The following is a 144179-nucleotide window of genomic DNA, read 5'->3' as shown; positions in this document are numbered from 1 at the left end:
GTCACAGGTGTCATTGTGTGGACCAGTATATATACTTGGCTTCTGTGTAATCAAACTTTAACTTTCATTTCTATCAATACAGTATCTTTTGCTCCACTACTCTGAAACATGTAAATACAGTTTGTTATTCTAATATGGTATCAGAGCCATCCATGGCTGACTTTCTCCATTGTTTCTTCCTTCTTCTTGTCGATTCTTCTCGATTACTCAGTCCGTGCTTCTACTGATCGTGTTCTCTCTGGTTTTCGTCGTCTCGCTGCTTAAGGTGTTGTAATTCCAAACCCTAATTGTCCGTACAGATCTGTTTTCACTAGTTTTTCAGTCATGATGCCTCATAGTTTTGCTAATGTTGTTCAAGGAATACGTAATCCTGATAATCTTGTGCATAATAATGCTTCTTCATCTGAAAATGATCAGTTTAATCATAGTTTGGTTGATAACAATTCACATCCTCTCTATTTGCATAACAATGATCATCCTGGTTTAGTTTTGATTGCTAAGAAACTGCTTGGACCTGATAACTATGGTCCGTGGAGTAGATCGATGTGAATTGCATTAAATGCTAGAAATAAGTTTGTGATTGTGTCCGGTAGCTTTGAGAAGCCTGCTGAGGACTCACCTCTGTTGCCTCAATGGGAAAGAGTTAATGATATGATCATTACATGGATCTTGAACACTGTTGCTGATGACATAAGTGATGGCTTGAGTTATGTCACCACTGCTAAAGAAGTTTGGAATGAACTTCTTGAGAGATTTTCTGGTACAAATGGATACAGGATTTATCAAATTCTTAAAGACACTCATGGAATAGACCAGGGAACTAGTTCTGTTGAAGTCTATTTTCGTAGACTCAAGGGTTTGTGGGATGAATATGCTGTTTTAGAACTAGCTATCCCATGTGTGTGTGGATCACACAAGCTTCAGCTTGAAAGAGAGCAAAAGAGACGTCTCCTACAGTTTCTCATGGGTTTACATCAAAGCAATAATTCAATTAGGGGACACATTCTCATGATGAATCCTTTGCACACTATATCACAGGCTTATGCTTTTATTAAGCAAGATGAAAGAGCTAGACAAGGCCACAGTGTCTCTAATTCATCTCCTCTGGTTCATTCTACAGTTGTCAATACTGAAGGTATTAATAACAAAAGGTTTGGAGTTGTGAAACCTAATACTGGATCCTCTCAACAGAAGTCTTCACTTAAGTGTGCTTACTGTAATTTCAATGGCCACACCAAGGAGAATTGTTTTAAGTTGATTGGTTATCCCCCTAACTGGAAGAAAAAGGATAAGCCTAATTCTTCATCTGGTTTTAGGTCATTACCAAAGGCTAATAATGCTACTTCTGATATGTCTTCTAATATGACTTCATCTGAAGTTTCACAATCAGAGCGGATGGCATTAATGCAGCAACAATTGAGTCAACTAAATAAGATGGTAAACATGTTTTCTGGAATGCCTTCAAAAAGCCCTGAGGATCATATGGCAGGTATGGCCATTGTCTCTTCTAATTCAGCTCATGCCAATACCACTGTCTATACATGGTTGATTGATACAGGGGCTACTGACCACATGTGCTGCAAGTTTGATATGTTAACTGATGTTGTTAAACTGGATTCTCCTGTTTCTGTGGGACTTCCAAATGGTTCATGTATTTTAGTCACATACTCTGGTTCAGTGAAATTTACAGATTCTTTTCAGATCCACAATGTGTTGTTTATACCTAGTTTTCAGTACAACCTCTTTTCTATTCCCAAGTGGTCTACTGATACTGGTCACTGTGCTCTGTTCACTCATGACAAATGTCTCTTTCAGGACCTGAAACTGCCGAAGTTGTTAGCCACTGGTAATCTGCAGAATGGCCTATATCATTTGGATACATCTACTTACAAGTACAGCTCTAACTCTATTTCCACTGCTGTTGTTAGTAGTTCTGTTTCTAGACATCATACAAATGCACTCTGGCATATGAGATTAGGCCATGTATCTTCTCCTGTTTTGCACAAGATATCTTCCATTTCATCTATGATCATTGATGGAGATAACAAGAGTTGTCCTATTTGTCCAATTTCTAAACAGAGCAAATTACCTTTTGTTTTGAGTGAGTCTCATGCTACTGCTGTTTTTGATCTAGTCCATCTAGATGTCTGGGGTCCCTATGTTCATGAAACCACTACTGGCTGTAGATATTTTCTAGCAGTACTTGATGATTTTTCAAGAGCAATTTGGACATTTCTCTTGCCTACTAAACAACATGGTTTCACTCAACTCAGATATTTTTGTGCTTATGGTTCCACACAGTTTAAGACCACAGTGAAAACTTTTAGAACTGATCATGGTACTGAATTTTTTAACAATGCTTTCATCTCCTTTATGAAAGAACATGGTATTTCTCATCAGTCCTCTTGTGTTAACACTCCAGCACAAAATGGGAGGGTAGAGAGGAAACATAGGCAGCTTTTGTCTATAGCTAGATCTTTGAGATTTCCTATTAAATTTTGGGGAGAGTGTATTCTCACAGCCACTTTTCTTATAAACATTCTGCCTACACCAGTTCTGAAATTCAAGACTCCCTTTGAATGTTTGTTGAACAAGGTTCCCGATTATAGCTTACTTAGAGTTTTTGGTTGTCTTTGTTATGCCTCTATACATGAGTCAAACAAATTTCAGCCTAGAGCCATTAGATATGTTTTTATAGGCTATCCTCATGGTGAGAAGGGGTACAAACTGCTTAATCTGGAAAGTAAACAACAATTTGTGTCCAGGCATGTTGTTTTTCATGAAAGTGTGTTCCCATTCTTAGATGGTACACATACTGCAAAATCATCAGATCCACATTTTTCATCTCACTGGGGACAATTTAATGATCATTTTGTTCCTCCTAATCCTACTGATATTTCTGCCAGTAATAGTTCTTTGCCATCTATTACTGTCAACAATATTCCTGAGAATATTCCTGAGATTAATTCTCCTTTGCCTATTCCTGAGAATATTTCTGAGAATACTTCTGAGAATATTCACCAGGTTCTTGATAATGTTTCTGAGACTGTTCATCAAGATTTCTCAGAACATTCTATTGCAGAACCATTTCTAGACAGTTCACCACCAGATTATGATACCTTGATCAATTTAGATCATAACTCTATCTCAGCAACATCTGAGCCAGTAGACATCAGAAAGTCTACAAGAACCAGACAGACTCCTTACTGGTGGAATGACTATGCCACCAGTGGTCATAAATCTTCAGCTGCAAGTTCTGCTATAGGACTTAAATATTCAATGGATGATTTTTTGTCCCCTAATGCTTTTACCCCTGAGCATGCATCTTTTCTTGCTAAGATTGTGCATCATCAAGAACCTAAGTCTTTTGCCCAACCAGTTTTAGATCCTAATTGGGTAACAGCAATGAACAAAGAACTAGATGCTTTGGAAGCTAATCATACCTGGGATCTAGTTCCTTTGCCCCCTGGTAAAAAGACTGTAGGTTGTAGGTGGGTGTACAAAATAAAATATCATGCTAATGGTGAGATAAAAAGGTATAAAGCCCGTTTGGTAGCTAAAGGTTACACCCAAGAGCTTGGTGTAGATTTTCATGATACCTTTTCTCCTGTAGCTAAAGGTGTTACTGTGAAAGCTGTTTTTGCTCTAGCTGCTTCTAAGAATTGGGTTGTTTCTCAACTTGACATAAATAATGCATTCCTTCATGGGGATCTTGATGAAGAGGTCTATATGGATATTCCTCTGGGTTATGTGTTGCCTCCCAATTCTACTGACTTAGTATGCAGACTGGTCAAATCTTTGTATGGGCTTAGACAAGCTTCTAGGCAGTGGAATTTCAAGTTGTGCACTTTTCTACTAGATTATGGGTTCACTCAGTCATTGGCAGACTACTCTTTGTTCACATATAAGCAAGGGTCTTTGTTCACTATTGTTGTTGTCTATGTAGATGATATCTTGCTTACAGGTGACAATACTATCATGATTAACCATCTTAAGACTGCTTTAGATGATGCTTTCAGCATCAAGGATTTAGGAGAGGCTAAGTACTATTTGGGCCTGGAAGTTGCCAGAAGTGATGCTGGTATTTTTCTGAGTCAAAAGAAGTTTATTCTTGATATGCTTGGGACTGCAAACATGGTTGATGCCAAACCTTTATCAATACCTTTAGACCAGAATATCAAATTATATGATTCTGTCAAGTCTGGTCCTCTTATTAACAATCAATCATTTTACAGAAGTTTAGTTGGTAAACTCCTTTACTTAACATTTACCAGACCTGACATTAGTTATTCAGTGCACTTGTTGAGCCAGTTCATGCATAATCCTAGGGAGCAACATCTCAAAGCTGTTCTCAGAGTTCTTAGGTATCTTAAATGTACAGTTGGTATGGGTATATTTTTTCCTGTCAACAATGTTCTCACTCTTCAAGGCTTTTGTGACAGTGATTGGGGTGGGTGCACTTTTACTGGCAGGTCTGTTACAGGTTTTTGTTTGCAGTTGGGCTCAGCCTTAATTTCCTGGCAAGCCAAGAAACAGTCTGTTACTTCCATGAGTTCAGCAGAAGCTGAATACAGAGCTTTAGCTACTGTGACTACTGAGATAATGTGGCTTAAATATCTCCTTGCTGATTTACTGGTTGACTGTTCTAAGCCTGTTACCATTTTCTGTGATAATCAGGCTGCTATTGAGATTGCTATGAATCCAGTTCAACATGCCCGTACAAAACATATTGAATTAGATTGTCATTTTGTTCGTGAAAAGGTACAGAAAGGAGTTATTCTACCTGTGAAGATTTCTACTAAGCTCCAGTTAGCTGACATTCTTACTAAAGCTCTTGGAGGCAATTCACATTGGTTCATATGTTCCAAGTTGGGACTGCACAATCCTTGTGTGTCTCCAACTTGTGGGGGCGTATTGCAGATAACAGGAGTCAAGTTTCTACTGCTGTTGTGGGATCAGTAAAACAACAATACAAGTCTACTATTGCTCTAGCTATTAAGTCTCAAGTGAACAACAAATTAGTTAGTAGCTTGTGGTGTTAGTTGTTTTCTGTTATGCTTAGCTGTCACAACTGTCATTGTGTGGACCAGTATATATACTTGGCTTCTGTGTAATCAAACTTTAACTTTCATTTCTATCAATACAGTATCTTTTGCTCCACTACTCTGAAACATGTAAATACAGTTTGTTATTCTAATATAGCTCAACTAGACCACTCAATATAGTGCCTTCCATACAGCTACTTGACTGTCTTGGTCAGGTTAGCAGCTTCCAGGCGCCTGCAAGGCCGTCCTTTTCCTAACTCCTTAGTTAGGTGCCTAGGCCAGTCTAGCACTTTCCAAGCGCCTAGTCTGGCTTATTCATGCCAAGCACCTCTTAGGAACGGACAAGTCCCTTTGTTGACAGAAGCTCAGCCTCAAATTCTGAAGAATAGAGGCATTTTTGGCGCTCCAAAAACTCTTGGGTCCGTCCAGGCATTCTTGAGTGTCTACATCACTTTTGGACACCTTTAGGCGTTCTTGGGCACCTAAAGTATTCGTTGGTTCCTTTAGGCATTGTTGGGCGCTCATGAGCTTAGGGCGCTCTTGGGTGCCTTAGGCACTTAAGGATGAATTCCACTTTACAGAGATACGCTATAACAATAGCCCAGTTTATAAAGGCCTCTTCTTAGGGCTTTTTTTAATAAATTTTACCTTGGATAAAAATTTCAAGGTATATTCAAGTGTTTCTTTTAATTTTTGATCAAATGTGAAGTATTAGGGAGTAATGTATTTTTTTCAAAAGTACTTGTCTTTTCTGAAAAAATACTGTGAGAATAAAATATGATCCTAATAACCCCAGTCCCTAAAACCCTAAGATTTTGAGAGATTTTGTCACTTAATATAATATTAGAGGTCAAGCACATGTCCGTCAAAAAAAAGAAGTGGTCAAGCACGTGAGAGACTTATGTTCGAATCCCTACGGCTCCCAATATTCTTATAATTTATTGTGGACACAAAAGGAAAGTTATGTCCCAAAGATGAGCGCTTGTGATCCATTCTCGACAAAAAAATGGCTTTCGAGTTAAGGTGGAGGGAGAATATTAGAATACAATATGATCCTGGTAACCCCTCCTCCTGACACTTTGAGATTTTAGAAGAACTAGTCACTTAACAAATACATCTATTTAATCATCAAGAACGATTAACTTCTTCATTATGAGCCGGTATATACTATATTTTCCACTATTTTTCATCGGTTCCAACACTTTCTTTTCATTTTTAGCTAAAAGAATAGTTGTTTACTCATTGTTTTTCTGTGTTTTATTTGTTTTATTGCCATTTTTAGTTATCAAGGCTCATGAAAAAATAAAAACCACTCTTAAAATAAGAACTAGAAATCAATACAAGTTGGTGATATTCTCAGTACAATCTAGTGATATCTCTTTAGGATTTAGTGATCTGTGTTGCAAGAATTAGTGAAAATTTGTAGAAACTGCCCAGAATCTCTTGATATATTCCAGAAACTGTTCAGAATCTCCAGATCTGTTCACGTTTTTTATTCAGATGGTGGTGACGGTGGTGGAGATGGTGGAAGTGAAGGTGGAGATGGAGGAAGGATGATTGTAGCGGAAGTCTAGACGGCTTGAAGTAGGGGGTCTGAGCGTTGCCGAAATAGTGGTGGCTCCGCCACATTTTGAAGTTGAGCCGAGGTGGAGAAAGAAGTATGAACGGGGCTGAAGGAGGTTGAAGCAGCGACCAAGATGGGGCTGGTGGAGATTGTGTTGTTAGAGAAATAATGGAGGTGGTGGTTATGGAGGGCGCGGGCGGCATAAAGGTGGTGGTGGTTATGGAGGAGGCGATGACGGAGGTGGTGGCAGTGGTGGATGTGGAAGTTGGGTTGGTGAAGAAGGAGGTGGAGATGGGGTTGTTTAAGAATTTAGTGGTATTTAGTTTAGGATTTAGTGATATTCCAGCTAGGGTTTTAGTTTCTAAAATAAGGACGATCTATTGGAGTAAGACTCTAGTTATCAATATCTTTGATTGCATGTCTTTTTTGAAGTTAATCTGCTATTGCGAGTCACTTCTTGCCTATATAAGAGTTGGAGGAGGTATTCACTCCACACTTCTCATCGAAAAACTTCCTTGAAATTCCTATCTAGTTCTTCTTTACTATGTTACTCCTTAAACCGCTATAGAAGTAAGGTTGAATATAGTGAATACAATCAAATCGAACTAAAACTAACACAAGTGAATCAAAACACAGTTTTTATCAAATCGAACTAAAACTAACACAACTGAATCAAAACACAGTTTTTATTAGATGATAAAAACTGATTGCAACTAGGAATTTATCCTCTCTCAAAGATGTACAATTATTTGTGAGAGCTCCTAGGTTACAAAAATGATTTTTTTTCAAATTCAACACATCTAGTGTAAACCTATCCGTGCTTATATATTGCACATTTATAATCAATTAATCATCGAATTGATATGCTATAAATCAGCTTCATAAGATATACCAATAAGTGGAAGTAAATTAATCTTCTGAAGTCCTTTGCTGTAATATATCTGTAAAATATATCTTCCAGAATTAGAACCAATTTATTAGATGATAAAACCTGATTGCAACTAGGAATTTATCCTCTCTCAAAGATGTACAATTATTTGTGAGAGCTCCTAGGTTACAAAAATGATTTTTTTTCAAATTCAACACATCTAGTGTAAACCTATCCGTGCTTATATATTGTACATTTATAATCAATTAATCATCGAATTGATATGCTATAAATCAGCTTCATAAGATATACCAATAAGTGGAAGTAAATTAATCTTCTGAAGTCCTTTGTTGTAATATATCTGTAAAATATATCTTCCAGAATTAGAACCAATCCGCTCCTCAAAACCTGATTTGATAAACTATGAAGAATATCCTCTATTGACAAACGCTGATATCCTTAGCCCTTGACAAACTCTGATCTTCACATAATCTCTAACCATAAACTCGAATTCTAAATTATGATAATAAAATCTGATATCATCAAATACATTTAAAAATCTCCCCTAACTTGTGGATGATATTATTATGTACAAGTTCCTACTTGAGGATGGATGTCAAAAATAAAAATACAAATGCATTTACAAAGCTATAATATAAAATATTTACAACATACTGGACTTCAGCTTCCTTTCATGAGCAACCAAAATTTGGATCATTTGAGACTTGATTTGTTTTAACATTGGGTCATCTTCTTATGTTTGATAAATGGCAGCCTCAGATCATAGATATTGTTTTCGACCATACTATCTCTCAGCTTGATGAGTCCAAGTCTCTTAGATTCTTCATTGAAGATTAGGTGCTTAGTACCAAGTACGATTTGCAACCTAGCACTATTTTTCTCCATCTCAACTTCTTTGTCTTCATCTGATATATACTTAAGAATGTATACACCACTAGAATTTTTCATCATAAACTTCTTCTTATCAATCAATGTCTTCTTGATAAATTCTGATCATTTCTGAGTAGCTTCATTCTTGACTTCCAAGAGATAAAGGATGTATTTCGATTCTTTTCATGTCTTATTCATGACATTGACTTTTTCTAGCTTGTATACACCTCCATTTTCAAGAAAGTAAGTTAGCTTTTGTTTATTTCTATTTCCATCATATGAGTCAATCAGAATTTATGTAGACACAACCCTGTCTAGGTGCTTTTGAGTTTTCTACTTCATCAGTCAGAGGATATGGATCTTTGATGACTACTCGTGGTCCTCTGTAGACCTTAGCACTCCTGGAACCAAGGCCATGCTTATCACTAACTTGCCTTCTTGGAGATTGAGATATTTGCAAACTTTTGTTTTCTCTGACAGGAGCTGGCTTCCTAAACAATAATCTTCTCTTTTTTTCAGCAGTGAGAGAATCTAAATCAACTTGAGCTTTGTCAGAGGTTGCTGGTGTTTTGAAGATTTGAGTAGTATTAGAGGTTGTCTTGTTGAGATTATCAAACTTTACATCTTCTGATAGATGAATTTTTGGAATTTTATTATCCCGAGCAAGGTTAAATATTCAGAGTTTGGTTTCTCGGCATCAGAACCATGTAGTCTTTTCCTTTTATTTGTTCAGGGCACTAGCTCTTCTTCCTCTATAGTCATATTGTCATAGATGTATTGAACATGCATAGTAGAATCAGCTGTTACCTTAGTAAGAGAAGGTGCAACTGAGACTACAAGAGTAGGTTGTTCATCTTATTTTTCTCTTTCCCTTATCTTTCTGACTAGCCTCAGATATGTTTGAGATCTTGTCCTTGGCTTGTAAATTATTGAGCTTTCAGCTTCTTTGATGACAATACCTTTTTTCCTTCGGTGTATGAGGGTTCGTATTCTTATCAAACTTTGACTTGATTTTCTAAGCTGCAAGCCTTTCGTCCTCCTTCTTTAGTTTTTCAGAGTCCACCCCTGGATCATCTCTCATAGACAACCTCTTCGTAATCTCAACATCAAGTGCTTGAATTTTAGGATCTTTATAATAGAGAGTTGTTTTTCTATTCTTATTTCTCTCTTGATCATGGCTGGTAGGTTTGTCAGAAGCTTTACCATCAGATTTTAATTGTCCATCCTTATGACTCATGTGTGAGGTACGATCCTTGTTTTCCCCATCACTAACATCATCATCCTTTCTTTGCAAAGACTTCTGTTGAGAGCATTTGGATTTGTCTATCTTCTCCCCCTTTTTGGCATCATCACCAACTAGGATGGAGACTATAAGCTTCAGATAATCTTGCACATCTTTTAGCTGATGCCTCATTTCCTTTTGGTTCGTCTCCAACTAAGAAGAACCAACTAAAGTTTATTTGAAAACTTCTTCTTGTCAAGGTTATTAGTTGTTTCCATTTTAGAGAAGGCTTCTTTGACCGAGCTCAACCCATGTGCTCAGAATGAAACGTGTTCATAAAAATGACTGAAGTTTTCAAATAAGAGAGTATATCAGGATTTGAGATGAAAGTTGTAGTTGTCTCTAGATGTTGAGAAGCAGTGGATGGAAAGAAATCAGTATCAGGCTCCTTCCATTTGAGAGCCCATTCCTTGCCTCTTTCAGATGTAAGCCATTCTGCATGTTCTTTGTTCTTCCTGATGATTCTAGCTTGTGTTAGGAGCATTATCAGATTTTGGACTTGGCACAATGGAATCAGAAAACTTGCATCAACATGTTGGAATGGCTTCTTTACCTAGCTTCAAGTCTACTACCACTCTCTGAGTGACGTACTTCTTCTCCATCACAATCACAGCAATTAGTTGTTCATCTACGTTACATTATGATTTACAATTAATCACCGATAATCACCGGCTTCTAAACGTGATTACTTTTGAAATCCCGCCCTAATGTGGGATAGTTCTCACAAAAAAATTATCGATACCTGGAAAATATTTTGGGCCTCTGGAATACAATACAAGCCTAGATATTATCATCAATTTCTACCATGATAGCCTAAAGCATATAAGTAGAAGATCTGAGATTAGTTAAAAAAGAAAGAAAGATAAAGAAGCTTAATTACACTAAAATTAAAGGCCAATGCTTATTACAAAAATAAATCAGATACGAGCTCTCATGGATAATACATACATTGTTATAGTAACCAAATTATAGATTGTCTTGAAATCTGCATGCATAAGTGTATATACAAAATATAAGGTACAAAATATAAGGTACTACATCACAATCCCCAGGGCCATCTGAAAGTCCAATTAGGACCAGGGAAAGGACCGTCCTTATTCGAAAAATAAAATCCGTCTTGTGCTATTGCCCAGTAACAATGGTTCCCATTGTCACCCCTGCATTCTGCATCTGTGTAGGAGTCTTTATCAAACAAGGTAACAAGACCTTGATTATGGCCTGTCCAATCTATTACACATGAATAAGATATGTCTGCGGAGGGGTCTGGATATTCGAATGTCCAACTAAATGCTTCTTCGACTTTGAGAAGGTATGGCGGGACTGGGGGGCCGAGAGGAGGCGTTGGTGGAGGGGGCGTGCCAGGAGGTGGACCAGGGTTGCATGTCACGTTCACTGTGTCCGCGCCTGCAGAGGCATGATTAATTATGTGTATTTCGAAAGTGTTTTCTGAGGGAAGTGCAGGCTGAGGAAGTGCCTGAACTGCTGGCTGTGAATCGGTGACTGGCTGTGGCTCAGCGACCGGCTGTGGCTCAGTGACCGGCTGTGGAGGAACGACTGGCTGGGGCTCACCGACCGGCTGTGGCTGAGAGAGCGACTCTACCTTAATGACGTGTTCTTGCACTCTATGCCCTCCATCTTTGTGATGCTTCGCAAAGGCAGTTGGAAATGTATGAAGAAAAAAAATTGTTACGATTATTAAAAGTATAGAAATGAAGCTTGATAACCTTTTCATTGTGCAACCAACATCAATTGGTGGAATTCGAAAGAATGAGGCTTTTCAATTCAGATAGCACACGCATAATCATATATAGAGCAAAAACAGAGTTTAATCTTAGCCTAAAAATAGATATCAATTTCGTGTAACAAAACATGTGTTGCACAATTTACCATCCATACCAGTGAAATCAGTTAAACCATCAAACTATGAAGGACTTTCTCTTCCCCTTAACAACGGATAAATCTATATATGTGCTCCTCTTCCGCTAAATATTACTACTCTGTAGTAGTACTTTCTTTCATATTTGTTAAACGCTCTGAATACTATACGCGGAATATCAGATGAAAAACTGAGGCTTAAAAGATTGAAGTTGAGGAATGAGGAGAAGGGCCCGAAAATAAAATTATCTGTCAATTAGTCTACATTTCAATGCACGGTTAAGCCACAACATTCTCCATTTTATGCAAGAAATATATTTCTATATCTGAACTTTAACAACATTATTTAAAATTTCAGTTTCCATGTGCAGAATGCAGTTTGTATATTGCATACTACAATCACCTGAGACTGGATATTAAATGATTTATTTATTTTTGATTTGATCCGAGTTAGCCACGATGACCATGAGGAACATATCAACAAGTTCCTTAACCTTTCTATCAACCCCTGTCTTTCTTGGAAGCTCATGGTCAAGGGAACTGATGGCAAGGAATGTAGTCATGTAGATGTAACAGATATGTTGGTAGCCGAGATAAAAAAATACTGCTACGCGGAGATGTAAAAAATATTGAATTGAGGGTGTAGCTGAAGCCCAGATAAGAAACGGAGAAGAAAGACAACTTTCTTCCTTGTAGCTCAAAGCAACAGTATCATGTGCTCAGGAAAAAGAAAGTTACTTATCGGATACCAAAAATTCATAGACCAAGAAATTCAGAACACATAGATAATGACCTCTCTGGTATTATCAGCATCCAGAAGAAGACATAATGCGGTGATGAAAAAGGTAGCAGAGAACTTTTACAAGGATCAACAGGATACGGGTTTATCAGTCTTAATAAAAAACCAGCCGCGACTTGCAATTAATATGATGAATGCCAAGATTGATATTGTCGAAAAGGAAAATGAAGAGAGAGGCCTACAGTAGAGTTTGCCAGCACCTTTACCAGAATCAACATTCAAAAGAAGCACGCAGGCGATTTAAATTCATATTGAAAAGCAGCTTGTGAGAAAATTTCATTCACTGGCCTGATGTATTTACATAATTTTCAGCCAGGAAGAGCAAGCTATTTGATAAGATAATAATAATAATAATAACTACAGCCAAATCAAAAAAGTGGCCATATCTAAGTATACATTTTTCAACTTAATTACTATAATATTTTAGGACCAATCACAGATTATTTTTAAATTTTATACTAATAATATGCATTCTTCAACTTACTATAATATTTAAGTATACATTTTACACCAATAATATTCATTCTTGGGCTTACTATAATATCTAAGTATACCATGATATGTAGTTAACTAATTAGAAAAGAGAAATTATTTTAGGACCAATCAGAAACCATAATATTCAAACTTCAATTTTCTTTCTATTAAATTTTAATCAAAATATTAATCATATATCATACCATGCAATACTCGCAATTAAGACCACCCCACATCCCCGTTGTATTAAAACCAATCTTTTTATATAAATAGAAAAATAATTCATGGATAGTTATACAGCATCTATACATATAATCTGTTATTCAGAAAAAAAAACTATAGAGGTAAAAAAAACTATAGGGGTAAGGGGTTAATAATAAGTGTGTCATCAAAATGGGCTCGATATATTAAGCTGGTGGCTTAATTCAAAACGGTCACAAATCGGCCACTTAAGTAAGTTACAGGACCTCTAAATATGAGTTCAACAAATAAAAATATTATTTATGGAGGTTTTGACATTATTCTTGAATGTTATCACAACTAGATACAAAATTATGACTTCTAGTATTTATGAGAATATATTTAGGTTTTATCAAGTTTAAATACTATTTATTTTTTACTAAAACAAAGAAAATAATTATATAATAAAAAAATTGTAAATAAACTCTATAAAATCTAAATATATTATCATAAATATTAGAAGTCATAACCTTATACTTAGTTGTGGTAAAATTCAACAATTATGAGTAAACCGTTATAAATAATATTTTTACTCCTTGAACTCATATTTAGAGTTATATATAACTGACTTAAATGACCGATTTGAGACCGTTTTGAGTTTGGTAACCAATTTGATATATGGAGCCCACTTTAATAGCTAACTTGATTATTAACCCCCTAACTATAATGGATTGTAGCAGGGTTGAATACAAACCAAGATTTTTCTTCATTTTTGTTGAACAACGGTGATAATAGCAATTTTAAACAATCAAAAGTAAAGACTCAAGATATTTAAAATTTTGGTGGATTATTTTTCTACCCGAGATATTTTATATAAGAAGAATAATTTTTGATATTTTTACAAATACACAGCTGTAGATATTTAAGCACTTGTGTGTTCAAGTCAATTGCTAGTGTTTTCTCACACTCACAAAATACTGACACTACTTGTTTATATATCACAAGTTCACCAGGCGAACTAGAATACAAAAATGACACTATGTTATATGTCTTGCTTCTTCACTCTTTGTCTTATGCAAATCTTCTCCATTATTTTCATTTTTAACCGGAATGCTTGTCTTAATCCAATGTGTTTGCATAGATTTAGAATGTTATTTTCATTTTTAACCGGAATGCTTGTCTTAATCCAATGTGTTTGCATAGATTTAGAATGTTTATGTTTCTTCTTTAGTTTTCTAAATAAACTTTCATGTGCAAGAGTGTGTAAGCAACCCATGTGCAAGAGTGTGTAAGCAACCCATGTGATCTGTTAGAATAATTATTAAGTCATTTTCAACGGATATTTAAACTATCTGTTAAAACAGTCATCTTGTCCATCCGTCGATTAAATTACACTCTTTGTCAGTTGAAATTTTTTTTGTCGTCCATACAATATCTATGATTTCTATAATTTTATTTGCTTATAATTAAATTCATGGATATTCTAACGTAAAAAGTTTCATACTGCAGAGTTTTTTGAAAGGTATGCCATAACAATATATAAGAAAAATTGTATTTTTCAAATTTTTTGTATAACCATGATATTAACGATTACATTGTCAGTTTGTAAATGTAAATAATATTTTTAGTATAATATATAATTATTGCAATTGTATTTTCAAAAACAAGATGCTCATAATCTAAAACATGTGAAAGCTTAAATTAACAAAAACAAAAAATGTTAATTCTGCGACTTGCTCCGGTTTAAAAAATGTTAATTCTGTGACTTGCTCCAGTTTCCCTTCACTTTCGGAGTGATATTCGATTCACCATAAGAAAACTATATTTTATTTCTTCACTTACAAAAGTATAAAATTTCACATTAACAAAGTGAACTTGGCCACCGATAGATTTGTTTTTCTGGTAATTGAAATTGATATTTGATTACCACAAAAGAGACACACAAACTCCTTTCAACTGTTATTTAACTTTTACTTTAACTGCTGGTAATTCTGCCTTCATGAGAACAAGGATCGATTCCTATTGCGCTCCAGTCGAGCTTCCCTCTGTAGTATATAATCCACAAGAGATGAATCAGTAATCAGTACTTTGTGCCATGTAACAGTGTAAAACTTACATTTTTCTAGAATATAGAAAAACACAAGATTTTGTAAATACATATAAATAGAACAGTGTTTTGTAGGTATCTTCAATTTTTGTTTGAACTTGTACCATTTAAAACCTTTTAGCTGGTTACTCAGACTTGGAACCATTATTATAAAATATATCTGATTTGGAATGGTGAGACACTACAACATTTCCGTTGGTGGTCAATCAAGTGAATAATGTAAACAGCCACTATTAAGATCATTAGTTTGCAGTATAATCACAACAAAGGCGGAGGAGAAATGACAAGTTCGATCTAATAGCAAGATATCATCATTTGGGGGAGCATATTAATAGTGCCATCAAAACAGCACAAGAAAAATAAGAAGTTGCAGTATATAAGCAACCAATTATTGTATGAGAGGTACAGGAGAGGGACACAGAAAGAATGACACTATACAGTCTAATTCTACCAAATATGCAGAAGTGAAACCAGAACTTCTATAAATATAGCATATTATTAACAAAATAGTCATTGGAACAGAGAAATTATTACAAACAGTGCAAAAAAAGTTTTACTTTCTTTTTCCGTCCTCTTTATATTTTGTGAATTATGATGCAAACAATATGCAACCCTTGGAATAACAGACACTCACAAATGCTCTATCCATCAAAAAAATAAATTTCCTTCGATTTTTTTTATTATTTAGATATTCGTTTTAATTTTAGACAACAGAAATATTTAACTTTGCATATTATAAAATTGCTTCTTCCGAAGTAGTTCTAGTACAATCACAGAACCATTATCATATTACAGGCACTTCTGGTGACCTATATACAGACTACAGTAACAAGATAATCCTCAAAATTTGTGCTTTACAATTGTATCGCTAGTTTTAAAACACATAGTATCTTTGGTGTAAAGTGAAAATTCCTCAGGAGATGAAGACGTAATGACAGACATAAGGCAAAATAAAGCAAGTCATCTAGGTAGTTTCTTACCTCCTTTTTCTTGCACTCCTTGTAAACATCAAAATGTTGTTGGCATTTGCTTTTGTCTGTGCTAAATTCTTCCAAACCTGCCAAGAGTATCATAACTATTAAACACGAACGAAGACAAAAACAATTGCAGGAATCGATCCATGTAAAAAGTTACTGTTTGACAAAGTCATGCATCATTAGAGAATGTGAACTCTAAATATTACTCCAGTCCCCTGTTCTTACCTATTCTTTTAGTTTGATAAATGAAGTCTTGTAACCTTCAATAATTGAATATATTCCAATATAAAACGGGTGTATGCTAATTGCTAAGAGGGAGGTATAGAAGCTGCTTCACCACCAGAAGTTGATGCAAGAAACATATGATTTTTGTAGATGTTATATAAAGCTGTATAGCTATTTGGACGTGCGCGAAATAACGTACAACTTCCTGAGCTTAAGATTGGGCCACAAGAATATTAAATTTGTAGTTTGCTTTACAACACTTTACATAGCATCTGTGATGATTGAGGAAAAAAAAGTTAACTTGCTAAGAAAGGTGAAGAATTATATATAAAAGTGAAGCCATCCTTGCAGAAGATCAGACCAACTAAAGATCCATTTATTGTGTTGAACCCAGAGAAATAATAGATATTTATAAGGTAAATGTGTTCAATGGCAATACTTACAGAGAACTTAATAATAATGACAAGGGCACCAGACTAGCTATGGTTTTTACTCGTGCTGCTTTTGACCAACGCCTTTAACACTCTTGTAATTTACTTAATGTCAGCTTAGTTAATAGTTGGAGAAGATAAACCCCGCCAATGGATGTTCTTTAGGTAATCCTAAAACGTAATTCCTGCAAATAAATTCCTTGGCCTCGTTTGTTTGGTTGTATTTGGGGTATGTAACTCTAAATTCCTTGGAAATAAAATAAAACCCGCGTTTGGTTTGTAAAATAAAAAATTAAACCCAGTATCTTCTAATACCTGTGTAGTTGAAGTTCCCCCAAAACACGGTAACTAAGTTACCGCCCTAGGGCGTGGTCACTCCAAATCCGCAGCTGCTTACTGGATCAATTACTCCGATAAATTTGGGCGCCAACTAGTGTATCGATTGCCGCCAATTCTTTCCGATGATTATCTTATATATTCTTATCTATATCAGTCTTCTTTTGAGCCATCTTCAACACAGCTGCTGAATCAAGGGTTTGAAGAATTATCGTCGATTTCTCCAGGTATTCACATGTATCTTGTTACTCAATACAAGCAATTGATCAGGGATGATATAATGATATCATTCCATTGTTCAATTATCTTTTTATTTATATACTATCACTTCTCTGTTATAGCATAGTCTTGTCTCTTTTGTTTCGATTTTCTTTGTATAGTCCAGATAACCATTAACTATCAAATTATAGTTGAGTTTTACATTTTGATTTTTGTTATTTCTTTGTGACTGCTGTACAGATGGCCAGAATGCCATTATCTAAGAAGAAACAAATTGTTGCAGCGTGTGTTACAATATATAATGAGATGATTAAAAAGATTACGGAGCTTTTGATTGAAATTCTGCATAGTTTTGTTCAGTTACATCTTAAGATACCCAGGCAAATAAATTTTCTTTTTGACAACTCTATAGATGATAGACTTCAAGCAAGATTTTTGAACATTAAATCCATTATTCAAATTAGTGACCAAGTATGTATAAACAATATTAGAATGGACAGAAATTGTTTTGACAATTTGTGTGGGATGCTTAGAGATATTGGTGGGTTAAGAGGTAACCGAAATATGGATACGGCTGAAATGGTCGCGTTGTTTCTTTACACACTTGCACATAATAAAAAGAACAGAACAATTCAAGTTTTTTTTAGAAGAAGTGCGGAAACAGTATCACGTCACTTTACTTGCGTTCTGAATGCTGTCCTTAAATGCTACAACCATCTTCTTAAGAAGCCAGAACCGATCACTGAAAATTGCATGGATTCAAACTGGGGGAGTTTTAAGGTAAACAAGTGTACGAAACTTATACTTTTACAAGTATAATTACATAAGAATATATTAACTAGTGTGTAACTATTTTTGCAGAATTGTTTAGGTGCTTTAGACGGGACACATGTGAAAGTGCGTGTTCGCGAAAATGACAAAGTTAGATACCGAAATAGAAAAGGAGAAATTTCCACTAATGTCCTCGGTGTATGCTCAAAAGATTTGCAATTTATTTATATACTACCCGGTTGGGAGGGGTCGGCTCATGATAATAGAGTACTCCGAGATGCTCTTTCAAGAAAAAATCCTTTGAAGGTTCCTCAAGGTAATGATATAGGCGTTAATATATTTCAGTTAGTGGTGGGTTTGTGATGCTAACTAATACATAATTTGCTTGTTTTAGGATGCTATTATTTATGTGATGCTGGATATATGAATTGTGAAGGATTTCTTACTCCTTTTAGAAGCCAACGATATCATCTGAATGAATGAAAAAATGGTCGACAGCCTGCAACACCAGCAGAGTTTTTTAATATGAAGCATTCTCGAGCAAGAAATGTTATTGAGAGATGCTTTGGGATGTTAAAACTCAAATGGGGTATTATGAGAGATACTACTTGGTATCCAATAAAAACCAAGTGCAGAATTATTTCAGCGTGTGCCCTGCTTCATAACTTTATAAGATCGAATATGAGAATTGATCCAATAGAGGCCAGGGTTGGTGAAAATGGAGAAAACGGAGATGCACTTAATGAAGATTTTGTTCTTCATCTTGAGTCAAGTGTTGCTTGGAATAATTTTAGAAATCAACTGGCCAATGAAATGTTTAATGATTGGCAAAACTCTAGGCACCTTTAATTATTTATATTTTAGAATTCTAAGTTTGATTTTCCTTGCAATGTATCTGCTTCACTTGGCTTTGTATGCATGCATTCATCAATTTTATATAATAATACATTAAAATTGGTTACTGCCATTTTCATACAGTTTAATTATAATGTCATGTTTCTTGTTTTTGATCTATTTTTGTACTTTGACAAAGTCTGCAGGTAAAGCATTATGGGTTCAAATGCTCAAGTAAAACAGGTAGCTTCTAAAAGCAATAATACTACTGTCAATGTTAGATGGGGAAGTAAAGAGGATGCTACACTTGTAAAGTCATTGTTAAAGCTTGTGGATGATGGAGGTTGGAGGGCTGAAAATGGACAACTAAAATCTGGTGCTTATGGCAAGCTTGAAAAAATTATGGGAGAACTCCTTCCTGGTTGTGGCATGAAAGCTCGTCCCCATATTGAGTCTCGGGTTCGACTACTGAGGAAACAATTTTTTGCAATCGAAGAGATGCGTGGTCCAAATTGTAGCGGATTTGGTTGGAATGAACTAGAAAAATCTATCACATGCGAAAAGAGCATTTTTGAGGAATGGCTAAAGGTGAATTATATTCCTCCTAACTTGTTTTATATTTTATCTACCGGCAACTATTTAAGATAGCAGAATTGATATCTTTGCCATAACTTGTATCAACAAGTTATATTTTATAACTAAAATAAAATAAACTATTCAAGTTGTGTTTTATAACAAGCTAGTAGACTTGTATCTTTGCTACTTTTTTATGCAGTAAATGCTGATGTTTGTATCTTTTTTTTTTTTTTTGCAGAGTCATCCAAATGCTAAAGGGCTAAGAAATAAATCTTTCCCATTTTATGACGAGTTAGCTCAAGTTTTTGGCAAAGATAGAGCTAACGGGGAAGGTGTCGAAAGTCCAGCTGATGCAGTGGAAGAAATTGCTAATGACGAGGAAAGTAATTTGTATCAACAAGCTGGACAACAAAAAGATAATCTTGAAGATGAGGTGAGTCCTAGAAATGTGCAGCCTACAGATACAGGTGCCCGTGGGAGTAAAAGAATCAAAACAGATTCACTGGAAATTGTTAAAGAACTCACATTTGGGCTACAGAAAATCAGCAATGTTATGGAAACTGAATATGAAAATATCGCAAAACTAACTAGTTGCTTCCAACACGAATCAGATGGTGCTAATAAAAGGATGATGGTAAACTCTGAGCTTTTGAAGATTGAAGGGCTAAGTCCAGACCAATTTATAAAGGCAGGGAGGAAAATTGCCCTTGATCCTTTAGAGACCGACTACTTTTTTAGTCTACCTGAAGATTATCGATCAACTTATGTTCAGGCTTTGCTGCTTCCTGATTCTTAATCTTAGATTATAACAAATGTTGGCTCCTGCTCATCATTTTGGAGGACAGTGTCTTTTGTTTGGTATTTATTTAAAACTCCTAGTCAATCTCTTCTTTTCCGGAGTACCTAGACAGGGACTACAATTTCCTTTACATATCTGTTTATTCTTTTCGTGGCCTTCTGCATGGAATTTGAGTGTTTACAAACTTCTTGCAAATTGTTTGGATGATGTTACTGCAAATATTGAAGATGGGCAAATATACTCTTTATGATATAAATATACTCCTACTAGTTTATTTATGCAGTTCAGGTATAAGAAGTATAAATATTGGGTTACCTTTATTTCTCATTCTGTCTTCTTGATATCTACCTCATTCTTATAACTGTCTCGCATTCTGTTTAACTTCATTGTTCGATGCACAGAGTCTGATGCCAGAGAGATGCTATCTTATTAACTAGTTTAAGAAACTTTTGTAGTTATTTGATCCTCTGGTGTAAGGCAAATTGATCAAGCAGCTACATGTTGGTTAGTTTTTTGGCTATTAAATTAGTGATTCTAGCTTCAGGTGAACTTGAGTCAATTTTTTGTCCTATATATACATAGATCACAGTACTGTGAATTTGCGATGGACGAAGTTGATTTCTTCATATACAACTGCTTTGATCCATTAGTTCATTAATTGCAAGAAATTCCTAGGAAGTTGATAAATGAACCAAACAAGAGTAACTATGTAAATTCTAGTTACATACTAATGAACCAAACACAGGTTTTCAACTTCCCGGAAATTAAACACGGTAAGTCAGTTCCATGGAATTCCAAGTTCCCAAAGGAACCACAGAATTAGCGAAACAAACGAGGCCCTTATATGCACCTACTTCCCTAATGAAGAATGCGTAAAAAAGGTGAAGAACCAACTACCACCAGTTTAACAATGTGAAACGAGTGCAGAACCAACTACCTCCTGCTACATGAGTTTAAAAGGTGTTGGTCAAAGCACCTGCAGTAATAAATAACAGCCTAGGTGTACATTTCAGTTCATGCAAATTATGATATGAAAATGGAAGTATTTCCACCAACCTCTTTGTCTCTCTAAATTCTGTTATTCTATCTCTCTCTCTTTTTAATCTCTCTCTTTTCTATCTGAATTCTCTCTTAATATCTCTTAATCCATATCTCTTGCTTGTTCTTCCTGTTTCTTTGCTTACATAAACAGAAAACTCAAAGGATAGCACTAAAACGGTTCAGGAATCAAGTAACTGCTGACATATACTTAACTTTAGCAGTTGGCAATCAGTATACTACAGGAAATGTAGTCAGTATGTAATCAGTATCGTCACTATAATAGTTAGTATGTAATACATACAAGTATTTGTATAATCAGTTCATAAGTATTACAACTACAAACAATGAATATATTAAGTGCTAAGGGTGCAATTTGCATATGCATTATGCACACTTTGAAAAACAGTATTTGGCCTAGTGTCATCCTCAAGAAAACATACACTCTCTCGCGCATGTTCGTTTGTTTAGGAACTAGAAATAACGTCTCCCAAAAGCATATGATTTATTCAGCCAGAGTTTAATCAAATTCTGGTAACTTTGTTTGAGAAGGCTCAGTGGGCACCTTCAATATATTTTACATTGGTGAAAGCTTACAGGGAACTAACTTAAGGACCCAAGGATGTGAGGCACTTGAAGGAGTAAAACGGGAGGAGGGAGTCAAGGGTGCATGAGAAAACCTGTTGTGTTTAGTTAAGAAAGAGAATAGATTGTAAAACCTAAATACTAACAGTACCAAAGGTATCCAATACCAATTAAACATTCAGTATATAAATGATACAAGTCGAGGCTCCATCCAAGTAGGTTTAAGTTATCAAGTACAGGCAAAGTTTGAAAAGGAAACGTCGGAGCCACTTCCTCTAAAAATCCAACGAGTGGTAAAATTATCCACCAGAAATTTTAAACGACATTATAACACTGAACAAACGAGGATTCTATCGGACAGCTGACAACTGTATAGTCCACTTAGGGATTTCTGGCCAACATTAGGTGGAAAGCAGAGGAAGGATCGGGCTTAACAAACCGAATTATACCAATCGAACTCATTATTTATCAACTTGAAATTGACAATTCTAATCACAGCATCTAATAATTCACACACTTGAAACCTCAAGTCATAGTTTCACAGCTTTAAAATCAAATTACCAAGCACAACAAATAATCATAATAAACCACGCCTACGAATTTATAAATAAAATAATATATAACGAGAGGGAAAGAGGAGATTACATTTAAGAGAAGCAGTGTACTGAGGGAAGCATTGACCATCGGAGATCTTGGAAGCGCTTGGATAAGGCGCTGTTTGGTTACTCCTTGCCGACGTCGCCATTTCTCTCTTCCGAGCTTAGCTTGGGTACGCCTCGGCTTGATTAGTGGGTGTTTGTTTGAGAGTCATAAGTTCAGCTTATCTGGATCATAAGTTATAAGCACGGTACCGTTTGTTTAATAAGCCAAGAAGCACTTATAAAAAGTTAGGAATGCTAGTTTTTATTTTAGGGTTTTAACTTATTTTCCAAACACTTTAATCACGTCTTATCTTGCTTCTAATTTCTACTCCACTTATTTATTTTAAGTAAGAAGCACTCATTTTAAGCTCACTCAAACGCCCCTTATTAATTCATAACAATCTTCACTTTTTCTTTCTCACTTATATTTCTCTTGCTAAATTCATGTGACAAAAAATTTTGACTAGACTAAAAACCGACTCAACTAGATTTTTATAATAGTTTCTCGAATATTATAAATACTAGCCTTTACACGGGCGGTTATATAATTTTTAATTTATTTTTTATAATTTAAATTTTAATATTATTTTATTAGTTTTTTAATATTAATAAATTGAACTTTAATTAAATTATATTAACCAACGGATTATATTTTCTAACGGAAATTTAGTTTTTACAATTTATTATCTATTTAAAAATATTTTTTGTTATTAATATGGGATAATTTATTATTCAATTAATTTTAAATCATATTTTTCATATTTTGTATATCTTCATATGTATGAAAAAAAAGATATTTAGAGTTAGGAAAAATTACGAAATTATTCGTGTTTGTATTGAAATAGAACATGTTAGAATTCGAAAGAGTTATATGAAGGTTCTTGTTAAAAAAATATTCAAAATTATATATTTATAATTTTATTTTAACGTCATTATAATTTTTTTAATGAAATAATAAAGCAAGCTGAAGGCTCGAAAGTTATATGTGTGTGGTGTTTTGGATCGGTTTAATTTTTGGTATTGTAATTTATTTAAAACTTGTATTTATAAGAGATATATTTTTAGTCTTATAATTGTTTAAGACTTGTACCTATTAGGAAATAGATTTTTAGTATTTTTGTTTTTAGCAAGATAATAATATATGAATGACTAAAAAAACATGACCAAACCAAAAAACATGAACAAAATCTAGGACTACAAACTATACCCATCTTGGCTTATTACAGTAAAGTATAGTATAGATAATGTGACAATTTGCCCCCTAATTTTTTTAAATTTCACAATAAATTTTAAATTTTTTTATAACTGGCCGACTTTTGACCGAACATACCGATTTTTGACCGATTAATCCGACATTTTACCGATTTTTTCAAAAAATGATTTTTAACCCAATTAACGCTAAATCAAGAAGGAGCTTGTCCGAACAACGATTAATCGGAGATTAATCTCAATTAATCGTCAGCTTTTAGAACACTAGTAAAAAACAAAAGTTATATAATACAAGTATAAAAATGCTCCTGAACTAACACCTCATATTGAACTTTAACGGAAATTTTTAACAAAAAAGTTACAAACTGCAACACATTATGAGTTTTGGAGTGTCAGCTGTCATATTTCAAAGCATGGGTACTCGTTTGTGAATGAGCTCCCCGCTCCGCCCTTGAAAATTTTCTCGAATCCTGGACCCAAACGGGCGGGGATCGGATCGAGGTCGAGCGGGGCGAATGCCCATCCCCAGGAGCATCTCCAACGGCGTTGGCTATCGTTGTTGGCTAAATTGGACCTGTAAGACATTATGTAAAATTTGCTGAACCTGTAAGACATTTTGCTTCAATAGTATTGGTTATATTGGCTGGCTATTATTTTAAAAATAGTATATTATTAATATTTAAGATTGTTAAAATAGAAAAAGATTGTTAAAATAGAATATATCAATTCAATATGGTAATAAATGATGTGCAATCTTCCTACAGATTTTTTTATAGACATGTAGAGGTTCGACAAATTTAGTCATCCATAGGAGGTTGGCTAAAATTATAGACAACAGCTGAGTATGGTTGGAGTATGAGTTTCTCGAGCTGTTGGGTAAATTTTTTTATTTTTAGTATGCCAACTTATCTTTTAGCTAAGGGTTTTCAATGGAGCATCTCCAACCCATCAAAACCCTTAGCTAAAATTCATTAAATCATATCTTAAATAAAAATTATAGATAATGTGTGAAATTTGCTCCACTCCAACCACACATAACCCTTGTCTAAAAATATAGCCAACCAATTAATGTTGGCAATATTTGGCCAACCACTACAGACATGTAGTAATATCTGTAGCAATATTTCGTATCATTTATTACTATATGATAATATACATTCCATTTTATAATTATTTGAAAGAATAATAACTTATTATTTTTCAAATATAGCCAACCAATATAGCCAGTATCATCGAAGCAAAATGTCTTGCAGCTTTAACAAATTTTACATAATATCTTACTGGTTCAATTTAGTCGACTACTTTTAGCCAGCAGCGTTGCGGATGCTTTCGTAACTAATTACAAATGATTGATGCAAATGCAATTTAGGGTCTGTTTTGGAGTGCTGTTAAAAATTGCTGTGCGGTCATAAAAAATGCTGGTAAAAAAAGTGCTGTTGTAGAAATCAGATAACTGTTTGGTAATTTTTTTTTGATATTTGCTTATTTTGAGTTATAATATAAAAAAAGTAATTTTTTTGGTCAGATTTGATAGTGAAATTTGTAACAGCTTCCTGCAAAAGCTGAAAATAGCTTTTTCCAAAAGCATGGGAGGACCTGTTTTTTCTAAAAGCAGCTTTTCAGCTAAAAGTTGCTGTTCAGAAAAGCTGCTTTTAGATTTACCAAACAGTTTTTCACCTGTTTTTCAGCAAAAAACTGTTGTTGGTGTCTGCAACAGCAACCCCAAACAACACCTTATTCTTATTCTTGTAATCGCGAAAATTGCTCGGATTAGCGCGTGAATTACAGAGTACCTGTATCTCTCTCCTCCTTTTGCCGCTTTGACAGCTCAAATTAAAATTCATCATTTCCACAACTTTCTTCACCCAAGAAACTCAATCTCTATAATACCCTCTTTCCTGCAAGTAAAACCCATATTCTTTCTTCATTTTTCTCTCAAATCTTCAAGAAACCCAAAACAATATACATTTATATATCATACTACATTAAACTTGAGATGGGTAGTAATGTTGTTAGTACAACAAAGTTTATAAAATGTGTTACAGTTGGTGATGGAGCTGTTGGCAAGACCTGTCTTCTTATTTCTTACACTAGCAACACTTTTCCAACTGTAAGTATTTATCTCAGGTTTCTTAGCTTGTATAATTTTTCAAGCTTTGTGGGGTTTTCTAATGTCCTTGCTAAAAAAATTTCATTTTTGTTGTTAATTAAATTTAAAATTAGTGTTTACTTTAACTTGGGTATGTCTTTGTTTGTGTACATGTTAATGAGCTTTTTTTTTTTGGGGGGGCAGGACTATGTTCCTACTGTGTTTGACAACTTTAGTGCAAATGTTGTTGTTGATGGGAAGACTATAAACCTGGGTCTGTGGGATACTGCTGGTATGTGCATTTTTTCACTCTTATATAACTCTAATAAGAATTTGGGCATCTGGTCTTGGTAATGTAGTTTCTGTTATTTTTTAAGACAGTTCAGGGTTTTTTTTTGAATGTAGTGCCATGTTGAACCTGTGATCATATTTACCTGTTGATTATTATTTTGTTAATGGGATTAGTGAATCATTGAAATTGATTCTTAAAATGTTTAGTTTTTTGGACTTATAATGTTAAAGATGCAAGGTAGTAATTGGCAGTTAAAGCAAAATAAAAAATATATATTTGAGGGACATTAAATGAATTAAACACAAATTCTAGTGAGAACACAATTTGGTCTTGTGTGTGTGTGTGTTCTTTTAATTTCGGGTTATCATAATGTATTCAATTTAATTAGTTGAGTTGAAAAAGTGAATTTTTTTTCAGGCATTGGTAGTAGTTTGCAATTACCGTAGAAATTTTAACTCATGAAAGGTGGTTTAGGATTTTCATTTGCTGGAAAAAAAAAAATCAATGTTGTAAATTGAGGGACATTAGATGAATTAAACACAAATTATAATAAGAACACAGTTTTCATGGTCTTGTGTGTGTGTGTTCTTTTAAATTTTGGATTATCATAATGTATTCAATTCAATAAGTTGACTTGAAAAAGTGAAATTATGTTTCAGGTATTGGTAGTAGTTTGCAATAACTGTAGAAATCTTAACTCATGAAAGGTGGTTTAAGATTTGCATTTGCTGGAAAAAATATTGTATATTATTGCTTCTCGTAGAGTTTTTGTCTGGAGCTTAGTCCAATCATAAAAATAGTGCCAGCTCTATGGACATGGGAGCAGAGGAAGCTGGTCTGAGCATCAGATTAATTCATAGAATTTTGAGGTCTTGAAAATGAATATATTATTCATACTTATAATCTTTGTTAGTGTGTGTCTGTGTGTGTTCATGATGCTGTCATAAAGCTAACAATTTAGGATAATTTCTATCAAAGTTCTTAAAGAACCGATTACTGTTTTGGCCACCTTCTTTAAAATGGAACAACGGAAAAAATAATAATTCTAATTTAGTTTCTCTTTCGAGAAAGCTGTAGCAACATGTTACAGTATTCTGTCTAAAATCAAGCTTTCAAATGCAGGTCAAGAAGATTATAACAGGTTAAGGCCTCTTAGTTACAGAGGAGCTGATGTTTTTATCCTTGCCTTCTCTCTTATTAGCAAGCCAAGCTTTGAGAACATTGCTAAGAAAGTAGGTACCCTTTTTCTTTTTCTTTTGCTGTTCATTTTCTATTATCTTGATCACTAATACTCATAATAAATTACTCTCCAAATGTAAAATTGTTTATCTTCCATAATTTGCTCTCTTCTTGTTGCTGAAGTGGGTCCCAGAGCTTAGGCATTATGCTCCATCTATACCCATCGTTCTTGTGGGTACCAAACTAGGTTAGTGATTTCACTCTTCTTGCTGTGATTGTGTGTTGCCTTTGCTTTCCAATTAAGTCTTAGATGAAATAAGTATTTTAGGAGAAACAATATATAAAAGTGTGAGGTAAAGTCTTTGCTTTATCTTTTGAGGAGCACTAAAGTAACTTCCCACATGTTTTTCTTTATAGTACACTTTATTTTTGTGGAGATGCTAGGTGTTTGTGAGGCCATAGGTACCTTAGCAATCCACATAAAATGATGAAAGCAAGAAAAACAAACTTCTTGTTGACCCCCCTCTCACTGTCTTTCTATGTCTGATATATATCCCTAATGCTAACAGATTTGAGAGAGGATAAACAATTTCAGTTGGATTACCCGGGTGCATCTGTCATTTCCACTGAACAGGTTTTATTTTGTACCCTTTTTTCTTTACACATTCCCTATATTCGAGCTTTTAGTATTTGCATTATTTCACATGAAATCCTTATCCGTGTACCAAATTGTAGTTGTCGGGCATAGACTTGTTATATTGTGAATCTATATTTAAAAGTTGAAGTTTTTATCTAGATAATACATCACTTCTGTTGCAAAAGGGCAAGTAGAATATATGTTTGTTATGTCGTGATGGTGTGTATGAAAGAAACTTATCTGATTGAACAAACTTAATGATGACGAAAGGGTGACCTAAAAGTGAGAGAACCATATCCAGCAATTTCAGAGAACATATAATCTTTATTATCAGATCGATAAACTTAATCTTGTGCTTTGACTTAGTAGATAGTGTTTTGTGGTTGAATGCCAGTAATGAGTGTTTTCCACACACACAGACACACCTTGTTATTCTTCTTAAATAATATGTACGCTTTACAGGGTGAAGAACTAAAGAAGCATATAGGTGCAGTGGCATACATAGAGTGCAGCTCCAAGACACAGCGGGTATGGCACATATACTGTGGCATGAGAATTTTAGGAACTACGTCCGAATCACAAAAACTAGTGGCATCAGCAATTTTTCATAAGGAAAAAAAACTTACAACTTATTTTTTTGTTAATAACATTAGAAAATAATTTTCATGGCCAACTTCTTTGTGAGAAATGAATTAGGACTTAGAAGATAAGTACCCGCTTGACTAAGGATCACTTGTAACTTGTGTTGGAGCATTGGACTCTTTTATAAGCCATCTTTAGAAATTCAACTGATTTGTGTGTCACTAATAAACGATTTGAAGTTGCATCTAGGTCAGTTTTTTGCATTCATACATATTTTCTTGCATGAATGATCTCCTAAGTCCTACCCCAGCAAAATTATTAAGTTGATGGTGTATTTATCCAGTTATTCTTGACCACAATTATTTGAAATTCAGAATTCATTGTACACTGCAGAATGTGAAGGCTGTATTTGATGCTGCAATCAAGGTGGTAATTCATCCTCCGAAAACAAAAAAGGATAAGCGAAAACATAAAGGTTGTTATATAATATGACCGGCCAAATCCACTGCTACACTTGCTTTTTTATCGCTAAAGATCCGTAGGATTTTCCCTTGTTGCTTTGTTTGCTCCTACGCAATCTACATGTCTCTAAAGTGTCTGGCATTTGCTTGTTTGTAATTTTCGTATGCTGCTAGAAAATTTAGTAGGTCGGCAGCAGTTAAATCAACTATTCCAGTTGATTTATATCCTCAACTGAACAGTTATGTTAGTTGTGAACTGAATGATCTGAAATGTTAGAAATGTACTAATTGCTAAAATCTCAAATGGAAATTCCATGGATTGTAATCTTTTATGAACCTGTAAAGTTTATCATGTACATGAAAAGAACAGATTGTTGTGTCAGTCTGACCTGTATTTTATTTCCTTAACTGAAACTAGTGCCTCTCTTTCAAGTGACCAGTGTTAGAAAGATCTAAAAGAAAAAGAGTGTGCTCTCCATTTCTTCATGGCTTCAGAATACTAACTGTGGAGTGTGGACCGTTTGTGTAATCTTTTGACAAAAATCACAAATTTGTAACTTAAATAGGTTTTAGCAACTACAGAGTTTCCCTTGGAAAAAACCTCTCTACCCCTGGATTTCAATTTTATTTCAACATCAAATATTTACTTTATTTCATAATATAACTATGTTCTACCCGGCTTTAAGCAGGAAATCATAAGCTTGCAATGACTAAATATAAACATCTGGCAAGTCAATGAGGTTGGCCATTTTGGTTAAAAATATAAATTTTATTAACAAAAACAATCTACTGTAAGTTCTGGAAAACCATATTTACACAATTTTCGTTCTACAAAGAGCTAAGAATTTATTCAAATTTGGATTAATTAGTTTCTCTAACACGTACCTACGAATGAATCTAAATACCACAACCCTTAGCTAAATGGTTCCAAACAATTCTTTACGAGTTCGTTTTCCACTCTCAATTATTTATAGAGCCAGTTGCATTTCGGTAGCCAAACTTACCACCGGTTTACAAAAAAGTGGCTACATTTCCTGTTTTACATATCAGTGACTATTCTTTCATTTTAAAGCGCATTTTAGTGGCTCCCGTTAAATCAGCTAACGGACTTAACATGTTTGACGGAACAGTTACTTTTCTAACTAATTAACTTTACTGTTAAATTATTCTTTACTTTTATATCATTTTTTAAATAGATAGACTTGTAATATTAAATTCAAATTAACCCAGACTAACTAGACTATAAATAATTTACGGCTCTAAAATTTTCAAATGCTTAAAATTATATAACCTTAAATGAAACATTAAATAAGATAAATTCACAAAATATTAAATAACATAATTCCCGGAATCACATCATCAGTGCATCTTTCAAAAATACTACAATCCAAATTTTGTGCCAACAACACAATAAACAGAGCATCCATTTCAGGGTTTTAAACCCAACTACAAAAGATAGTTCACATGAACTCAAGTATATTTGTTTTTTTGTGTTGCTCTCAAAGATTTCACTCTCTCAAGCTCCTTTCTGGTAGTCACCTTTTGGCCCCTGTGTAAGAAGTATCTAGGCTCTGGATTCAAGGGGTTGGAATTTTATTTGCCATCCCTGGTCTTATGAAAGGCCTGTTAAAAACACCACCTTGCAGTTGGCTTGTGTTTGATGGCTGTGGAGTTGGTTGTACGATGGACTCCTGACTTTCCTGTAAATTATCAATAGGCTGTGAAACACCTTGGCTTATTTCAACTTGTTCATTATTTTCACTAGCCTGATTAGTGCCAGTGATGCCACCAGTGTCCAGTCTCATTGTTTTCCCACTAGCCTCCGCAACTTCTTTTTCTTTAACCTTACCATCACTAGTCCTCCTGACCATTCCACGAGAGTATCCGCAGACCTAGTTATTGCCCTGTATAATTTTATCAGCCACAATGTACTTATAAGGATTACATACATTATCATATATTAATCAAGTCTTTCACTAACTTACTTGGTCAGTTTTTTCATTGCCGTACTGCAAAATGCATCTTCTCTGGCTAACATCATGTCTCTTCTTTTCTGTATTCTTATCATTAAAGCCCTGTGAATTTCCTTAAGCATGGTGATGATCGGCAAGTGTTTATACTTTGTGATGGATGAATAAAACACTTCCACATAAATATATAATTTTAGCTCAATTTTCATATGAACAAGTGTATAAAATATCTACACACATATACAACTCTAACAATACATAGCAGAATAGAAAACCCATGATATAAAAAACACAAATACATACATATATACTCAAAAAATGTGAAAGCCCCAATTTTTACACTACTACATGCAAAAAATATTACACAGATACATACATATAGTTGAATAGGTATCAAAAGCTTTATCGATTATACATGTATAAGTAGGGCACTCTCTTTGACCATATATATGATGCATATCCTCTCGTTTCCTCATAAACCAGTCCATGATTCTATGGAAGAGAAAATGAGGTGAGTGAAGATTGTGTAGAGGAACCCTACATTACAAAGCGGGAGAAATAAAAATGGTGTCTGCATTTGGAATGAATATAATGTAAATGGAGAAATACCTATACTACCCTCAACAATATCTGCTCATAACAAAATGGTGTGTACTGCTGTTAAAAGCCCGTTAGCTATTTTAACGTCCGCCACTAAAATGTTGTTTAAAGTAAAAGAATAGCTTACTGTTTTCAGATCAAGTGTGAATAGGTGTAAATGGCTAACAATATCAATTTTAAACTTTACCGAATATTTCAGCTTACTGTTTTCAGATCAAGTGTGATATAGCAGGCTATTATGCAAAACAGTAAAGTGCAGAAATGTAAATCAGACACAAGCAATTTTAGCCAGGTTCGACCCCTATGTCTAATGGTCTACGTCCTGGTCCCTTACCAACTTGGTAAGAGAATATATTATTACTGAAAATTCCAACAATTACAGAATAATAATATATCTCCCTTTACCCAGTCACCTAAAGCAGCTTGCTGAAACCTTGAGCAGACAGAAAACAGCTCGACACTTAGCCCCCTGTGCACCTGTTCTTGAACCTCTGAATTCCTTGAGCTTCCCTCCTTGAATTCACCTTGTTCCTCGAACCTTAGCACCTCAGACCTTGTGTAGACTAATTCTATCTAACTCCCCCTTTATTCTATACTTAGAACCCCGCTAGCTTTAGTGACTAATCAAATACAACTTTGAATAACAAATGAGAGATTACAACTCAAACTATATTCTCTAATAAGATATGAATCAAACACACGATATAAGCTCAGAAGAGAATTTCAGAATGTTTTCAAGATTGTGAGTTATTAACTATACTTGAAAACAGCAAGCCGTATATATACTGAAAGCTATAACGGCTATATTGAAACAAACCTCCATGAACGTTGCACAAGTGAACGTTGCAGGTTGTTAGTTCAATATTATACTCCATAGAAATAGAAGACTGAGTTTTAGAAAGACGTTTGAAGCAACAGTCCCTATTAAAATGGGATAAGGAAGTGTTTGAAAAAGATAAGTTTAAAGCATAACCACTTCCTTGAATTTAGGAAACGTTTTCATTTAAATAATCTGAGCTTATAATATGTATATTTAACTCATATTCAGATTAGAAAACGTACACCTTAAGTCCTATAAATTGTAGAAGTCAACAGCTGCATTCTTTGAAGTGTTCTGCTTCTGGTAGGACTCTATTATAGCTTGCTATTATAAAACAGCTCGCTATAATTCTGTTATAGTAAACTTCCTGCAACACAAGGTTAGATAGACAACATAGCAGGCTATAACAGTATAATTTAAATCATGTTAAGCTAAGATATAACAATAGCTTGCTATCTATCTGTTACTTATAAATCCTGCAGGGTTAGATTGACAATTCAATATAGCAGGCTGTAACAGAGTAAATACATTATGTTAAGCTGAAATGCAAGTAGCTTGCTAAAGTGTGTCATCATCAAAACTTGGGATTTACAATCTCCCCCTTTTTGATGATTACACAAATATCAGGAGTAATACTCTCCCTGAATATGATAATCCTGCAAACAAGTTAGAAACAATAGAATTCTAGCATAGATTATCAAAAAATAGCTACTCAAGCAATTTAACACAATAATAGCTTAACATATAAACTGACTTAACCAAATCCAAAAATTAAACCACCAAGTCAATAAGCTGTTAACACAGCATAAACTAAAAACCACCACATAAGCATGTCTTGCTGATATCTCAGCACACAACCACAGAGCAAAATAAGTCTTAACCACATAACATAAGTCTGATAAAAGCATAATAATTAAAACTAATTAAAACCCAAATCCCCCAAGCCAAGTACTCCTGATCTTCTCCCCCTTAATCAACAAAAACATTTTCCACCACAGCAGTCTGATTCAGAGGAGCATCTGAAGAACCGGAGGCAACACCAGTAGAATTCGCAGGAGGTGGAGTAGACAGCTCCTTAGCAGCTTGATCAACACCCTTGTCACCTTCCTTGTGAGCATAAAAAGCGGACTTGGCAGCTCGAACCGCAGATTTAGCGTTCTGAAAATATCCAAGCAGCTTAGTAGCCATACCCTTAATTTCGGCGTTCTGGGCCTTGACCTCACTTACAGCTTGCTTATACTCTGCAAAGTCTTTCCGAATATCCGAGAACTTGGCTTCCAATTTGTTAAACAGAGCCTGAATTCCTGTAGCAGCAGAGGATGATTCATCACCACGCACAATACAATGTTGCTCCAATTCAGATAATTCATCAAATTGTAAATAAGGACCCTTTTTAGTTAATGGAATATGAAGCCCATCCCCATCTAACCCCTTAAGCTGTAACATGGCATTGAGCATCATAGAGTTTAAACGAATAAACTGGTCCTTAACCCGACTGACATAATCGACATTATTCCCATCAGTCTCAACATGCAGATTATTATAGAACTCTTGAACTAATGAGGGATAAGCAACATCAGGTAAATCAATTAAGTTGCGCATACCAACAGTTTCAAATAAACTGACTAACCCACATTCTTCAAATTCAGGACCCAATACAGTTTTACCGTAAATAACCTTACGATTGCCAAGATTAAATTTGCGATACCTGGCTTCGAGTTCAGCATTGATGAACTTGAGTGTCCCCTTTGCTTTCTTGGTGATCGGAACCGCAACAGAATCTTCATTGGAACTAAGAATCTCTTCGGCGGAGTGGTTTGACGATTCGTGTTCATCGATAGTGGTGTCGATGATCACACGGTCGGTGTTCTCAGAGCGACGGCGCTTCTTCGAGCTGGAGGCTGGTGTAGGCTGATTGTGGGTCTTCGCCATTTCTAGGGTTTTGGAGAGAGTTTTGTGGAGAGTGTACGCACAGGAGAGAATAATGGAGAGTTTTAGAAGAATCCCTTTGATAGATCTGTGTTGTGGAGAGACACGCGGCGATACAATTTCCCAAAGTGAAGAATAATATAATTCGGAGAAAAATCTTTTGGCCGAATATTTGGGAGATATCCGTGAGATACTTGACTTTAGATAAATAAAACCCCGTTTAAGTAGATAAATCATATTTTAAACAGAGTTTATCAATTAGCAGATAAGCACATATATAGCATGTAATTTAAAATTCAAAAATGTGCACAAAACACGGAGCACAGATAACTACACAATCAATTAATACGCATGCTGACCCGTGTTGACTGCCAACAACCACACAGACGAACAGTCACATGCAAAACAGCTAGCTACTATAAGGTAAAAATAAAGTAGTAAGCCACATACCAGAACCAGCTTGCTGATTTAGACTGAACACATACCCAATTCCCTGCGAATGATAATAAATCTGTCTTCAGGCAGAGGCTTGGTAAAAATGTCAGCGAGCTGATATTCTGTAGGAACATAGACTAGACTGATCTTCCCTTTGGCCACATTATCCCGCAAGAAATGATGTCGAACGTCAATATGCTTTGTGCAAGAGTGAAGAACCAGATTTTCTGAGATATTTATTGTGCTAGTGTTGTCACAATAAATTGGAACTTTGTCACATTTGATTCCAAAATCCTTGAGAGTTTGCATCATCCAAAGTATTTAAGAACAACAGCTCCCCGCAGCTAGATATTCACCTTCAGTTGTAGAGAGAGCTACGGATGTTTGCTTCTTGTTTTGCCAACACACCAAGCTAGAACCAAGAAAATTACAAACACCACTAGTGCTTTTCCTATCCGTTTGAGAACCGGCATAGTCTGCATCACTATACCCCACAAGATCAAAAGTATTTGAAATAGGATAGAAAAGTCCAAGATTAATAGTACCACTTAAGTATCGAAAGATCCTCTTAATAGCATTCAAGTGGGACTCCTTTGGATTAGCTTGAAACCGTGCACAAACACATACACTATACATGATATCAGGTCTAGAGGCTGTTAGATATAATAGAGATCCAATCATACTTCGATATCGTGTTATATCAACACTTTTACCTGATTCATCTGAAAACAGCTTGCTGGTTTGAGACATTGGAGTGGGTTTTGACTTGACATTTTCAAATCCAAATCTCTTCAGCAACTCTTTCACATATTTTCCTTGGTTCACATAGATACCATCAGAAGTTTGCTTTATTTGAAGACCCAAGAAATAGTTGAGCTCACCCATCATGCTCATGTCAAATTCACTATGCGTACACTTTGAAAACCACTCACAAAGTTCATTATTAGTAGACCCAAAGATAATATTATCAACATAAACTTGGACTACTAAGATTTCACCATTAAGAGATTTTGTAAATAGAGTAGGATCAATCTTGCCTCGTACAAAATCATTCTTAATTAAGAACTTACTGAGCCTCTTGTACCATGATCTAGGAGCTTGTTTCAATCCATAAAGAGCTTTCTTCAACTTGTAGACGTAGTCTGGATATTGTTCATGTTCAAAACCAGGCGGCTGTTTTACATAAACTTCCTCTTCCAGCAGGCCGTTTAGGAAAGCACTCTTCACATCCATCTGAAACAGCTTGATCTTTTTGTAGCATGCATAAGCCAAGAGCATTCTGATTGATTCCAAGTGAGCAACCGGAGCATATGTTCGATCAAAATCGATTCCTTCTTGCTGGTTGTATCCTTGAGCCACAAGCCTTGCTTTGTTGCGAGTGATAGTACCATCTTCATCAAGCTTGTTTTTGAATACCCATCTAGTGCCAACAACTGATGCATTCTCTGGACGCTTAACCAATTCCCAAACATCACATCTTTCGAATTGGTTGAGTTCTTCTTGCATCGCCATGATCCAATTTTCATCTTTGAGAGCTTCTTGAACAGATTTTGGTTCTTCTTGAGCTAGAAAAGCAGCATAGGCACAAAAGTTTGCTTTTCCTTTTCTTGTCTTGATTCCTTCTGATATGTCACCAATCACCAACTCAGGAGGATGATTCTTCACTGTCCTTGTAGCTTTGGGCAGAGTTTTTTAAGATATTTCTTCATGAGATGTTCGAACCCGCTTTGTAGGAGGTACATCATCATCATAAGATCCATCAAGCTTCATTTGAGATGGAATGTTGGAGAGTTTCCTGACTGCAGAGGAGAGTCCAGCTTGCTGAGATTCTGTTCCACCTTGCTGAGATGAAGATCCAGCTTGTTGAGATGTCATTCCAGTAGGCTGAGATGATGTTCCAGCTTGCTGTGATGGAGTGACAGTCTGTGAAGATGGAGTTTCAGCTTGCTTAGATTCTGGAGTAGCAGCTTCCTCTGACTTCTTCTCATCAGATTGAGGTGAAGCATTTGGATCAATACCTGCATCATCATCCTCATCTCTTGGCAGATCATTGTTAGGTTCTTTGAAGACAATATCAATAGATTCTTCAACAGTATGTTTATCTAAATTATAATATCTATATGCACGACTAGTTGAAGAATAACCAAGAAAGATAGCTTCAAAAGATTTAGCATCAAATTTACCAACTCTATCAATCTTTTTAAGAACAAAGCATTTAGAACCAAAAACTTTAAAGTACCCGATATTAGGAGTCTTATTTCTCAGCAACTCATATGGAGTCTTGTTCAAGATAGGCCTGATGATCACCCTGTTCAGAACATAGCAGGCTGTATTGACTGCTTCTGCCCAGAAACTTCTTGGCAGCTTGCTTTCTTGCAATAACGTTCTTGCTGTTTCCTGAAGTGACCTGTTTTTGCGCTCTACGACTCCATTTTGTTGAGGTGTCCTTGGAGCTGAGAATTGGTGAGTGATTCCTCTTTCTTCACAGTAGGTAATAAAGTCCTTTTGGAATTCACCTCCATGATCACTCCTTATACCTATAAGCTTGGTTTTCAACTTATTCTCAAGAAGTTTGATTAGAATTTCAAATTCTTCAAATGCACAATCTTTAGTATGAAGAAATAAAGTCCATGAATATCGAGAATAATCATCAACAACAACCAAACAATATTGCTTACCTCCAATGCTTTTATAAGCCTCAGGACCAAACAAGTCTAAGTGTAAGAGTTCTAGAGGTTGAGAAGTTGATACCATATTCTTAGCCTTATGAGTGCTTCGGATTTGCTTGCCTAGCTGACATGCTGAACACACCTCGGTCTTGGCATACTTTAATTTGGGCAAACCCCTCACTAGCTCCTTGCTTGACAACTTCTTAAGCAAGTCCATATGAGCATGACCCAATCTTCTATGCCAAATGGTTGGATCAGCATCCACAGCAGCTAAACAGCAGGTTGTTTTCTGCAACTCAAAATCTAAGATATATATATTTCCTTTCCTTCTAGCAACTAGAGGAATCTGGTTAGTACCAACAGTAATAACACAGTTATCCTTAGAGAATTCAACTTTATGACCATCATCATGCAATTGACTTACACTAAGCAGATTATATTTTAAGCCTTTAACAAATCTAACATTAGAAATAGAAGCAGTGTCATTACCAACTTTACCTTTACCTAGAATAGGGAGAGTCTTACTATCACCAATAGTTACTCCTCCTCCTCTTTTCAACTTAAGACTTTTAAACTGAGTTTTGTCTCCACACATATGCCTTGTACAGCCACTATCAATGATCCATTGTGTAGACTTGATCTTAGCAGCAAGACACATCTGCAAAACAAAGAAAACAAAACTCAACACTTTGGTACCCAAGTTGGTTTGGGTCCACTTTGGTTAGAAGCACGAACAAATATAGCATTTAAATCAGTTTTCTTGGTCCACTTTTGGACCACAGTAGGATATTTATGCTGCTTAGTTCTGTACCTTCCGTTTGGACCATTCTGGTAAGCTGTCTTCTTGTTCCAGTAGGCTGTTTTGTCTTCTGATCTGTTCTGGAAGTACTGTCTTTGAGGATGTTGCTGGGTTCTGTAGCCTCTGTTGTAGCTTCTGTTGTAGCTTCTGTTGTAGCTTCTGTTGTAGCTTCTGTTGTAGCTTCTGTTTGGACCATTGAAATTCTGGTAAGCTACTTTCCTGTTCCAGTAGGCTGTTTTGTCTTCTGGTCTGTTATAGAAATATTGTCTTTGAGGCCTGACTCTGCAATACTGAGCTAGATGTCCTTGTCCTCCACAGTTTGCACATTTCTTCCAGGGCATAGCATATTTGTATGGTTTGCCACGCCTTCCTTCATACTTGAGAGCATTTCCTTTCTTGTTGAAGTTGTGACCAACACCTTCTTTATCTAGTGGAACCTTGATGCTCTTCATCATGTATTTCAGACCTTCTTCTCCTTGAACAAAAGTTCCCATTCCTTTTCTGAGCTTCAATACTTCTGTTTCGAGAATTTTGATCTTTTCAGCTTGCTGATTTGTTGTAGCAGTGGGCTGTGAAGTACTTGCAGCAGGCTGAGATGTACTGGGAGCAGACTGAGATGTATGCAGCTTTGTGGATTCTTTTAATTTGAATGTCTCTAGGCATGCATCTCTGGCTTCTACTTCTTGTTTCAGCTGGGAGATCTCTTCCTTTTGAACTTCATTTCGTCTCATCAAAACTTTATGAAACCCTTCAGCTTGATCTAGCTTTTCTTGAAGTTCCTTCATTCTGGCTTGGGTAGGCTCTTTGGAGTCAAAGAACTTATCTATCTTCTGCATAAGCTCCTGAACCATGTTCTTAAGATAGTTGTTCTTTTCAATCAGCTTGTTGTTTTCTGCCTTGAGAGAATTATATTCCTCATTTGGAATATGATCTTGCTCCTGCATGGTTAGTTGTTCTAGCACAAGATTATCATTGGAAATATCAAATTTGAACGAACTAACCTCACTGTTGTCATCCTCGGAGTCGGTTTCGACAAGACCATCATCGGTGAGTCCTCGAACATTGTCATCCTCCATGCCAACAAGTGCAAGATTGATCAATTCCTCACCAGATTCATCACTGGATGCAGATTCTTCTTCATCATCACTCCAAGTCAGAAGTGCTTTAGATTTCTTCTTCTTGTCTTTAGAAACAGCAGGCTGTTTTGACTTCAGCTTGTAGCAGTCCTTCTTAAAGTGACCAGGCTTTCCACATTCAAAGCAGTTCTGATCCTTTGGTTCCTTGGAGGGCCTTCTGCTACTTGAGTACTTAGCCTTATCCTTGCCTTTATCCCTTTTCAGCTGACTATGCTTGTTAATCATCCTTTGAATCTTCTTGGAAATGAGTGCAAGATCTTCGTCTGATTCCTCATCTGATTCTGGCTTGCTCTTTTCAACAGTAAGAGCCAAGTTCTTCATTTTCTCAACTGGAGCATCATGCTTCTTGGAATGCATCTTTCTCTCAAATTGTTCCAATTCAGCAAAAAGAGCTAGATGATCCATTGTATCAATATTGTGAGCAGCTTCCAAGGCAGTTACTTTAGATTGAAAGTCGAATGGAACAGAAGCAAGAATGTTCATGTTGAGTTCTGATTGAGGAATTATCTTTCCAAGTCTCCCTAGGTTATTAACAATGAGTTGAAACCTAGCTTGAGCTTCTTTGATGGTTTCTCCCTTCTGCAACCCGAAAGCACCAAGTTCCTTCATTAGTTGTCCCAATTTTACTTTCCTTAGACCCTTTGATCCTTCATGATAAGCTTCCAAAGCATCCCATATCTCCTTTGCAGATTTGAGAGATGACACCTTGTCATATTGAGCTTGATTAAGACCATTGATGAGAGTACTTCTAGCCTTTCCATTAGCAGCCATCTTTGTTAGCTCGTCGGTAGTAAGTTCATCAACATCTTTGACCTTGCCATCTTTATCTAGGAACTGATAGGGACCTCTTTCAACAACTCTTTGCATGAGAGGGTCTCTGGAGAGATGAGCTTCCATTTGTCCTTTCCACCAGTTGTAGTTGTCCGAACCAGTGAGGAGAGGAGCTCTAAAGTCTGATTTTCCCTGAAATTGGTCAGCCATAGGATCTATACTATTCCTGTTACAGAAATGTTAGTAAACCTGGCTCTGATACCACGTGTAAATACACCTAGAGGGGGGGGGGTGAATAGGTGTAAATGGCTAACAATATCAATTTTAAACTTTACCGAATATTTCAGCTTACTGTTTTCAGATCAAGTGTGATATAGCAGGCTATTATGCAAAACAGTAAAGTGCAGAAATGTAAATCAGACACAAGCAATTTTAGCCAGGTTCGACCCCTATGTCTAATGGTCTACGTCCTGGTCCCTTACCAACTTGGTAAGAGAATATATTATTACTGAAAATTCCAACAATTACAGAATAATAATATATCTCCCTTTACCCAGTCACCTAAAGCAGCTTGCTGAAACCTTGAGCAGACAGAAAACAGCTCGACACTTAGCCCCCTGTGCACCTGTTCTTGAACCTCTGAATTCCTTGAGCTTCCCTCCTTGAATTCACCTTGTTCCTCGAACCTTAGCACCTCAGACCTTGTGTAGACTAATTCTATCTAACTCCCCCTTTGTTCTATACTTAGAACCCCGCTAGCTTTAGTGACTAATCAAATACAACTTTGAATAACAAATGAGAGATTACAACTCAAACTATATTCTCTAATAAGATATGAATCAAACACACGATATAAGCTCAGAAGAGAATTTCAGAATGTTTTCAAGATTGTGAGTTATTAACTATACTTGAAAACAGCAAGCCGTATATATACTGAAAGCTATAACGGCTATATTGAAACAAACCTCCATGAACGTTGCACAAGTGAACGTTGCAGGTTGTTAGTTCAATATTATACTCCATAGAAATAGAAGACTGAGTTTTAGAAAGACGTTTGAAGCAACAGTCCCTATTAAAATGGGATAAGGAAGTGTTTGAAAAAGATAAGTTTAAAGCATAACCACTTCCTTGAATTTAGGAAACATTTTCATTTAAATAATCTGAGCTTATAATATGTATATTTAACTCATATTCAGATTAGAAAACGTACACCTTAAGTCCTATAAATTGTAGAAGTCAACAGCTGCATTCTTTGAAGTGTTCTGCTTCTGGTAGGACTCTATTATAGCTTGCTATTATAAAACAGCTCGCTATAATTCTGTTATAGTAAACTTCCTGCAACACAAGGTTAGATAGACAACATAGCAGGCTATAACAGTATAATTTAAATCATGTCAAGCTAAGATATAACAATAGCTTGCTATCTATCTGTTACTTATAAATCCTGCAGGGTTAGATTGACAATTCAATATAGCAGGCTGTAACAGAGTAAATACATTATGTTAAGCTGAAATGCAAGTAGCTTGCTAAAGTGTGTCATCATCAAAACTTGGGATTTACATATTCTTTCCGTTTTACATATATATGATTGGTTTCCTCACTTTTTCACTATTCTTTCTCTTTTACACTTATGTAAATTTTCTAACTTTCCTTTTTAACCTCTGTACCTTAACTCATGTGCAAGAATAACATCTACTTCTATGAGTTGGGCTCCTTGGAGTATAGATATATTGGAGTCTTTGGAGACCCAATCCTACACCATTAAATCATAACAAAATAAACGGCAGATTAAGAGACAAATGTGAAATTGTTTTTATAATTTAAAAAACTGCCATTGACTTTTCGTATACGTACAATACGGGATTGTATTATTTGAAGAACAAGATTTCTCTTTCTCTTTGCTTTTGGTGAGATCGATGTGCAGAACAAGTGACAGTGTTGATTTTCATAAACTGACACGAATTGAAAAACAAATGGACGTGTAAACATATGCAGAACACTTTTAACTATATATAGTGCGGAACTGAACACTTTCAACTAAAGTGCGGAACAAAAAACAATTAACAGGACTATTCTTTGTGAATAACTTATTTGCAGAACAACCGGTTAAGTCTAATCTTGACAGAAAATCAGCGAGTAACAACTTTGTAATCAATTACAAAGAGAAGAACATGGGAACAAATTAAAGATTATTCAAACGAACGCTTAATCATAACAAACAGTTACAAGTTTTTTATACGTTTAAAAGATAGTACACGTGTACGATAACAATATATACACATGTTTTCAAATAAAAAACTAAAAAATTACAGCCGTTAGATTTCATTAAAATGAAGGGACCAGATGGAGGACTCCAATACTTCAACTTAGTATGGTCTCCATATAATTTAAGCCTCTACTTCTATATATTAAAAGGCGATCAGAGGCAAAATGAGCCTGAAAAATACCTATGAAATTACAAGCATGCCCTCAATATTTCTTGAATTACGAAATTGTGATGTGCCGTAACCGTCGTTAGCTCGGTCCATATCCCTCTCAATTGATTTAGCAGCTGACTAAGATATTCTTGAAAAGATCTTTTAAACTCCCTGATAATGATAACGGAATATTGAGTAAGATTTGTCAACACTATCCCAATATTCTCCAACTAGCTCATGAAGATATGAACTTTTATTTTGATAAAAATGTAATTGATAAAATATAATTTCAATTATCGAGTTAAAAGTCGTAAAAATATGTAAAAAAGCCAAACACCATGAAAACCAATATTAAGTGCAGAGTTTCAAAAAATAAATAAATTTCTTATACTAGTTGTTTTGCAAATAAAGTGTGATATTCCTGCAACTATAAAGGTGAGATATCCATGCCCGTAGTAGCAAAAACAAATACATTTACCCCTTCAGCTTCCACGATTATAGTTAAAACATTCGGTACAAGTTTCTAGCGTTGTTGTGTTAGAGCATCTCCAACGGCGTTGCTTATAATCGTTGGCTAAATGGGACCTGTAAGACATTACGTAAAATTTGTTGAATCGATCTGTAAGACATTTTGTTTCAATGGTATTGGCTATATTTTTTTTTTTGTCACAAGATACTTTCTCGTATAAAGAATTGTTCCAGAATTGGATAGCTGCTGCCAGGAGTTCCTTTCGTTCAAGAAAGTTTACCATCTAACCCTCGAACATGCAGAGATGACCGAGTATACTTAGACAATAAAGCTTTAATGTTCGATAAGAAAACACCCATAAGAGGTCCCGCTTGCATTTTCCTTCCACTCGTGTATCTTGAAAAAATACAAAACAAAAGTAGACCTAATAAGTTCATACAAACAACAAAGTAATAAAATTTTCTAAAACGATAAAGGAAAGAGTCGGCAAACTCATAATTAAAAAAATATAAATATAATATAATTTTGAAATAATAAGAAACGTAGAAATTAAAAATTGATGTAAAAACAAATCATTAGAAATCTACACCAAAGAGATAATGAGATCTCTTTAGTTAGATATCTAATACTCCCTCCGTCCCCCTGAGTAGTATACATTGGGGGACGGGGACACGGCACGGACTTTAATGCTCCTGTAAAGTGTAGTTGTGTAATTTATTTCTAAAATTTTCTTTTTTTAATTAAAGTTTGGATGTTATATTTTTATTCAGAAAAAGAAAATCTCAAAAATAAGTTACGGAACTATATTTTATAAGAGTATTGAAATGCGTGTCGAGTAGTTGAAAAGAAACGTATACAATTAAACGGGATAGTGGGAGTAACATAATACATAATAAAATAAATCTCACCAGGAAATAATTGACAAATAATATTAATTAATATTTAAAAAATGATAAAGAAAATATAATATAAATTTGGGCAAATATTTAAGATATACCTACACAGATACAAGACAAAATCTTGGAAAACAAATAAATCAAGATTATAGCTAATAATAATTATCAGCACAATTTGAATTTGGTATACACCAATCAACCAATCAGCCCTTAAAGACACAATAATACCTCATTAAGGCACAATAAAGTCATCTTTTTTTTTTGTCAGGGATCTACATACTCGTAGATGAGTTGTATCATAGATACAATAAGCCGCATCAGGGAATACTTTGATTCAATAAAGTTTATCATCTAACCGAAAGATACGCAAAGATATCTCTGGACGTTTAGATAATAAGACTTCAAAGTCCGAAAAAAAAACCCGTAAAGTCTTTTTCCAAATTCCTGAAAATCAAAGCAAGCAAAAAGAAACATAAGAATGATAAATTAAGTAAAAAATATGTGGGGGGAAATTAAACCCAATTATGACATATAATTCCTAACAAAAAAATAATAATATAACAACTTTTTCAGACGTAAGAGTATAATTAGGAACTATAAAAATATGATACAATAATGAAAAGTTATAATGTCTAACCAAAGTAAGAACTTTGGTTAGACACACAATACCAAAGAAACATAATAAATACTAATCTTTCCTTACGAGGACAAAAGTACATAAACTAAAATGTAAATTTTTTGTTAGGAAAAGAATGAAAAGAATTAATAATTTTTTTTATAAAAAAATTTATTAAAAAATTAAATAATATTTAATCCCAATCAACATAAGTTTATTTTTTATTATCCAATTAGTCAACAAAGGTTATCATTAGCATCACAAACTATAAGAAATAACAGATTCTAATTATTAATCCAAGAACAAAATTATCCGTACTTTGTTCACAGAGTTCCCGGAAGTACACAGAGTTCCCGGACAGCATACGTCCATATAATACTTTAGGAATCTCCACAAGGTCAGAGTCCAACACAAGTGATGTGTTAGTAATTACTTCCACTTCTTTGGACTTTGGAAGTAGCTTTTCAGGTTCTCCTTCAGTAGGTAGAAGTACTGTTTTTTCCATGGTGAGACGATTATTTTGTTTTGTAAGTAATAGAAGGAGATTATTTGTGTACAATAAAATTGAAATTTTGGTTTGTATTAATATACTATCAAGATCGAAAATTACTCCTATAATTTTGTTAATGGTATGTGCACTTATTATGGCTGAATTAATAATATCATAAAACTATCCTGAAATAAGAGCCTAAACTGTATATTTTAAATTCCTGATATGGCTCCTACAGCATCCCTAAACTTTAGTAATTCCTAATTTCCTATAATTTTTCATCTATTTAATTCCTCTTATTCATTCATCTATTTAATACTGGTCCGTTTACTTGCTTATTGTAGTAAAAAGTATTATCTCCTAGTTAAGAATTTTTAAAATCTTCCTTTATGGCCAATTAACATGGTCAAAAAATATTATCTCCTAAATTTTTAAAAAATTTCCTTTATGGCAAAATAACTTAGTCTTAAGTCTTATGATTCTATTAATACACTTATAACAAATATCATAGCTATGTTTTAACCTATAATTCTGTAATAAATATCTATCAGTATACTCCTTTCCCTTCTACAAACCAGATTTCAGCTTAAAAATATTATATACCAGAAATAATATAACATATCCACAAGATATGTACCTTACTGGTTCCATCAACCAGACCCCATTAAGGTACCAAACCCCATTAAGGTACCGAAATTCCTCATACTAGGAAACAATCACTCCATTCTTTATAGGACCTCCTCCATCCATCGGAGAGTGCTGCACCACTTTGCACTGTAAAATACTGCAATACAAATTCTATCAAAAAGAGTGTGCATGATAACAATGAAGTATAATCCTAAAAATTTTGTAACCCCCGATATATGAGTTGGTCTGGCACTTGTATAAAGCTTAACTGATTAACAAGACCTATGCCTATATTTATTTCAACACAGCTCAACAAACTATGTAACAATCCTTCGAACACCACGAAAAGGAGAATACCACTAAAACAAGAGAATCTAATTGAGGATTTTTAATCCCAAAGCCTAACTCAATCCCAATACCCAACAGCTTCAGCAAGAAACAATCTATTGTCATCAATATATATATATATAAAGAGTTTTACTCCAATAGAAACCTTGTTATCCTAGAAACTAAAAACCAAACTGAAATATCACTAAATCCTAAAGCAAATACCACTAAATTTTTAAACAACCCCATCTCCATCTCCATCTTCACCAAACCCACCTCCATCTTCACCAACCCCACCTCCACTACCACCACCTCCGTCGTCGCCTCCTTCATAACCAATACCACCTCTATGCCGCCCACCCCCTCCATAACCACCACCTCCATCTCCATCTCCACCTCCATTATTTCTTTAACAACACAACCTCCACACCTCCATCTTCACCAGGCCCATCTTAATCGCCGTTTCAACCTCCTTCAGATCCTTTCATACTTCTTTCTCCACCTCGACTCAACTTCAAAGGCGGAGCCGCCACTATTCCGGCAACGCTCCAACCCTCTACTTCAAGCCGCCCAAACCTCCGCTACAATCATCTTTCCTCCATCTCCACCTTCACCTCCACAATCTCCACCACTATCACCACCATCTGAATCGAAAACATGAACAGATCTGGAGATTCTAAGCTGGTTAATATCTGGAGATTGAGTTTTCACTAATTTCTGCAGCACAGATCACTAAATCCTAAAGAGATAATCACTAAATTGTACTGAGAATATCACTAACTTGTATTGGTTTCTAGTTTTTATTTTAAAATTGGTTTCTATTTGATCATGAGCCTATATAAAGAAGAATGCGGACGTCTCTACAATCGCTCAATTCAGTCTTCTGATTTTTCTTAAATTTCAGAGAGAAAATATAGTTAAAATTCAAAAAATCAGGCTTGAGAATTCTAAAAGCAATACAATTATTTTCTTATTGAATTCTAAAGATGATGCAATTCTTTTCTTATTTAGTATTTCTTATGAAATTGTAAAAATAATACAATTCATTTCTTATTTAGTAATCCTAAAAAAAAAAATTAAGATTATAGTTATTCAAACTGATAATAATAGATAAAATACAATTTATACTTAAGATTTATAAAGTAATATGTACAATTCTTATTTTCGATACAAGTAGCGAAATTATATTTTTAATAAACATAATTTAGTGCATGAAAAACAATCTAGCATATTCAACTAATCAATATATATATATATATATATATATATATATATATATATATATATATATATATATATATATATATATATATATATATATATATATATATATATATATATATATATATAAAGGAGAATGCGGGCATCTCTAGAATCGCTCGATTCAGTCTTCTTAAATTTCAGAGAGAAAATATAGTTAAAATTCAAAAAATCAAGCTTAAGAATTCTAAAAGCAATACAATTCATTTCTTATTGAATTCTAAAGATGATGCAATTCTTTTTTTATTTAGTATTTCTTATGAAATTGTAAAAATAATTCATTTCTTTTTTTATTTAGTAATCCTAAAAAAATAAAAGATTATAGTTATTCAAACTAATAATAATAGATAAAATACAATTTATACTTAAGATTTATAAAATAATATGTATAATTCTTATTTTCGATACAAGTAGCGAAATTATATTTTTAATAAACATAATTTAGTGCATGAAAAACAATCTAGCAACTAATTAAAGTCAGTGTTTCTGCAGCTGCTGGAAAGATCCTTCCAACTCATACAAGTCTGGATGAGAACAGAGTCTCTCTTGCTAAGCTCTCGTAGCAAAGAAAACAGCTAAATTCGACGTAGACTAAGGCTCTGTTTGAAAATTAGCGGTTAGCGGATTTAATTAGATGTTTTGACTAGCTGATTAAAATAGATGTTTTGACCAGCAGATTGAATTAACGGTTTGTTATAAAACTGTTTGGTAAATACCTGTTTGATGAGTTTTTTGTGACACATATAGCTTTTTCAAAATTAGATTTTTGGATCCAAACCTCTATTTCAATCCGCTAACTATCAAACACCAATTTTAGCAGATTTCATTGGTCAAACCTCTAAATCACCTCAAATCTTTAATTTTGTCCCAAACTTCTAAACTCCAAACAGGGCCTAAATTTGACGGGAATCTGTTGAACTTAATTCACCTCAAGTTTATCCTATTAAATTTTCTGAATGCGCCAGCTTTTCGTTGAACATAAATCCTATTTTCTGGCAAGGGAAGATAATAAGATTCTTTTTCTTATTTAGGATTCATAAAAGAAGTAAGATTCTATTCATTCATCATTAAACAAATATAATTAGAAAATACAATTCTTATTTTCAAAAGTTAAAAAATTTATAGTCTTATTCTATTAATTTTTTTCAAATCATATATTAAAAAAGTAATTTTCTTAAATTTTTATGAAAATTATAAAAAAAATTCTAAAGGCGGTTTGGTGGCGCCTCTAGAAATCCTTCGTTTAATTTTTTTTTAATTTTTTGAGAGAAAATACATAAAACAGCTAAAAAATAGTGATCGTAAAAGAGATATAATTCTAATTAGTTAAGAAATAGGATTAACAAAAATATAATAGCTAAAATTTGTGAAATTTTAAGTAGTTAACAAATAGGAATCTTAAAAGAAAAGAGAGATAATTCTAAATAACTAAAAAATAAAATCTATGAAAATGGATATATTTATCCAATTACAATTATAATTTTATCATAATGTAAATGATTCCTGAGAGGATACGCTGGAGGTTATGTGGAGTCTCTAGAAACTTTCCGAGTTTTTGTTTAATTTTTCTAATTTTTCAAGAGAAAATAGGTAAGGTGGCTAAAAAATAGTAATCGTAAAGGAGATAATTCTAAGTAGTTAAGAAATACAAATTTTAACAAAAATATAATAGCTACAATCTATGAAATTCTAAGTAGTTAAGAAATAGGAATCCTGAAAGAAAAAAATGATAATTATAAGAATCTTAAAGAAAAATATATTAGTTAAAATCTATGAAATTGGATATATTTATCCAACTATAATTATAATTTTATCTTAATGTAAATGATTCTTAATTAGTATTGTGTTTAAGGGGAGGGCGGCCCAAACTAATTTTTATCTAAATAATAATAAATTTTCTATTATTATCATGTTTGACGAGAAAGCGGCTAAATTAATTTTTTATCTAAGTTATAATATATTTTTTTTTATTAAAACAGGACCACGATTCAAAATAATTTTTATTCAATTATAATCTTTAGCTTCATCATAATAATTTTTATTAGTATTGTATTTGACAGTAGGGCGACTCAGACTAATATCTATATTATAATATTTTGTTATTAGTATTATGCTTGACAAGAGAGCGATTAATATTGTATTTGACGGGAGAGCGGGTCAAACAATTTTTTTTAGTATTGTGTTTGACAGGATGACCATTTAAACAAACTTTTATACTAATTATAATATTTTTTTATTAGTAATATGTTTGATAGGAAGATGACTCAATATAATTTTTATGCTGTTATAATATTAATTCGTATCAATATTTATAACGCCGCCGTGAATAGCGGCTTTTTTCACTAGTTTTCTTATAAAACAAAATATAAGTGAAACATGAGAGGGAGTCTTTTAGACAAGTTCTCATGATCGAAAATCTCCTCATAGAAAAATTTTAAAAATTTTGTTCACACACAAGTCTGAATTTCTAACCTAAAGTATATTTTACGACTTAAGAGGCATAAATATGATTCCTCTCAGGACATTACAGATAAGCTTCATAAGAAATGTAACCAGATACACTAATACAAGAATTGATCAGGACAATCTTATGTCATATTCAACAGTGACACCCTTTCTTTCACCATCAAGCATTTCATAGCAATTTAAATTTGAAAAGCGAGAAATCGAGCGTACCTCCATCATACTACCCAGTCTCCTCATATTCAACAGTGGCACCCTTTCTTTCTTGCCCCAAGAAAAACTAGCAGAAACTTTAAATTAAAAAGACATACCATTTGACCGTCACAAGAGATGCCTAAAAAAACTCTTCGGCGCCGGAAAAACTCGCCATCGGGTTTCTGACCTCCTTTATTATATATAAAATCCTCAAATCACACCCTCTCATGATGTAGAACAAGAGGCTCAGAATTTTGAAGAGAAGCTTGACATGAAAAGGCCTGCAAAGAAGAAGGGAGGAAAACAACATGAGCATGCTAAAGGGTTGCATGATCATGCCAAAGCAGGAAAAAGCTCCAGAGGCTAGAGAGGCCAACAACATGAACATGCCGACTGGCTGCATGATCATGCCACTTATATTTAATATTTTATTTTAAGTAGAATTTGTTTTTTTATTATTATGTTTTAGGGTTTTATATCCCTATATAAACAATATTGTAAGCAAAGGCAGCTTATGATGGAATAAACAAAACCCTTGAGAGCTTTCTCATCTTTTCTGGTGGATTCCAGATTTAACTTTCAAATTCGCGTTGGCGGATTTGTGTGTGTGTTCATAAGGATTAACGTTTGTTGATCCGAGTGTTCCGTTCTGCGTCAAGTGGCATCAGAGCCAGGTTCCTTTTCTCGTTCTACGATGACCGGGAGAGGCACATCCGGAGGTTCTAACGATGGTGATCGTGTGGCTGCTAATACAAGGGCAATTGAAGAGTTGAGACAATCTATGACAAGATTGGAGACGATGTGTCAACAATTGCTTAACAATCAAGCCAACCCTAATAATAATCAGAATCTTCATCAAAGACGGAGGGGAGGAAAAGAAACCGAAATTGATGATTCTGTAGTGGGGAGTCGGAGGAGGAACAAATTGGATTTGAAAATCTGGAGAACAACCAGCCTCGTAATGACTATAAGATTCGGGCTGATATTCCATTGTTTCATGGGAGATTAGGGATTGAAGACTTTTTGGACTGGGTTTCGGAAGTTGAGCGTTTCTTTGAGTTTGCAGAGGTTACTGAACATAGACAAGTGAAACTGGTGGCTTATAAACTAAGAAGTGGCGCTGCTGTATGGTGGGAGAAGCTGCAAACAGATAGGAGGCGTAAAGGTAAAACACCGATTCAGTCCTGGAGGAGGATGAAGCAGATGTTGATGAGCAGATTTTTACCCCCAGATTATGAGCAGTTTATTTTTCAGAGTTACCAGAATTGTACACAGGGTAATCGATCTGTGACGGAGTATACAGAGGAGTGGTATAGACTATCAGTTCGTAATAATCTGAATGAGACAGACGCAGAACAAGTTTCAAGGTATGTTGGTGGATTGAAAGCTGCAATCAGAGAGAAAATAGGGTTGCAAGTGATTTGGACAGTAGAGGAGGCCCAAAACATGGCATTGAAGGCAGAGATGATGGAGAAGACAACAAGTAAATTTTCGAGCTATAAAAAGGATGTTGTTGACTTTTCGGGTAATACTTCGACCAACAGAAACAAATCTCAGGAGCTTAACCAAAATAACACTAAAACTATGCCTGCAAATAGCCAACCCCAGAAAAATTCTTCAACCACAGTTCAACAAAAGACACCTAATCCTTACATCAAGTCAGGAGGATTCAAATGTTATAGGTGTGGCCAGCCTGGTCATCGATCTAATGAGTGTTCTCAAAGAAAGCCTGTGAATCTTGTTGGTATGGATAATGAGGATAACTATGAACATGGTGATTCTGATGATGAGTCGGAGGAGTTGGAAGGAGCGGAAATAGCTGAAGAAGAAGGAGAGCGAGTTAATTGCGTAATTCAGCGTGTTATGTGTTCTGAAAAAGTAGATGATCGTTCGCAAAGGAACAATATTTTCAAAGCCTGCTGCAGTATTCAAGGCCGAGTTTGTGATCTTATTGTAGACAGTGGTAGCTGTGAAAACTTTGTGTCCAGAAAATTGGTGGAACATCTCGGGCTAAAGACTAAAAGGCACCCCAAACCTTATACTATTGGATGGATTCAGAAAGGTCCCAAGGTTGACGTGACAGAGATCTGCCGGGTACCGCTTTCGATTGGAAAATATTATCAGGAGGAGGTTTTTTGTGATGTTATTGATATGGATGCTGGTCATGTTTTGCTAGGTAGACCGTGGCAATTTGATGTCGACATTACATATAAAGGAAGGAAGAACATCTATCTCTTTGATTGGGGCGACAAGAAAATTGCAATGGTTCCAAAAGACAATGAAGTGTCTGAAATGAATAAAGGTGTAAAATCTCGTTCATTGGTTTCACTGGTGACTTCTGAAAGAGAGTTAGAGGCAGATATAAAAGAAGTTAAAGAAGTGCACTTGGTAGTGGTGAGAGCATTGGTGATGGAAGCGAAGGAAAAAGAGAAAGTGACAGCGCCTAAGATCATTCAACCGCTCTTTGAGGAGTTTCGAGAAATTTTGACTGAAGACTTACCCAATGACCTCCCTCCTTTGCGTAATATTCAACATCATATAGACCTGGTTCCTGGAGCGAGTCTACCAAACCTGCCACATTATAGGATGAGCCCAAAAGAAAATTAGATTTTACAAGAAAAGATCGAAGAGTTGCTGCAGAAGGGGTTTATTCGTGAGAGCATGAGTCCGTGTGCGGTACCTGCATTGTTAGTGCCGAAGAAAGATGGTAGTTGGAGGATGTGTGTTGACAGTCGAGCTATAAACAAAATAACTGTGAGATATAATTTTCCTATTCCACGGTTGGATGATATGTTAGACATGTTGGAGGGTTCCACATTATTTCCAAAGATAGATTTACGAAGTGGTTATCATCAGATTCGAGTGAAGCCTGGAGATGAGTGGAAAACAGCCTTTAAAATGAAAGATGGACTTTATGAGTGGATGGTGATGCCTTTCGGATTGTGTAATGCTCCAAGCACTTTCATGCGACTAATGAATCAAGTATTACGTCCTTTCATTGGTAAATTCATCGTGGTATATTTTGATGATATTTTGATCTATAGCCGATGTGAAAAAGATCATATAGAGCATCTGAGACAGGTTCTTGAGGTCCTAAATGCAAATAAGTTGTTTATTAATCTGAAAAAGTGTAGTTGGGTGACTGAAAAGTTAATGTTTTTAGGATATATTATAAGTTCCAACAGAATTTTGGTTGATGAGGAGAAAATAAGGGCAATCAAGGATTGGCCTACACCTAAAACAGTCTCAGAAGTTAGAAGTTTTCATGGTTTGGCTACATTCTATCGTCGATTCATTAGAGACTTCAGTACTATTGTTGCACCTATCCCTACATGTTTGAAGAAGGGAAAGACTCAGTGGGGAGAAGAGGCCGAATCAGCCTTTACTTTAATTAAGGAGAAATTATGCACTACTCCTGTTTTGGCGCTACCGAATTTTGACAAGTTGTTTGAGGTGGAGTGTGATGCAAGTGGAGTTGGTATTGGGGCTGTTTTGTCTCAAGAGAAGAGACCAATTGCATTTTTCAGTGAAAAACTCAGTGATGCGCGACAAAAGTGGAGTACTTATGAGAAAGAATTTTATGCTGTTTTTCGAGCTTTGAAGCATTGGGAGCATTATCTTTTTCAGAAGCAATTCTTGTTACATACTGACCATCAAGCTTTAAAGTATTTGAACAATCAGAGACACCTCAGTAATATGCATGTGAGATGGTCAAATTATATTCAGAAATTTCCCTTTGTTCTATATCATAAGCCTGGTGTGCTAAATAAGGTGGCTGATGCATTGAGTCGTAGGGCTCATTTGTTGGTTGTCATGCAACAAGAAGTGGTGGGTTTTGAATTTCTGAAAGAATTGTATGCTGATGATGTTGATTTTGCTGATCAATGGGAGCAGTGTGTGGTGAAGCGAGTTGCGGGAGAATATCATGTCACTGATGGATTCTTATTTCGAGTTAATCAATTATGCATTCCTAAAAGTTCTTTGTGAGAAAAATTAATCCGAGATTTGCATGGTGATGGACTAAGTGGGCATCTTGGGCGTGATAAGACGATAAGTGCTGTGGAAGTGAGGTTCTATTGGCCTCAACTGAAGCGTGATGTTGGAAAGTTTGTCCGTAAGTGTTATGTGTGTCAAACAGCAAAGGGGCAAGCACAAAATATTGGCCTTTACATGCCTTTACCAGTTCCAAATGCTATATGGGAGGATCCTGCTATGGACTTTATTTTGGGACTCCCACGCACTCAACGTGGAGTTGATTCTGTTTTTGTTGTTGTTGACAGGTTTTCAAAGATGGGACATTTTATTCCTTGCAGAAAGACATCTGATGCAGCACATATAGCTCAATTATTCTATAGGGAAGTGGTTCGTTTGCATGGTGTTCCAAAGTCAATCACATCTGATAGAGATTCAAAATTTCTTAGTCATTTTTGGATCACTCTTTGGAAGCGCATGGATACGAGTTTGAATTTCAGTAGTACTGTACATCCCCAAACAGACGGACAAACAGAGAATCTTAACCGAACTTTGGGAAATCTGATTCGTAGTATTTGTGGTGACAAGCCGAAGCAATGGGATATAGCGTTAGCACAGGCAGAATTCGCATACAACAATGCAGTCCATTCGGCTACAGGGCAGTCTCTTTTTTCATTGGTTTATGTGCAACCCCCAAGGCATGCATGGGATTTGGCTAAATTACCCAAGACTGGTTCGAGTATAGCAGCAGAAAATTTAGCTACACAAGTGCGTGATGTGCAGGCTGAAGTAAAAGCAAAACTCGAGGCTCAGAATGAAAAGTACAAGAAATTTGCTGATACAAAGCGACGACAAAAATTGTTTACTGAAGGAGATCAGGTGATGGTTTTTCTAAGGAAGGAGAGATTTCCAGTGGGAACATTCAACAAGCTTAAGCCGAGAAAATATGGTCCGTACAAGATACTGAAAAAAATTAATGATAATGCTTATGTAATTGATCTTCCTGGAGATATGAGTATTTCAAAAACTTTCAACGTAGCGGACCTACATGACTTTCATGATGATGTTCCTTTGTATCCAGATATTAACTCGAGGTCGAGTTTTTCACAGGTGGAAGAGACTGATGTAGAACAAGAGGCTCAGAATTTTGAAGAGAAGCTTGACATGAAAAGGCCTGCAAAGAAGAATGGAGGAAAACAACATGAGCATGCTAAAGGGTTGCATGATCATGCCAAAGCAGGAAAAAGCTCCAGAGGCTAGAGAGGCCAACAACATGAACATGCTGACTAGCTGCATGATCATGCCACTTATATTTAATATTTTATTTTAAGTAGAATTTGTTTTTTTATTATTATGTTTTAGGGTTTTATATCCCTATATAAACAATATTGTAAGCAAATAGTCGGCAGCTTATGATGGAATAAACAAAACCCTTGAGAGCTTTCTCATCTTTTCTGGTGGATTCCAGATTTAACTTTCAAATTTGCGTTGGCGGATTTGTGTGTTTGTTCATAAGGATTAACGTTTGTTGATCCGAGTGTTCCGTTCTGCGTCATCTCATCACATCAAGCAGACCGCTCGCAAATCCACCGGAGGAAAGGCACCCAGGAAGCAGCTCGCCACCAAAGCCGCCCGCAAATCAGCCCCGGCCACCGGAGGAGTCTTGTCACCCCAGGTGGACTATTGAAACCCTATAATAAAGTCATCTTAAATGACCCTCATGAATTATGAAATTCAGGTACAATAATCACCAATAAAGATTCAATCAACAATTAATCTAGTAATGAGCACACAAAAAATTAAATCAAAAACTTTTAATGAAAATTCAAAATTTAAAGATAAACAAATTAAGAGAGTCAACTTGCCATTTAAAAACTAAAATTATGATCAACAAATACTACTATACTACTATTGAAAACAAAGTATATCCAAAATTACAAAATTAAAACTAAAATCATGCAAAAAGTCAATCCGAATAAACTAACTTCAACAACGCGCATTAATTACATCACCACTACACCACCACCGCCACCATCCATCTAAGAACGACAAACAAACATCCGGGACACTGAGCATATGTAACACGTTAAATGAAACTAATCATATAATATGCATCCAATCTCCTCAAATTCGGACAAAATAGATTAACAGAAAATAAAATCGAAACAGGAACGTGACAATCCAAACAAGAAGGATTCAATTACACAATTTTACCTAATCATGAAAAATGAAATATGAACCACATCACAATAATATATATATATATATATATATATATATATATATATATATATATATGGGGGGCTATTCCTGTACAAACTAGTTTAGCGTACAAACTACAAACCATGGCCCAACCCAAAAAAAACCTGCTTGCCCCGATCGGCCCAGCACACACACAATCATTAGTCTAAAAATTAAAAGCAATTACCACGTATACATACGTATAGACACAAAACAATTGTGAAGTCCACTTTCTCAAACCGTTCATCTTTGTCGAATACAAGGACCAAGGTATAATCAATAAAAGCTTTATTAATCTGCTTCTGTTCTTCGATTTTAAACCTTTTCTAGCAACTATTACAAGCGAAAATCCTCCATTTTAAACAACTTTTGCAATAAAATCAGGAATTTCATAGCGAAGATCAGCATCGTACTCTAGCAGGAGGAGATTACTTCCAAATTCTTCAAAAAGGTATTGTACTGCATTCTGATTCTCATTTTTAGTTATAATTAGTGATTAGTGTTTGTGATCTGAAGTCACATTGTGTTGATTTTAGTTGTAATTAGTGATTACTGTATCTGATTTGTAGTGAGTAGTGCCTCTGAAATGTAGTGATTTAGTATAAATTAATGTTTAGTGTTAGTGATCAGATATCACTTTTTAGTTATTTAGTAGTAATTAGTCATTAGTGCTTTTGTTTTGTAGTGTTTATAATCCATACTTATATCTAGTAATTAGTCATTTATCGACATTGTTGGTGATTTGTAGTAATTAGGTTAGTTATTTTGTTTAACTTTGATGACATATAGTTTCGTCTTTAGCTTGCTCTGTATTTTTTTTAGCTTGCTCTGTATTTAATTTGGATAAAATTGTGATTTGTAGTAATTAGTGATCAGCATAAATGATATCAATGTTAGAAGAACCATGGCATAACAATGAGTAGATAGAACTGCATTCTTGACTCTTCAACAAAATATATTAGATAGCATAAAATTTGACTATAATGCTGCAAGTCTAATATATTACAGTCAGTCCAAAACTTATTTTGTGTTTACTTATACTTGAAAAATCAAAGTTGATTGGAACTAATTATATGATTGGAGAGCTTATGTAGTTCTATGTTAAATTATGTAATATCCTGAAATCAAATATAATTATGTGATTCGTAGTAATTAGTTATCTCATGTAATATTTTTACAACTTCATTAAAAATTTATATGTTAAATTTACAAATTTATATGTTAAATTTTATGATTATGTGCCACACTTGGTGATTACTGTTGAGGTTGTAACTAATAACTAATAGTTGCATCAATAATTACCAAATACTATCCACTGTTGCTTTATGCTGGTTAGTGATTGGTGCTTTTGATGTCGCTTTTTGGTAATTAGTTTTTAGTGATTAGTGATTAGTATTAGTGTTAGTGTTCTAGTGTTCTACTCGGGGTCAATATGAGAAACAGGAGATCGACACAACTGTAACTCCATTGACCTAATTGACGTAATTGAACTACGAAAATGAGAAGTTCAGTATATAAAAGGGTTTTTTCCAATTTTTCCAAATGTTACTTTGTTAACTAGGAAAATTTGTTGCACATATCAGCACATGGAATGATTCTTCGTTATTGCAACTTATGATTTGATTATTAGGCGGACGTGCATTATTGCTACTTATGTTTTGGACATGTTCAGTAATTAGATATATCCAGATATTATAAACAGTCCCTACATGTAGACATTTATATCAATAATATACCAATTAGAGACCCAGTAATATTCTTTGTAGTTTCTTTCGTCATTCGTAGGCAGTTGGGCACCATTTTTTTACTTATTATTTTAGTTGATATGCGTTTCCCAATGCAAGAGATAAGTATTTACAATTCAGAACATTTCTTATAAAATAAACATTTATGGTATGTGCAGTGAACTATTTTCTAAATTAAGTTGTTTTGAGGATTTCTTTCCTTGGCTTTTCAAAAAGGTAAATTCATAGTTAACAAGCAAAATGCTATAGTTTTTGTGTACTTCTCTATTATATGAAGCTCTGAATATAGCGGAACTCATGTTGGGCACATATAACTAATTGAGATTTTTTTTTTCATATACATTCAGATAGCATCCCAAGTGAGGGGAAAAGATGAGTGGGCCTTATTTTGGGGATTGTGGTTGCGACAGTATCCGGTGGTGTTTATGATACTGTGGTGGAAAGGCTTTCTACGGAGAAGAAAGGCCAAGAAATACTACACACGGCCTCACAAGAAAAAAAACAGTCACTTTTGCCAAGAATTTATCAACTATATTTGATGAAGTTGACAAGCATACATAAGATGTCTAATGTGAACTTTTCATAGTATTTGGAAATTTTTTGATTCAGAAACCATTGTTATTGATTAAGTTTTTGATTACTTATTGTTGGTTTAAATATTTGTGATTGGTACTACAACTATTAGTGATTGGTGGTGTATAAAACTGTGATTAGTGATTGATGCTTTATAAAATTTGTAATTAACAGTTCATTACATTAAAGTCATCTCTCATTACATATTAGTTTTCGCCAAAAATAAACAAAAAAAATTATACAAATGTTAATTTTTGTAACTCCTTTTTTTGGACAAGTACATGAATCATGAATAGTAGCTAAACATTCTTTACATTTTTAGATTCTCTTTTTTGATTTTGTAATTGCTCTCTCTCTCTCACTAATCAACCTTGTTGATTTAAAATAGTTTCCATTTTTTTTTTGTTGCAAATATTAGGAGCTAAAACCGTAATTATTTTTTTTGGGTAATTGAGGACGGCACCTCACTTTATAACATATATAGAAAAAAATACAAAGAGAGGAGTCCACTCAAAAAAAAAATCCCTCTAAGAACATCACTCAAAGAGGCAACACCAAAACAATACTAAAAGTTGAAAATACAAAGCCTCCAACGGAGAAAAGAAAAAAAAAAGCCAACCAGATGAACACAAGCGAACACCTCCAGATAGATAAAAAGCAATCACTCCATTGATTATGAGTGCTAGACCTCCCACACAGCTGCTCCACCTCTAAATCAATCAAGGGAGCTACCACCTAAATTATGAACCAGATACATTGATTTACAAATAAAACACCAACTCCTGAACCCCAATCAATAAAATAGCAGCAGCCTCGGAAGCATAAAATGGAGCAGAAGAATTGATTAACATTAAAACCCTCAACATTAGACTCCCAGAGGAGACAAAAGCAGCTGAAATAATTTAAATAAACGACTACCAAGCACAGCAGGCAAGTCTTCCCAGAGAAAACAATAAAACTCCAACCTGCAGAACATACACCATCCCAACAATAAAGAACTGAAAACAAGCCGAGTGCCACAAAACAATTCACTAAAACACTCTGGATGCACACTAGCATTATACCCGAAACCCACGGCCAACTCCACTGAAAAAACACAACATGCAGAAAATACACAAAACTAGAAACACCCAAGCAACAACGCCCCTGGACTTGTCGAAACTGCAACTGCCACAACAAACAAATAATCAATATGACTAAAAATAAAAATTCTCCTAAATTCAGCCAAAAATATCTCGATTTGCAGAACTCAATCACAGCAGCAACAAGAACACGAGACCCAGAACAACCCAGCCATAGCAAGAATGAGAATAACTTCCATACCAGACCTCTAAAGCAACCAAAAACTCCCTGCCAAGAATTAAAAATACTCCTCCACAGGAACACTCATAACAGAATTCTTCAAGCACCAGATCTGACTAGAAATTTCGAAAACACAAAGACAATGCCACTTCCGCACACAACTAATCTACAAATAAAAGCAATCTACACTAGATCCCCACATAAGCCAGCCGCACCAGTCAGCAAAGAGCCAACAAAATAACAACTTCCTTCTTCAAAAACTATAGCAAAACAACCAGCATACGAGAACTATTAGAGACCAATAATCCAAGCCACCAAGTATATATTAAAAACAGAATAACCCCAACAAAATAATTTACCAACTTGTGGCAAAGAAACCAGGCAACAGCAACGCAGCAATCCCAGAAACTTCTAAAATTTGGAGGTCCCTAAAGCCGCCAAGAGCAAACTAACTTCTTGCAATAACTAACAACATGGTCTTTACGAACTGACACCTGAATATAGCATAGTACAATACATAATTATTAGAAATATGCTTAAATTTTACTAAATATAACTAATATGTTTAAATCACTAATATATGCAACAACAATCACTAATATATGTACCAACAATCACCAATATGTGTATCAATATTTACTAATATATGCACCAACAATCACTAATTTTGCAAATAATTAACTGTATATCTTCATAAATATTTTAAAAATATTATTATAGTATATGGTAAATAGATATTCAATAACTATATGATGTTAAATGAATAAGTTTTTAAATCAATATATAACTTATTTTAACAGGGAAAAACCATCCATGTGAAATTACAATTGTGAAACTACTAACTATGTAAAACTTACGGACAATCTCTACCTTCCAAATTGTGTCAACTCTTAAGCGCCTACAAGCTCACAAAACTGTTTCTACAGAACACTCAATTACAACCGCATAAAGCAAAGGAATACATATCTGGTGATAAATTAATGGTGTGGGCACAAAGTTGGGCAATTACTGAGCATCAACACTGAAGCCAAGACAAACGCATCAATGACATGAACACTTACTAGAGCTATTGATAAATATGGCAAATATTCTAAACTAACTAAATATGAAATAGTGCAGCACACTATATGGTTGTACATGATAGAACCTTTGACCACCAGCTGAAATCAAATAACTTGTCCTGAATTCTTCATTACAGCTAGAAGATACATTAGCACTACCAACAGAAGTCACATCTAAATCCACGATTAACAAAAGATGAATCCCCACATTTTTGAGCCGACTATACAAGATAAATAATCAATAATTACAATAAATAATCACAGCAATCACAATAATAAGTTAATAAACACAAAAATCATAGAATCACATAAATCACAATAATTATAATAGTTATCACTTAATTATCACTGTAGTTAACATCAGATTAATTTTAACAAAATTCATGATATATACAAAACTCATATAAAAGCCAGAATACTTATGTCAAATTCAACAAATTGAACAAAAACAACATATATAGCGACAATTCATCACCGAAACAATAAACATAAGAAAAGCTACAAACTTTCTACTTAATTAAACATACCGAGAAGACTATGGAGAAAGAGAAGATGCTTACTAGATCTCTCAAGTTTGTTCACAAATCACGCGCGAACTGGGGGAGATTACGCGCGAGATAGATGCAGCCAATAGAGAGAGAAACAACGGCAGGAGAGAGAAGCATCAAGTGAAGATTGAGGACAATTACCGTTATTTTACTGTGCAAGAAATTGTTTTAATATCAAATCAACTAATGGACAAGATTAACTGACCTATAATATAAATGAATGGCTGGGATTTAGTTTGTAGTTTGTACACTTAATTAGTTTGTATTTGAGCATAAACCTATATATATATATATATATATATATATATATATATATATATATATATATATATATATATATATATATATATATATTGTAAATCACTCAATGATCACAATAATCATAAACATGAAGATTTGTGTTTTGAAAATATCACACTTGTTTTTCCGATCTGAGTCATGAACAAATCTGGAAAGAGGGAGTCCCCCGTGACGATTAACAAATCGATCAGAACAGCGATCAACATCGACATCTTAAAGGGTGAAAATACACATCAGGAGTGATTTTTTGAGACATAGATCGGAAGAAATATTTATTCCTTGTGTAAGGTTGGCTATAATTTAAAAATAATATGTTATTAAAATTTTAGATTGTTAAAATAGAATATATCAGTTCAATATGGTAATAAATGATATGCAGTCTTCCTACAGATTTCTTACAGACCTGTAGAGGTTCGACAAATTTAGCCATCCACAGGAGATTGGCTAAATTTATAGATAATAGCTGAGCATGGTTGGAGTTGAGTTTTTCGAACTGTTGGATATTTTTTTTTTATTTTAAGTATGCCAACTCATATTTTAGCCAAGAGTTTTCAATGGTTGGATATGCTATTAGGAAAGAGAATTGGGATTGTTACCAAGGTAATTTTATTGCCCTTTTTATTAACCTTGTTCACCTGTTCTGATTGTTGTGTCTTATCTGTAATTGAATCAACCAGCGTATAATTTGGATGCATGTTGTTAATATTACATGGGAAAATTTTCTGTTGCTGTTTGGACAATTAGTTCTAGTTATTTATATTATGGAGCATGATTGGGACAGATGATAGGGATTTCAATCTTTTTCGTTGTGTTCAATAATACAGTACGATGTTGAGACTTTAATCACATACGTTAAGATTGTTAAGGGAGTTGGCTACTTGATACGTTGGATTAATAGAACTGCATTTGCTCATTGTATTCGACTCTCTTATTAGGCGTTAAATTGTTCACTTGTGTTTGTAGATTTGGACTCTGTTGTTATTTATAGGATCCCTTCGGTTGTGATTAAGAAGTATATAAGACAAAAATGTAACAGTTCAGGTTTTACAATGGAGTAATATGGGGTTTAATATAATCAACATTTTGTTTTCCTGTTGATATAAAACCTATATTATTAGGCCGATTTATTATGAGTGTAACAATGGAAAATTCTGTATTTAAATTGAAAGCGCGCGAAGAAATAAGCTATTAATATATAGTGACATGAAATTGCAGCTTCACGGAGATATGAAGCAGTGGAATGGCTAAGAAAAGTGGAGCAATGTGTGTCGGAGGTCCTTCCAAAAGAACTGTCGGAATAGAAATTCTGTTTAGTTCTTCACAATGGTCTCATCCTCTGCAACCATTGGCGGAGCCAGGATCAAATGTATAAAGGGACACCATAACCCTAATCACATAGTTCAGCTGGGGGCACCTGTTAATAATACATGTGGGACCCACAAAATATAGTTGTTTTTTTGAAAGTTGGAGGGGCACGAGCCCCCAGGTGCCCTAATGTGGCACCGCCACTGTCTGCAACGGCCTCAAAAAGATCCATTATGGGGCTGTTCTCAAGGTACTCTACTACTTAATCACTTCATGATTTCATACATATGCTTATGTACATGGACAGAGACAAGTGATTTTTAAATTGTATGTAAATAGGTAGTTGAAAATCCAATAATCAATGTCTATGCAACAAAGGGTGCGACACAGTCTGCAATTCAATATTTTGAGAATTTGAGGACTGTTTTGGTGGCTGTTAGAGACATGAAACTATTAACATTATAAGCATCCGATTTAGAGAAAGTTTTTCTTTTCAACTATAATTTCGATATCTCATGTATCTGCTTCGGTTTTTATATGTCAATTTTAGAGGTCAGATTAATTTTGTAGCTTCATTTCACTTGTGATATTCTTCATATTTGTCCTTTGCCCATTAATTGAAAGGCTTGTTTTTTGCAGAGAGGCTCGTCGAATAAATTTGTGGATTGCATTCTTTGTTTGGAAGGTTATTATGAGTGGACGCGAGCTGGTGGAATTGGAATATGGAGGTATGGTGGAACTATGAGGATCACATCCTTACAAATGGATTCGCCTTTGAAGTTTAGTAGTGAGAGTGCTAATGATTCTTCTGATGAATTTGGATCATTACTATGAAGATCTATTAGAACTTCTTCAGATATTTGGCTATGTGTCACGTGAGAAATCCAAAATGGCCAATGATTTGAGTGTCATTTTTGATCGTTTTGCCCTAGCATTTTTACAGCAATATTTCGGAAAAAACCATGAAGAGGTTACGCAGTTTAAAGGTGTACTCATTGCTTTTGACGTTGTTGATGTTGTGTTCTGTTGCAAGGTCGCAACTCAGAACTGATTTTAATGCCTCGTCGTACGTGTCCAAATGTTTTCAGGATCTTACGAAAGGAGGTCCAAAAAGCTATTACGAATGAGATGAGGATAGCTGCTTCTTTGCTTCGGCTTCAGTTTCATGATTGCTTCGTGAATGTTAGTAGTACTGTTCTTGCTTTTGTGTTACTTGTTTCATGTTTGCAGGGCTGATCTAGGATTCATATCTTCCTAGGCACCAAAAATTTTCAGGAAACACTTATATATTTTAAAATTTTCATGGACACTTCTAAAATTTTTTAAAATTTAGAATAGTGAAAAAATGTCAAAAAGTTTTTTAGGGGTCTTCTCCGTGCCGGTTACTACATCCGCCTCTGCGTGTTTGCATGGTTCGGACTCCGAAATCTCAGTATTGTGCCCCTCCTTATAACCATGGGCATTGCTTAGGATTTTCGGTTTTCATGGTTAGCGTGTGCATAGGCTTTAAACTTGCAGTATATATCATATGTGAAATGAATATGCTAATATGCAGATCCTATTTATTTATTAGCACCATTGTTGATTTCAGTTTATACACTTACACTTGATATCTATGTTACCCGGACTCTCCATTTTTGTGCCTATACCCGTGTCCACCGGACATGACATGGGTGTGGGTATGGGATCTGAGTCGGATCCTTCGTATTACAACCGGACACTTCACCTTGTAACATCCCAGGTCAAAATGAGAACTTAGGTCTTGTTTCAACTTGTTTATAGAGATCAAGATCCACGAATGACTTGTTTCTATGTTGATTTTATGCTTCAATTTTCAGTGTATGTGATTTATGCGCAGTAGACACTATTTTTATGAATGTATAATAAATCAGTCTATATAAAGTTTTACTTGCGTGGAACTTAAGTGCCAAGTCCCCGTACCCGAGTCTAATTCCGGATCCATGTCCACGAATCCTAATTATCCTAAAACTACGAACCTGACTCTTGGATCTGTACCCGTGTCCGATACCCATACCCGTGTCCGGGTAACTTAGCTTGATATTATATTGTTTTTGGAAGTAATTTGTTATTTAAACTGCAAAGGGTTGTGATGGATCATTTTTTTTGGACGGAGATGATAGTGAGAAACTTGCATTCCCAAACCGTGATTCTGCCAGAGGATTCGAAGTAGTGGACACCATTAAAACCGCGGTGGAGAATGCATGTAGCGGAATTGTATCATGTGCTGATATATTGACAATAGCTACTCGAGATTCAGTTCTCTTGGTAAGTCTAAATATTTGTTGGACCACTACATGTAGCAGTATGAGTAACTCAATCACAAAAAGGAAGTGTTAATTACATGAGCATAGTTTTCTTCCTTAATTTGCAGAGTGGGGGACCAAATTGGAAAGTGTTCTTGGGAAGGAGAGATGGATTGGTAGCCAACCAAACAGGGGCCAACTCAAATTTGGCAGGACCTACTGAGACTATTCAGTACATCCTTACCAAGTTTACAAATGTTGGCCTCGACCTCATCGATGTAGTTTCCTTATCAGGTTTCGTAACCTCCATTAAGTTCAATGGTAGTTAAGATTCAGTTTAAATTGTGAATGGCAAGTACATTTGAAAACTGAATGTCGTGATTAATATGACATATCAAGACATTAGCTGAATCCATCGGTCCCTGAGTAAAGCTGTTAAGATTGAATTAGGTAACTACCAGAGTCCCATATAAATTCCGAGAAGCACTGCAATCTCAGCATAATGGAATGTCTTGAACTTGGTGGTTGTTCAACGCTACATTCAACTTTTAAATAACATGAACTGAGTTTACTTAAGATAATGCGTTTTAGCACTTGAAGTGATATGAGGATTGCAGCAATGAACTACAGAAGCTTTGCCTAATGTTTGACAGAAAAAAATTAAACCAATGATGCAAAAATATATAACAATAATAAATTTATTAATATTTTAATTAATATGAATTAATAACTTATTTTTTCGGAAAATTGTATCTACTGATTTCAGCACTCAGCCAAACAGATGACATGATATCAGATATTATACCTCAAACCCATACCAGTTTAACCCATACCAGTTTAACACGATTTTTCATTTTAATCTATACCACTTCTCCAACCAAACGACAAAATATGCTAGAGCCTATTTGCGCGGATTTAAACTAATTTTTGATTTTAAACTAAAAAATGTTTGTGTAAAAAGTCGGTAATGGGCTTAAAGTTAAAAATAAGCAAAAACTGGCTTAAAATAATAAGTTAGTTTTAGTTAATTTTTTTAGTGACTTTTGTTTTTAAATCTCATTTGATAAATAAATACCCAAAAGTCATAAATTATCCATAAATCATTTTTGTTTTTATTATTATATTTTTAATTACCCCTAAGTCATTATTAAAGTCAAATTACTCAAACTGACATTTTTAACTCACAATTTATCATATTAAGACTATGACAGGGGAGCTCTTTTTTCTTGTGATAATACTAATTATATATTTGATGAATAATGAGATTCATACATGAATTTTATGTGTATATAAAGGTGTTCTCTACTAGACTCAATGCAAGGTACTGGTTATCCATAAAGTGTGGCTCTCTCTCTCTATATATATATATATATATATATATATATATATATATATATATATATAGGATTAAGATCCTAAGAGAACTTTTTTATCGATAGAACTGAGAGAACTAGCCTATCTATCGTAGATCAGCCATTTTAATCCAATGGCTACTATAATTAGAAGATTTAATAAATTTATATTAACAATTAGTAAAGGGCATTATCGGACATCAATAATAAAAGATCTTTTGGGCAAGTATTGATTTATGACCATATATTGATTAACATAAATAACAAGATATGTAATCTTGATTTCTTTTTTTATATTCTCCGTATCTTAATCCATCAACCATAGCATTTAATTCTTTCAAAAAATAACCCAGAGCATTTAATGTAGATTAATTTGAATTTCAAATTTCAAATTTTCAAAAGATTTACCATTAAGAAAGTATTTAATATTTAATACACCTTATTTTCTCTCAAAGATTCTTTTAAATGTTGTATAAATATTTTGTTTTCTAATTAAGATTCTTTAAAATATTTATAAATATTTAGATACAAAATTATATTGCAAGATCTATTATAGCACACAATCAATTAAGATTCTTTAAAATATTCATTTATATATTTTTCATATTAGGAGTTCTATTAAGTGCTCTTTAAATATAAACTAAGTTAGTATTCAATTTCAATAATAGAATTTTGAGATTCTTTACAAGAATTACATAGATATACTTCCGGTATTAATATTTTTAAGATTACTTATAACGGTTTTTTTGTCAATTTTATAAATAATATTTAACCAATTCTACCATATATCATTCTACACATTTAAGCGAACTTGTTAAAAAATCTCAAAATTTCATATTGATAGAATCCATATCAGAATATTGAATCCTTTGCAAACTAATAACCCAATTATATTTAATACTATATACTAGAGTCTATTATTAAATGTTATTTTTCAAATTGAGAGAAAATAATAAAACATAAAATTTTTATAAGAATCTTTAAATGTACATCTATTAGAATCTCAACATTTTTTTTTGAAGTAATGAACCTCAACATATTATAATATGTAATAATCTAACTAAATATGTCATAAATATTTTAAGAATCTTTGTACAAAATAAATGATGCTATTGAAAGAAAAGCAAACAGAAGTACGATGTTTATTGAAAAAAAACATAAAATTTTTAATATTTTATTTCTTAAAATTTATTTCAACAAAGTACAAATTTGAAAAAATATATCAACACAATGAAAATATGTGGTAGAATTATATGAAATTTATAAAATATACTTAAGAGAAACTAGTATTACTTTAAAATTATATTTATTAAAGTATCTAAAAATCTCACCTAATTTTATTTGTTTACATGTATAATTTATTTTAAATAATCAATATATTTTAATGACAAATAATTAATAAAATCTAATATTATTAAATTTTACATTTACTATTACTAATTATTATTTCTAGATTTTTTTCCAAAAAAAAACTCCTTTATTCAAGTATTTATTTTAGAAATAACTTTTGTCGGGAGATTCTTATAAGTGTTTTAAATAAATTAAAATCTTAATTTCTTATATTTTATTTTAATAATGAGAAATCAGTCGGTAATTAGATTTCACAACCTTTATTTTACAGATAAAAAAATAATTATGACAACAATTAGTAGATTCCTTAAGTGAATAATAATTGTATTAAAATTCAATTATTGAAAAAAATATGACGGCAATGAGTAGATTCTCTTAAAAGAATATAATTATAGTAAACTAAGTTATTTAAAACACTTGGGGGAATAAAATAAATCTGTGTATTAAACTAAATACACAAGTATTTATTTTAAAATTATTATTTGTTGGGAGATTCTCTTAAGTGTTTAAAATAAATAAAAATCTTGATTTATTAAATTATATTTTAACAATGAGAAATTCGTTAGTAATAAGATTCCATAAATTTTCTTCTACTGATAAAAATGATAAATATAGTAGTAAATAGTAGATTTTTTTTAGTAAATATAATTGTATTAAAATTCAATTAAGCTCTCTAAAATAATCTTCAACATATTTTAAAATTAAGTGTGCTACTAATTTTTATTGAATCTTACTTTAAAATAGTTAATAAATAGTTAATGTTATTGTTTCCAAAAAATAATAATAAATAATTTAGTGTGCTAATAAGATTGAAATAATATTAAAGTGTTCTACTAATTATTTCATTAATTTTTTGAATGATTTTAAATAATAAAATTGCAACTCTTTTCAATGTTCTTTAAAATTTTTGCTTGTGTTCTTTAATATATTCTTACATAATATTCTAATACTTAACTGTTAATAAAATGTACAAAGTGCTCATATAAATCTTAGAATCGTGTAAGGAACACAACTCAGAATCAATGATTTTTAAAATCCTAATATATACAAAATAACAATGATTAATGATTACCTTATTTAGAAGATTTGATTGCTCATGTCTGATATTAAAATCTTTGCATTAACTCGTGAATTAAATGCGCATACATAGTTGTATATAGGTTGTTTTAAATCAGTAAATATATTTTAGTTTATTCACCCAAATACCCTTGTCATATATAAAACCAATTTATTTAAATTAAGATATATCAATGGTCTTAAATAGATCTCTCGGTTCTCTTGATAAGAAGGTTCTCCCTGGAACCTTACTCTATATATATATATATATATATATATATATATATATATATATATATATATATATATATATATATATATATATGGGTCAGGTTCCACATAAAACCTTTTAATTTTAGAACCTTACAACCTTCATTAAATGACAATAATTAATCCATAATTAGTGTAAACTTTCTAAAATTATATAATTCAACCATATAACCTGTAGGCTTGTACTGCTGCAGAATATTTGTATAAAGATCTTAAATATAAATTACTAGGCTTGTACTGCTGCACAATATTTGTATAAAGATCTTAAATATAAATTACTACGTCATACTGCTGCGGAACATATATTAATATAATAGAAAATGATTTTACAAAGCAATATTTTTGTAGAAAAATACAAATAACTACGTCATACTGCTGCAGAACATATATTAATATAATAGAAAATGATTTTATAAATTGTAGGAAAATACAAATTACTACATATACTGCTGCGGAACATATATTAATATAATTGAAACTGATTTTATAATGCAATATTTTTATAGGAAATGCAAATTACTACATCATACTGCTGCGGAACATGTATTAATATAATTGAAAATGAGTTTATAATGCAATATTTTTATAGAAAAATAAAATTTACTACATCATACTGCTGCTGAACATTGCATTTAACAAGCAATTTGATTAGGAGATAATAATTAAATTTTAATACATATAATTATTACATTTAAGGCATTCATTAATTACCTATAGTCAACTAAAAAAGATATTAAATAACTAATATTAAATGCAGTATTTGATCATCACCATTGATTTAACATTAATCTAATGATTCTATATGAGTTCTAAGTTCTAATTTAATATGAGTTCTGATTTGAACCTCACCCTATATATATATAGGCTCATGATCAAATAGAAACCAATCTTAAAATAAAAACTAGAAACCAATACAAGTTAGTGATATTCTCAGTACAATTTAGTGATATTCTCTTCAGGATTTATTGATCTGTGTTGCAGGAATTAGTGAAAACTTAATCTCCAGATATGTTCCAGCTTAGAATCTCCAGATCTGTTCACATTTTCGATTCAGATGGTGGTGATAGTGGTGGAGATGGTGGAGGTGAAGGTGGAGATGGAGGAAAGATGATTGTAGCGGAGGTTTGGGCGGCTTAAAGTAGGGGGTTGGAGCGTTGCCGGAATAGTGACGGATCCGCGTTTGAAGTTGAGTCGAGGTGGAGAAAGAAGTATGAACGGGGCTGAAGAAGGTTGAAACAGCGATTAAGATGGGGCTGGTGAAGATGGAGGTGGAGGTTGTGTTGTTAGAGAAATAATGAAGGTGGAGGTGGAGATGGAGGTGGTGGTTATGGAAGGGGCGGTCGGCATAGAGGTGGTAGTGGTTATGAAGGAGGCGACGACGGAGGTGGTGGCAGTGGAGATGGGGTTGGTGAAGATGGAGGTGGGTTTGGTGAAGATGGAGGTGGAGATGGGGTTGTTTAAGAATTTAGTGATATTTGCTTTAGGATTTAGTGATATTTCAGCTTGGTTTTTAGTTATTAGGATAGTACTACTCAAATACAAACCAAATTAGCCTAAAAACTAAAATCCAATTTCTGGTCAGTTTTTTATCACTATTTTTGACTACAGAAATCACTAATTTGTACATAACATATCACTAATTTATATATATAGCATATCTCACGAATATAAATATATTTATACACATATATGCAACGCATATGACCATCATCTTCACCTGAACCTTAATAATGGACCTCTTACCACCATTACCAAACGTTTCCATGACTTTCCACCATTTTCTACCATCACCAATATTCACATACACTTTCCATCCTAACTTATCAAAACTAACGTCTACTTAACACCATCATATAACTTCTCTTATAGCTTCTTACTGCCAAGAACCTTCCTACGACTCAAATTTAACATCTGTAATCGGTTACCAATTGTTTAGGTAGGTAGATTTTCTCAATTTTGAATAATAAATTCGCTGTTTATATACTATATTAAAACGGTGATTAGTGTAGTATAAATTAGTGATACTCGTAGTTATAAATAGTGATTGAGAATTTATATATATATATATATATATATATATATATATATATACACCATTCTATCTACATTAAACAAATAATCTCCCAAGACAAATGGCACAATCATCCATCTGATCTCCAGTTACTACCCACCAGTGATAACCATTTTTGTTATTATGATTACATGGATGCTTGGAATATTATATTCCTATATCAGAATGAATCATTCAGTCACTCATGGTTTGTCCAATTTGATCATAAGTTCAAGAGTTCAATTCCCCTATGGTTCGTTGATTTGCGGAATTCTTTTGGACCATTACCATCCGTAATTCCAGATGTATTATTAAAACAAATTGATTATTTCAAAAAAGTGAGAACTAACAAAAATCCATATTATTCCGGATTTAAACTCTTCATTTTTTCAGTAAATATAAAGTTCCTTGGATCTTCAAATGACATTATCAGATAAATGTCTTAGTTGAACCAACCAACACAGTTCACACGGAAGGTAGTCACAGAGCAACAATAACCGATCATGATGGATACAGCTGTGTTTCCAGAATCCATTATGTCAAGTGGTGGGATAAATTCAATATAGACAGAATAATCAGTCAAGTTCAGAAAGAATTCACATCTATACCAGTCAAAACCATGCCAATTATTCAAGAGAAGAAAGTATCTGATGCATTTCATCTATTAATCATCTCTGTTATATATATATTGCTTCCGCCCCTTTTGGTATCAGATCCACCCGGTAATCATTGAGTTATTGAGTTACTATCCCTACCTGAAAATGTTCATATAATAGTGTTTTACATTGCTTCTAGAGTATCTAGTTAATTCTGCTTTTAAGTAACCCTTTCGAACCACCTATAGTTATTAGTCAGATCCTTGGTAAGTCTCAGGATAGAGCAGTGTTGGATAGACTATATTGTTTAGGTATGAGTTTTAAAGGATAACTTTAAAAATAGAATTATTAAGATATACGAGAATAAGTAAAACAAAACCTTATGAGCAGTCTCTTTAGGACTAGTTCCTCAGTTACCTCAAGGTCACCAATGACATCGATCCTAGATTTCATCAATCAAGAAGAACATAATTATGAAAACATTAGTCAAGATTTAAGTATTTAGAATATACCTAGTGTAGAATCTAAAAAGATTTACAAGTCAACTTTTGCCGATAATTTTAAGACTAATTATAATGTTAAAACAGTTGAAAAAATCTATGCAATCAATAAAGAACATGAAAGTTGTTACCTATTAACGAATGAAATTCGGAAAAAATTTTATTCACATAGGTTTAGTACAAATTGCAGTCAAACCTTTATCAGTAAAAGGAATTAATCCTAGCATTCTTTTATGTTTAAGAAATTCAAGATTTATAAATTATGTCCCTAGCATATTAGGAATTATGGAATCTAGTCTCCATAATGGACCAATCCATTTTAATTGTTTTCCAAACTTTACTTTAAGTCTAGATGACCCTCACTTATTGAAAGCATTAACACTAAATATTAAAACTGCTAGTGAAATCACACAAATGATTGAGGGATCTCAGCCAATTGCATTATTTTATAGAATTTATTACAAAACTATGAAAACCAATTTAGATGTAAATGCACTTAGTAAGAGTCCCCAGGACAAAACAGTTTTAATTCAAAGTAGTACTAGCGATGCTAATATACAAGTGCCATGAACTATACTTTGGAAAGACATTAACCTCCCTAGTCAATGGATTTTAGAAAATGAAATCCCTCAAAAACCAGTATCATCAAACAATATGATGAATCTAGATAATATTAAACAATACTTAGATGGAACAGTTAGAATAAGTTTTGACAATAGTCATAATAGAAAACCATTTTTATTAGAAGAAATTTGTTCTAGGTCTGAAGTAGCTTCTAGGAAAGATTCAGAACTTCTTAGTAAAACAAATATTAGTAACATAAAACTAAAGGGTATTATAAATGATGGACAAACTAGTCAAGCCTATTATAATAACTCTGAAGAAGATATTCTTAGTAAAACGAATATTAGTATTAGTAACATAAAACTAAAAGAAAGACAACCTAATCAATCCTACTATAATCACTCTCAAGAAGATGGTCAATTATCTCTCACACCAACAGATTTTGAACCTATTAATCACCAACTACGTGTTATTAATAAAGAAAATAAAATCAATTGGGAATATTTAACAGAAGATTTTAATTCAAAATAAAATAAATTAAAAAGACACCATTTAGAGAAAATCATAGTCATGATGAAAGAGAAAAAATAGTTAATAAATGGAAAACTTTCTTAACAAAAGAAAAATTAAATATTACCTTTTATCCTTGGTATAAAAGATATTATGGTAAATTTAACGTAATTACTAAAAATCAGTGGATTAAAGAACATAAATCAAAAGTCTCATCTAGTCATCCTCCAATGGAAACAATAATAATTCCAGTCATGAATATTGAGATAAAAGGATCACCTTTCAAGATATCCGATAATATTAATGATGAAAAGAAAGTTATTGAACAAAATAATTTCACAAATCAATACTAGCCTCAATAGGTAAACAATTAGATAAAATTGAAGATAAAATTAAAGATCCAAATATCAAACAATATCTAGATATAGGAAATATTAAAGAAGATTATGAAGAAAAACCTTTAATAAATTTACCTAGCAAAAGAAACAATTTAAGTTTACCTAGTAAAGACAAAGAACTGATTAAAACATTAGATAAATTATTCAAAAAGCTAGACATACCTGAATCCAGTAAAACAATATAAGCATTAGGGTATTATGAAAGTCCTGATGATAGTGAAGATTCCACAAATCATGAAATAGAAAATCAATTTAATAAATTAAGCTTTAATAAATCAATAGATTGGTATACCAAGCCAACCCCTCCAGACTTATTATTTGAAGAAAGAAATTTAGATAATCAATTTTCAGTTTCAGCTAATAAAATGTATGAATGGAATATAGATGGTCTTAGTGAACAAGAGATATTAAATAAACTAAATCATATGTCTATGGTAGCTAATAGTTATACAACAAAATTTAATCATTTAAACCAAAGTGATATTGTTGAAATATTAACTAATGGTTTCACAGGAACCCTTAGGTCCTGGTGGGAAAAACATCTCACTGAAGAAACTAGGATTAATATTACTAATGCTTATCAATTAGACAATAATGGGCAACTGATATTTGAAGAAACAACTGGTTACCTAGCAGATGGAGTCAATACACTAATTTATACAATAATAAAACACTTCATTGGAACACCTAGTAATATTACTCAAAGAATACATGATCATCCGAGTAATTTAACTTGTCCAACCTTAAGTGATTTTAAATGGTACAAAGACGTTTTTATGTCCAGAGTTATGATGAGAGAAGATAGTAATAAACCATACTGGAAAGAAAAATTTGTTGATGGTCTTCCAAATTTGTTTGCACATAAAATACGAGAAGAATTAAGTAAAAATTCAGAATTCATAAATTATGATGATTGTGATCATTAAGCAAGTTAATAAAAATAAAAACAAAGCTAAGTATGAGTAAGGAACTTTCTGCGAGCAATATGGCCGGTTTACCCCCCATAGCCCCTTCCAGAAGTAGACATAAACAACATACTAAACACAATAAATTTCATAAAAGCAAATATAGTAAAAAAGATAAAAATGAAGAATATTATAAGAAACCACATAAATTCAGAAAGAAAACATTCACAAAAAATAAGAAATTTAATAAGAGTTATGATAAAAGTAAAGTAATTTGTCACAATTGTGGTAAACCAGGTCATTATAAAAATGAATGTAAAATCAAAGAAAAACTTAATCAATTACATATATCTAATGAAGATACTGAATTAATCCTCCATTTAATGAGAATTGAGAATGAATCTTGTGACAATGATGAACACTATTCAGATGTACTTTCTCAACTATCAAGTACTAGTCATACAGAAAGCGGTAAAACACTAAACGTACTATCTAAAAATCACGAAGAAGAAATTAGTTTATTAATAGAATTAATTAGTAAATTAACAGATCCACAATTAAAAACCCAATATACAACTAAATTAAAAACTTTGATGGCATCAGCAATGAAGTCAAAAAACAGGAAAAACCTATATTTAGTCTCAATAAAACACTTGAGAGATTTAAAACCTCAGTTAAAGAAATAACATTTATAGCTTTAAATCAGGAAGTCAATATTTTAAAAAAGGAAATTACTAATATAAAAGATGAAATTAAACAAATCAAAGCTAGGTCTGAATTATCAATCCATGATTCTTCCGATGAAGAAATTCCAAAAAACAGTAAAGAAACTGAATTACTTAAACAACAAGGTCTTTCATTAAAAATATTAAAAGATATAACTATCCAAAAATGGTATATTAATATTAAATTAATAATTAATAAAACCTTTATAATTGAAACTTCGGCCCTTGTTGACTCATGATCTAAATTGTATTCAAGAAGGACTAGTCCCAACAACATATTACGAAAAAACTAATGAAAGGTTAAGCTCGGCTAATGGTAGCCAAACTATCTAAAGTTCATATCTATCATGATAATATTTGTTTTAAAACCTCTTTTGTTCTAATAACAAATATGACCGATAAGATTATATTAGGATTACCTTTCATATACTTACTCTATCCTTTCACTACTTCAACTAAAGGATTAGTCACTAAACATTTAGGTCAAACGGTAACTTTTAATTTCATATTATAACCAGAAGAAAAAGATTTAAGAACTATCCAAGAACAATCAGTCACTAAAACTCTTACACTATTAAATAATAAAAAGAGTCATTTGAAACATTTAAAAAATGAAATTAAATATAAGAGAATTGAAGAACAATTAACAGATAATAATCTCGAAAATAAGATCAAACAATTTAATAAAACTCTATTAAAAGAGATTTGTTCGGATATTCCACATGCCTTTTGGCATAGAAAGAAACACATAGTCAACCTTTCTTATGCTAAAGTTTTTAAAGAACATTTAATTCCAACAAAAGCTAGACCTATCCAAATGAACCATGAACAATTAGAATATTGTAAAAAAGAAATCAATGAATTATTAAGTAAAGGATTAATAAGAGATAACAAATCACCATGGTCATGTGCAGCTTTTTATGTCAACAAAAATGCTGAAAAAGAAAGAGGAGTACCACGTCTAGTAATTAATTACAAACCATTAAACAAAGTACTTGAATGGATTAGATATCCTTTATCAAATAAAAAAGATTTGATAAACAGGTTGAACCAAGCAGTTATATTTAGTAAATTCGATTTAAAAAGTGGATTTTGGCAAATCCAAATTTGTAATGAAGATAGATATAAAACTGCTTTTACTACTCCCTTTGGTAGTCCCATTTGGACTCAAAAACACCCCTAGTGAATTCCAGAATATCATGAATAATATATTCAACCCCTTTAGCCATTTCTCAATAGTATATATAGATGAGGTTCTTATCTATTCTAATTCAATTGAAGAACATTGGAAACATCTGAACTCTTTTTTCAATACAATTAAGACTAAAAGTCTAGTACTTTCACCAACTAAATGTGTCTTATTTCAGACCAAAGTAAGATTTTTAGGTGATACCATTCCGTATGGAAAAATCAGACCAATAGATAGATCCATTGAATTTGCTAGTAAATTCCCAAATGAAATACTTGACAAAACCCAACTGCAAAGATTTCTAGGATCACTCAACTACATAGGAGAATTCTATAAAGATCTTAGGAAGCAACGTAAACCATTATTTGAACGGTTGCAAAATAATCCCGCACCTTGGACTTCTATCCATACTTCTATTGTCCAAGATATAAAAAAATATGTTAAGACTCTTCCCTGTCTTGGCATTGCTAATCCTTCTGCATTCAAAATAGTAGAAACCGATGCCTCTGAAGTTGGATTTGGAGGCATTCTCAAACAAAAATTAAACCCTTCTTCACATGAAGAAATTGTTTGTTTTCATTCAGGAGCTTGGGATCAAACCCAACAAAATTATTCAACCATTAAAAAAGAAATTTTAAGCCTTGTCTTATGCATCAATAAATTCCAGCATGAACTTTTAAATCAGAATTATATATATATACATATATATATATATATATATATATATATATATATATCTGCGCGCGCACAAATCGAGACTATATAATATGTGTGTGTGTGTATATCTGCGCGCGCGCACAAATCGAGACTATATAATATGTAGTTAATTTATCTTCAATATCATAGAATTTTAGTTTCAAAATAGGATATCAAATTTATTAGGAACCCTGAACGATTAACAATTTCGTCTACATGCTGAACGCGTTCGATAACATATACTTATAGCACTGAAACAACACCAACATGTTAATAGACCCCTGATGCAAATGTTGGGATAACAAAATTTGGGCAATTTTTCTCTACTCAGTTCTGTTGGGCTAGTTTCGACCTCATCTAGCACACCTCCGAATTTATTTATGAGCGCACCTATACATACCAAAATAATATGTAAAATGAATAAATTAGAAATTAGAAAAACTAACTTTGAAGATATTTCTAGACCAAACAAGATTACATGTAAAATTTTACTAACTTTGGATAAGAAGATGTTGGTCAAATATAGTCAAATATAGAACTTAACAAAATTTGAAAGATATATGATATAACATTAAGCATACATAATTGTTTTTTCTGAAATGAATCACTCACTTTGGCACAGATGGAACTGCAAAAGAAGAACAAAAGTGACGAACATGAGAGCATATTGTTTTAAGATCGCCATATAAATTTATTCAATCGATCTTAATATTAATATAGATTGTTGGTACGGAGATATATAGTATAGTAAATTTCTTATCGGTTGTTGCAAAATCCAAAAGATTGACACATAATAATTATGCTTGGAATAAAATATTATGATTCAATCACATTAATTACATTAATTGCACAGATATACAACATGCATATTAATTAGGAAAAATATAAATTAAATAAGAAAGAAGATTTTTTTTATTATTATTATATTCGTGTGTAGAGCTTTCCACGAGAACGTTGCTAGTCATGCCACTGCCATCATTTAATAAGAAGGCATAAAAAGTTCCAATCCATAAAATTAGGTATTTAGTGCACTACCAAACATTCATTTCAGTTCACATATACAACATGTATAAAAATATAACGTGTGTTTGTGTGTGTACACAGGTCTGTATAGGTTCCTAACTGATCAATATAAACCACTAAAATTTAAACTAAATACAAATCAATGTAATTAAGTAGAATGCCAAGGGTTTTCGGATCGAGGATGGATCCTGTGATGAGCCTGGACGGGGATTAGGGTCCAGGTGGGGCCTAGTCGGACTATGGTGGGACCAACTTTTTGCTCTTAAGACTATTTGGAGCATGTTCGAAGCCTTAACGAGGCTCTTGTGGGCCTGTGAGTGGTGGCGGATGCAAGCCCTAGGCGGGTGATGTCATACAGGAAGAAGGTGATGATGTGGGTGAAACGGTCCAGAGGTGATTTCACTTGGTTTATATTTTAGTGGTTTGTGCTTGAGTACTTGCCTACACTCACATATATATAACTATAATCTCTCAGTCTCAACCAATTCTTTACATTTTCCTTTTATGAATGTCCAACTTAATTCATTATATTGCAAAACTTTTCAAATATAGTAAACTATTATAATATTAAAAAATATCTCATCCACTATTTTCATCTACTTCTCAAAATCTATCAATTAAATATTAATAAGTTACACCCCTTCACCAACTTTTCTTTATCTTTCTTACTATTTTTTATATATTTCATAATCTTCATGTCAAACCCATTTATTAACAAATGGGATGGACGGAAGGAGTATCTGATATAGAATCATGTTCCCAAGTTTTACTTGAGGTAATCAGTGAAAATGAGTGCATACATACACTGATATATTTTATTCTTCGGATGAATGAAGAATATCTAGGACTATTTAAAGATATATTTGTCGCATAAATGTACCAAGTTAATAGCATTTTTTTGAATATTCTCTTCATAATTGAAAAATATTTAATGGATTTAATTACATTAAATGAATAGTAAAGTTTTAATTAAGGATTAGTATTTGAAATATTTATTTATTTATTCAAATAAATAAATAATATTTCATAAATAATACTCCCTCCCTCCTAACCATTTTTTTACACTTTCCTTTTTGGGGTTTCTCATCCATTTCTTTACATTTCAAAACTTACCAAAAATAGTCAATGGGTCTCCCCGCTTCTCCATTTTTCTTCTTTTTTCACACTACTTTTACTCCACTATCTTCTTTTTATATATTAAAAATCAATGGACATATTTCTTAACCTCTGTTCCCAACCCATTTGATAAGAAATGGGAGGGACGGAGGGAGTAAAAAAGAATTAAAGAATTATTTATTGATTTGTTTGTCTCCATAAGTTGCATGAATTTTGCAATTCAAAATTCTACTAGGTACCTATGTGGGAAACTAACATCGCTACAAGTATATAGGCTATGGACAATTCATTTTATGGTAGGAAAATACTCATGTCATAGACTCTAATTTGTCGCAGTGTATGCGAGCAAACATAACTTGCCGTCTAGGAAGCGCGAGTGCGGGCGCGGGAGTGCGCGGTGCGGGGATACGAGAATTTGGAAAATTTCAAAATTGAGGATACGTGTGCGGCGGGATACGACAAATAATAAAATAATAAAAATATTCATATATATATATATATATATATATATATATATATATATATATATAGGCTCAGGATCAAATACAAACCAATCTTAAAATAAAAACTAAAAACCACTATTAAAACTCTTATAATTACCAAGTGCACTCAGCTAAAACAAATCATATGCCTACCCCACCCATTTGCAGTTACTAAAACCCAGCATAGAACTACTCCCACCCACCTAAATCTGTCATCGACCAACTCTCAAAGCTCCCCTGCCTTCGGTGATCGGAGCTTCCCCACCCACAACACCAAGCCCAGATCTCCCGACTCCGCTGGTAGGTACAAAAGAAGGAAGACGAGTCATGCTGCACATATACACACATATACACCCAATACATCATCTCACCAGATCCACCTTTCATCTCCCCCGTCTTCGTTCATTCCCCGCCATCATCAACTCCGTCCATTCTCCATCATCACGACCTCCGACTTTTCCCTTCCCCCAATCTTTTTTCGACGACCTCTCCTTTAATCTCTTGAATGACTAAAGCTTAGCCGTGGATTTTAGTGTTGTTAAAGCTTGATATAGTTTTTGATATAATTATAAAAATTGATGATTTCTACTATACAAATTAGTGATATTCGATTTACAAATTAGTGATATTCGCTTTACAGATTAGTGATATTCGCTTTAAAAAATAGTGATTTATATGTCTTCTCTCATGACTAGATCTCAGATTTCTGCCACGTTAATTCTCAGACATAAAAATTACAGATCAAAGAAGATGAAGACCGGAGAGGGTGAGTTTGTGTTAATTGATAATCGTTTTGTATGTATATGCTGTTTATAGCTTTGTATGTATATATTGTGTATATCAGACTATCAGTTATCTAGAGAAGTGCTAACGTTAGTTGAGCAACAGTAGTGAGAAAAGTGGGCTAGGTCACAAGTTTTTAGTTTTTAGATTTAAGTGGTTTGTAATTGAATAGGACCCTATATATATACATATATATATATATATATATATATATATAAAATTAGCAGTCATATTTATTTATATAGCCACTGTAGCTAACCAGGCCCAAGCCCAATAGCAACAGGCATATATACATACAGAGATATACAAAGAGTCGCCGCTGGAAAGAAAAAGAGTAGATCGGAGATTTAATTAGAGATGTTGGGTACGCTGTAAAATTACGGATGTTGCCCTTCCCGCACCGCATTTCCCGCACCCCGCGTATCGGTGAACGATATTAGTCGATACGCCACGTGGCGCACCCCCGCCGCATCGCACCGCTGCGGACCCTGCACGGTGCGTGCACCCCCTGCGATTCTTTAGTAATGTGCCATATCCCTGCTTCTGTGCTTGCCGTACACTTTGTTTTATCCAAGTATGAGTACTTGTCGACCCCTCTACCTCCTTACAAGCTTTACTATGTATACTATAAAATTCTCTATATAATGATAATGACTTTCCATACCGAAGAACTCGGCTGTAATATTAGGCTTTACGTCAAGCTTGAGAATATGGTATAATACTCTTGTCGACAACTCCAGTTTCCGGTTTGAAGCCTGAGCGTTCAGCAAGTTAACCAGCTTATCGATATGTAATAGAAATCTACGTCTTAGAATTTTTTTAGCTCCACAACTCTAAACTACAATACTATTCTTCAATCTTCCGGGGCCTGATCTTAGAGATCTTTTTCAATAAATATCTTTATTGTAATTAATTTGATATAAAGAGAAAAATACACTATTAGAGTATTTACCTGTTCAAAATACAAGTTCTACTACATAATTTTGAAGTACAAAATTATGGACAAACATGAAAGCTTTGAATTATCAATACGACATAGTCTAGTTACTATAAACCATGAATTGAAATTATTTAATATTCCAACATGACTTAACAGAGAATTAATTATCCCCAATAGTTCTACTAAGTGACCAAATTTGAAATCAATTTTTTTTTCAAATCACGAGTTTTAAATTTTATATAATATTTATTTATTGCAATATTACATTATAGTTTAACTATATATGATATTAAAATGCAAATGACAAGTTAGCTAAGTGGTATGAAAGAAGTGGATGTTAGTGGATGCACTCAAGTTCAATTCTACAAAACCACAAAAATTTTAACAAATATTAGCCTAAAGGATAAATCTGTCTTTTCGCACGAATAAAAAGTTTCATGAATTTACATGCTCCCCATGCTGGGCTATTATTAATATAACTAACCCTAAAACCCATGCAAGGCACGGGTGTTGTTCCTAATCTTATGAGTTAATTTCCGAAACTTCTATTCCACCTAGTCTTATGAGTTAATTTCTGAAATTTCTATTCGGAAGTTAGCTATCCGTGATAGGTGAAAATTTGTAGTGTTAAATCTAGTAAAATTGGATATATCGTTTGAGTTGGAATGGTCAGGCAGTGCAATTACATTCACAATATGAATATTTCTCTGATCTACCTTCTCCCATGCTATCTATGAGTCTTAAGCACTTAGTTTTAATTTCTCAATTTACTTAATGCCATATCACTTAGTATTCAACATTTTTCATGTATTATCTATTACTATAATCTAATGACACATGTATTTTCAATAACCTGGAAGTTCTCATTGTCAAGCAATTTTCGGCATTATGTTCAAGTTTCCGAAAGTTTTGACTTATGTTTCAGTTGTTGGCTGTGCAGTTGTTTTTTACGGCTCTGCCTCTTCATCTGTGTTACCGCCTACTTTTGAAGCCTCTACAGCTGCGTCTTCCAAAACTCTTGTGACTATATTCCTCGTATCCGTGACGTCTTGTATAGTGTGACCTTAATTTGAAAGAGGACTTGGTCGCATCACTACTTGATAAAGTTGCAGCACCTAAATAAGGGAATACAAGATTAAGTTAAATGTAGTGTGTGTGTGTGTGTGGGGTGACGATTTGTAGTGTGACCTGAGAATTTCTTTGTTAATGATATCCAGTAATATTAGATTTAATTTTATAAGAAAGGATCCTAAGTTAGAATAGACGTTATTAGACTAAACGTTCTAACTACAAACTAAAAGGTCATCTAATATATTATGCTGAACGGTGATGTGATAATTTGGACTCTGGAAATTATTTAACATTCTACTGGTAAGCATTGTGCTCGTTGAATCTTTCTGTCCACTAACTTATATTTTCATAAAATTGGTCATATGCCAGCCAAAGCAGAGAAGAATAATTTCTAGTCAAACAAAAGAATAGAAATTAACTCCACCCTAATTAATAAACATAACTATTTTCCGGATATTTTGGTGTTGAATGTGTATAAGCATACGGTTTGCTGCCTTGCATCTAAGCAATAGCCAAGTGCAACTCGTTGTGGATGAAACTCTGTGTGGGAATGTAATTAAGTATAGGTTCTTAATATAATATTATAATATAGCTTTATCGGCTGGCCTGCAAAAAACATAATGAGCAATTTGCAAGAAAATCGAATTGTGCTTAATAGTTGATTTACAAATAGTTTGAGAAAATCCAGTTGTGCTGGATGACAATGCCATCCAACAGCAGCAGATTTTTTGAAGTTCTCTACATGGTTGTAATTTGTAAAGATTTTTTACGCACAAGACAAATAACTGACATGCGATCTTTAAGCACAAGACAAATTATTTACAATAGATAATCAGGTAAAGATAAATATTACTACATTGTGTTAATTAGCCTGGACTTTGGAGCCTTAAGAAGCATGGGAATTTAAACTACAATATGTACCTTCGCATGAGTGTCTTTTATCACTGCTTCATTTGAATCAATAGATTTTATGAGAGTGCCTTGCATCTGTTCCACTTTCATATATTGATATTTTCAGTACCACGAAGAGGTTTCTTTGTGTAATAGTAATAGATAACACACATGCGTTTCTTCCCACTCTTGCTCTAGTCTCTACTTTTAACATGATTACTAATTAAAATCTTTAAAAATTATACGTCAGGACAAAAACAAAAGCAATTTGCATGAGCATTTTGTGTGAACAGAGATAGAAGTTCACCTGCTATATTTTCAGCCAACCTCGTTTTTTGTTTTATACTTGTAAATGGAAATATGGAGCCTGACCAGGCCGAAACGTCATGTTGGTGATATCCCTGTCAATATCAAATCGAAGAATGTTAGACACTTTCTATAGATAATAGACTTAGTTCCACCTACTAAGTGCTAAGATATCATGACCCTTCTAGGTCTTTGACATCTTCCATTGATCGTGGCTAAGTAGATTAGATTAGAAATATAACTTATTGTTACTTTTTTAGCAATCAATTCACATATGTTGCTTAAAATAATGGTGATGTAAATCTGTTTTCTGGTTGTAATAGATATGAGTCGTACAACCTCTATACACAAAATATACCGGTTTCATTCTAAGCCTCTGCTGGGATATTTAGCACCATTTAAAGTATATATGAGGCAACAACTTTTACTTCGATGGTGGAATGATACTCTCAGTGTTTTGATGATCACACTGCCAGCAAGCTAATAGCATAAAACTGGTGCTTGTTAGCGAGCTATCAAAGTTATATATGAATGTGCTAACAGCTTGACATGATTCAGTATTATGTTCACTGTCAGCAAGCTTACAGGTTATCATACAGGCTTATCAGCAAGCTTACAGCGTGAACAGAATAACAAATGGATAAGGATTGAAGTCAAAAAGCAAGGAGATTTATTAGGAATCGATTTGTAAGGACTTTAATATTTATATATGACTTATATAAATATTAGAGCTCAGTTTTTAAATCAGAATTTCAAACAAAAACGATTTCCTAACTTATAGGAGTTTTTATATCTTTCGATCTTATCTCTAAAACTACTCCTATCCTATTTCAAATTATGGTTTTATAAATAAACGTTTACTGAGTTGTTTCAAACGTCTTTATGCTCTTACTCAGTAAAGATAACATTATTCAAACGTTCATTATTCAAGCAAATTAAACGTGAGGTTGTTGAACCAAGAACGTTGGATAGTTTGTTGAGTTATGACCGTTTGGAATGATGGTATATAAACTTGAGTGTGGTTTCCGTTTTGTGAGAACAAGAACACACTTCAAGCTTCTGAAATACAACACACTTTCATTGCAAAATCTTACTTTGAGCTCTAGTAATTATATTTGATTATATATCTATATTGAGTTCATAGTTTCGGTTGTATTACATTCATACATTGTATTGTTCAAAGTGTAAAGGTTTGTTGCTGTGTATCGAGCTTGTGAAACAAGGGAACAAGGGGACTAGTTAGCTAGAAGAGTATACTTGGGAAGTATAGGTCTTGGAGAGCTTTTGGTTCGTGGTTCAGGGGTTTCAGCAAGCTGATAACAGGAACAAGGGATAAAGGGAGTTATATTATTGAATCATTGTAATCGTTGACATTATTGATTAATAATATAATCTCTTACCAGTTGGTAGGGGACCAGGACGTAGACCATTAGGGTTAGGGGTCGAACCTGGCTAAAATTCTCTGTGTTGCTAGCTTACTGATTATATTTGTTTTGCATTGCATCTGCATTGTTAGCTAGCTGACTGTTTACTCTGATAATTAACAGCAAGCTGTCTGTGACAGTATAAATATTCGGTAACATTAAAAATCGGTCATATTAGCCATAACACCTATTCACCCCCCCTCTAGGTGTGTAATTTCAATTGGTATCAGAGCCAGGTTATTACTAATACTTCTGTAACAGGAATAGTATCGATCGATATGGCTGATAACTTTCAGGGAAAGTCCGATTTTAGAGCTCCTCTCCTCACGGGTTCTGACAACTACAATTGGTGGAAAGGCCAAATGGAGGCTCATCTATCCAGAGATCCCCTAATGCAAAGAGTTGTGCAAAGAGGTCCTTATGAATATCTTGATAGCGATGGCAAAGTCAAGGACGTTGATGCTCTCACAGCGGACGAGCTATCAAAGGTTGCTGCCAATGGAAAAGCAAGGAGTACATTAATCAATGGGCTGAATCAAGCTGAGTATGACAAGGTCTCTTCTCTCAAATCTGCAAAAGAAATTTGGGATGCATTGGAGACATATCACGAAGGCTCAAAGGCATTAAAGAAAGTCAAGCTCGGGAAGCTTATGAAAGAATTTGGAAGCTTTGCTATCAAGAAGGGAGAAACCATTCGAGAAAGCCAAGCTAGATTCCAAGTCACTCTCAACAGTCTTGAAAGACTTGGCAAAAAGATTCCTCAATCGGAAATCAACATGAATATTCTAAATGCTGTTCCATTCGAATATGGTGCCAAGGTCACAGCATTGGAGTCAGCTCTCAACATTGATACTATGGATCACCTGGCTATATTTGCTGAGTTGGAACAATTTGAAGCTAAGATTGAAGCTAACAGCTCAGAAAGCAGCAAGCTGCCAACAGAGAAAATGAAGAATCTTGCACTGCACTCCTCTGTCAGCAAGCTGGAAACAGATGAGGAAACAGAATCAGATGAGGATCTAGCTCTTATGTCCAGAAAAATCAAGAGAATGATTGAAAAGAAAAACAAAATGAAGCGAGAAAAGGGCAAAGCTTTTGGTGCAAAGAAAGATCCAAAGGATGATGCATGTTTTGAATGTGGCAAGAAAGGACATTTCAAAAGGGATTGCTACAAGCTGAAAAACAAGTCAAAGCCGCCTAGACAGCAAGCTGATTACAAGAATAAAAAGAAATCCAAGGCACTTCTAACTTGGAGTGATGATGAAGATGAGTCAGCTTCTGATGATTCTAGTGATGAGATGGTGAATTTGGCTCTTGTTGGTCTCGATGGCTCAATTGATACAACGGATTCAGATACGAACACTAACAGTGAGGTAAACTCTATTAATTTTGAATTACATACTATTGATACAACTACTTGTGAACTAACCATGCAGGATAAGAGTTGTTCATCAATAATGGAACTCATTGATCTTAAGAATGAGAATTATGAGCTCGAGAAAGAAAACGTTCATTTGAAGAAAGTCATAGGTGATTTCTTGAATGAAAAGAGTGCCAAAGCTAGTAGTGGAATCATTGCTACCCTCAAGGAACAGATCTCACAACTTGAAGGGAACAACATGCAAATCCAAAGAAGGAATGATACACTCATGAAGGAACTCAGCTCGCTGAGAGCAGATCTTAAAGCTAAGGATGCAAGCTTGGAGGCATTCGAGTTAAGCAAATCCCAAAGCTTAGCCGAAATCTCTATTCAAGCTGAAAAGATCAAATCATTGGAGCAAGAAGTCAAAGATCTTCAGAAAGCCATGGGAAAGTTTGTTCAAGGAGAAGAAAGTCTCAAATCTATAATGAAACAAGCTAAAGGTTCTCATGACAAAGGAGGCATTGGTGCAGCTTCTACATCCACTTCTTCAATGAGATATGAAGGGAAAAATGGCATTCCATATAATTATGCCATGCCTTGGGTGACTTGTCACAAGTGTGGAAAGAAGGGCCATCTTGCTAATAATTGTCCAATGAAGAATCCTCAATCAGCAAGCTGGGGAAGGAAGTCAGCTCACTGGCAGTATGCTGACAACAGAAACAGACAGAAGACAGCTCCGGGACAGTATGCTGATAAGACCAGCAGAACATGGAAGAAGAGTTCTAAAGTGGTCCAAATGTGGATCAAGAAATCTGATCTTAATGTTCTATATGTTTTATCAACTAACACTGCTGGACCCAACAAAATTTGGGTACCAAAACGTTGAGTTGTTTGTGTTTGTTTTGTAGGTTTGTCTCGTGTCTAAAGTAAAGCCAAATCAATGGATATTGGATAGTGGATGCACTAGGCACATGAGTGGAGACAAATCTCAGTTTCTAAGCTTGAAGATGAAGAAGGGTGGACGTGTCACAATTGGTGATAGCAAAACTCTTCCTATTCTTGGCAAAGGAACTATAGGTAATAGTATCATTTCTATTAACAAGGTACAATATGTCAAAGGTCTTACTTATAACTTGCTTAGTATAAGTCAGTTATTTGATGATGGTCATATTGTTAACTTTGGTAAGGATGAATGTACTATACTTGTTGGTGCTAACAAAACTCCTCTAGTTGCAAAACGAGAAGGAAATATATATGTTTTGAACTTTGAAGAACAGGAGGCAGGTGTTTGTTTAGCAGCTGTGGATAATAATCCAGAAATTTGGCATAGAAGGCTTGGACATGCTCATATGGATCATCTCAGCAAGCTGTCAGCAAAGAAGCTTGTTCGAGGACTACCAAAGCTTAAGTATGTCAAGATGGAGACATGTTCTGCTTGTCAATTGGGAAAGCAAACAAGGACTCCACATATGGCAAAGAAAATGGTATCTACTTCTAAACCTTTAGAGCTTCTTCACTTGGATCTCTTTGGTCCCGAAGCTTATAAGAGTATTGGAGGTAAACAATATGCCTTTGTTATTGTTGATGATTATTCTAGATTCACTTGGGTATTATTCTTGCGTACTAAAGATTGTGCTTTTAGTGAATTTGAGAAGCTAATCAAGTTGCTTGAGAACAAACTAGATACAAGACTTGTAGGTATTCGAAGTGATCATGGTGGGGAATTCCAAAAAGACTTCATTACTTATTGTGAAGAAAGAGGAATCTCACATGAGTTCTCAGCACCTCGTACACCTCAGCAAAATGGAGTTGTAGAGCGTAAGAACAGGTCCTTACAAGAAACAGCTAGGACATTGCTGCAGGAGAGCAAGCTGCCAAGAAGCTTTTGGGCAGAAGCTGTCAACACAGCAAGCTATGTTCTTAACAGAGTGCTTATCAGGCCAATTCTCAACAAGACTCCTTATGAATTGCTAAGGAAAAAGAAGCCTAATATCAGTTACTTCAAGGTTTTTGGATCTAAGTGCTTCGTACTCAAAACCATTGATAGGGATGGTAAATTCGACTCTAAATCTTATGAAGCTATATTTTTGGGTTATTCTTTAACAAGTCGTGCTTATAGAGTATATAATCTTGCTAAACATACTGTTGAAGAGTCTATTGATGTTTCACTTCAAGAGTCTACTGATGATCTTGCAAGGGATGAGGAAGAATGTGCAGGTACAAGTACTGGCAGCAAGCTGACAGTGCAGGAAACTGGAAATCAGCAAGCTGACAAGTCAACTGCCACGACTTCAGAAGGAAATAAAGCTACTGAATCCACTCCATCTCTTGAAGAAACTTTGGATAAGATGTCAAAGCTCACATTGGAGGAATCCAGAGGTCAAACTTCATCAGCAAGCCAAAATGTTGTTGATCAGACTCCTCCTAGGCAGACTACAAGGAATGAAGAGGTCATAGCTCAACATAATCTACCAAAGTCAACTAGAACAGTGAAGAATCATCCTCCTCAGTTGATCATTGGAGATAAATCAGCTGGAATCAAGACAAGGAAAGCTCAAGCCAACATTTGTGCTTATGCTGCCTTCATAGCTCAAGAGGAACCAAAGAATGTTCAAGAAGCTTTACAAGATGAAAATTGGATCATGGCAATGCAAGAAGAACTCAACCAATTCGAAAGATGTGATGTTTGGGAACTTGTAGATCCACCAGAGGGTGCTTCAATTGTTGGAACCAAATGGGTATTCAAGAATAAAGTTGATGAATTTGGAACTATCACTCGAAACAAAGCCAGACTTGTTGCACAAGGATACAATCAGCAAGAAGGAATTGATTTTGATCAAACTTATGCTCCGGTTGCAAGATTGGAATCTATTAGGATGCTATTGTCATTTGCATGCTACAAGAAGTTCAAGCTACATCAAATGGACGTCAAAAGTGCATTCTTAAATGGATATCTAAAGGAAGAAGTCTATGTCAAGCAACCACCAGGATTCGAGGATGAAAAATATCCTAACCGTGTCTACAAGCTCAAGAAGGCACTTTATGGATTAAGGCAAGCACCTCGATCATGGTATGAAAGGTTAAGTGAATTTTTGATCAAAAATGGTTTCATTAGAGGTAAAATTGATCCTACTTTGTTTACTATCTTTAAAGGTCAAGATATATTAGTTGTTCAAATATATGTAGATGATATTATATTTGGATCTACTAATGATTCTTTGTGTAAGTGGTTTTCAAAGTGCATGCATAGTGAGTTTGACATGAGCATGATGGGAGAGCTCAATTATTTCTTGGGGCTCCAAATTAAGCAAACTCCAGAAGGAATTTATGTGCATCAATCCAAGTATATCAAGAATCTACTCAAAAGATTTGGATATGAGAATATCAAGGCGAAATCAACACCGATGAGCGTTGTCAGCAAGCTGACAGCAGACGAAAATGGTAAAGATGTTGATATTCGAATGTATAGAGGTATGATTGGTAGTTTACTTTATCTTACAGCCTCTAGACCTGATATTATGTATAGTGTTTGAGTTTGTGCTAGATTTCAAGCAAAACCAAAGGATTCTCACTTACAAGCTGTTAAAAGAATTTTCAAATATTTAAGTGGAACTATTACTTTGGGCTTATTCTATCCTATCACAAATGCTTTTGATCTTGTTGGGTATAGTGATGCAGATTATGCAGGTAGTCAAACTGATAGAAAAAGTACAAGTGGTGTTTGTGCATTTTTGGGTCAAAGCTTAGTTTCTTGGTTAAGCAAGAAGCAAACTTCAGTTGCTCTATCTACGGCTGAGGGGGAGTATTTAGCAGCTGGTAGCTGTTGCTCTCAAATGCTATGGATGAGACAACAATTGAAGGACTTTGGAATCAAATGCAAGCAAACTCCTATCTTTTGTGACAACACAAGTACAATCAATATTTCAGAAAATCCAGTCAATCACTCAAGGACAAAGCATATTGATGTTCGACATCATTTTCTGAGAGACAATGTTGCAAAAGGTGCTGTCAAGCTGATTTTTGTGGCTACAGCAGATCAGCTAGCTGACATCTTCACAAAACCTCTTCCTGAAGAACGATATGTTGTGCTGAGAAGGGAATTGGGTATGTGTGATGTGCAGTCAGCAAGCTAATAAGCTTGGTCCGGGTACTATCAGCTTACTCTCTGTACTTTACATGGAAGACTGCAAGGGATAATAACATATCTTGTAGTTGCAACACCAAAGATAAATGGCTAGTTTGCAGCGACTACAAGGCGTGACGGAAAAAGTTTATGTTGTTGCATAGTGTGTGGAAAATATTAGCCAGAAGGAATCATAGTTTCCTGACATGAGGTATAATAACTTACAAAGTTGTCCTCTTGATGCTGAGGGTATTTCTGCTCATGCCGGTTGTTTCCTTAGATACTCGGATACCTCTTTCGGTGCTGATAACAACATAATTAATATCACACCCTATTAAGAGGAGGCAAAACAAAATCGTTCTCCAAACTTTAGTCTTTGAAGTTGACTTATACATTATTTATAAATGAAAAAAAGAAGGTTGAGTGATACTATAGTTTAGCTCTGCAACATGAAATATTTGTGAGAACTTTGAGGCCAATAACAACTAAAATTGGGATGTGTAGGTGTCGCATGCATGTTGTTGATCATACTGGCTGTGCTTTTATGGTATCAAATACTAAGAAAGGCGAATGCAGATCAAAGAGGCATCCAATTTTTCTTTTTAATATTCATGAACCTATTATATGAATAATACATTGCTATCCAAGTTGCAGAGGTCAGTTATTTACAGTTTTTATTTTAAGATTTAAAATCAGCTACAAGGAACTTTAGAGAAGGAGGCTCTGTAGATGTATAAAGATTACAAAATCCAGACCTTCTTTTTACAAAACAGAGAATTCGAACTAATTTACATTAATAAATTTTCAATTTCCACTAATTAAGTTGATTCATTAAACCGTAAAATATTAGAGGTTACAAATTTGACAAAAAAATCTAGACTTTGATAAGAACACACAAAAACCAGGAAGTAAACAAGCGAGATAAGAAGAAAAAAAACCTTGAAAAAGGGCGTGCAATTACCTGGAACAATCACGGAATTCATATGTTCATCCATAATGACCCTGATACATATGAATATACGAAACTTCTCTGTATCACCTACTTGAAACTTGATTTTCAAACTTCTGATATAAATTTAGGATTTGATATGCAAGTTATATCGGATTTATAACATTCACGAATTAAAACAACTATTCTGACAGTCGGATAGTTACGATTTGAACATCAGCCAAAGAGTCGGAGAAGACGAGAGTTGTGTGTATGACTGTATAATGTATATGGTGTATAGGCTTACATCGGAGTTTTCAACCGGCTGGTGTGACGTGGAATGAGCTGGTTCGGACGTGGATCTAAATGTATGTGCATCGTGGATTTAATTGTCTCATAACCACGGAGCTTGCTATTGATTCACCCATGGCGGCCCAGTTTTTGCGCGACAAAAAAGATTTACGCAGCGTGGATAACATAATCAGAAACTCGGCAGTAAGGAAGAGACGAAAAGTAAATCAGGGATTGCACACATATTAATATATTATCCCAACCTTTTCATCTCACAACCTAGATGGTTAGCAGGGGCAAAAATGTTTTTTCAGTTGATTAAAAAGTCTCAGCCTTTTTCATGCTCAGCCAGCCCCATGTTGGGCGCATTCGACGAGACGAGACTGATACTGATTTATGTGAAGCTAAGGGATAGCTGAAAGAGAGAATCAGTGGGGTAAGATAAAATTATATGGAATAATTATTTTAAAAAATGAGATGTAACGAGGAATTGACATGTAAGGATGTTGATGTTATCCATTCAATGAGAGGTTAACACATAAACTTGAATGACATCATTTGTCTTTTATTTTAGTATAGAGAAAGACTAGTTTTAAACATTTTTTGTATCAGTAGTTTACTCACATTACGGCTAGATTACAAAATCATAAGACTTGTGTGAATTCTGGATAAGAATATTTTATATATTAGAAGCTTGCATTGGAGACGAGTTCGAAACGTTTTTAGCAAAAAAAAAAAATTTTGCCCTGAATGCATGTCTTTGTAGAGTCAAAAGTTTGTTTTACAGCATCGATCTACTTTCATTGAACATTTTACACTATCAAAGCTCATTTGAGCAATCTTTCAACTTCCATTTAGCAATCTTTCAACCTCCATTTTCATAGCATACTTGTAAAGTTTTTAATATGAAGTTAATATGATATGTAAAATCATTTTGATTTGGGGATAGCATAATTAAACAAAAAATTTAAAAAAAATATCATCAAAAAGTAAATCTAGTCTATTTTAATATGTAACTTTCTATTTCCTAATATAATAAATAAAAAATTTCTAATAGTTGGTCAAAAATTAGTCAATTTGACTCCTCGAAAAGCAAAAAGGACATGTAAATTAAGACGGAGAGAGTATTTTAACAGAAGTTAACGGAATTTAATAGAGGGAGGTGCGTATCGTTCTTGAAATGTAAAGATAGGGGGTGCGAGTTGAACGATAGTTAGAGGGTGTCATATGCAAATACCTCTTTAGATAATATACCTAAATATTATATCTGACAGTAGGCCATTCCGAACAGAATTTTTTTGCATTTTTTGTTACGTTTTTTAACGAGGAATTATCAGGTAGTCTACGCACTGTTCTCTTTTTTATTATCCTTTCACTTTTAATTTATAATCATCATTACCCAACTCGAATGTAAGAAATGAGAGGATTCCATGAAAAAACTGAAAACCTGACAAGTAATATGTGTTTGTCAGTATATTCATCTTGCCGTCTTAGCTCAGCTGGTAGAGCGCGTGACTTTTAATCCCGTGGTCGTGGGTTCGATTCCCACAGACGGCGTCCTTTTTTGTGTTTATAAAATGCAAGGGTGGGTTGCCCTTGCTGCACTACGCGAGGTTGACATCTTACTTGGAAAAAGTTTCATGTACAAAGACATCCATATATAAAGTTTCTTGTACAAAGACATCCATATATTGATGACACCTTCATGGGTCCATTTACATTGTAGATGGCCAAGTTTGAACAAGAGCTTTGGTTCTTATAACCTGGCCTCGTGCATATATTTTGTACAAATCTATTCTGTTGATACACAAGTTCATGTATTGTAAGAGTTAAATTTCGGATTTTTGCAACAACTTTACTAAAGGCAACCGAAGCATCTTAATCATCTGACCATAATTTGGCACAGATTCTTTCTGCAGTACAGTAGAAACAAAAACAATCAGCATGAGGATTACAGCTCCCTACAGACAATTTCTCTATTGAAAATACAACAGTCGCCAACATAAATCTATACATCTCATCCTCTAAACCAGAATCTGTGAATTACACCTCACACTGTAGAAAGCAGAATCCAGGTGAAGCTGTTTGCATTGGGGGTAACAGAGGGTATAGTGAAATTGAGACGTGCTTATCAGTGTACTTTTAAACTGTACTGTCAAGTACTGCAACATTACCGTTTGAGAAGAGAATATGAAGGCAAATCCTCGAGCCTAGTAATATTATCTTGCAAAAGCTCTGCTTCCAGCCTACGACGAGTTGCTTTCATCACCGCCTGCAATACAAAGGATGCGACATAAGCACACGTTTTAAGAAGGCTTCATCTGTACAATCTACTCAAGTACTGCACAAGGATTTGAACATATACAGTTGGAGAAGCATTGTTTTATTGATGTGCCATTTCACAAGGTAACTGAGAAGTCGCCATTACGAAGACAATAAAGAAAAGAGGGCATACTTTTCATATGAACCTTTATTACTACAAATTAATGAATCTAATTTAATCAATAATATATATCTAATAAAACTCATAAACAAATTATTAAAAGATACGTAGCAACTCATTTCTGACTCTTGCACTTTACCATATAAGAAAATCTCAGAAATGGGTCTTTATAGAAGGAAGTCTGAAGAGGACGTTCTTTCATGTAACATAAGTTATCATATGTATGTATATATGTGTTCTTTCATGTAACATAAGTTATCATATGTATATATGTGTTTGTCATGTATTTAATATTCTCTCTATATTCAGACCGCTTGCATCTAGAACTTCTCTTTCCAGGACACATTTACCCTTGCATAACCATAAAAATACTAGGTTCAATTAAACATTGCTACCCTGGAACATAAATCCATGTCTCTCTATAGCCTTCCTATAGGGACAAGCATAATATCTAACACACGGAGGTCACATCAAACTTCTGCACCACTTTCTCCTATCTAGCCAGTCATATAGATTTTATCCATAAATTAGACTCATTTACTCTCTGCAAGAAAAGGAGATTAATTTAAACTAATCGATGAAGTGTAAGAAGGATGCACACATACACGTGTAGGAAAAATATATGATGTATGATACCCCACTCATCACAATAAACATCTCTGAATCGAGAAACCTACATTGAAGTCCATGTATGAAGCACGCATGCTAAGCCACTGCTGGTCCATCAGCTTGAAGGCGATGCAATACAGAAGATCAAATGCAGATTCGTTTTCTGACAGAAATAAGGTGAACACTTTTGAGTTAAAATCAAAACACATTAAAAGAACATAGACATAATTTTTTACAAATGGCAAAGTAAAAATAAAAATAAGCTTGCAAAATAATATCCTGGGAGTCCAAGACTAATGTCATAGTGCTCAAACCAAAATAATATGCCAATGTAAATCAGATTCAACCGCAAAAGATTAAAAATTATGTTTACACAGAGAGGTGCAATAACAAGAATTTTTTTTGAATGTCCAAGCATTACCTTCAAGAAACTTTAAAAAGGTAGCTCCCACAAATGTCCGCGGTTTAACTGCACAATTATAGAGTACCATTAGTGCATCAAACTCCACAGTAATAACTTTATAAGAATGTTTCAGAGAATCTTAGTACAACTTAAGATATAGATTGGCTGGTGTCACCCAACTTGTAAATTTTAGCTGTCGGTCTTTAAAAGACCAAGAACCAGATGTTACAGAAATAACAAACACAAGCGCCGTTAACTAGACCAAGTTCGAAATAAAACGTCAGTATTTGTTTGTTTGTTTTTTGGCAAATGCCAGCACCATTGACCAGACAAATGACAAAAAACTCATCCAATCACTGAGTTACAGATGGATGTAACCATTACAAACCTGCTTCAAGATCAAGTATCTGAATAAGCATGCATGTGATGTTGACGCCAGCTACAGCAAATGGATATTCCCACAAGGCCCTATCACCTTCTTGCTTCCGGAGAAGGGCCTGGAACGATTTCTACAGAGAAAAATAGAATCTTAAACATCAATACTGGTGCTAATGGGAGTTACTTAAATTCTTGAAAAAAGCCTAAAAGAAGCAGAGAATCAGTACGCCTAAAAATTACTAAAAATACAGAACGAGGGAAAAATATGGTGCTTACAATGCCACGATTGCCAATAATAACATAAGGAAAATATTATTAATCCAATATTAATCTTATAACATGTTTGCACTGGAAAGGGTAAAAGCAAAAAAAAATACGCTTTTACAAATGCATTCTACACATAAAAAATATAATATGTTTTGAATTAATATAAAAGTAGTCGAGATAATACTTAACGGTTGGCTGTAACCAGTATATACGTATAGTAGTGCTATCCCAACTGATGAGATGACACAAGATTATATAAAACTACATACACAACCATCTACAGGATATTAAACCTTCCAGTTTACACAATGACAACTAATCTAAACTAATGGAGGTTTGGTCTTTTATGATATAAGATAGATAGTCCCCATCTCAAACTGCACATCCATATTTTACATCCTATTTAGGGTTTTTTTGGGGTACAATTTCCTACTAAATATTGAAAAAGTTTACAACGTTATTATGAAAAACATTTTTTCTAGGCTTCAAATTCATTCTATATGTTCCTCGCACTTTTTATATCTACAACACAAAATTTAATTCGTCTTTCACTATGATCATGATAGTGCAAAAATATGTTATCCATTTATATTATCACTTTCCAATTTACAGGTATCTATGACTGAACAATCTAAGGTTTCATTAGAAGATTTAAGTTACTGCCAACTACAAAAGATAGACTTATTTTAGAAGTTAGTAAAGGACAGGGAGAGTTCAAAAGGTTAGAATAATATAAACTAGACACGCTTAGCAGTGTAGCCTGGGAAAACCAACACCGAAAACAAGTAATTCTACCCTCACAACTATATCTCACCTTTGATCCACTGAGTTGATCTTTTTTAAAATTTAAAAGTTGTAATGCCTAAATCAAATTTAGACAACTACAGTATGTATCTTTTTGCAAATCAATTTTCTCCTGTATTATTATTCTTGCCGAGGAACAGTGGTTTGTGACTCCAGGGGTGGGAAAGCAAATAAACACACCAATACCAAGATTTCTAATACTTTATATGAAAACAGCTTAAGCAAGACAACAATTTACAGGCTTTTTCACAAATCTAATATGGACTACAGTAAATGAGTAAAAAAATGACAATATGTTTTGATATAACTGTGTACTAGTTGAAGTACGTGAACCAAAAACTCAAAGAAAATGAAAAATCTTTCAATCATTCAGACAGGAAGGCTTCTAGAATTGCTTAATAAATAGTCCCTTTATCCTAAAATAATATCGCCGCACTTGTAGGAGCTTCTCACTAAATAATCATTTGGTAGGACAATTCCCTTCAGCATATAGAGCAATGCTCCATATTTTATGTTTAGTAAAGTCACAGAAAGCAAAATCTATTGTTTCCTCTTTAATAATACAAAGTAAGCTGAATATATCTATGTTCTTACATTGCAAGGGCATGAGAAGAATGAGGAAGAACGGCAAAAACATATAGAGATAGAGAAAGAAACTTAACATACCGGAAAATTTCTAGCGAAGTATAACAAGTTCTCCAGTGATATATAACCTCCACCCCTACCAGAACACCCATTGGTTATGTGAAAATCAATTAGGGGGAGAATATGAAGACTTAAGAATAATAAGGAAGAATGTTGCACCTAAAGTCTGTGGATGGATCTTTCCCTTGCCATCCCATCTCCTTCCACTGCTCAGATATTAGATCACGTAGATTTTCTTTCGGGAAGGCAACGGTCCACAAGGCCCTTAAAGTTTCCTATCACAACAAAGCAAATATTAGATAGTAACAGGAAAACATCACTAGAGTTTTATCACAATTCAGCTATAATAATAAATCAAACATGCATATGGAACCAATATTACATTGTCGGGTACAAATTGATAGATCAAATAGGTGATACCTTATGTTCGGGGAGAGAACTATCATAAGAAACATCTATACGGTACTGTAGTCTCTGTAAGCAATGTTCCTGTCAGCATCGCAAAGTCAAAAACACCATCAGGCAGTTGTGAAATGACAGTTGAAATATAGAAAACATGGACAGCATATAGACAGTTAATGAATGAAATCATTTCTCCAAGAAACAAGACTTGAATCTAATACAATTTACTAACAAAACAATTTTTATACATGTTTTAAGTAGTGGGTGTACTGTATTGTTTGAGCTATCAATTAGACTAGTCAGCTTAAAAATTGTCTGACCGACTCAAAGAAGCCTTAAATAATTAAGACTCACTTGCATAAATCCATTGCCAAAATAATTAAGACTCGCTTGCATAAATCCATTGCCACCTTAAGATACTCTCCAATATTCTATCACAAGACACCTTAAGAAGTTTCTTACATAATCAAATTAAGGTGTTTAACTGCACTACCCCCACTCTTACAGCAGTTTCGGAGTCAAGGCTGCTTGCAAGAAGCTCAATACTTGAACTCGATTAATTGTGCTTGCTCGACTTGATCTAGTTTGCTTAGCTAGTACTAAAAAGCTAGTTGAGCATTAAAGTGATATCCAAACATTTTCCTAATGTTCAACAGATATGTCTATCTATCTTACATTCTTACATAAAACTAAAATTACGACATGAGAACAGATGATAACTTATAAAAGGAAACTTGGTGTCCTTGCGTATAACTTGCGTGGATAACATCTTGCATTTGTTGAGAATAGATGATAACTAAAAGAAACATGCTGTCCTTGTTACCAAAAACAGCAGTGTGAAGAACTGCGATAACTTTTAACTTGTGTGTGTAAAATCTTGCATTCCTTAAATAACATTAGAAACATACAGAGAATTTAAATGATTACAGACACCATGACACATCTTATACAAGTACAAGTTCATACAAGAAATTCTAACAGAATTAGTTGAAAATATATACCTGAGCAGCAGACAAATCAAACGATGGGCGAGCATCATTCTCGCTGCCCTGAACACAAACACATGATAGACCTTTCCCAAGCCACGCTGCTGATCCTGCCCCAACTTCACCTGGATAGAAAACAGCGTCAGAGTAGTTCAATAATCACAAAGGTACAAATATATTAATACAGTTAATGATAACATGTGACACATATATTTGATCCAGGAGAAAATTTAAGAGTTATTGTATACTACAACACCTTGGATAAAATTTTAAACCAAAACAGAACAAGATCAAACAAAACCAATTTCCCGGATTAAACAAAGGATGAACAAGGTTAGCAAAACTTCAAGTTCATAGTCTCTCATATATTACAACACTTTACAGTTTGCATGAGATGAAAGCTATTAACTATGCAGAGTGTATGCCGCAGAGTATCATGTGCAGGACCTATATCATACAGGAAACTGAAGAAGGAAATGACTAGAAACGAACATAAAGCTACAAAATATCTAGATCGAGTCTGTTATGTAATTAAATTCATATAACAATAAGATATGAGTCATGCATATATATTCCTAATCCCTACACCATTCTACCCCATATTGCAAAACCTGCTACACCAATCACAGAAACTCTGAACCAATCAAATAGATAGTGTATATCTACAGAATTCACTAATATGAATAAAAAGTCATGACTGCAGAAGAGAGCTGCAGAACAGCCTGACTGCAAATGCATGACTGAATAGTTGACTTGAGTAGTCAAACCAGGTCCACCATCGTTAGTTAACTGTCTATAGACACAAGCACTAAGTATAATTTTCAATCAGTCAGTGGTTGATAATACTATAATAATATCTCAGAAAAGGACTCCCTCATCAACAGACCTCTCTCCATAACCATACCTTCCGATTTATGTTTCACGTCGCCCCTTCCCCTCTCTCAATTCAAATCAATAATTTTGTAAAGATTCAAAAAATCTGTTGAATTTCCATATCTTTCAGTTAACATAAATCACTGTATAGATCTATATGAACATAAAATATACAAATTAATATATGTTGCAACTGAGAAGTAACGTAGTAGCCTATATTGGTTCTTCCTCGAATGCTGTGTGAAACTTTGTTACGTGTTTCATCTAACTTCGACATTCAATTGGTGATTCTTATACTTTCCGTATCGGAAAAAGTGATGAAGCAAAAACGACACAATAACATACATCATCTACCTAATTAAATAAGTCAACTACAGTAATTTTACACACACACACAAACACACATATATATCACACTAAGGGGACACCCCTACAACTCAAGATCTGCTTTTCCAACAACAAAACTCTGGACCAAGCTCCCTTACTAAAACACATTTATTTGAAATACTTAAGATACATCTGCAATGTTTTCGAAAGCACATTTGTGGGCCCTAAGATTGTATATATAGAAATTTCATTCATTTTCTAAACTATTTTTGCCTGCAAACAGCTTAATTTTAGTAAATTCAAACAGCAAACCTCCGCATCGAACTTCTCTTATGCACATGACGTATGATCTGAACTAACGTCAATATTATTACAAAATAGTGCAAAGATGAGACAGTCCTTCCGTCAAAATAACTAAATTAAACAAAATCTCCAAGACTCACTTTCATACTGAAGCTGCATCAATTAACTAATTAGATCATTCATTTCAGCACAATCCTCGTGAAAGAATAGGGATCAAGCAAAAACAGCAAACAGCAGCTCAGACACCACAAATACCAACAAACGCAGGCACAAATACATAACACTTATTCTCGAAATCACAAGATTCAACTTCTAAAAAAATCAAATCCTGACATCAGACAATACAATCTCTAACATGTGTGTTCAAACTTCATTTTGATGATGATCTTGCATCAATTAACTTACTAAATCATCATTTTCACCATAATCCCCGTGAAATATAGAAAAAACAAATATCGCAAACAAGCAGCTCAAACATCACAAATATCGATATAAGCAGGCATGAAAACCAATGATCGAGATCACGGAAATTCAACTCGAAGAAAAATTGACTCCTCGCATCAAACAATATAATCTCGAATACATCATCCAATATAATAATAAATGAAAATACGAAGAAAACGAAGAATTAGAGTTATTTCCGCGATCGAAACCTTGCGAAATCCTCCGCACAGCGACAAACGAGCCTCCAGGATCATCCATATCTACGCTCTCACGAACATCACCTTGAACAAAAAATCTCTATCCGGAAAAACCGGAGCCAAAAGCACTAGAAAATTGAAATGCTTCTCTAAAATATAAATGTAACTGTGTATAAATTGATTGGAGATAGAATAAGAAGATGCTAATGCTAGGGTTTCGAGATCTGCGCTGTGTGTATAGCCATGGGAGGCTTGTAACTAATTTCTCTCCCTGTGTATGTATAGATTATGTATATACAGAGAGAGAGAAAGGTGTTTTGAAAGAGAGGTTTATATGATGTGTGTGTGTGTTTTCTCTCTCTATATCTAAAAATTATCTATCTGTTATCTGTTCGGTTTGGTGGGGTTTGTTGTCTGTTACTATTTCGTAGAGAGAGAGCGAGACAGAGAGATTACGACAGAGAGATGGAGATGATATCTATGTGATGGGCATGGACGGATGGAATAAAAACAGGTGCCGTTCTACATTAATATTATGGGAAAATAGATTTTTTTGCCACTCAACTTATAATGTTTTAAGAAACTTACCACCCAACTAATTTTTTTATTCTTTTAGTCACTAATGTTAGGTTTGGTTTGGTTTTTAGCCACCAGCTTAGGTTTGGATTTGATTACTAGCATTATGATAATTTTTTGTATCATCATTTATACATAGTGATAGTATCTAATATTTTGATGATGTGTCGTATGTTTTTTTTTTTTTTTTGAAAAGCACACTTTTATTAAAACATCCAGCTCCCAACGAGGAGGAGGAGAACAAGTTACATAGAAACCTAAGCATAGCCCAGCCAGACAAACAAACCTAAACGACAGATACTGAAGATACTAGTCCTAAAACTACTACGACCTGGGAACATGATAAATTATTAACTCCAGTTCGAAACATATAACTACAAACTGGAGGAAGTCCTAAAAGGCTGGGTAGTAAACTGCTGCATCTTAGTCGACATCTTCCAGAGGAGAGTCACCAGCAAACAAGAAGCCAGTATCCCTCAGGGTTGGTTGGATCGTTTCTTCCTGAGGCCCAACTGCATCTTCATCCACCATCCCTGTAGCTGCATTAGCATGCATGCCACCATTTTCCATCGGCTGAGAGGCTGGAGCACTGCCCTGCATGGCAGCTGGAGCCATGCCTCCCTGAAAATGAAGCTGCCCGAGAGCCAATCCATCAACCTGATCAGCAATGCCTAGCGCCACATCAAAGTTCACCGGGTCCGGGGCTTCATCTGGAAGCACAACGTCCATGAAGTCTGGGTGGTCTACACCGAGACCCATATCCCAGTCCAAGAGCTCCTCCAATGGTCCAATCATTCGGTTCAAGGTGTACAACCTGTCAGCTACATCTTTGCCCAGGCGAGCAGTGAAACGAGCCACATGGTTGCGAGCTGGGTAAACATACGCGATAACGCAAGTCCAGCGGCGGTCCTTCAGAAGAATGTCGATCTGGGACACAATGTCGAACACCTCAGCTGGAGCTCCATGCTGAAAATCCCTGATGACACGATAAGCTTGGTAGTTATCAGTCTCGAGAATGACCGAGGAGTACCCCTTGATCATTGCTCGCCTGAGAGGGGCGTAAATCGCCCACAGCTGAGTTCCAAGCCTGGACAGGAACGGAATAGTGCCAACCGTGACATGGCTCAGCGTGCCATTCGAGTCGCGGTAAACCGCTCCAATGCCTGAGTGGTTCCCAATGTCAGAGGGGATGCTTGACCAAACGCCATGGGTGTTGATTTTGAGAGATCCGGGGTTGGGGACTTTAAAACCAGGCGGCTAGAAATTGAGAATTTTTGGCGCCTTCTCTCGCTAGCCAATCAGCTGTGTTGTTTAAATGTCTGGAGATGAAAATTACATTGACATGCTGCATTTTTGTGTGTTCTTATAAAACATAGTTTCATAACTTATTTTTGTGTGTAAGAATTCAAACGCTGAATTTTCATTCGGAAGAAAAAAATAAAGTTATATATGAAACTACATCTTTTAAAGGCTATATAATGCGTGTAAAATTCTTATCATCCAAGGTGAGCGACCTTGAAGACATAAAAAGTACTACATATAAAAATACAAACATATATCAAATCATCAAAATATTACCGACTACCACTATATTTTAATAATGATACACATAAAATGTAATGCTAATAATCAAATCTTAACCTAACTTCAGTGACAAAAAAAAAGAGCTAAATCTAACACTAGTGAGTAAAATAAAAAAATTATAGTTCAGTGGTTAGTTTCTAAAAACGCAATAAGTTTAGTGACAAAATAATTATCATAATTCTGGTAATCAAATCCAAACCTAAGTTGGTGGCTAAAAATAAAACCAAACCTAACATAAGTGACTAAAAGAATAAAAAAATTAGTTGGGTGGTAAGTTTCTAAAAACACTATAAGTTGAGTGGCAAAAAAATCTATTTTCCCTTAATATTATAGATAATAGATAATAATTATTCAGTTACCCAACTTAATTAGTATTAAAATATTAAGTAATAATATTATTTTCATTAAGTATTTAAATATTAAGTAATAATATTATTTTCTTAAGATTTTTGCTTAGAATATTATGTACCAACGCACAAACATAATCTCGTACACGTGGAGGGATATTGCTAATCTTATTATTGCTCGACAATGTAAATAACAAAGAGATCATTGTTGTGTTTGATTTGGGTCTTTGTTGTTTGATTACCGTACAAACATATCTTTATTTTTTGAACGCTATACTTACCCGAAACGCGAGTTAGAAATAACTGTCTGGAAATAATGCAAATAATGCAAGCAAAGCATCATACTCATATTCATCAATCATTAATATATCAACTTGATATTCAACTTATGGAGTATCATCGGTACTATATTTAAGCCTCCTGACCTTTCTAGATGATTTGATATTTACCTCTATAGTGCCCTCTTTTCCATGACGTTTTGTGGAGTATATACGTTCATGCAAATGAATTTGATTCCTGATCTAACACACTACCTCTGAATTCTATCCAATTGGAAAACGAGGCCACCGATGTTGCCTCAATTTCTTTCTTATTCTATGCTGTTAATATGCCGCCTGACAGACCTATTGCTGGAACTTTTACCCATCCCACTACCTGACCTAATCCTAAAGAAGATATTAAAAAGCTCTATCCATTTTTTTCACTTTTGTTTCCTGCAAGCATTGCATCGCCTTGGACTTAACTACTTTGTTTTTAGCTCGTCTAATATTCAATTGAACAAAGATGAAATATTACCACTGAGATCAGGGGTACTACTTAAATTCAAGAATTTCTGTGATGTATGCAATCATCATTTCCTCATTTTGTACTGGAAAAAGTCCCATTAAGACCCATCTTTTGTATATTGCTCTTACTTCATCATATGCTTGGAATTCTAGTTGAGTGGATATTCTTTGAAGGTCATTAGACTTATGTTTTCTCCATCTTTTAAAAAGCTTGAAAAAATTGTTGTTCATGTACGCATTTCGTAGTTTCCTTGACCTAGACTTGTTTGTTTTTATTATGAACTCCTAATTTCTTGAAGTAGGGAGGGGTTAGATGTGCATTTACGCACTAGATCATTCCTTGTTGGGTCTCGAGTATTGAGGATGCAATATGAACTTCCATAGAGATTGTTGGAGACACATCTACGTCTGAACCTTCTATAGTAACCCTGTTTTATTGTCCTTATGCTCACTGACCTCTTACTCCTATGGGCAAGGTGTCAAAGGGTTTATTCTCGTGAATATTTCTCTTGAAAATTCATTCCTTAATACTTCCCGCTCCCTTTTCACATTTGTTGTTTCTAAGACATGATATGCTTCCTTTTTTATGAGGAACGGGATTAAACAATTAATATATATTATTAATTAGTTTATATTTGTTTAGCGTAGAGACAAATAATGTATTTGTCTATATGTTTTATATGTGGGTTAGTAGTTTATAATTAAGTAGTTTATTTATAATAAAGCCCAATTGTTATGGGTCTTAGTCCATTAGGTTATTTATTAAGGTTTCCATTCCCTATATAAGCATTGTAATCCCCACTTTATTACTTAGCTTTGATTATACATCTTTCTTGGGAATAATATTGATTATTTATTCTAGGGAATCGTATAATTCATTGCTTATTATCTTATAACTTGCTTTAATCACTATTTTTACAAATCTGTCCTGCATCAATTGGCATCAGAGGCATTATTGTTCATCGGTTACTGTTCACCGGTACTATTCACGCCACTGTTCATCGCAAGAAACACTGTTCACCACTATTTTTCACTGTTCATCCCCAGATTCTCATACCGCTGCCATCTTTATACCACTCCGCCGCTGCCCAACTTCAAAACTATCAATCCCCACCAGAAAAAACCACGAAAAATCTGCCCAAATCCACAAATTCTGAGCCCTAATCAGATACCCGACCCGACCCGATTACAAGCCCTAATTCTTAAATCATTAACCCTAATTGCTTACAACACCAAAAAATCGCAGATCATCACAGCTGATTGGAGTTTCAATCTGCAACAAGAATCAAGAAGAATCAGATTCGAAAAAAAAAAACCAAGAAGACACGTCTGAAGTGGCCTGACTTTGGAATTTTGGATATCTATTGCTAGCCGCCGGAGTCACGCTGCTGCCGGAGTCTCTGGTGCGGTTACTTGCCGGAAACCGCATCTGTTCGCTGGAAATAAGTCTCGTTGTCAAAGGTCACGACATCTCCTCTGAACATTAATTGCTTTCCTACCGTAGGGTTCTTCATCTTCCAGAATACTACAAACTAGTCCCTGATATTCCAAAAAGTGCAAAACAGCCTCTGAAATTCTCAGAATCTGCTCCTTCTGAATTGTTCTTCAATTTTAACTTTGGTTTTTCATGTTTTTGTAAGCCATGTCTGCTCACATCAAGCGACAAATTGAGATTGTGAAAGATAATATCTATTTAATTAAGCGTGAACGTGATGAGTGATACTATGAAGTCTATGTCTCTTGCCACGAACGATGGTGAAAGGACATCTTCGATAAAAAGATTATTTTGATATTTGCATAACTTACATAAAATTTAAATTCACTTAAAATCCTCTCCAATAGGACATCTTTATTTAATTGATTCCGTCAAAAGTCAAATGGTCAAACTAGCTCAAAAAGAATCTCCAAAATTATATTTATATGATAAATATAAATAATACTCCTTGTTTACAAAATGATTTTCAATATTTTTCTAAGGAGTATTCAAAGTTTTTACATCGCAATTTATCGGACGAGAAATATCGATTAATGGTATCTTCTTGTTTTACAATTGCAAAAGCGAAATGCAAAAGAAGCTTGAACAAGGAATATACATTCATTATATTCTTTAGAACACTCTTTTGACATTTATTTAAAAAGACAAAAATTTATTACTCAAGTCTTTTATTTTAAAGTAATTTATTCCCAATTATTCAATTTATTATTTTACGGAATAAATTATTTTAAACTCCCAAAATATTTCCTTAAAAATTCAAAATATTTTATCTTCAAGGAAATATATTTCAAAGTGTTTACTCAAGTCAAAATATTAGCCAAAGTTCTGTTCAAACTCGCAAATGGCTAATCATATTTTATTCAAACCCGGAGATCGGTTTTTATCATTTTAAATCCAAATAAAATACTTCTACTTGCTAGAATGACTTGAAACTTGAGATGGATCATTTGAATAATGTTTTTGGTGCATAGTAAAATTATCGTAATTTTCTGAGAAGTTTGGTCCGGACGCTATTTTTAGGGGCTGACTTGGATCTTTGACTGGACGTTTGACCAAGTCAACATTGACCAAAATTGACCAAAATTTCCAGATCACCATTTTCCAATATTCTATGATTTATCATATTTTTGGTGTAATTTATTGGAGGTTTCGAAAAATCGTCGCATTTAATAACGATACAAAGTTACGTTATTAATCAAATTCTCGGGAAGCGTGTTTGTCTTCTAGTGACACAACTCAGCTGAGATTTCTCCCATAAAGTTGTTTGTCTTATTATGCAAGTGGCAAACAAACACAACAAAACCACAATCCACACCTTTTCAATCTCCACCCTTTATTTTCCTTTCATCTCAACCATTCACTCCACCCACTTCCCTCTATAAATACCCACCTCCCACACACCAAATACTTCCAAGCTAAGAGCCAAGAAAGTGCTGAGATTTTGAGAAGTCATCAAGTTTTTCAAGTTTATACTCTCTCCCTTTAATACTTCTCCACCAAAACCTTCTCTCTCTCAAATATATTTTCATATATACAAGGTTTTGATTCTCAAGCTCTAACCCACCAAGTTAGCTCACCCACAACCACTTCCAAGCCTCCGTAGGGGCTGCCCAAGTTCGTCCAAGTGCCCAAAATCCGGCCGAACCTCCGGCGAATTTTTCCGGCGAACTTTTCCGGTCATCTCCCGTAAGTGGTTTCTTCTTAGCTTCTTATTTGTGTCTTAATCGACCATTTTGTTTCAGGGCTTTGTACTTAAATTCTCTTCATCTTACAAGTTCTTCAACAAGGTTCTCTAAACGAGACCAAAAGATCCGGATTTGTTCAAGATATAAAAGATATATATATCTCTCTCTTTTTAAAGAGAACAAAGAAAGAACATCCGAGGAAGTACTCGATCTCTTCAAAGAGACAAAAGATTTGAACATAGTTTCAAGAGTACTTAATCTCTACAAGAGATTTGTGATAAAAGCATCGTCGTCCTTCCATCTATCACCTTAGTGTTGTGTGGAAGAAAGATTTACGACAAAAGAGCTTTTAATCACTATAGCTTCAAAAGCAAAGTTTAGCAACTTATTTGTTATTATCTTGGCTAAACTTTGAGAAGCTAAAGAAAGCATATTCGATCCCGCACTAACTTAACTTTATTATCTCGGGAAAATATCGAATATTCCGAACTATTGTTCGAGGAAGCTTTCTACATCCTAAACTTCAAAGAGCACAACTCAAAGAGGCTAGCCACCCATATATTATTTAACTTGGCTTTATCAAGTTGTGCAAGAAGTTAAAGAAAGGATATTTTACCATCTCCGAGATCTCTCATTATATCTCAAAACGAAGTTTTGTAAACCAAGTATTCTTTGATCAACATTTTGAATCAAAAGAAAAGAATACTTGTGTAGCCTTAAGCATATCTTGCTTAAAAGAAAAGGCTTGATTAATTACTCCCAACTCAACTATACTTGGAGTAATTAAACGTATACTTGATCTTATATTATAGATCCAAAGAAAGTATACTATACTTGACTATAATATTTCTAACTTGAATATTATTGTCATCTCCGAACTAGTACAGTAACATACTAGTTCAAAACTCATCTTTTATAACTTGTTTGTTTCGTAGATATTGTGTTCTAACTTTTGCAGTGAGGTGAAGTGAAGTGAGGTGATTCTTGTTCTAAGACCCAAGTCCTAGACGCACTAACGGGGAGTTAGTCGTCTTTGCACCGTGAAGAAAAGAAAAGACCCAAGATCTAAGACCTAAGATCCAAGACCCGCAAAAGCTTAGGAATACAAAGACTACACCAAGGCTCTACACCGACTTTGAAGAAGTAACGGGAAGTTACGTTCTAAGATAAGTCAAGTAGAGGTTTTACATTTATTGTGAGGTTGTAACGGGTAGTTACGGACCAAGATAAATATTTGTAAGTTTAGATTGTAAAGGCTTCTCCGCCGGCTATAAGGAGTACATCTTTCTTATAGTGAAAAATCTCGAGTCCGGAGAGGAGCTCGGGGACTGGACTAGGGGTGAGAGAATCTATTAGAGGTTGCTCCATCGCGAACCAGGATAAAATCGACCGTGTGATATTTGCTTTTTACTTCCGCACATATAATTGCTAAACAACACGGTAAAAATATTTAAAACTTGGAAAATATTTTTAAAAGGCAATTATAATTTTTAAATTGGACATTAAGCTATTCAACCCCCCCTTCTAGCTTAATTTACGCCTTATTCAGGACCTAACAATTGGTATCAGAGCGGTGCTGCTTAACGTGTTTGTCAAGTGATTTTCAGATCTACAGGCACAACAAGCAGTGATCCTAAATGGCGTATTTGAATACCATTGGCTGCGGTGAAGGTCTATCGAGCTCTCGACCACCTCTATTCGATGGCACCAACTTTGCAACATGGAAAACGAGATTTCGCATCTATGCTAGATCTCAAGGCGTCAAAGTTTGGATGGCTATAGAGGATGGCATTATCATTCCAACCAAAATTATTGATGATGTCATCTACGAGAAGAAAGTGAGTGAATATACTCACGAAGAGGAAGATAGAATGAACATCGCTGCCAAAGCTGAAATGGTTCTCACAAGTGCACTTGCTGAAAAAGAATACAAGCGTGTGAACAATTGCAAGTCGGCACAAGAAATGTGGAACAAACTTGTGGTCACCTACGAAGGAACCACCGATATTAAAGATTCTCGAATGGATACTCTAATCATGGAGTACGAGAACTTTAAACTCCAAGAAGGAGAAAATATCATTGACATGGAAACGAGATTCACTCGTATTGTCGATGAGCTTGCTCAACTCGGGAAGAACTACACGCAAAATGAAAAGAATCGGCGAGTTCTTAAATCTCTTCCTCCGAGTTGGAAAGTCAAAGTTACAACAATCAAAGAGATGCACAATCTCAATGATTATCACATCGACAACCTCTTTGGAAATCTACGTGCTTACGAGGAAGACAATGTTCCGGATATCGTCGTTCCTAAAGTGGAAGAAAAGAAGAAAAATATGGCACTCAAGGCCATATTAATCGATGATGATGATAACGACGAAGAGCTAAACGAGGAACTCAAAAATCTCGATGAAGGCGAAATCGCTTTATTAACAAGACAACTTCGTCGTGTGCTCCAAAGCAAAGCTCAAAGATATGGAAAAGGCTTCCTCAAATCAAACAATCAACAAAGAGTATTCAACTCTAATGGAAGGCCTAATTACTCTCAAAATTACGCTCCTAACTACAAAAGTAATTTTCCTGCTTCGGGCTACAACAAAGGCAAAGGAATTCAAAATTCAAATTCGAATTCCTACAACAATGCAAACAACAACAACAACAACTATACTCCTCCTAAGCCTAAAGAACATGTTCCAGAGGAGACACAAGATGTTTGTTTTGAATGCAAACAACCGGGTCACTACAAAAGGGAATGTCCTAAGCTAGCCAAAGGACGTGTTCTCGTAGCAGAAAACGGTTGGGATCTAAGTGAGGATGAAGAAGCCTCCGAAGCAAGCGAAGAAATGGTTAATCTATGCTTAATGGCTTCGGATGATGCATCTACTTCTACGGAAGATTCCACTACGAACCAAGAAGTAAGTGGTCCCTCACGAATATTAGACAATATGCATCTATTTATTGACTCTAGCTTAAATCTGCTTGACATGACTAAAAGTGATTTAATTGATTTGCTAGTTCATATAAATAGTAAATATTGTGATGCTGACCAACGGTTCCTATCAATATGGTCGGAACATGAAAAGCTCAAAAATTCGAGTAAAGATCAACAAAAGGAGTTGACTCGAATAAAGGAATCAATGATCAAAAGTGAGGACGAGATAAATTCCCTCAACGATCAAAATGATTTCCTAAAGCTTGAAAACAACAAGTACAAGGATAACATCACAAATCTCGAAGTAGAGAATGTTTCCTTGTTACTTCAAGCTGAAGAGTTGGAAAATGAGGAGTTACAATTAAATGAAAATAATTGTAAGCTTCATGTTGATGCATTAAACTTGAAGATTCTAAATGAATCATTGATTCAAGATAAGTCAACTCTGAGTCATCAAAAGAGCTCTCTTGAAATTGAAAAAGAGATGATCCTAGTCTTAAAAGAAAATGAAAAGTTTCAATTGGAAACACAAAGACTAAAGGATGAGAATATTAAGCTCTTATCTCAAGTTAAGGATCAAGAGATATCCTTAAATCAAAAGATTAATTCTTTGATTAAAGAAAAAGAAAATCTTGAGATGGTGGTTCAAAGATTCACACATGGTAATGAGATACTAAACAAGATGGTATTCTCAAAGAACTCTTTTAACCGTGAAGGTTTAGGATATGATATAAACACTCAAAGTAAACGGGTGAAACCATGTGTGGAACCACCAAAAGATGCTCCCAAACCACCAACTCTAAAGTGCTCATATTGCAACAAAATTGGACATTCTGTCTCATTTTGTAAATATAAGAGTGGTGAAATTAAGGGGAAGCATGTATGGATTCCAAAGGAATCAAAATCATACACTCGGGTTGACAAAGCTATACCAAAGAAAAATGGTGCCAATAAAAATCAAAGGCAACCAAGGTTTAGCTATCATCAACAACCAATTGCGTTTCAAAGTAGAAACGAAAGAAAGAATACAAACTCTAGAGGCAATATTCCTAGAAGTTATAATGTGCCTAAACAGAGTTTTTATCATCACCCAACTCCTTATCATAGTTATGATAGAAACTATGTGCATCCTAGAAATGATTTAACGCAAAATGCTTATTATGCTAGGAATCATGCATCTAGATTATTGTATGTGCCTCAAAGTGATTATCCCATGCCTAAATTCTATTATGCAAACTCTAGAACTGCTTATGTTGGACTAACCCCTGGACCCTCAAGACAAAAGGGTACCAACAAGTTTTATTGATTGTGTTTGTAGGTGTGCCTTGCTGCTAACTCAGACATGTGGTACCTTGATAGTGGTTGTTCGAGGCATATGACTGGAAACAAGTCACTCTTAAACAACATTAAAAAGGTTGCCGCTGGAGATGTCACATTTGGAGATAGTAGCAAAGGTCGCATCATTGGAATCGGGGACATTGGAAATGATCGAGTCAAAATATCAAATGTTCAACTAGTCACCGGGCTGAAATACAATCTTCTTTCAATCAGTCAACTTTGTGACAATGAATACAAAGTAATCTTCTATCCTACTCACTGTTCTATTTTGAACAAGGATGGAAAGTTGGTTCTTACTTGCCCTCGCAACAAAAATGTCTACACTTGTGACATGGGCAAAATCAAGAATGTGTGCCTAATCACTACAAATGATGATCCATGGCTATGGCATCGGAGATTGGGGCATGCAAACATGAAGCTGATTAAGAATCTTTCCGCAAAAGATCATGTTCGAGGGATACCAAAGCTAAACTATCAAAAAGATCACATCTGTGATGCTTGTGAGATTGGAAAGCAAATTCGGGCGACTCACAAAGCAAAATCTATGATATCTACTTCAAGGCCTCTCGAGCTTCTACACATGGACTTAGTTGGACCCGTTCCGGTTCAAAGTCTCGGAGGGAATTCTTATACGCTGGTGATAGTTGATGATTATTCAAGATATACGTGGACGGAATTTCTCAAATCTAAAAGTGATGCTTTTGAATCTTTCTCCGCTCTATGCAAAAAGATTCAAAATCAACAAAAGAATACCATTGTCTATATACGGACGGACCATGGTAAGGAATTTGAGAATTCTAGCTTCAAAACTTTCTGTGATGAAAATGGAATCACTCATAACTTTTCGGCTCCCTATACTCCTCAATCAAATGGAGTTGTCGAAAGGAAGAATCGGACGCTGCAAGAAATGGCGAATACAATGCTAAATGAGTATCGTCGGCCTAAGTACTTTTGGGCCGAAGCAATGTCAACTGCTTGCCATATTCTAAATCGGGTGTTACTCCGACCAATAAAGCTGCAAACTCCATACGAGCTTTATTTTGGCAAAACTCCGAAGCTGAGCTACTTCAAAGTATTCGGAAGCAAATGCTATATTTTGAATACCAAGGATTATCTCACAAAGTTCGATCCAAAGTCAAGTGAAGGCATCTTTCTTGGTTATTCGAAAAACAGCAAATCTTATCGAGTATTCAATCTCAAAACTCTTGTGGTGGAAGAGTCGATGAATGTGGCATTTGATGAGTCGAAGCCATCTTCTAAATACATTGATCTTGTCGATAAAGATGATGATGGACAAGATAATGTGGAAGAAGTTATTCGTCAATTTGAGAATATAGATTTTGGTGCATCTACACCAAATAATCCATTGGAATTAGCTAATGTTGAAGATGATCTCCCGAAGGAAATTCCTGTTGTTCGAAGTCATCCCCTGGACAACGTTTTGGGTGACTTAAACAAAGGAGTTCAAACGCGCTCACAAGTTCAGAACGTTGTTAATCATCTCAGTTTTCTATCTCAAATTGAGCCCAAAACTGCTAAAGATGCATTACTAGACGAGGATTGGATCTCTGCAATGCAAGATGAATTGCTCCAATTCACTCGAAGTAAAGTTTGGGAACTTGTTCCAAAACCTGAGGATACTTCTATCATTGGAACAAAGTGGGTGTTTCGCAACAAACTTGATGAAAACGGAACGGTTGTTCGAAACAAAGCAAGGTTAGTTGCTCAAGGATACACTCAAATGGAGGGTATTGACTTTGATGAAACTTATGCACCCGTAGCTCGAATTGAATCTATTCGAATGCTATTAGCTTACACGTGTCATAAAGACTTCAAAGTGTACCAAATGGATGTGAAATCTGCATTCTTAAATGGGATACTCGAGGAAGAAGTTTATGTCAAACAACCTCCCGGTTTTGAAGATGCAACGCATCCGGAGCATGTGTATAAATTACACAAAGCTCTATACGGATTAAAACAAGCTCCAAGAGCTTGGTATGAAAGGTTAAGCAAGTTCCTGTTTGACAACAACTTCAAAATGGGAACTGCTGATAAAACCTTGTTTACACGACAAGAAAAAGATGATATCCTGCTTGTCCAAATATACGTGGACGATATCATATTCGGCTCTACAAATGGTACATTGTGTAAAGAATTCTCGGATAGCATGAGCAAGGAATTCGAGATGAGTATGATGGGAGAATTGAACTTTTTCTTGGGATTGCAAATAAGGCAATCTGACGAAGGCATCCACATCTCTCAATCGAAGTACTGTAAAGAGATGTTAAAGAAATTCGAAATGGATGATGCCAGACCTATCTCTACTCCTATGTCTACATCCAACAAATTAACTGAAGATCCAAAGGGGATTCCTGTAGATATAAAGAAATATCGGGGAATGATTGGAAGCTTGCTTTACATCACTGCAAGTAGGCCCGATATCCAATACAGTGTTTGTAAGTGCGCACGATTTCAAGTGGCGCCCAAGGAATCTCATTTATCCGCTGTCAAAAGGATATTGAGATATTTGAAAGGAACTACTGATCTTGGTCTATGGTATCCTAAAGGGCTATCATTCGACTTAGTGTGTTTTTCTGACTCTGACTATGCTGGGCATCTAGTCGACAGAAAAAGCACTAGTGGTACATGTCAGTTTCTCGGTGGATGTCTTGTCTCGTGGTTTTCAAAGAAACAGAATTCCGTATCAATATCCACTACGGAAGCTGAGTATATAGCAGCCGCAAAATGTTGTGCTCAAATTCTGTGGATGAAGCAAACATTGGCTGACTATAATGAGAAATTTGATGTGGTCTCAATTCTGTGTGACAACACAAGCGCTATTGATTTGAGCAAGAATCCCGTGTTACACTCGAGATCAAAACACATCGACGTAAGGCATCATTTCCTACGTGATCATGTGAACAAAGGAGATATAAAAATGACTCACATTGACACGGAGAACAATGTTGCTGACATTTTTACCAAGCCACTACACTCAGAACGATATGCCAAATTGCGCCTGGATCTCGGAATGCTGGAATACACTAAATAATTTAGTGTACAGGTTTGCGTATATTTATATTTATATACATATATATTTATTTTGGGTTAAGATAATTTACATAATATTTAGTTATCTTACGAGCAAATAAACTTTTCGATCGAACGTTTCAATATCTCAAAAATTCAGATTCATTGATGAAGAAATTTGTCAATCGGATTTTATGAGGTATTCGAGAAATTCGAAGTAATCGATCAAATTGTTCGCTCGAGCGGGTATCATTCAATATCTCTAAGATACTGAAATTATGCACTTTATTTTTTCCATATTATTGGTTAAATATCTTCTATTTTATTATCTTTGATATTTTGATATATATGTACATATATTCACAAATTCCTGAGGAAATTCTAAAATTCAGATTTGTTGATAAAGAGATTTATCAATCGGATTTTACTAAACTACTCGGTAATTTGAGTCTTTGTTTTAAAATCCTTTCAATAAAAACTTAATTTGTTATTAATATTTTACTTGATTATTTTATGTGTTTTAAAATCCAAATTAGTCCTAAAATGTTACAAGCTGCTGTACTGCTAATGTTTTATTTCTTTGAATTAATCTAGCTGTTATTTTCTCATAAAATTTAGTCCAATATATTATCTTGTTTATTCAAATGCAGCTGTATGTATCGATCGACTTACTCTCTCGATGCCATATCAATCTTCACCGATTGAAACTCAAATTTGGGTCTTGCTTGGCTCGACTGATTGGGTCTTTCTGCAATTGTTACTCCGATTTTGAGTAAATCGGTGTACAAATGGACTGATTTGGTTATATAAAATCGATTTCATCTCATATAAACCCTAATCTGCCCAATAGATTTGGGGGTTATGGCTGAAATCCACAGCTTTAATGGCTTCAATGCTAATCTGTTATAAAACAATAGTTGTATTCTCGGCGCTCAGGAACTCTTATTCACATACTCGTCTCACATATAACAATTGATCTTTTGGATATCACAATTCAAACTCTAACAGTACAGTTGAGCATTTTTGCAGATTTCACGGGTTTGGGTGCGGAAGGAGGATGAAAATAGGCTAATCCTAAACTTTGCAGCTATGAAGGTACAAGTAAGCTCCTCACTGAAAAATCTGTGAAAGACGGCCATGTGCAGGACAAGGTTAAGGGCTGTCCTGTGTGAATTGACACCACAGGACCAGGTAAGTAATATAATCCTAGTTCGAAAGTCTCTGCAAATTAAGTAATAATAATTCTGTGCTCCTGTCCAAGACATCTGTTGAGTATCTAATTATATTGATTTGTGAATTGACTGTATGATATTGAGATGTGTAGAATTTACAAGTTGATCGATAACTGCTAATTATGCTCTAAATGCATCATCTGTTGAACTGTCTATTTGTAAAACTAATTGTGGAAGCAATACAAAACATGTTTTAATAATCCACTTGAGTTGTGCTTTCTGGATAATATATAGCTGAATATTTGACTTACTCAGTTGAGTTTTGTGTGTCTCTTGTCATTGTTATTGAGATTTGCACCTCAAATATAGCTTGTTGTGTTGTCTGAATGGATTGTGAGTTAAAAACAGCTGTATTCCTCTTGCTTCCTGGTCTGTGTCAAATCTGTACAGTATAGAATGTTTCTTTGCTTGCTGCAAGTTGTCAATATGAGAAACTCTTTCAGTACCAACTACTTAGGCTGCACATCTTTGCTGAGATTTTGCCTCCTATAGGACAACAGTCAGATGTACTTTTTGTACTTACAACACTGTTGGGAGTGGACTTTGAAGGAAGCCTTGTAATACTCACATGACCTATTGGCTGCCTATTTCTGCATATACTGACTGATATTCCTATGCATACTGACTTGTATTAACTGTCATGTTGGGAAATGATGCACTCAAGTTACATGTGTCCTGCAACTGCAATATGATTAAAGATGCTAAGGATGTGCTTATATTTCATGATCTCACTATGACTTGTTTAATAAATCTGGATAAAACTGTCCAAGTGATTTGTGCCTAAAACAGGGGTGAGACTTAGTTCTATTTATTCAGTATTTTCTACTGATTATTATGAACTGCTTTGTATTGATATATTTATCCTATTTCCTGCTAACAACTTCTTTTGGATACTGTGACACATGCCTGCTGATTCTTGAGTATAAAAGATGATGAGGAATCCTGTAATTCCTTGGATTAATCAGGTGTATTCTATTAAAACTTTTTGTTTGCTTATTATATTGCTTAAGGAGAAGTACATAACATCATTTGTATTAACAGTTATGTTAACTAAAGCATTCAGGAAGCTTTCAGTATGAGGACACACCAAGAACATATTCTGCTAATCTCAAAATTCAGCTGCTGAAAGTGTGGAACATTCCTATCTTGATTTAAATGATAGAAACTAAAGCTTATCTGTTTTACTTGCATATTTAAAAGCTCATCATCTATATAAATAGAACTCTTGTCTAGTCTGGATAAAATGTGATTATATGATTACATGATTCAATCCTGAGGCCTGCTAAATAATGTTATGTGTATATTGACTCCTTGATAAATTTGAAACTATGTTCTGCAATTGCTTAACATTTGATTGATTATTATTAATAGCTTTCATTGTTAAGAATGTAGTTCCAGACTTCATTTACCATGATATTATCTGCTTCTAAATGAAATATATGACCTCAGAAATCAATCAAATTCTAAGTAGTTAATATCTTGTATTCCAATATTATGCTTAACTCCTTGCCTAGCTTGACTGATGCCATGTATCCTAATTGTTATTAAATTAGATTACCTGTTTAAACTATTCTAGAATTGTCATCCTGGCATATATAAGTTGCTTATGGTATATCTATATGACTGATGTTATAACCCTCTGTAACAGATTGCTTAAGAGATGGTATTTATTTGATGATTTGTGTATTGTTTACACTTTTCATAAACTATATCTGCTCTATGCAAGTATCTCAGCTTGGTTAATCCCTTGCATTCCAATCATTAATGTTCTCTGGCTATATTGAATGTGATAGTTCTGTTGACTATTTCGTTTTCTAACTGACCTTGCAGGGCGCACACACACACATTAATGCTTTTAGACCACTTCTTCCCAAATAAATTTATGTGACTATAATGAATCTAGTAGCATGACTCTACAGGATATTCATCCTATAATATTCTTGTTAATATGTGATAGGAATCTCTATCTCATGCTAGCTCTGTCAAGATTTCACTAGATTTAATGGATTTGATAAATATCTCACAGGAGCATCTGGGGTTTTTTTTTTTAAACTAACATGATCTTGTCCTTGTTCCTTAATATGGATTGGCTCAATGTACTTGATTTAATTAAATCTGAATATCTGGTTCTGCAGGTACTTTATGATTTGAGAAAAGATTACTTGCTCAGGCCAAATTCTTATATCTCTTATCTTGCATTAAAACAAACTGTGGAAAATATAATTAGCAGAAATTATTTGATGATTTGTATAGACAATACTATGCTCACATTGCATTTAGGAACTTGTTTCTGAAAATAGTCATGATTTTATCTCTTATTTTTATATCAGAGACTATATCTTGTTCAGCATACTTGATCTCCTAAAAGTTGTCAAATACTACTAGTTTAGTAATTGATCAGATGCTAGAAGAATAAAATTTCAACATGCCTAGTAACTCTCTTCATGCTTCTGATTATTATTTGCCATATTAACTATATTGTTGACTATGCCTTTTAAGCATGACTATGTTGGACGCCCCTGGTTTCAAAATATTGACTAGAATTTTCCTTTCATTCATTAATAAATGCCATGGATTACAATTTTTTTTACTTTTTGGCATTTTTCCAAACAAAAAGGGGAAGAAGAAATTGGACTCCAATTTTAAAATTTTAAATTTCTTCAATTAATATATTCTTTTTGAGCCCATACTGACAAATTAAAATTGTCTTGTGCAGGAAACAACCAAGAGGATTTAGTTTGTGTGCTCCAAAATTTTATGTGTAAAGTATTTTTCTAAAAATCCATGCATACACGTAGGGGAAGCACACACCTAAAAATTTAAATTTTATGTTTGTTTGGCAAATACCAAAAAGGGGAAGATTGAAAGGACATCTTCGATAAAAAGATTATTTTGATATTTGCATAACTTACATAAAATTTAAATTCACTTAAAATCCTCTCCAATAGGACATCTTTATTTAATTGATTCCGTCAAAAGTCAAATGGTCAAACTAGCTCAAAAAGAATCTCCAAAATTATATTTATATGATAAATATAAATAATACTCCTTGTTTACAAAATGATTTTCAATATTTTTCTAAGGAGTATTCAAAGTTTTTACATCGCAATTTATCGGACGAGAAATATCGATTAATGGTATCTTCTTGTTTTACAATTGCAAAAGCGAAATGCAAAAGAAGCTTGAACAAGGAATATACATTCATTATATTCTTTAGAACACTCTTTTGACATTTATTTAAAAAGACAAAAATTTATTACTCAAGTCTTTTATTTTAAAGTAATTTATTCCCAATTATTCAATTTATTATTTTACGGAATAAATTATTTTAAACTCCCAAAATATTTCCTTAAAAATTCAAAATATTTTATCTTCAAGGAAATATATTTCAAAGTGTTTACTCAAGTCAAAATATTAGCCAAAGTTCTGTTCAAACTCGCAAATGGCTAATCATATTTTATTCAAACCCGGAGATCGGTTTTTATCATTTTAAATCCAAATAAAATACTTCTACTTGCTAGAATGACTTGAAACTTGAGATGGATCATTTGAATAATGTTTTTGGTGCATAGTAAAATTATCGTAATTTTCTGAGAAGTTTGGTCCGGACGCTATTTTTAGGGGCTGACTTGGATCTTTGACTGGACGTTTGACCAAGTCAACATTGACCAAAATTGACCAAAATTTCCAGATCACCATTTTCCAATATTCTATGATTTATCATATTTTTGGTGTAATTTATTGGAGGTTTCGAAAAATCGTCGCATTTAATAACGATACAAAGTTACGTTATTAATCAAATTCTCGGGAAGCGTGTTTGTCTTCTAGTGACACAACTCAGCTGAGATTTCTCCCATAAAGTTGTTTGTCTTATTATGCAAGTGGCAAACAAACACAACAAAACCACAATCCACACCTTTTCAATCTCCACCCTTTATTTTCCTTTCATCTCAACCATTCACTCCACCCACTTCCCTCTATAAATACCCACCTCCCACACACCAAATACTTCCAAGCTAAGAGCCAAGAAAGTGCTGAGATTTTGAGAAGTCATCAAGTTTTTCAAGTTTATACTCTCTCCCTTTAATACTTCTCCACCAAAACCTTCTCTCTCTCAAATATATTTTCATATATACAAGGTTTTGATTCTCAAGCTCTAACCCACCAAGTTAGCTCACCCACAACCACTTCCAAGCCTCCGTAGGGGCTGCCCAAGTTCGTCCAAGTGCCCAAAATCCGGCCGAACCTCCGGCGAATTTTTCCGGCGAACTTTTCCGGTCATCTCCCGTAAGTGGTTTCTTCTTAGCTTCTTATTTGTGTCTTAATCGACCATTTTGTTTCAGGGCTTTGTACTTAAATTCTCTTCATCTTACAAGTTCTTCAACAAGGTTCTCTAAACGAGACCAAAAGATCCGGATTTGTTCAAGATATAAAAGATATATATATCTCTCTCTTTTTAAAGAGAACAAAGAAAGAACATCCGAGGAAGTACTCGATCTCTTCAAAGAGACAAAAGATTTGAACATAGTTTCAAGAGTACTTAATCTCTACAAGAGATTTGTGATAAAAGCATCGTCGTCCTTCCATCTATCACCTTAGTGTTGTGTGGAAGAAAGATTTACGACAAAAGAGCTTTTAATCACTATAGCTTCAAAAGCAAAGTTTAGCAACTTATTTGTTATTATCTTGGCTAAACTTTGAGAAGCTAAAGAAAGCATATTCGATCCCGCACTAACTTAACTTTATTATCTCGGGAAAATATCGAATATTCCGAACTATTGTTCGAGGAAGCTTTCTACATCCTAAACTTCAAAGAGCACAACTCAAAGAGGCTAGCCACCCATATATTATTTAACTTGGCTTTATCAAGTTGTGCAAGAAGTTAAAGAAAGGATATTTTACCATCTCCGAGATCTCTCATTATATCTCAAAACGAAGTTTTGTAAACCAAGTATTCTTTGATCAACATTTTGAATCAAAAGAAAAGAATACTTGTGTAGCCTTAAGCATATCTTGCTTAAAAGAAAAGGCTTGATTAATTACTCCCAACTCAACTATACTTGGAGTAATTAAACGTATACTTGATCTTATATTATAGATCCAAAGAAAGTATACTATACTTGACTATAATATTTCTAACTTGAATATTATTGTCATCTCCGAACTAGTACAGTAACATACTAGTTCAAAACTCATCTTTTATAACTTGTTTGTTTCGTAGATATTGTGTTCTAACTTTTGCAGTGAGGTGAAGTGAAGTGAGGTGATTCTTGTTCTAAGACCCAAGTCCTAGACGCACTAACGGGGAGTTAGTCGTCTTTGCACCGTGAAGAAAAGAAAAGACCCAAGATCTAAGACCTAAGATCCAAGACCCGCAAAAGCTTAGGAATACAAAGACTACACCAAGGCTCTACACCGACTTTGAAGAAGTAACGGGAAGTTACGTTCTAAGATAAGTCAAGTAGAGGTTTTACATTTATTGTGAGGTTGTAACGGGTAGTTACGGACCAAGATAAATATTTGTAAGTTTAGATTGTAAAGGCTTCTCCGCCGGCTATAAGGAGTACATCTTTCTTATAGTGAAAAATCTCGAGTCCGGAGAGGAGCTCGGGGACTGGACTAGGGGTGAGAGAATCTATTAGAGGTTGCTCCATCGCGAACCAGGATAAAATCGACCGTGTGATATTTGCTTTTTACTTCCGCACATATAATTGCTAAACAACACGGTAAAAATATTTAAAACTTGGAAAATATTTTTAAAAGGCAATTATAATTTTTAAATTGGACATTAAGCTATTCAACCCCCCCTTCTAGCTTAATTTACGCCTTATTCAGGACCTAACAGATGGTTACCCCAATATGTGTTTACGTTGAAGGGGTTAGATGAACAATATGATGAACTTGAATGGTTGGAAAAGAAGTACTGTATTGAGTTGACGAAGGAAAGGTGCAAACATGTAGATGAGGAACGAAAACAAACTTTTGATGATCTCATATCTCAAGTGAAACGTCTTATGCATTTAGAGAATGAGAAAAAGGTCAAACAGACAAATGAAGTTGAGCATATTGAAGAAGCTGTTATGGAAGATTCAATTGAGGAGGTTAAACAAGTAACGGAAGATTCAATTGAGGCTGTTAAACAAATTGAGCATATAGAGGTTGCAAGTGAGGAGCAACTAAAAGAAACCACGCCACCCGACTGCTTTCAAATTGTTGAAGATCATAAAGTAGTTGATGAAATTATTGAGATTGAGCACATTGACTTCGTTATTCCAGAGTACTTGCCTAAGTCTCAGTCGCTTACTTATCAGTTTTCAAAGTTCTTTCCGCTTCGCCCATGTTTCATGAAACGCTCGAACTTCATCATGGTTCCATCTCACCATTCTTGCGTGGTTCTTGATTTTCTACAAAACTCGTGGTCGAGTTTTTTCTAACAAGGGGATAATGATGAGGAATGGGAATAAACAATTAATATATATTATTAATTAGTTTATATTTGTTTAGCGTAGAGACAAATAATGTATTTGTTTATATGTTTTATATGTGGGGTTAGTAGTTTATAATTAAGTAGTTTATTTATAATAAAGCCCAATTGTTATGGGCCTTAGTCCATTAGGTTATTTATTAGGGTTTTTATTCCCTATATAAGCATTGTAATCCTCACATTATTACTTAGCTTTGATTATACATCTTTCTTGGGAATAATATTAATTATTTATTCTTGGGAATCGTATAATTCATTGCTTATTATCTTATAACTATTTTTATTGCTTTAATCACTGTTTTTGCCGATCTGTCCTGCATCACTTTTATTTCAAGTAACCCTCCATAACGTGATTATATATTCATGAAATTACAGAGCTATGAATCACGCTTTCGCGATTCACTTTGCTTGTTGGAACCTTTTTGTCTTGCAAGCTGTTTGCTTATTCTTGAAGTGCATATTAAAACTGTTTCAACTTTTAGGAAAATAATCCCTCGATTCTTCTAGTAAAGCTATTTTTCAGCTTTTACGGAAAAAAAATCATAAATTTCACTATCAAATCTCACTAAAAAAATTATTTTTTTTCTAAATATAATTCAAGATATGCGAATATCAAAAAGTACCAAACATTTATCTAATTTCGTAGCAGCTTTTTTCTAATAATACAGTAATTTTTAACAGTACTCCCAAGTCCCAAATAGATTTAAATCTGTGTCGAAACTTACTATCAAATATTAACAAACAGAATGGAGGGATTAAAAGAGTGTAAGTCTAAATGTAAAGACAACTCTATCTGTTACATAGGGATGATAACTCAACAATAGAACAGGACAAGTAAATAACACTACGCCTGCACCGGAATCGGAAGATACGAAGACAAAGGTTGAAGAAGCCATCTACAGTCTTGAAGGAATAAATTCACTGGAAGAAGTTCATTAATATGTTCATGCCTCAGTGAAGAATAAAGATTGAAGTATTCAAGATTGTGGAAGCAATGAAGATGTTGTCCAAGTACTTGAAAGATTTCAGTGCAACCCCTGAAGCAAGATATTTCTATATATCTTGGTTGGTTATTTATAATCAACAAACTGAAGCATAAACTAACCCGGAACCGACTGATCAATGTTTGCTGACAAAGACGGTACAATGTTTGACTTCGGTGTTAGTCGCTTGTGAACCAGACCAGTGCACTAAGCGTCAGCACGTATGGAGTTTGCAAAGTATTTATCAATCGAAGAATTGATCAAGTCATAACAAGTCATTTGTTCCAAAGCCAAGCTAAGCCACATGTCTATCCTCTGCAAGCTATGCCAAAGCTTACTGCTCAAAGGCCATATGTCAAATCTTCCACACAAAGCCATATGAGGAAGTGACCTATCTTTATGTGTGTGCACTTATATATTTGTATATGTACAAATATATTTATATATATGTATATATGTATATTTAATTAAATATAATATATATATATATGTATATATGTTTTTTATTAAACATATGTATATGTATATTTATATGTATGTATATTTAAATAAATATATATGTATATAGTATATGTATCTATAATTTACATAAGCAATTATATAATTAAGTGCATATATATATATATATTATATTATGTGCATAAATATATTTATATTTAGAGAGAGCTATATATATATCTTTATATATATATTTATATTAATATTTACACATAGTTATATGTATATTATATATATTTAAATATATGAGAATATATTTAAATATATGTGTATATATATATTACTATATGTTTATATAAATATTATATATACTAGTTTATAACCCGTGCAATGCACGGGCGGTTATATATTTGTTATTTTATCATATATAATTTTACCTAAACTAATTTTATTGTGAGGATAAAATTATGATAGAATAATATAATTAAAAAAAATTTGTATTTGACAACTGATAAATTCTTAATAGTTAAATCCGTCAAATGGCTAATTAAAAATTGGATCGAGCATATATATTTTACTGAGAATGTTAATATACGTTTTTGTTCATGTTATAATTTAAGAAGATCTATAAAATCAAATATAAATCAACCAATCAATCTTTTAATATTTCGTTGTTAATAATTAATATTATAGTATGGAACATGTTAAAAGAGACGCGTAAAACCAGATATTGACCCATCATACTAACCTAATTTTTAATATTTTGGTTTAATGGATAATAAAAAATGTATTATAACATGTTATAAATTGCAGAATGTATTATAACATGTTATAAATTGCAGAATGTATTTCGGTTGAAAAATATCACAGGTTATTTATTAATAATTATATCCGTTTTTAGTTAGAAAATCTAAAAAAGATAATGTGTTTTAGTTAAAATGGTAATTACCATGTTGCTCGATATTATTTTAAATGATGTAGTTTTTTAGTTAGAAAATATAATAAAGATAACACATTTTAGTTAAAAAGAATAATTGGTTATATAGATAGGCACGTATTTTGGCCCAACAACTGACCAAACTTTCGATATTTCAGCTTTAATAATATAGTATATAGATATATAATATTTTTTTATATGAATGATTCATGTGTTATTATTGAATAATCAGTTTTTTAGTTAGGATTCTGAGAAAGATAATGTGTTTTAGTTAAAAAGGGTAATTACAATGTTGTACAATATTATTTTTGGAAAATTGTCAGCTTTAATAGTATAGTATATAGATATATAATATCTTTTTTATATGAATGATTCATGTGTTATTATTGAAAAATGAATTTTTTAGTTAGGATTCTGAAAAAGATAATGTGTTTTAGTTAAAAAGGGTAATTACAATGTTGTACAATATTATTTTTGGAAAATTGAATTTTTTAGTTAGAGAATATAAAAGAGATAATAAATATAGTTAAAAAGATAGTTGATTATATAAGTAGGCCCATAATTTGGCCCAAGTACCGACCGACCGACCAAACTTTTAATGTTTCGGCTTTAATAGTATAGTATAGATGTATATATTCATATATACTTTTCTTTATATATTTATGTTTATATTTATATTTATAAATAACTATATATATCTCTATATATATTTATATATATTTATATTTGTATTTACATATAATTATATATTATATATATTTGAATATATGAGAATATATTTAAATATATGTACATATATTATTATATGTTCATATAAATAATATATATATGTGTGTATATATTTATATATACTTTTATTTATTAATATAATCACAAAATAATATATTATATTATATATTATATGCATGCATGGAGATTATGTCATGTGTCTAGGGCACTCTAGGGTTTGCATGTGCATGTAGGGTTTCACACAAGACATTACACTTGTGAATGATTTTTTTCTAAGTCATTTATACTGTGAACACACTGGAAACATACAACCTGATGGCGCAACAATTGACCACAAGTCAAGGCGCAAGTTGGTTAACTCTTAACCAGGAGAGAGAACAGGGAGAGTTGTAGGGCTGAGCGTTCGGTCGGTTCGGTCCAGAACCGGACCGAACCGAATGGACCGAGGACCGAATTTCTGAAATTTTCTGGACCGGACCGGACCGAAGTTTGCATATGGACCGAACCGGGACCGAACCGAAATAATTCGGTCGGTCCGGTCCGGACCGCCAGAACCGAAATTTTGTATTAATTTAAGGGAAGCACAAGTGCACAACTCGATGCCTTATCGGCTGGTCTACTGGCTGAAGAAGACAAGTTAGGAGCTATATACTTTGATGAAGTATTTTGCTGGCAATTTCTTGTGGAAACAAAGGTAGTATAAGTTTTGCTTCACTTCCATGCCGATCATATTAGTTCAGTAATTTTCAATGCAGCAGAGGTGCCATGCTGCGTGTGCGCGGCGTTCGGAGAGAGTGGGATAGCAGATTAGGTAATAGATATAATAGATTAGGTATTGTATAGACTGACTATAGTCATATAGAATATGTTAAGTAATATATAAAATATAAATATAAATTATATATATAAACTTCGGTCCATTCGGTCCAGGACCGAAGATTTTCGCTGAGGACCGGACCGGACCGTATTTTATTTCGGTCCGGACCGAAATACCCGAACAGACCGAAATTTTTGAAAATTAGGACCGAACCGGACCGAAATTATTCGGTTCGGTTTTTCGGTTTCGGTCCGGTTTTGCTCAGCCCTAGAGAGTTGGTACACTCTAGCGCAAGTTCATGTTACTGGAAATATTTCTAAGTGTATACACACTCTTCACTCTGTTGGCACAACTACAGTCAAGCGCAAGCATTGACCAGGCAGCTTTGACTTCTCCAATGAGTATTGTAGTGGCGCAAATTCAAATACTTAGATTTATTTCTAAGTAAACTCTACTGTGGAAGTGGAACACTGGAGCACAAACTCTCTCCCCTGGCGCAAACTCAATATATATATATTTGTATATATTCTTGCGCCAACACAAGTTACTTGGCGCAAGTTTGTTATACATATATATACTTGTATATATATTGGCACAAGGTGACTAGTTGTTAACTAGGGTTAGTTAATGAGAAGCCTATAAATACTTGAGATGTGGGTTCATAATTTGTAACATACTCTCCACCACCTTTATGGTGGAATGGCTTTGTGCCTTGCACACTACTACACACAAATAAACTCTAGCTTAGTTTTGTATTATATATATATTTAGAAGCTAGGGTTTGTGAGTGAAAGTAGTAGTAGCCATTGTAGCCAACCTTCGGGTTTGGATTTATAGCACCCTTCGAGGTATTTATCAATATACAGATATACCTTGAAAAATATTGTGTGTTGGTTTAATATTTTTATATGCTCAGAAACCGACCCAATAAATATCCGGAACACGAAACCCATTACAGGATTGCAATTTGTTTATCCGCAAGATTCGAAAGAATTTTAAATTGTAGTGAGTATCGTATTCAACCCCCCTTCTACGATACTTTGGACCTAACAAAGAGAATATACAATATTTGCTCTCCAAACTTTTGTTTTGATAAACAAATGATTTTATAAACACAAAACGTTTAACAAAACAAGCATCTGAACCTACTAAGGACAAACTCCCGAACTGTCAACCACAACCTGATTGTGAACAACGAACTTAACAAATAGCTGCTTTATTTGCAAATTGCTTAACACGTAGAATTTTCAAATTTCAAGGAGTATTACAATAACATCTCGAGCAATCCAATCTACATCAGCTCTGAAACATAGTAGCACCGCAATTGACGTTCACATAAGCACCATTTGTAGCCCAATGTTAAGAACTATCAGTTATATCAACTGATATTGGAGCAACAAATACTTTCGAAATATGAACAAATTTTTATTGTGTGAGGTGAAATCTTGCAGGATCCACCACCGTCTCAGAATCGATGCTAGTCTTATAGATCACACAAAATACCATATAAAATTTTTTTCTAGAAAAACTACACACCCGTGCGAAGACACATATAAGTTTCAAAGCATGACATAACATCCATGACCATGACCATTATGAATGTTTAAAAACACAATTTTCTAGTTTCAAGTAATTCATAAGATTCGTAGGAAGTGCGTAAACAGCTGGAAAGAATGATTTGTTACATATCAAAACAAATAGATAAAAATAATACGAGTCCTGCCTATATAAATGAGGGACCTGTCAACTTTCTAGAACCACCATTATTTTCCTAGCCATCCATTATTTACTGCAGTACATGGTAGCTAACATTTATCGAAAATTCATCAATCAACTTTTACTCTGGATAAAAAAATAATATCCAAAAGTCAAAAACTATCAAAGAAAGTGCATTTGCCAAGTAAAACACAACAGGATTAAGACAGCATCACCAACAAGAAACTTATATGTACTAAAATCTCAATAAGTGTTGGTAGATCAGTAGATAGTTTGTCATATTGTCATGTCAACAATAATACATAAAGAAAATAGAGACTCAAATTCAAACCCGATCAATTGTACAATCTGTAATCTCTAGTCCAAAGATACAAATGACCATTAACATAGCTGATGAGAAAATACAATTAGAAAACTTAAAAAGGGGAAAGCAGACTGCTAGTCCTTGCTTAACAGGCTCTCTAATATAACTGTCATAAGTAGCAGGTGCTTTGATCTTTATATAGGTTTGATTTTGAAGTGTAAAGAAATGAGTGAGAATACAAAGCACTTCAGATCCTGCAGCAATATCGACCATAAACAAGAATAAGCACCAGCAATTCTATATGATACAGTAGAATCAAATAATAAGAGCATCTCCAAGGGGGAGGGGCTCTCTAAACAAGCTCTTAACTTCAAATTTAAAAAGCCAAGACAAAAATGAGAACTCTAACGGGCTCCTAGAAGCTCTTTAAAAATCTAAGAGCTCATCATCTCTCCTCTATTATAAAGAGCATCTAGTAGCTCTTAACTTTTATTTACGAATATAATATTAGTTTCCCTCCAACTTTAACTCCAAAATTTTTCTCTTTTTACTTTTCCCTCTCATTTATATGAATAAAAGTCATCTTTTTCAATGTCTTAACTCACTACGAGCCACATATAGAATTATTTTTAAAGAGTGATTTAAGAGTTCCATTGGAGATGCTCTAAATCATATTAAACTATTCATTATGTATAATTCAAACCTGGCATATGTCATGTTCCTTTATTTGATTATTACTATCGTTTTATATCGTATTCTATGCAAATTAGAACTTGTTACACAGTTACAGTTTCCAAAGATATCAAGTCAAGGGGGAAAAAAAAGAGATCGTACATAAGAAGGCGTAGACAAATTGCAAATAGTAATATTGACGTATTGTTAGCGTGCTACTACAAACCAAAAATTAACAACATAACGAGTGAAGATTAGCTGTAAAACAGACCTGAACAAGATAGTAGAAAATACGAAGCCCTTCAGGATCCTTACTGGTCTGAACATCCATGAGCGACCCAATTTTTGATGTAGTAAAGGAGATATGCTCGTTACCCATAACAATTTCAAGTTCTTGCCTACCAACGCGGTCAGGTTCTGGCCAACTGCTATCATCTTCCTTCATGATCTATACACATTTCACATGGACAAAAAGATTGTGAAAATCCATTACAAAACAAATTCACAAGCAAAAAGTAAAAAAAATCTAGGTCACACCATTCCATAATCTTTATAATAAAAAACAAAATGCATGACCATATATGAAGATACAATCTGTAAGAGAATATTGCAATTTGAAAATCCAAACATAACATATGATTTCTGTTCATCAGTTCATCACATCCCATCAAGGTTGGTTTCAATAGATGCCTTAAACGTAATACCAGTGGTGACAGAATATCCTAAATAGAGCTCTTCCAACTAAAAATTATTATCTTCTAACTCTTTGTAATTGGGCATTACTAAGAACTCAAAAACCAATTTGCCAACTCAAAGACCCACTTTAAATAGAAAATCAAAGTTGTCAAGGTGACAAAAAATGTATGGGCGTCCAAGCTGCCCTGTTTTTCGTGGGGAGACGACGACTAGGGTCGCCTCAGTCCGCCTAATTCCCTGTAATTCCAGTTTAACCCAGTCCAATATAATTTTGACCCAGTGCAGCCATTTTAGAATTGTCAATAATGTATGCCGTGTTGTAAACATAATGTCAGAAATAAAACCTAGTCTATAGAGGAAAAAGAAGAAAAGAACCATCTCCTGCCAAAGAATTGATTCATGGTTATTGTATTAGGTGATTCTTCTATTTTTCTTCGCACTTATATACATAGATGCATATGTTAGTAATTAGTATATTATACGGCTGGCACTCTAGAGAGGACCCTCTTATACAGAGTCCTGCAGCATAACATCATAAATCTAGTTATTTAAGAGGGTCCTCTCTAGAACAATAGCCTATGATATTTCAGTAGTATAACTCTAGTTATTCAATTTTGGTTAAAACATATATGTATACAAAAAAAAAAAAAGAATGACCAATATAATAGTGAAACATACAATTTTCAGCAGCATGGTAACCCAATGCTATTAATTCAGGCTTTTGCTGAAAACTTAACAACTTGCATGAAAAGTTAAAATCAATTTCTAGACAAAATTCCTTCACCGAGACATTAAGGTTGTGTTCACTTGGAGTGAATGGAATGGAGGGAGAATGGAATGAACTTTGTACTCTAAAATGGTGTTGATCAAAAAACATATATATAATTTTCATTCCTTACATCATTCCAACCTTACTATTTTAACTATAACTCTAACCCACATGTTTTGGAAGGAATTTTAACATCATGTTTCTTCACAATCTTTCTCACAAAAATATTAACTACATTCATATTTTGTCACCATTATCTCATACTTTCTTCTTTCTCCTTAAAACTTCTATATAATTTTTCATTCCATTCTCCCCTCATTCCATTCCATAAAGTGAACACAGCCTAATTCATAAACACCAACAACTTTACAAAGCCAACTTCCTGATTTTTAGGTTTATCATCGTCAAACTAGTCCTTTGAGAAAAAGGGGCACACCACACAACTATCTAGACTCCATTTATACAATGTTCAATATATTTTTCCCAATTGCTTATCCAAATTAACATATATGAGCAGTAAACGATTAAGGGATAGTCTACCAGTAACGTCCATCTCTCTTCCACAGGAGATCAGGGTTGCAATATGCTGCGGTCCTTTATGCAAACAGCCTCTCTACTCTCTACTCTCATAAATAAAGACAAGATATATGATATATCAGATACATTCCTATCCATTATACTTTTACAAGCTATACATCCCCATCCCAGTTCCTATTAGAAACCACAATGTCAAACTACCCATTCGAAGATCAAAAAACACGCACAAAGACACAACTATCCTGCCTACATGCCTACATAACACTCACTGTCAATGCCATAAAACCTAAAACCCACAAAATATCAAATTTCCAAAGGGGATTAAATTTCACACAAAACGTTCGAAAAATCCGAAACCCATAAACCAAATCACTGAAACATCAAATCACAAAAAAATTACTCCCTCCGTCCCCTTGAGTAGTATACATTGGGGGGTTAATAGGCAAAAAGATCACTGAACTCATGGCCAACTTGCAATTTGGTCACTGAACTCAAAAAGTTTGCAAATGGATCACAAAACTAGATTTAACTTGCAGTCAACTCACTGAACTAATAAAAGGTTGCATTTAGGTCACAGCGCCGTTAAATATGAGTTGACTTTAACGGAATCCGTTAAAAAAATAAAAAAAAACCGGTTTTTTAAAAAATTATTAAAACTTAAAAAAATCTGAAAATTTTGAAAAAACTTTAAAAAATATGAAAAAATGTAAAAACTTTAAAAAAAATCCAAAAATTTTGAAAAAATTTAAAAAATCTCGAAACTCAAAAAATATACCTAATATTTGAAATTAAAAAAATTTCAGAATTTTTTCTAAATTTCCATTTTTTTTTTGAAGTTTTAAAATTTCAAAAAATTTAGAATTTTTTGAAGTTCTTAGATTTTTTCCATATTTTTATAAACTTACATATTTTTTTAAAATTTTCAGATTTTTTTTAAGTTTTCAAAATTTTTAAAAAAAATGAAATTTCATATTTGTTTTCAAAGTTTTTTATTATTATTTTTTATATTTTTTAACGGATTCCGTTAAAGTCAACTCATACTTAACGGCGCTGTGACCTAAATGCAACCTTTTATTAGTTCAGTGAGTTGACTGCAAGTTAAATCTAGTTCAGTGATCCATTTGCAAACTTTTTGAGTTCAATAACCCAATTGCAAGTTGGCCATGAGTTCAGTGATCTTTTTGCCTATTAACCCATACATTGGGGGACGGGGACGCGGCACGGACTTTAATCCTCCTGTAAAATGTAGTTGTGTAATTTATTTTTAAAAATTTCTTTTTCTGAATTAAAGTTTGAATGTTATATTTTTATTCAGAAAAAGAAAATCTCAAAAATAAGTTACGGAACTATGTTTTATAAGAGCATTGAAATGCGTGTCGAGCAGTTGAAAAGAAACGTATACAATTAAATGGGACAGTGGGAGTAGCACATAAGAAACCAAACCCACACCACCAAAACCCTAAAATCAAGAACCAAGGTAGCCAAATTGACACAGACATATAGATTGTTGTACCTCACTCTGGGAAATGATGCGACGACACTCTCTGAGCACAGAAGGCGTAAGAAAGACCTCCTTACGAATCATAGTGTCATTCTTGTAATTGGAATTGTTTGCATATCTGAGTTTGCCATCGGGTCTGAACTCGAATTCCAAAAACTCGTGACCGAACTTGCCTTTGTGACCTACGTAGTATCTCAAGTAAAACTCCTCTTCTTCTTCCACCACTCCTGCCATTCTGCTCAACTAAAACTCGAATTTATGTGTGGGTTTGTATAGTAGTATACTCCCTGCGTCCCCGACTCCCGGGCACCGAATGCTTTTATTACGTGGCCTCACCTAACATACTTCTGAATAATTAAATAAAATTTTAAATTTTATTTAATAAGATTAAATAAATTATACATTGTATTTTATAAGAATATTAAAATACTTGTCGATAAATAAAAAATACAAATAAATGGGACACATAAAATATGTTGCTTTTTTAAAATAAACAGGCATTAGGCCTCATTTGATAGCAAGTGAATGAGAGGGGTACTGGTCTCGTTGAGAAATTTTTCATATTAAGCACGTTTGATAGTTTTCCATTTAAACTGGACGACACTGAAAACTTACTGGACGACAGATGCTAATTTTTTCCTCTCAATTGTCCAGATGAACTACCTTGTTGTTCATTTAATAATAGTAATATATTTAATCTCTTTAAATTGTTTTATAAATTGGAAATATTGAAGATTTTGACATTTAAGAATACTTATTTTTAAATATATGTTAATGAGCCCAATTATCAAAAATATTTAATATTTATAATTTAAAATTAAATATTTAAAAATGTATTACATTATTGAAAAATATTAAATTTTAAAATAAATAAATCTACCAGGAACAATGTGACAAAAAAAAATAAAAAAAATCTACCAGGAACAAGTATATGGGTGACAAAAAAATAGTTTATTTTTAAATATTATCCGGCTAAAATTAATTTTATAATATAAATTTTAAAAATAAAAAGACATTAATAATTCCAACAATCATATTATATTATATTTTAAAATTATTTAAAAAATATAAAATACATAATAGTAATAATTATCTAATAAAATAATATATTTAATAATAATAATTTATGCTATAAACTAGTCATCCAGATTATAAATTAGAAAAAAAAGACAAACAAGAGCATTCATTCTCATCCAGGTTAATCAATCATTAGATATAACGGTTCAGATTTAACAAATGGCCCCTTACTCTTGTTCAATTTGTATACATCCAATGTTTTTTAACCATTGAATACGTAAAATACATATTTCAATCGTCTAGTTATAAAAATTATTGAACGAATAAATAATCATTTTACTCGTTTAACGGTTAAAAAATGTCAACCGTCGAAAGAGACTTTTGTTTGATAAGGAGAACCCGATACGCAATTGTTATGGATGGAGACCCAGTGGCGGAGCTAGCATAAAAAGCCAATATACATAAATGTATTAAATAAGATGTAGAAAACTTTTGACAAAATGGCTACGGATGAGGTAAAAAGAAGATAAAATGTTACACAGAGCGGTTATCGAGCGTATCAACTCATTTACAGCCCTATACAAGATACATAAATGTATTAAAAATGATGTAGAAAATTTTTGACAAAATGGCTACGGATGAGGTAAAAAGAAGATATCAACTCATTTACAGCCCTATACAAGATACATAAATGTATTAAAAATGATGTTCGAACCAAGGTATTTCCTGCCACAATTGCACCACTAAACCGCTGGACAATACATCAAACTGAGCAAAATATCAGTAAAATACTTAATTATCTTAAAATTCCAGGGTGGGCCGAGACATATGCTCGGCGCAGTGTAGCTCCGCCACTGTGGAGACCCATATTTTAATATCTAACTTTAATTTTGTGTCACACATAAATTTACTTTCAAATAATATATATATATATATATATATATATATATATATATATATATATATATATATATATATTATTTTAAATAAATTTTAAATAATTTGTCACATTTCATCCTCTCGATTCTTGTTTTACACATGACTTCCTTCTAAGTTTTTTTCCGCAAGAAAAGTTACATAAAGAGAAGAAATATCTGAAAAGACTCCAACGCCAATTCTCAAGGACAAGGAGACGTAAACATGTTGTAGCTACCGCTTGCCCGAAAATCTGGCTTCAAATTATTTGTGATTTTAAATTGAAAAATGTTTGTTTATGTAATAAGCTTAAAATCAAAAGTTAGTTTAATGTACTTTTTTCAATAACTAAATTTTAAATTCAAAAATGTTTATTTATATAACAAGCTTAAAATCAAATGTTGATAGTTTTTGCTAACACCAGATTCGCAACTTCATATACACAAATTGCACAAATGTGTTTTGTGATTGCTTTTTACTTATGATCATGATCCTGCTTTTAATTTTATGTTTGCATGCTACTGTTCTATTATATCACAATTCACAATTTGTTGTGTCTGATAACGAATACAAAGTAACGTTTATTCATCAGTGATGTCGAGAAAGCACAAATACAATGTTACAATGAAGAGATTAAAGTACAGCACTGCCACTTCTCTAGCTCATAAACCCCATAAGACCTGCCAAAACAATGGAAACTCCTAGCACCAATTTGTTTATGTAACCAGATCCTCCAATTGCACCACTAGGCGAGTCGTCTTTTGGAGTTGATGGAGAGGCAGGGGTGCCTGGCGGCTTTGCTGTTGGCGTGGCAGGGGTGGTGGGCGTGGAAGCATCTGCCACTGTGATGCCTAATTTCATGCCACCACCGCAATGACCAAATGACGGACACAGGAAATACATTGGACCTGACTTTTTCAGCGCGACAGTGTTCTGGCCTCCTGTATATGCAGTCAGTGCATTTCCAGCAGTACAAGAACTGTAATCGGATTGGCTTACTTCATCCACACTGTGGGAGGACCCGTAATTGAATACTGCTCATCAGATTACCAAATTAGTATATATAGTTTTGGTAAGAAAAACAAAAGAATTCAGTACCCTCTGCTGAAACCAGTCCTAGTATAATTGTTTTAACATAATTGTATTCTGTTTACAAAGTGTCAACTTACTGAGATTGTCGCCTACTACAAATTTTTCGTTGGAAGCCCAGGTAGTAAAATCTACCCCTTGATTCCATCCAGAGCTGCCTCCGACAATATGATCCACGCCATGTGCTGCAGGAACTGCTAGCAAGCAAACAATAAGAAAAACAGCTGCTAAGGCCATGTATTTAATTTTTTTGATATTAAGAAATGGAGAAAGTGTACTAAGTGAGCAATGCTGATGACGATCTTTATATCGAGCTAGAGGGAGTCAAAAATTAGTTAGAGAATTCGAAAGTGTAGCAGGTAATGGATTTTATCTAGAACAAATATAACAAAATAGTAGTTGTAAATGTTGTGTGTTAGTCCACCAACTCTAGTATTTTGAGAAGTAATTTATACTGTACCTAATGCATTAGGACTTCTCTTCTATCCTCTCAGATGACTTTAAGCTCTTGCATATTGACAGGGATGTCCACCTGCTAAATTATGCAGTTAGTTTACAACCAAACCTTTAATTTTTTAGACCCGTTTGACTAATCTCTAATTATATGATACTAGATACATATATTTTAAACTTGAAAACTGGTTAAATATGTTCTTATGCTCTAGTGTATCTGATACATGATAAAAAAATCATTGAAGCTTAGAGAGTAATACACACAATGTTGATGTTGATTTCCCTGCATAGCGCGATCAATATGACCTCCCACGAAGAAAATAACAGAGATACCGCTAAACCATGTGGTGTTAGTTTTTTCTTTTCTCAGTAAAATTTACTCAGCTCTAAATCATATTATTTGGATTGAAACTTAATGCCACTGTTATTGCCTTATTGGACAAACCAGGAGCAAGGCCTGTTGTTTTGCAGTATTAGGATTCAGAAATAAAGAAATGGTTGATAAACTACTTTCTTATGTATCAGTACAGTAATTCTTTCATTTATATTTTGATTTTTATTTGGAAATTTATGTGAAACATATTGAATTAAGCTACTCTACAGAAATGTTGTGAGTTTCTAGTTACCACCTCAGCTCAATACTTTGGCAGTCAATTTTAATTGTCGTAATTAGTGAGAGCGATCACCATGACATTGAGTTTTATAGCCCTTACTTGACTTAATTACAGCTTCTCTGAGTTCTTAAGAAAAGGCCTTCACAATTGGACCAGTGCTCGGTATAATGCATGTAGAAAATATATGTTGTTTCTTTCTGCGGTCGTGGTCCAGCACCCCATCAATGATCCTTAATAAAGGTTTACCTATTTCTCCTAGATTTTCCCCTCACTAGTTTGGTACCATTTTGTAGATTAAGGTTCTGTTGTACGGCTAACCAACAATCAACTCTACTTTAAACCATGTCTGCAATTTCTTGGTTCCTACACTTCTCATCGGAGTGTAGGATATCGTGTTTTATTATTTCTTTCTGCAATCTGGACATAATTTACAAGGCATCTTATTGATACTTGGGAGCAGAGTCTATAGCACATACTTGGAGCTAGAGTTGCAAGAAAGACGGTCATTAGTAGTCCCAATTATGTCGAGCCATGTTCTAGATATTCTCTGCTCCCTTTTAAACTGCGCCTCTCTTTCTATCTATTGAGTTACTAGTGTTAGTGTTATTCCATCAGCTCGCTCTTGATTGCTATGTTGCTACGGCCTTGGCTTCCAAATGTCAGGTTTTCATAGACACTCTTGGCTCAGCAGTCTATTGAGTAGTTGTATTACCATCTAATCTAGATCTTGTAAATTGCATGAAACAAGTAATGACCAGTACGCACCAGTGATGAAGTTGTCTGTCAGGACTGGGATACTTTAGGTGGAATTAGGATATCGGATAGCAACTATTGTGACTCGTACAAGCCACAAGGCGAGGAGAGCTGAAAATTTCATATAGAACAAACTTGAAGGGCATTCTTTGTTTTAAGTTAATGTTTCAAATCTGAATCCACAAAAAGATTTCAGGGTGTCTGATAAAAAGCATTCGTTCAAAATTTGCCGAGCTAAAAACTTACATTCTTTTAGTTTTTAAATATTGATCTAAAAGACTACAATTCTATTTATATTTTGCATGTGCGATTTCTGTAATATGGGCAGCAGCCAGAAGACACTGCACAAGTTAGAGTGAAGGTGAAATGAGACATCCATCAGGCATCAGATATGCATTTGCTTGAACTTTTTACTTGAGAAGCCAAGATTGTGTAATGAGGTCATGATATCTGTCATAAGTTTAAAATTACAAGCGAGTACTAACAAATTACATAACTAATTAAGAAAACCCAACAAATTATATAAGTTAAACCGCAGAGATTGTGGGCTTGGCTGTTGTGAGTGGTGATGGTTTGTGAGCTTGGTGAATACAGATAGGGAGGAAATGAGGTTTTTGTTTGATGATTCACCTCAGATTTGTGGAGGACAGAACCACATTACATGAAGACGGAGTTTTGGGAGTTTTTTTCTTCTTAAGCTTTCTGGTTTTGCACAGACTCTCTCTTGTGCTCCTTAGGCGCCCTTAATGCATGGGCTAAGAAATCTGCCAAATATGTTTTTATTCCCCGGCCAAAAAGTAGGCACAGCCAACGTTTCTTTCGGTGTCCTTTCTCTGGCCATTATGTCTAGATTTCAATGACTAGAGCAGGGGTATTACTTGGGCAGCCACACGTTGGAGCGGTACATTTTTGGCTGCTTTGACCTCTACTTCATTACAGGGACCAAGTCCGATGAAGGCTAACTGGTAGCAGTGCCCCCACTGTTTTAATCTGATTCACAAGTTCGGCTCTGCACTCTCACGTAAACCAAGGTAAACCGCATAAACCCACGAGCTCACGTAAACCAAGGTAAACCGCACTTATGCGACAGGCTCTGGCTCAGGAGGCATAATCATGAATTCTCCTCCCTTCGGGAGTCGAACCTGTGACCAAGAGGATACAAGTCCCCTCTTTTAACCAGCTGAACAAACCCTTGCGGGCACATTCTGAACATGTTTGTAAATCTCTTGTAGAGCAATTAGGTTTCACACTCACAAAATTTATTTTGATAGTTTCCCTTGAAATCGTTTTATCTACTCCGTTGTATTACACCACCAGTCCATGACTAATTTGCTCAGAATTTGTATAGGTACCTCATGTACAACATTTTTTTCATCACTGCTTTCTTAGCTGCGGGAGTATAGAAATGTAATCTATCTCGTTCTTGTTGGGCATATTTGGTGGAGGATATGGATCTGCCTTGCCGAGAAATAAAGAATGAGGGATCATATGGCGTGCGATGCAACTAAGGCTTTAAAGAGTGACTTAATTGTAAAGTCCTGAATGGCTCAGTAGTCACTGCTAACATGAGAGACAGAACACATATTTGCTAATTCTTCCTTCATAGGCAAAAATGTACAACTCTCAGTGAACTCTTTACTCACTCTGAGATAATCTAGATATGCTGATCTTCTGTCATGCCTTGTGAAGTGTTGGGCATACTAAGCGAGGATAACTCCACAATACAGCATGATATTGTCCGTTTTGGACCTAGTCCGCATAGATTTCTTTTTGGACATTTCTCAAAATGCCTTATATTGAAGTTGTTATGACGGCTTATATTCTAGCTATCTGCCCACCCATTACCGATGTAGGACAACTAACAATACGATACAGAGATTGGTCTACTGAACCGATTAAGAGCACTGTATGTATTACATTTCCAAGTGTTGTAGTTATGCAGCAATCGTCCCAACAGCATGAGATCAGTAAATCGACTAAGCTGCATAGGGATATATTATGACTATATCTTCGCGGACGATCCTGAAGTTGAAGAGATCCTAGTCAAAATTGGTTTACCGGGCTTAATTTGAATAAACTCCAAATGTTCTCAGGTATACTACGACAGGACGATGCTCTAGTCAAAATCAGTTTACGAAATCCTACGGTGGTCAGGTTCATGAGATTTTTGTTGAAATATAGTATAACATTAAAAGGGCCTCCTCTAACATCTTAAAGTTTTAGATTGAATGGTTCTTTACAATTTTCTTTCACATGTCAATGACATCAATTGAACGCCTCTGCCTAGTATGCTGCTAAGGGTGGTAGGCGGTAGGGATGAGCAAAACCGAACCACAAACCGAAACCAAAACCGAAACCGCAAAAAATCGGACAAAACCGAACCATTAAAAACCGAACCAAATAAAAACCAAACCGAATAAAAACCGAACTAATAATATGGTTACGGTTTGGTTTTAAATTTTTTAAAACCGAATACAAACCGAACCGAACCAAATTAAATTTAATTATATATAATAATAATAATAATAATAATAATAATAATAATAATAATAATAATAATAATAATAATAATAATAATAATAATAATAATAATAATAAATCTAATCCTTGAAGTATATTGCTTTTCATTTCTGTTTCTGGCTAACTCTGGTTGGAGCTTTGAATGGTAGTAGTATACTAATATGCATATGTTGTTCTGTAATCGGTATCTCAGAGTCATGCTGTTTTTCTATAATCTGTAATTTCATGTGGCTCGAGTACTGTTATCTTTTTTATCATTGCCCTTAGAAATACTTGTGCCTATAAAACATAGATAATGTTTCTACTTGGCTGATGTTGTCATTGCAGTTTCCTACTGCAGTTTCTGTATGGAAAGCAAGGGTTCACTTATTACTTGCTCTAAAATGTTACTGGTGTAATTAAAAACTTTATCTCAGGCAATTTTATGGTTAAAAGTTTATGAGTATATAATTTAATTTGATTTTAAAACCGAAACCGCAACATTATAAACCGAAACCGAAATTAAAAACCGAAACCAAACCAACGGTGTTTGGTTTGGTTTTGATTTTTGATTTTAGAAACCGAATAAATATGGTTACGGTTTAATTTCCGGTCGAAACCGAACCAAACCGAACCACGCTCATCCCTAGTAGGCGGGCAATGTAAAGGGACAAGTCGGTATATAATGGGTACGGGTGAATAGCTCCTGTGGAGCCTCAATCTCCGACGTTTTCATCACTTTGTATTTCCACTCTATTTGGGCGGCCTCTAAGTGGCTACATGTTCTTAACATAACCTCATATTATTATTATTTTGTTAAATAATGCTAATTAGCTCGCCTACTACTCATTGGCCATTGCCTTGACTGGGTGCAACTCATTATAATAATATTAATTGTACTACTGTGTTATGGTATCTTCAGTATCAAGATATCTACAGTTTTCATTATCGTTCATACATCATTTGCGAATGTGAAAGTGCTGCCAATAACACCAATTTATGAATGTGTAGTATTCGCATGTTGTATGGTACTTCCTCCATATTAAAATAATAATAAATTTTTATTTTAATTTGATTTGATTAAATTAATTAAAATTTGATCAATAATTATATATATTAAGTAATTATAAAAATTATATCGTTGAAAAATATATTCAATCTCTTTTAACATATATTTTCATTTTTTAAGAATTGAAAAACAAATTTTAATTTACAGTCAAAACATAATCAATTTCACTATTAAAATATCAACACTCTTATCGGAAGGAGTATCATAATTCTGATTGCGAGGTAAAAATTTTACAGTTGGGCTAAGATGAAAAAATTAACACTCAAAAATACACGCAACGTAAATACGTAATCGCACCCCATCAGCACTCCCTTTGTTAACAGGCGTCCAGAATTTTTATTTGAGTGCCTGGAAAAACAGAGTAGTGCTAGTGCATATAATTATGTGGCCGGTAATGTGGTGGGTTTTAATTGGGATGATTGGTGTAAATGCAGGAGACCATCCAATTAGAATCCACCACATGTCATTATGTACATAATTATGTGCACCAAGCATTTTCCGGAAAAATATGGCACCTGCTCATCCCAAGTTAATCGCACTTTGATTTCATATTAATTGCATCACGGCTCTATAGTGTCTATATGATCTTCTTTGGCTCAGTCAGAAAATTCTCATTTATCCAACTTCCATTACTTGATTCAAATATATATAATCCGAAATTTTAAAAAGAATACGCAACGTTATATTTATTTCGATAAATCTCCTCAGACTTACCGTGTTTAACATGGGAATAGAGTGCTCCTCACATACAAAATACATGTATTGCAAGTGAAAAAGTATATTTGTTGGCGAGAATATTTTTAATTATAAATTATTATTAAGATATTCTCGCGTAGTTAGAATTAAGTTCTATGAAAAATGTTATTTTATTTGAGATTATAGAGATCTGTTGTGCAAAAAATTTACTCCGTTTTATTTATAAAGTATGTTGTATCTGTCATTTTCAATTGTATTTACATATTTTGTATAAATAAAGTATACTCGATTTTATTTCTAGGTCAAAATAGTATAGAATTCTAGTGTGAGCATAATTTTACTGTTTTAAAAAATACTGGAGTCAGATGAATTTATTTTTTTCCACAATTTTAAATACACTTTTTAGTATTTTCAGAGTTCAAATCAAGTTGTAACAAAAAACTCTAACAATTAAACACATTTGCTACTTGTTAAAAAATAAATCTTGAGATCAACAATGAATATTAAAATTGTAACCGTAATCAAGATTTGTGATGATAACCTTTTATCGGAACTCATACAGGAGGGAGATGGTGATGAAAATAAGAGTGGTTGAGATTTTAGTACAGAGTTCATGATTTAAAGATAACTATGATTTTCTCCAAAAGACTCTCACTCTGTAGTCTCGATTACATACCTCTCTGTTTATATTGGATCAAATCATACATAGTATCTATAGTCTAAAAAAATCTAGCTTCTCATTCAACGATCTTTCTAAAAGATACCAAATATAATGAGACCTAGTCATGGGTGTAAAAGCGTGTTCGTCAGTCCAAGACTTTTCGAATCATGTTCGTCATGGGTGTAAAAGCGTGTCCGTCGGTCTAAGGCTTTTAGAATCATGTTCAGACTTGGTTTCTCCAGACTCGTTATAACTGTCGTTCCATGATTTACTCCAAATGCAAGGGCATGTCCTTACGTACTTTACTCCTCGTCGAGGACAACTCTCCACACTAGTGATTACAGAAACAGTTCTTTCAGAAAATGTTTTTGAAAAGATCTTTCAAGCTCCCTAATAAGGAATAAGGATAACTGTAAGTCTAAATGTAAAGACAACCCTATCTGTTACATAGGGATGATAACTCAACAATAGAACAGGACAAGTAAATAACACTACGCCTGATGATAACTCAACAATAGAACATGACAAGTAAATAACACTACGCCTGCACTGGAATTGGAAGATACGAAGACAAAGGTTGAAGAAGCCATCTACAGTCTTGAAGGAATAAGTTCACTGAAAGAAGTTCATTAATATGTTCATGCCTCAGTGAAGAATAAAGATTGAAGTATTCAAGATTGTTGAAGCAATGAAGATGTTGTCCAAGTACTCGAAAGATTTCAGTGCAACCCCTGAAGCAAGATATTTCTATATATTTTGGTTGGTTATTTACAATCAACAATTGAAGCAATACTCAAGTCTGGTGTGACTGATTAAGTACGTTGTCAAGAAAAGAAGACGGAGAATCAATTCTGTATTAGTCGTTCGTGAACCAGACCAGTGCACAGGACGTCAGTACGTGTGAATTGGATTTGAAGGATTCAATCAAGAATAACTTAATCAAGTCAAGGCAAAGCAACCTCCAAATTAACTAGTAAACACTTATATGTATATGTGTGTGTGTGTGTGTGTATATATATATATATATATATATATATATATATATATATATATATATATAAGTGTGCTAGCCTGTTCTAAATTGGAACAAGGAAGAAATGGAGCAAATTCACTTCCTGGAGCCACTTAAAGATGGAACAAGGAAGGAATTAATATTTATTATTGTTTCCTTGCGCCAAGAATAGAACAAGGAAGGAATTAATATTTATTATTCTTTCCTTGCGCCAAGAATGGAACAAGGAAGGAATTAATATATATTATTCTTTCCTTGCGCCAAGAATGGAACAAGAAAGGAATTATTAATTATAATTCTTCCTTGCGCCAAGAATGGAACGAGAAAGAAATGTCTCCTTGCGCCAATTTCTTTTATATTAACTTAAAGAATTCTTTTGAATTGTTTTGGTTGGAACGAGGAAGGAAACTCTGTTTCCAATTTCCTCCTTGCGCCACATATATGAATTAAACAATTCATCTGAATTGTTTTGACGCAAGTTGAAGGAGGAACAAGGAAGGATTGGAGCAAGCTAGGAAGGAACAAGGTAGATTGGAACAAGGAAGCTAATACAAGGAACAAGGAAGCTTTGTTCTGATTGGTTGAAAGCTTGGTTGCGCCAAGAACAAGCACCAGCTGAGTTTGTCCCCAAAAGTCTATAAATACCCATGAATTTTGTTATCATTTGT

General features: G+C 34.1%; 6 protein-coding genes, 2 long non-coding RNA genes, 1 other non-coding gene and 1 pseudogene across 14 annotated transcripts; 4 read left to right on the top strand and 6 right to left on the bottom strand.

Moving 5' to 3' along the window:
* Positions 1-14782: 14782 nt before the first annotated feature.
* On the bottom strand, positions 14783-22723 carry LOC108216424 (cytochrome c oxidase-assembly factor COX23, mitochondrial). The gene is made up of 3 exons (XM_017389180.2): positions 22522-22723; positions 16066-16142; positions 14783-15023 (listed from the first exon to the last, which is right to left on the bottom strand). Exons 1-3 carry the CDS (start codon positions 22619-22621, stop codon positions 14976-14978), a joined length of 225 nt encoding a protein of 74 aa, XP_017244669.1. The 5' UTR covers positions 22622-22723; the 3' UTR covers positions 14783-14975.
* Positions 17067-20349, top strand: LOC135152444 (uncharacterized protein At2g29880-like). Of its 4 annotated transcripts, none has more exons than XR_010291618.1 (4): positions 17067-17281; positions 17924-18053; positions 18135-18360; positions 18439-18557. XR_010291618.1 is itself a non-coding variant. In XM_064092762.1 (3 exons), exons 2-3 carry the CDS (start codon positions 19095-19097, stop codon positions 20248-20250), a joined length of 930 nt encoding a protein of 309 aa, XP_063948832.1. In that variant the 5' UTR covers positions 17067-17281; positions 19078-19094; the 3' UTR covers positions 20251-20349. The 4 variants fall into 4 exon arrangements, 1 of the variants encoding a protein (XP_063948832.1); XR_010291617.1 differs by having other exon boundaries at positions 17921-18053; positions 18145-18360; XR_010291616.1 differs by having other exon boundaries at positions 17921-18053.
* Positions 22724-25582: 2859 nt separating the features above from the next.
* On the top strand, positions 25583-29348 carry LOC108216522 (rac-like GTP-binding protein 5). 2 transcript variants are annotated; one of them, XM_017389302.2, is made up of 7 exons: positions 25583-25836; positions 26020-26107; positions 27230-27339; positions 27470-27533; positions 27856-27920; positions 28386-28451; positions 28899-29348. In XM_017389302.2, exons 1-7 carry the CDS (start codon positions 25723-25725, stop codon positions 28995-28997), a joined length of 606 nt encoding a protein of 201 aa, XP_017244791.1. In that variant the 5' UTR covers positions 25583-25722; the 3' UTR covers positions 28998-29348. The 2 variants fall into 2 exon arrangements, with proteins under 2 accessions (XP_017244791.1, XP_017244792.1); XM_017389303.2 differs by lacking the exon at positions 28386-28451 and having other exon boundaries at positions 28899-29140.
* Positions 29349-58814: 29466 nt separating this feature from the next.
* LOC108227065 (uncharacterized) lies at positions 58815-61439 on the bottom strand. The gene is made up of 4 exons (XR_010291100.1): positions 61310-61439; positions 60048-60182; positions 59451-59948; positions 58815-59351 (listed from the first exon to the last, which is right to left on the bottom strand). It is a non-coding gene; the product is annotated as an uncharacterized LOC108227065 (long non-coding RNA).
* A 2425-nt stretch (positions 61440-63864) lies between these two features.
* Positions 63865-65495, top strand: LOC108217039 (peroxidase 59-like; annotated as a pseudogene).
* A 16926-nt stretch (positions 65496-82421) lies between these two features.
* Positions 82422-92285, bottom strand: LOC135151984 (uncharacterized). The gene is made up of 3 exons (XR_010291004.1): positions 91811-92285; positions 83941-84034; positions 82422-82786 (listed from the first exon to the last, which is right to left on the bottom strand). It is a non-coding gene; the product is annotated as an uncharacterized LOC135151984 (long non-coding RNA).
* Positions 92286-93552: 1267 nt separating this feature from the next.
* Positions 93553-93625, top strand: TRNAK-UUU (transfer RNA lysine (anticodon UUU)). Its single transcript has one exon. It is a non-coding gene; the product is annotated as a tRNA-Lys (tRNA).
* Positions 93626-93922: 297 nt separating this feature from the next.
* Positions 93923-101594, bottom strand: LOC108219587 (uncharacterized). 2 transcript variants are annotated; one of them, XM_017393099.2, is made up of 9 exons: positions 101162-101594; positions 99021-99130; positions 98038-98106; positions 97777-97892; positions 97639-97693; positions 95912-96032; positions 95542-95589; positions 95189-95283; positions 93923-94340 (listed from the first exon to the last, which is right to left on the bottom strand). In XM_017393099.2, the coding sequence occupies exons 1-9, from the start codon at positions 101208-101210 to the stop codon at positions 94239-94241; spliced, it is 765 nt and encodes a 254-aa protein (XP_017248588.1). In that variant the 5' UTR covers positions 101211-101594; the 3' UTR covers positions 93923-94238. The 2 variants fall into 2 exon arrangements, with proteins under 2 accessions (XP_017248588.1, XP_063948348.1); XM_064092278.1 differs by having other exon boundaries at positions 94199-94340; positions 95117-95283; positions 101162-101483.
* A 26860-nt stretch (positions 101595-128454) lies between these two features.
* On the bottom strand, positions 128455-133131 carry LOC108217729 (protein mago nashi homolog). The gene is made up of 3 exons (XM_017390608.2): positions 132746-133131; positions 129502-129678; positions 128455-128812 (listed from the first exon to the last, which is right to left on the bottom strand). Exons 1-3 carry the CDS (start codon positions 132965-132967, stop codon positions 128753-128755), a joined length of 459 nt encoding a protein of 152 aa, XP_017246097.1. The 5' UTR covers positions 132968-133131; the 3' UTR covers positions 128455-128752.
* Positions 133132-135212: 2081 nt separating this feature from the next.
* On the bottom strand, positions 135213-136106 carry LOC108217965 (mavicyanin-like). Its single transcript, XM_017390880.2, has 2 exons — positions 135835-136106; positions 135213-135699 (listed from the first exon to the last, which is right to left on the bottom strand). Exons 1-2 carry the CDS (start codon positions 135989-135991, stop codon positions 135323-135325), a joined length of 534 nt encoding a protein of 177 aa, XP_017246369.1. The 5' UTR covers positions 135992-136106; the 3' UTR covers positions 135213-135322.
* Between the last annotated feature and the right edge of the window lie 8073 nt (positions 136107-144179).

The sequence above is a fragment of the Daucus carota genome, chromosome 4 (genome assembly GCF_001625215.2).
Source record: "Daucus carota subsp. sativus chromosome 4, DH1 v3.0, whole genome shotgun sequence".
NCBI classification, from domain to species: Eukaryota; Viridiplantae; Streptophyta; class Magnoliopsida; order Apiales; family Apiaceae; genus Daucus; species Daucus carota.
The sequence above is the reverse complement of the archived record's forward strand: the minus strand, read 5'-3'. Positions and strand labels throughout refer to the sequence as shown.

Bases quoted from the DNA above. Each gene is read 5' to 3' on its own strand.
- LOC135152444 (XM_064092762.1), top strand. From the start codon at position 19,095: ATGGGTTCAAATGCTCAAGTAAAACAGGTAGCTTCTAAAAGCAATAAT. The intron at 19,467-19,692 runs GTGAATTATATT...TTTTTTTTGCAG, and splicing joins TTTTTGAGGAATGGCTAAAG to AGTCATCCAAATGCTAAAGG.
- LOC108219587 (XM_017393099.2), bottom strand. From the start codon at position 101,210: ATGGATGATCCTGGAGGCTCGTTTGTCGCTGTGCGGAGGATTTCGCAA. The intron at 97,893-98,037 runs GTATCACCTATT...TTGTTGTGATAG, and splicing joins GTTCTCTCCCCGAACATAAG to GAAACTTTAAGGGCCTTGTG. The intron at 94,341-95,188 runs GTAGGTTTCTCG...TTTGTATTGCAG, and splicing joins CTTCATACATGGACTTCAAT to GCGGTGATGAAAGCAACTCG.
- LOC108217965 (XM_017390880.2), bottom strand. From the start codon at position 135,991: ATGGCCTTAGCAGCTGTTTTTCTTATTGTTTGCTTGCTAGCAGTTCCT. The intron at 135,700-135,834 runs GTAAGTTGACAC...TCTGATGAGCAG, and splicing joins TGTAGTAGGCGACAATCTCA to TATTCAATTACGGGTCCTCC.
- LOC108217729 (XM_017390608.2), bottom strand. From the start codon at position 132,967: ATGGCAGGAGTGGTGGAAGAAGAAGAGGAGTTTTACTTGAGATACTAC. The intron at 129,679-132,745 runs GTACAACAATCT...AAATGTGTATAG, and splicing joins GCATCATTTCCCAGAGTGAG to ATCATGAAGGAAGATGATAG. The intron at 128,813-129,501 runs GTCTGTTTTACA...ATATTGCTGCAG, and splicing joins TTTTCTACTATCTTGTTCAG to GATCTGAAGTGCTTTGTATT.
- LOC108216522 (XM_017389302.2), top strand. From the start codon at position 25,723: ATGGGTAGTAATGTTGTTAGTACAACAAAGTTTATAAAATGTGTTACA. The intron at 26,108-27,229 runs GTATGTGCATTT...TTTCAAATGCAG, and splicing joins GGGTCTGTGGGATACTGCTG to GTCAAGAAGATTATAACAGG. The intron at 27,340-27,469 runs GTAGGTACCCTT...TTGTTGCTGAAG, and splicing joins TTGAGAACATTGCTAAGAAA to TGGGTCCCAGAGCTTAGGCA.
- LOC108216424 (XM_017389180.2), bottom strand. From the start codon at position 22,621: ATGGCGACGTCGGCAAGGAGTAACCAAACAGCGCCTTATCCAAGCGCT. The intron at 16,143-22,521 runs GTAATCTCCTCT...TACTCTTGGCAG, and splicing joins GTACACTGCTTCTCTTAAAT to GTTTGGAAGAATTTAGCACA. The intron at 15,024-16,065 runs GTAAGAAACTAC...TATATACTACAG, and splicing joins AGGAGTGCAAGAAAAAGGAG to AGGGAAGCTCGACTGGAGCG.